The following is a 144,179-nucleotide window of genomic DNA, read 5'->3' as shown; positions in this document are numbered from 1 at the left end:
AGGTCATGGCAGCAGTGATGGCAGTCCTGAGAAATGAGATTTTGGTTGAAAAGTAGGTAGCAGAATCAGCGGCTACGATGGAGGATGGAAGAGCTGGAGGAGGGGGGGAGAGCAAGGAGTTGAAGGTGGCGAAGAGCCTGCAGGGGTTGGATGATTAGGAAAGGATGAGGGACTTAAAGTAGGATTCCTTGGCCAGAGCAAGGGCAGAGCTGAAGGAGGAAAGAATGAATCTGAAATGTAGATAATCCGCAAGGGAGCGTGATTTCTTCCAGAAGCGCTCCTCAGTGCGAGAGCACTTTTTAAGGAATCGGGTGATAGGCGAGTGCCACGGTTGGGGGTTGGAGCATCGAAGGGGGATAGAGGAGGGAGGGCAGGCAGAGTCCAATGCCGAAGATAGGGTGTCATTATAGAAGGAGGCGGTGAGGTTCGGGCAGGACATGACGGCGATTGGGGCGATAAGAGGACACAGCATGTTTGAGAAGGCAGCAAGATCAAGTGTGTTGACGTTATGCCGTGAGACAATGCACTTGGGAGGGGGAGTGGGAGAGGGGGAAGCAGTGAGGGAGAAGGAGATGAGGTGATGGTCAGAAAGAGGAAAAACCGAGATAGTGTAGTCAGTAAGGGAACAAGAGCGAGAGAAGACGAGATCGAGGGAGTGTCCTTGGATGTGGGTGGGAGAGGTAGTCCACTGAGATAGGCCAAGAGAGGAACAGAGATAGAGGTGTTTGGAGGTGCCAGGATCAGCGGGGTTATCCAAGGGGATGTTAAAGTCACCAAGTATGACAGATGGCAGGTCAGAGGAGAGGAAGTGTGGAAGCCAGGCGGCGAAGTTGTCAAGAAATTTGGAGATAGGGCCAGGGGGGCAGTAGATTGCAGCGACACGGAAGTGGTAGGGGTAGTACAGATGGATGGAGTGAGACTCAAAGGAGGAGAAAAGGAGAGAGGGTTTAGGGTGAATGACACTGTGGGTGCATGAGGCTGAGAAGAGAAAACCCACGCCGCCACCTTGGCGACCGTCAGGCCTGGGGGTGTGAGACAAAGAGAAGCCACCGTGGGAGAGAGCAGCTAGAGAGACAGAATCAGAGGTGGAGAGCCAGGTCTCGGTGATAGCAAGGAGGTGGAATGCACTAGTGATGAATAGGTCATGGATGGCAGGGAGTTTGTTGCAGATGGATCTGGCGTTCCATAGGGCACAGGAAAGAGGGGGGGTGGGTTGTGTATTTATGTGGATAAGGTTTTTGGGATTGCAGAAGCAAGGGGGGGTCCTTGGGAGGGTGGGGGATCGGGGCCGAGGGGTCAGTATAGGTATGGGATGGGAGGGAGGAGGAGCAGTAGGAGAAAGTGAAGTTGAGAGATTAACAGCCATGAGGACCAGAGGTGAGAGGGTGGTTAGTGAAAGCAGACAGAGAGCAGGGATTTGGGAAGACAGACAGCGTCTGTAGTAGATTTGAGAGGATGTGGTAGAAAACAGAGTGAGAGAGCTTGGGATATGAAAAAGGAGAGAAGGTAACAGGCAAGGAACAACTGTCAGAGGGGAGACAAGTGGGTAAAATCAGGTTGATTGAGTAATCCAATTAAGTATGAAATAACAACAAGCGAGAGGATGAAGGGAACAGAGAAGTCAAGAAGCGAAGCAGATGTGAGCAGGCGTGAAAAGGGAAACAGAGTGCAATAAATCTGTGGCAAAGATAAGAGAAAATAACCATGAATGAGTAAAATGAAATACAATGTTGGAAAAAATATAGATAAAATTAATTAAATGTCAAAATTGAGCAACAGGTTACAATAGAATAGAAAGAAGATGAATATATCACAATAAAATAGAATATGAGAATTTAGACTGTGTTCAAACTCACCTTTTTCAGTATTCTAACTTACCTGCTTCAGTTTCCAACTCACAAGTAACTTAAGTAATCAAGCTTCACTTTAGTCTGCAAGCTTCCCTCTCAATGAGAGCCACCATCTGAACCCTGTCCATTTTTGTCAAGTAGTTGACATTCACAACTGCCATCAGCACCATACTGAAGTACCCCTTGTAATTGAAGTACACAAATCGACTGTAGGCAAGAGGGGTTATGCAGACAAGCTTGCCATCAATCGTTCCCCTGCAGTAAAGGAAATGCCACTTGTTTTCAAACTCCTCTGCCTCAGCTTGCCACTGAGGGGAGCTTAAAGAAAAAAACAAATGATTAAAACATTTAACTAAATTGTCATTTTTCACATATAGATGGAAAATCCCTCTAAACCCAGAATTAACTTTACTTGAGGGCAAGGGCTCCAACATCACCCCTGTGCCTACAGAAGCTCATCAGCTCCTTCTGTGTCCACAGCTGTAGAACAATGCACCTCGTCTGTTCTTTCGGCATGAAAGCACAGCAGGAAATAAAGACACATGCAAGAGGATGAGGACATCATCTGGTGTCTTGCCTCTCGATGTAGAGAGTCACCAGGCCCAGCAACTCTTGGAAAATAGCGTCTTCCATTCACAAGTGTTTGTGATAGTCCTTTGGGTTTTTCTCCCTAATCTCGTTCAGTAGCGGCATGTAAGACAGGATCCCTCTTCAGTAGCCATTTCTTGGGCCAGCAGGAACTCATCCTCTTCCATTGCTGATCCTTCTCCCATCTTAACTTCAGAAAGCCATAGGCTTGGAGAAGCTTATAGCGATAATGATCCATCACAGAAAAGGATAGAAAGAACTTTGTTCAGACAAGCAATGCATGGTAGCAATTTGTGGTTTGCTCGGCAGGTATAAACCAGCCTCACTAGTCACAGAACAGAGTGTGCAGGGAATTAAAACTGCCTTATATATCATTGTTAGACCCACCCTCCCTAACACCCAGAGGACCATCCGCGTAGATAAATCGCATGGTACATGTTTATGCACTGCGATAAATTGCATGTACAAAAGACACATCAAGTGCCAAATCAGATAACAGCACTCCCAGGGAGCTGCAGGGAACATTGAAGGCAAACTTGTGCCTCATTCAAGTCAGACAAGTGTACGGGGTCTTTTAGTCAGAACGGTATTTGTGTCTACCTATAAATCAGACACAATGACCCACAGTTCTTGGATCAGCTAAATAAATACTGTTGTACATATTTAAATTATTCCACATGCTTGAACAGATGACAATCACAATTGGCTTGTCTCAAATAAAATAGTGCAGAACATACTACCCCTATAGATTTAGATATTTTAAATATGAGTGAAGTCTTTTCCTTCCTTTCTTCACTTGGCTTACACTGATGTAACCAGAAGGGATGTACATTTGTCTTAAAACTCCTCCGCTCTTTTTTGTTTTAAATTGTATTTCACATGTACTCTGTCATTAAAAGCTGCTCTATTGCTGTGAGCAGCTGTGTCCCCTTTTTTATTTCTTTATCTCAAATTAGAGTGCCTACAAAATCTGTCCTGTTACAGCTGTGATTTTCTACTTTTTCAATTTTAAATGATTTCTATAGATTTGAGAATAGTGTATCAAGTAGTCAGGGCACATAAATGATCCAATTAGCCTTGAGCAGGTCAAATTTTCCTTGTAATGGTTTGGAAACAGCAGTGATGTCACTATAATGCACCCCCCTCAGACCCACTCTTGCACTGGATGCTTTGATTTTTGTACAGAGCCCTAAGGGCTGCAAATGAAAATATGCAGGTCCACAGTTACCGTATCTCTAAATTGAACAGATGAAATGCATGTTTTCTGGCTCTCCTCACATTGGGGCATATGGTCAACTTTTGAGTACCCTAGACAATATAGTCAACTTATCTTGCTTGCACAGTTGTTTTTTTTTTCTTGTGATCTCGATACCTTGTCATTGCAAGCTGTATACACATCGTGTGATTTGTGGTAATTATTCTTCTGATTTTCACTATATAGTCAAAATTGCGAGCTCAAATCATGTATGCACCTCAACTCTCTGCATACTTGTTTGGCAACCCACCAGTCAGGATCCTCTATGTCTGTTTTTTTTCCTTGGGGCATTCCATTGCCATTGCCAGGGGACAGCCCTTGACAAAGTCCTACAGATGACAGAATGTTTTGGGCGTGGCTTGCAGTGACGTTATTCCTGGTTGTGAGTTGAGGCGGATTCGGCGACACGCTAGTGGCTGTGCGGCTCTGGTGGATGCTGCGTGCGATCACCCGACTACTATTCATTGCTGGCAAGCTGTTCATATATGTGAATGTTACTATTACATAAATATATATATATATATATTTCCAGCCCGAGGTTGCTGCTGGGCTTCCCAAGGGAGATAGAGGCGGCACTCAAAGGTCTTTTAGAAAAACTTTATGAAGATATTAGTGCATATATACAGGGCGACGTTTCAAGGCCGACATTGGCCTTTTCTTCAGGTCATATACAGTGCATATAGAAATAATAGATAAATCAGTGAACAAGAGGCTTACCTGTGAGCAGCTTAATATAGTGTGTACCGTATTGTTTAGGACCGGGGTTCAGTGGCTAGGACTTCCGGGTGTGCGAGCCTGCCGTGCACCGCCCCGTGGGCGGATGCTTAGGCTGTCCGTCACCGCCGTAATGTGCCAGGCACTGGACGTAGGAGGAACGCTGTGTGACACAAAAATCGTGATAAACTAAAACTTGTAACAAAAGTGATACGTGAAAACCATAAATATAACGGACTACATAAAACGTAGGAGTAAGTTTAGGTGACTTGCATAAATACATTTGATAATATAACTCTGAGAAAAGAGGAGACATCATTCACGGAGAGAGGCATTATAAGCATCTAACAAGGTCATTTGTAGATTCATTATTAACTTTATGGCTAGTGTCCCCGATTGACAGCATATGGTATCCTAACGTATTGCAATCTCGGTTCCAAGATCAAACAGTTACATAAAAACATTCCACGAGAATTTCTCATTCAACCCTTTCAGAGCCAGGGTGTTGAGGGTATAAATCCATTTTGATTCACATTGGGACAAAGCTTTTTGAGATCACCTCCTCCAGGGGGGGTGGTATATGGTCAATTATTTTGCAGCGGAGGCTTGTCAGAGAGTGTCCATGTGACTTGAAATGTTTTGCCATTGGTTGTTCCATGGGCTTTCCATCTAAGGCAGCTTTGATGGCGGAACGATGAAGGGCTAATCTTGTACGTAGATTTCGAATGGTTTGTCCCACATATACCAATCCGCAGGGACAGATGATATTGTTTGCCAGTGTGTGGATTTTTAAAGTAGGTACCCGGTTTCATGTAATTACATGTGGTACATGATAGACATTGGTGGCAACCCGGTTTTTGTGCCGGTAGACTCGAGGGTACTATTAAATTGGTTTTAACCAGGCGATCTTTAATTCTGCGACCTCTTCTGTAGCTTGGTCGCGCTTGCATGTCCTTAAAAGGCAATTGTTTATCACTCAATAATATCGGCCAAAATTTTCTGGTCGTTTGGGCTATTTGAGAACTTAATGGGGTAAATGTCGTGATGAACAGGATTTTTTTCGATCGGTATCTTTGGTGTAGACCATAGTGACCAGTTTATTATTAATGAGGTTGATAGACACATCTAGATAATTGATGTTAGTAGAACTGATCTGAAATGTAAATTTTATTGGGGAGTCCCGTGTGTTCATCTTGTGGATGTGCGCGGTCAGGTCCTCCTCTGTACCACGCCAAAACAGGAGGAGATCATCTACTGTATATAGCGTGTAAATAGGTGAATCTTAGATGCAAAACTGGGATCATTAAAGAAGAATGACTGTTCTTGCTCGAACATGAAGACATTTGCTAGTGACGGGGTCACCGGGGACCACATCGCACAGCCCGTTCTCTGTACAAAGTACTGACCATTATGTAAGAAATAATTGTGGACCAACGTGAAATCCAGTGATTGTAAGAACAATGCAATTGGGATCTGATCAAAGTGGTACTTGTGTAAAAAGGTCTTCATTGCCATTATTGCACTGGAGTGAGGTATCACTGTGTATAAATTTCTCCCATCGAGGGTGCAGAGAATGAGATCAGGTGGAACCTCCTGTAATTTATCCAATGTGTTAAGGAGCTGTGACGTGTCCTTTAAGAAGGTAGGTTCTTTCACCAGATATTGTTGTACAAATGCATCCAGCAATTGTGATACTGGATGTGTTAACGACCCTCGAGCTGATATGATGGGCCTTGGAGGGGGGTTCAGTGCATCTTTATGCAGTTTCGGGATTGAGTATATCACTGGCACAATTGGGTGATCCACTGTCAGTTTTTTAATGAGTTGACTGGACATTTGACCTGTTTTGAGTGCGTCGTTGAGAATAAGGTCTAAAGATTTCTTGTATTTCTCAGTGGGGTTGTATCGCATCCGCTGGTAAGTAGACAAATCTTCCAATAAAGTGTCCAAGTTTTTAATGTATGTAGCCCGGTCTTGCAGGACTATCCCCCCTCCCTTGTCGGCAGGGCGTATAATTAGCTCCTGTTGTGACAAATGTTCCAATGCCTGTAATTCACTCTTGGATAGATTACAGCGGGTCTTTGGAATTGATGTGGCAGCTTGAACTACTGTCTCGTCCAGTAATCTATGGAAGGTTTTAAAGTCGCACTCGAGGAGGGCGGATCAAAGCTAGATTTGTACCCTTTGATAGGAATGTGATCAGAACTTGGAGAGGGGTTGGTCACTTTATTATTGAAAAATTCTTTGGTTTTCAAAGAGCGGAGTAAATCGTATGATTGTATTTTCCAGTTAAGGTCGTTGTGCTTAGTGGTAGGCACAAACGACAAGCCCCGACTGAGGACTGCAGACTCATTATTGGCGGCCTTGAAGTTTCTTTCGTTCTGGCCCCCCTGACGGGTCGGCTTGATCCAGTTTTTGCTCGTGTTACGGTCCCTAAAGGGAGAGCCGGGCTTGGGGTGCCATAGTCTGATTCCTGAAATTGGAAATCACTATCGCTGTTTGATTGTGAACCTCAGCGGCCCGTGTCTCTCTGGCGATTTCTCCACGTCTGTTTAGATTTCTGGTACTGATGGGGGGGTTGTTGGTTGAAGCTGGTAAGCCATCGATACACTCTTAGCTCTTCATAGTCGGATTGTACTGCAATTAGTTTGTTTTTTTTGTATTGAATTAAATCTTGTTTGTACTTATGGCACTGAGCTTCCAGTTTGTCCCAGGTTGGAGTATGTTTTTTATCCTCCAATGTAGCTTTATGTGTAGTTTTGATGGTATGGATTTTGGATTTAGTTTCAGCTAGAGGTCTTCCCGATTCTGATATAACTAAAAGCATTAGGTCCATACTCGCTTTATTGAGGATGGAGACCCACTTGCGACAAAAGTCAGCATTATTCCGACCAATTGTCGGCACATTACGTATCCGGAATCCCTGGGGGATCATATTGGCTCTATAATAGTCCGACAAAGATGTGCCGTGGAGTAGATAATCCGTTTCTTTTTTACAATATTTTAGGAGCAGATTGAATAGCTCTTCAGCTGATGTTTCCTCTTGAGGTGGGCTCAAATCTTCTTGAAACAATATTGATGTCGCTTGTTCAGGTGTAAATGAGGGCTTCTCTCCCAGACGATCCTTCAACTCGATGAACGATAATTTTTCCATGTTGAATTCCACTATAAAGTGTGGTGATGCTCTGAAGTTTAAATTTGTACTCCCAGGTGGCGACTTGACACACCAGATTGATCTGCGCAATCAAAGAACAGGGGAGATGAGTTACCGTATCTCTAAATTGAACAGATGAAATGCATGTTTTCTGGGTCTCCTCACATTGGGGCATATGGTCAACTTTTGAGTACACTAGACAATATAGTCAGCTTATCTTGCTTGCACAGTTGTAGTTTTTTCTTGTGATCTCGATCCCATGTCATTGCAAGCTGTATACACATTGTGCGATTTGTGGTAATTATTCTTCTGATTTTCACTATATAGTCAAAATTGCAAGCTCAAATCGTGTATGCACCTCAACTCTCTGCATACTTGTTTGGCATCCCACCAGTCAGGATCCTCTATGTCTGTTTTTTTTCCTTGGGGCATTCCATTGCCATTGCCAGGGGACAGCCCCTGACAAAGTCCTACAGATGACAGAATGTTTTGGGCGTGGCTTGCAGTGACGTGATTCCTGGTTGTGAGTTGAGGCGGATTCGGGGACACGCTAGTGGCTGTGCGGCTCTGGTGGATGCTGCGTGCGATCACCCGACTACTATTCATTGCTGGCAAGCTGTTCATATATGTGAATGTTACTATTACATAAATATATATATATATATATATATATATATATATATATACTTTTATTCATTGTGGGCCTTTTCCATTTTTTCTTGCTATGCATTCCTGTTGAGCTGTGGGATTGGCTTATAGGAGAAAGGCTGCACCGTACATCTATTGAAACAGTGGGACACTTATAGATAAAGGATCAGCACAGTCTCTGTCTCTCTCTCCTCTCTCTCTCTCTCTCTCTCTCTCTCTCTCTCACTCTGTGTGTGTGTTTGTGTAAAAATTTGACATATATTTTGCACCTGAGAAAAGGGTATAAAAAAAATACAAGCACGGCGCCTGCGACTTTGATTGTATCCATCGGGTCCTAAAAAATCGCGTCGATCGCATCGCATGCAACCAAATCGCATGCGATGCGATGGATGCGATTTTTACATCGGAACCAATGTAAAATGGTCCCTGAGACCCGATTTTACATTTGGCCCAATGTTAAATGCCCCCCAGACACCAATTTTCATTGTATATTCACCCTGATGCCACCCCATGATGAATGCCAACCCAAAGCATGGCGAGCGCAGCAAGGCCGTGAGGGGCGGCGGTACGCGTCCTCCGACCTTTTCATACCCCCACTATCCACGTCGGCGTGGAGTTGATCTTATATAGTATGGCGAGCGCAGCGAACCACCGAGCCAGAAGCGTGGCGAGCGGACGCGCATTACTTCACAGGTATTACGCGTCCCCTTGCCACGCTTCGGGCTCGGTGGCTCGCTGCGCTCGCCACACTATATAAAATCAACTCCATGCCAACATGGATAGTGGGGGTATGAAAAGGTCGGAGGACGCGTACCGCTGCCCCTCGCGGACTCGCTGCGCTCGCCACGCTTCGGGTTGGCGTTCATCGTGGGGTGGCGTTAACAATGGGGGGTGGGGCATTTCACATGTAAAATACCCATAAGGGTGGGTATACAATGAAAAATCAGGTCCATTGGCCCATTTAACATTGTTCCCTATGTAAAATCGCGTCCATCGCATCGGTCGCATCGCATGCCTTAACTTAAGGCATGCGATGGACGCGATGGGCCCGATTTTTTAATTGTTGGGGAAAAGGCTAAAAAATCTCGTCGGTCGCGTCCATCGCATACCTTAAGTTAAGGTATGCAATCACCTGCGACGGGCGCCGTGCTAGGAAACAAGTACCAAATACAAGAATGATTGATTAAAGATTAAAAAAAGATGGCATTTTCCCACACAGCTTTATCTTGAATATTAGAAAGATTACCAATTAGGCATTTCAATAACAGGTCTACCACTTTTATGCCTGAAGTGCTTGTGTGTGTGTTTTTTTTTATCCCCACAAAAATATTTTTGGAAGGACTACCCCCAATCATTAACAAAGAGGTTGATGGTGAGGGAGTTGGTGTTAGAGCTTCCAAAACACTAATACCATCATCTTTCTACTTTCTTTATTCATTTTTTTTTTCAACTCACAGTGGTGGCAGGAATGTGGATCACTTCCTGTTGGAGGCTGCATTTAGTTCCTCACTTTCTCTCTCATTTTCTCGGTAAGCAATGTGGAACCTATTGGTAGAATGCACAATGGTATGGGTTTAGACCATGCATAGTCGAGGTGGAAAATTTTCTCTATAAAGTCCCCCCCTTCCCAATGATAAAACCCAAAATATTTGTGTACTTTTGCCCAACACACATCCTATAATATATTTAATAATTCAACAAAACCTTTACAAACAACTATACAGTAAGTCCTTTCCTAGGTGAGCCAATTCCCTGAGGAAATGGAAAGAACAGGGAAAGAGAAAAGTGGTATGGGTGGAAAGGGGAAGTGAGTAGCTCAGCCCCTCCACCTGATGGCCTAGGCTTCTTGCTTTATGCTGATAGAAATAGAGCTCAGAAAGTTAGTGTATGGTTGGCATCCTCTCAGAGGGGATGCAGTCAATATGCCAGCGGTCGGAATCCCGACGGACGAAATACCGACGCCGGAATCCTGACCGCCGCAATGCCGGTATTTTGTCCCTCTATGGGTGTCCATGACACCCATAGAGGGAGAATAAAATAGTGTGCAGAATGTAGCGAGGTACCAGGCCCCCTGCATGGCGAGCGCAGTGAACCCGCAAAGGGGGGGGGGGGGGGGCAACCGTCGGGATTCTGACCACCGGCATTTCATACCGAATACTCTCAGAGTGAAGGAGCGCTGCTGGACACACCCTACCATTAACATAGTCACAGATCATATTGCTAAAATGGCAATATTATACAAAGTTAGTGGTGATTCTTTACGTAGTAGTTGTAGTAGTAGTAGTAGTATTAGTAGTAGTTGTAGTAGTAACTTTACCTAGTAGAGTTAGGGATATACGTTATTTTGCATGAGATACGCATTTTCAACAGATCTAGATTTTTTTTTGCATATCTTAAGGTGCCCATACACTGGTCCAATTTGAGTAGTTTTTATCCGATTCTGATGGATCATCCCAATATATCGGATGAACACTGGCCAAGTCGGATGCATTTAACATCTGATCCAATGGATGTCCCATGCACATTGGATTCGATTCGGAGATCCTAGGCAAAGCACATACAATATATCGTAGTCGGACCCATCATTGGCACATCGCGATAAGTGCAGGAACTAGGGGCCATATTCTGGTTGGAGCGGCCGGGCCGTACGCGTATGTCCCGGGCTTTTTTATGATCTGCGCATGCGTACATTCGCTAATGCGCAGGTGCGAACACCCCAAAACGCTTACGGACGGGCCTCAACGTGCGAAAAAACCTATACGCGAGTGTACGGGCATTGGGGGCGGCATAGGGGCGTGAAGAGGGGAGCGGCCGAAATAATGAGGGAAAATGGGCGTAAATATGGGCGTACACGGGGGTGTGCACCAAAAATGAGCGGTGCTACTACCGCACGATCGACTAAGGCACCGTTCATTTCGGACACAAAACAGGCGGCCGCCAACCGCCATCTCAAACCACCCCTACAGATACCGCATGCCAGCGTGCGCCTGGATATGCTAATTTACGCTGATTACTACCAAACACATACACCTGAATGTAATAACCAATGCTGCAGTCTATTAAGTCCAAACCATGATTTCACTACCTGCAAGCCACACACAGCACTCAAACACATTGGAAGCTTATCTTTCTATACTTCTCTACATTTAAAGGTTTGTTTAATTTAAGGTAAGATTCTTTTTAAGACCTGCTTATATATGCTAAGGTAGGTATTTGCTAAACAGTTATACACATTCACTACGTGCTTTCATAGACTTTACACAGTAGCACACTCAATCTACACAAGCCGACATGTGTCAACGTGTTCACTCTAATACAAACATAGGTTTTGTATTTAGGATACAATAACATAAACCACATCTAACACCTACAAAGGATGTTTCAGCAATGTTTTAAGCCCATGCCCACTATTTTGCACATTAATTAATTCAATCAATTAATTAATTTTCATAATTATAGTTGAAAGGCAAGATTTGCAGGTCCATATATGTGAAGGGTATGTCAGCGTACACGGACGTACGCTCACTCTCACGAGCGATGACATAAGCTGACTTTTCTATTGAAAACAGTAGGGACCCGTCCGTGCAAGCTGGCGTACGCTCAGATAGCCGCAAGAAGTCGGTGGGAAGACGGCCGAGAGACGTCCGTAAACGGTGGTGTACGCTCAATTGTACGCCAGTTGTCGGAGTGTAAGGGCTGGCCCGTCCGTGTACGTTGGCGTACGCACATTTGTACGCCACTCCCCTTCGACGTTGTTTCTGCCCGTACGTATGCGGCTGAGTTGTGGTTGGACTTAACCCCAACGGCCGCGTACAGATAGCGTACGTTGTTTTGGAACGTACGCACGTTTGGCCGCTCCAACCAGAATAAGGCCCTAGGTGTGGTGGTGTGAGAACATAGGGCAAGTTGCTGCATGCTGCTGTCCTTGTCTGGCTGATTTATGCTCAGACCTCGCATCCTGGCCTTACTCTGTAGGGGATTGGATAGGTGGGGACAGGGAGGGCAACATATAGCAATTTAGGGGTGCCAAACTGACTCATATAGGGGGAAATGCACTAAAGGGAAAATGGGGTAAAAATAACAATAGTTGGATAGAGTAACACCACGGATCCCTCCCAGCATTCCCCTCGGCAGCTGCTGTCACTCTGCGCATGCACAGGGGGACTACTGGGTCTCAGACCTGAAAGTCCAGTGACAGAGCCACATTGCAAAGTTCAGTTCTTGTCGGAAGAGCTGTCCTTTGCATTAATAATCTCATATGTTAGTGTATCGTGATGATTAGGAATGCGAATGTCGTCGTTGTGTGGCGGAGCATGTTAGTGCATTCCAACCATAAAATATTACGCCCTGCCACCCAAAAACATTCTGATGCCCCTGCTCTCTGCATATGTTACATTTGCCCCACCTGCAGTGCACATGGTTTTGTCCACTTGTTCACAAAATATGCTCTGCCATTAAGCCTAGATTATGCCCTACTGCAGGGGTGGGAAACCTTTTTTCATAGAAGGGCTATTAGTAATGTATGAAATCCTTCAGGGGGCCAGACCAATATTATCACCTTTAAAAGTATCTCCCCTCCGGCTGCCGATCAATAACTGCAGCCGGCACCTGGCTCCTGCTGCAGCGCTGCTGGACACTGTACGCCTATCGCGTGATTGCGCACCCACCCGCGTCACTCACCACCTCACGCGACACTCCCAGTCCCTTCCTTATCTCTGATACAGATGATCAGGAGGGTGGGCGGGCCTCACAAACTAGCTACGGGGGCCGTTCCCCACCCCTGCCCTACTGTATGTCTTCTGTGTGTACAGTGTCATCTGGCACTTCTACTGTATAATAGTTAGCCTTTAGTGGGTCTTTTTTCACCTTACAAAGTTTATGTAGGACATACAGTAGCTTGCCAAGGCAACCCATTTTATCTTGTCCACATGCACGATGATGACTGTGTGGAATATGTCAAAAGAGGTTGCTTGTAATCCCACACAGGACATTGGGGGTTATTTTGGTTCACTCTTTCTGAAAAAATCCTTCTTAGATGGACAAAACCATGTGCACTGCAGGGGGGCAGATGTAACATGTGCAAAGAGATTTAGATTTGGGTGAATTATTTTGTTTCTGTGCAGGGTAAATACTGACTGCTTTATTTTTACACTGCAATATAGATCTCACTTTGAAGTAAAAACCCACCCAAATCTCATTCTCTCTGCACAAGTAACATCTGCCCCACCTGCAGTGCACATGGTTTGTCCATCTAAGAAGGAATTTGTCAGAAAGAGTGAACCAAAATAACCCCCATTGTTTTAGTGCATAGTTGTCTAAACAAGCATGAAGTGTATCCTTAAGCATGAAGGATATAGGGGGTTATTCTGATTCACTCGGAAAGGCACAATCACTCTCTGATGGACAAAACCATGTGCACTGCAGGTGGGGCAGATATAACATGTGCAGAGTTAGCTTTGGTTGTTTTATTGTTTCTGTGCAGGGTAAATACTGGCTTCTTTATTTTTACACTGCAATATAGATATCAGTTTGAAGTACACCCCCCACCCAAATCTAACTCTCTCTGCACATGTTACATCAGCCCCACCTGCAGTGCGCATGGTTTTGTCCATTAGAGAGTGATTGTGCCTTTCCGAGTGAATCAGAATAACCCCCATAGTATCCTCATATGTATGTGCTGGAGGTGCTCCCAGGTATTAAATAGTAGGCATTTAAAAAATAGGTTTGAAGGATCACACAAAGAAAGTAGCTCTTTCTAAAGATTTTTGGTTATTTTAAACTTAACTTGTATTCCTTTCACTGAGGGCCTTATTCTAGTTCACTCTTTCTGACAAAATCCTTCTTAGATGGACAAAACCATGTGCACTGCAGGTGGGGCAGATGTTACTTGTGCAGAGAGAATTAGATTTGGGTGGGGTTTTAATTTAAAGTGAGATCTATATTGCAGTGTAAAAATAAAACAGCCAGTATTTTCCCTGCACAGAAACAAAATAACTCACCCACATCTAATTCTCTCTGCACATTTTACATCTGCCCCCCCTGCAGTGCACATGGTTTTGTCCATCTAAGAAGGATTTTGTCAGAAAGAGTGAACTAGAACCCTGCTCCCCTTTCCCAGCACCATCAACCCTCATCATAGCAGTCATCATTTTGGTGCTCCTACCCGCAATATTTTAAATAGAAACAGTGCACACATTTGGTGCGCAGCCCAAACAGGGGTGTGTTCTTGCTGGGAAGGGGCATGGCCACACAATTTTACCCCCAATTCAAATTATGCCACACATGAATGCAACTTTATTCACATTATATCATGCGATGGTGTCCCTTATTCATGTTACATCACACTGTAGTACCACTTTACCTTATATGCAATACTCCTCACATTGTTCACATTACACCCATGGCCACACTGCAACCCAGCACAAAGCAGTGTGTGCTGGGCAGAGGAGAAGAGCTGCAGCTGCTGCTGTCACTTAAGGAGAGGGAGCCACTGGGCCCTCCCATCAGACTTTGGCCTGGGTAATTTGTACCCCCTACCCCTTTCTCTCGGCACCCCTGATAATACCACACAGTAATGTCCCTTACACATGATACACATTATTAATGTCCTTATAACCATAATGCCCCTTATACATTATGCCAACCTTTATTAATGCCCTTCATACACATAATGACACACATAATGCCCCTTACACATGTGTTGCACACTATTAATGCCCTTATACATATGACACACATAATGCCCATTACACATATGTTGCACATTATTAATTCCCTTATACACATGACACACATAATGCCTGTTACACATATGTCGCACATTATTAATGCATTTATACATGACACACATATTGCCCCTTACACATATGCCGAACACTATTGCACAACCAACGCACCCGCAGACAGAACTTGCACAGCCGCTAACACTGTGACCTCTGCCTCTGCTTGGATACAGATGTTTCCTCATACATCTTGCCTCAATAGGCCATGCAGCTCCTGGCCAGTTCTGCTAACATTGGGTGCCTTTTTTGCTGAAAATTCGTCTTATTTGCATTGTTATGACCAGCACACACAAGGAGCTTCCGATGATTAAAATGATATGTGACATGCCTATATTCTGTGTGCGACTGTGGCTGTACCTGCATACGGAATGCTATGTTACAGTGATTTCCATGAATACACTATTTCATATGCAGATACAGCCTCACTCACACACAGAATATAGGCATGCTGCATATCATTTTAATCAGCAGAAGCTGCTGATGCCCCTAGGCATTCCAAATGCCCTAGGCAATTGCCTAGTTTGCCTATGCCTAAGGCCGGCCCAGCCTTTATATATTTGAAAGTTTCTATTATGTCCCCCCTTTCCCTTCTCTGCTCTAAAGTATACATTATAAGATCTTTTAGTCTTTCCTGGTACGTTTTGTGATGTAGGCCATGCACCATTTTAGTTGTCCTTCTTTGTACAGTCTCTAATGTATTTATATCCTTCTGGAGATATGGCCTCCAGAACTGAACACAATACTCTAGGTGAGGTCGTACCAATGACCTATACAGTGGCATTATTACTTCTTTCTTTCTACTGCTGATACCTCTCCCTATGCAACCAAGCATCTGACTTGCCTTCTTCATTGCTTTGTTACATTGCCTACCTGCCTTTAAGTCCCCTGAAATAGTGACACCTAGATCCCTCTCTTCCTCAGTAGTTTCCATTATAGTGCCATTTATACTATATTTAGTCTTTGGATTTCTGAGACCCAAGTGCATGATTTTGCATTTTTTGGCATTAAACTGTAGTTGCAATGCTTTTGACCATTCCTCTAATCTACCTAGATCCTCAATCATTTGTTTTACCCCTCCTGGTGTGTCTACCCTGTTGCATACCTTTGTGTCATCTGCAAAAAGACACATTTTACCCTCAATTCCATTTGCAATATCACCAATAAAGATATTAAAAAGCACCGGTCCAAGTACAGATCCCTGGGGTACTCCACTTGTAACCTTTCCCTCCTTTGACTGTACTCCATTTACTACAACTCTCGGTTTTCTGTCCTGCAACCACGCTCTTATCCATTCAACTATCTTAGATTCCAATCCCAAGCTTTCAAGTTTATTTAACAGTCTGCGATGTGGGACAGTGTCAAAAGCTTTACTAAAGTCTAGATAAGCTACATCTACAGCCACACCTTGATCTATTACTTTAGTCACCCAGTCAAAAAAGTCAATAAGATTTGTTTGACATGATCTTCCCCATGCTGTTTTGGATCCTGTAAATTGCTGGTTTTGAGATATTCTACAACTCTTTGTTTTAAGAGTATTTCCATCAATTTCCCTACTACTGATGTAAGGCTCACTGGTCAATAGTTGCTTACCTCTTCCTTGCTTCCACTTTTGTGCAGTGGAACTACATTCACTGTTTTCCAGTCCTCTGGGATTACTCCAGTAGCTAGTGACTGTTTGAATAATTCTTTTATTGGTTTTACCAGCTCCCCTTGAAACTCTTTTAGTATCCTTGGATGTATCCCATCTGGCCCATTGATTTATCCACTTTCAGTTTTGAGAGTTCTGTGAGGACTTTCTCCTCTGTAAATGTACTTGTCTCTCCCTCAGTTTTCTGACTATACTTGCAACTTAACTGTGGCCCCTTCCCCTCTCTTTCAGCAGTGAATACTGAGCAGAAATAATTATTAATATTATCTGCTATTACATTGTCCCCCTCAAGAAAACTTCCACTGTCTGTCTTCAGTCTAATTGTTCCACTTTTTGTTTTTCTCCTTTCACTTATATACCTAAAAAAAGTTTTTCCCCCTTTACCCACTGACTGGGCCATTTGCTCTTCAGCCTGTGCTTTTGCACATCTGATTACCTTCTTAGCCTCCTTCTGTCTGACAAGATACACCTCTTTGTCCTCATTCTTCTGCGTCTGCTTAAATTTCTTAAAGGACAACTTTTTTGCTTTCACAATACTTGCTACTTCTTTTGCAAACCACAATGGCTTTCTTTTTCTTGTGTTTTTCCTAAGTTTTTTGACACAAAGTTCTGTTGCTTTTAGAATTGCACTTTTTAAATTTTCCCACTTATCCTGCACTCCTTCCAAGTTCCTCCACTCTGCCAAAGAATCCCTTACAGAGTTTCCCATCTCTACAAAATCAGCCTTCCTAAAATCTAACACCTTTGTTTTTGTGTGCGATGAGTCAGTCTCTGTCTTTATTTTGAACCATACTGCTTGATGGTCACTGGATCCCAGATTTTTACCCACATTTAAGTCAGATATTCTGTCACCATTTATAAGTATTAAGTCTAATATTGTGTCCTTACGAGTGGGCTCCCTCACCAATTGCTGAAGGGATGCTCCTTGCAAAGAATTCAGCATGTCCCTACTTCTGGTGGAACTTGCAACAGGCAGCTCCCAGTTTAAATCAGGTAGATTAAAGTCTCCCATGATTATCACCTCTCCTTTTAATGCCATTTTATTGATGTCCTGCAATAGGCTCTTGTCTAGTTCCTCTTCCTGACCTGGTGGTCTGTAGATCACCCCTATACGAAGAATCGCCTTCTCCCCTGTTTCTATGGTCACCCAAAGGGCCTCAGGTTTTTCTTCAATACTTTGTATTAAGGTAGTCTTTTATTTTTTTTCACATATATTGCAACCCCTCCTCCAATTTTTCCCATTCTGTCCTTCCTAAATAAAGTATATCCTGGTATAGCTATGTCCCAGTCATGATTTTCATTGCACCATGTCTCTGTAATTGTTAGGGACACGGGAGATCTCGCCAACCCTAACTCCGTTGTCACCTATTGGAGTTGGCGGATGCGTGCTGAGCTAACCTTCACCAATAATAGCCGCGTTCGTGGGAGCCCGTTAGTCAGGCTCTCACCCCGATGCCACCTGGTCTTACTAGTGACAACGCAGCCGCCAAGGCCAGAGGTAAACAAGGGGAAAGCTAACTAACAACCAAGAGGCGAGAACTACCCTGCCCTACGGAGGAGGGTGCCAGTGGATAGCACTCTAAGCTGGAACCTCCTAGGCAATTGCTGTTGGCAACGGGTGAAACAATACACAATAGCCAAACTGACAGGTGTAACAATACACAGTACGCTGACACAATAAGAAAATGCTGACGGGTGTAACAATACACAGTATGCTGACACAATAGGAAAATGCTGATGGGTGTAACAATACACAGTATGCTGACACAATAGGAAAATGCTGACGGGTGTAACAATACACAAGATGGACCCAATAAGTAATGCTGAGAGGTGTAACAATACACAGTACGGTGACACAATAATGAAATGATAAGTAAGGAGACAGAGAGAGGAAATCTCCCAACTTATCTGAAAATGGAGGGATCTGCAACCAGACGCAGACAAGGATCCTGGAGGCAGCTAGGACCAGGCCACTGGGGACAGGAGCCAATGCTGTGCAGGAGCCTGGAACCGGGAACACTCAAGACACCAGATCAAGAACTATAGCCGGCGTCTGAGTGCCCCGGCCAGGCTGTTTAAATAGCGCGCCAAGCGCTACCCTGACGCTACGTGCGGCGTCATGTACACCCCTTCCTCCCTGCGGCCGCCAGGCGTCCCCCGTCGCCTTGGCAACCGCTGCGGCAGGGGAGGAAGGGGTTGCACCCAGGCTGCCGGACGCCCGTCACCGTCCGCCGGAAGCTCCCGGCTGATGACGCGACGGCGACGTGGTAACCCGGCAACCGCCGGGACGACATTAGTGGAGACTGCCGGGCGAGCGGAGGTGCTGCCCGTGCAGCTCCTAACAGTACCCCCCCCTTGAGGAGGGGTCACCGAACCCTTAGACCCAGGTTTGAACGGGAAGGTCTTAAAGAACTCTGCTTTGAGCCTGGGTGCATGTAAAAATCGCTCAGGTACCCAAGACCTCTCCTCTTCTCCGAACCCCTTCCAATGGACCAAAAATTTAAGTTGACCCCGAACGACCTTGGAATCTAATATCTGCTCTACTATGAATTCTTTGTGCCCTTGAACGAGGACTGGTTTACGGTTCAGAGCAGGCCCTGATTGGGGAGCCATCGAGGCTGGTTTGAGAAGAGAACAATGAAAGACATTATTAATTCGCAGTGCTCTGGGAAGCTGCAACCTAAATGCCACCGGGTTAACCTGAGCCGTGATCAAAAATGGACCGATGAACCTGGGTCCTAGTTTTGGGCATCTCTGGCGAAGCTTGATGTGGCGAGTTGACAACCACACCTTTTGCCCCACTCGGAATAAAGATGGTCTTCTATGCTTGTCGAAAAAAATCTTAGAACGTGCAGACGACTGTCTCAGAGCTAAATGAACCTTTTGCCATGACCTCCTAAGGAGGGACACCGTGGAAAAAGGCGACCGAGAGGAATCCCTAGAAACAAAGAAGGAGTTGCATTTGGGATGGAACCCGAAATTACATAGAAAAGGCGAGCTCTTGGAAGCCACATGATAGGAGTTGTTATAAGCAAACTCGGCCAAAGGTACCAGCTCAGCCCAATTGCTCTGACATTTGGAGACAAAGCAGCGTAAATATTGTTCCAGGGCCTGATTGACCCTTTCGGTCTGTCCGTTGGACTGTGGGTGATACCCGGAAGAAAGACTGACCTGTATTCCTAACCCAGAACAAAAACTTCTCCAGAACCTGGCCACAAACTTAGACCCCCTGTCCGAAACTATATCCAAGGGAAGGCCATGGAGTCTGAAAATATGAGAGATAAAGAGCTGTGCCAATTCTTTGGCAGTGGGAAGTTTACGCAAGGGTATAAAATGTGCCATCTTGCTAAAGCGGTCGACCGTGACCCAAATGGTGGTAAAATGAGTAGATGAAGGAAGGTCGACAATAAAGTCCATAGAAATATGGGACCATGGCCTTTCTGGAATGGATAATGGCAGGAGTGTACCCACTGGTGATGATCTAGAAGACTTATGTCAAGCACAAACAGGACAAGAAGAGATAAAATGAGTAACATCTTGTTTTATGGTGGGCCACCAAACCGCTCTGGACAAGTGCTCAAGGGTCTTGGTAACGCCAGGATGTCCCGTGACCCTACTGGAATGAAAGTCCTTGAGGACCAATTCTCTAAGATGTTTAGGGACAAACAGGCGATTATGTGGAGTCCCCTGAGGGGCTGAAGGCTGAGAAGCCAGAACACGGGAGGCCAAGTCATGAGTCAGACCCGCGAAAATGACAGAAGATGGGACAATGGGTGCATCCTCCAGTTCAGCACTCTGACAAGTCTGGAAACTACGAGATAACGCATCAGCTTTGACATTTTTGGGGCCGGGTCTGAATGTAATGATAAACTGAAACCTGGTAAAGAACAATGCCCACCGGGCTTGTCGTGGGTTTAGCCGTTTAGCCGACTCGATGTAGGCTAAGTTTTTGTGGTCAGTGATCACGGTGATGATGTGTTTGGCCCCTTCAAGCCAATGACGCCACTCCTCGAAAGCCCACTTAATGGCCAACAATTCACGATTCCCGACATCATAGTTCCTTTCGGCTGTGGAGAACTTGCGGGAGAAGAAGGCGCAAGGATGAATCTTCTGATCATGAATGTCCTTCTGGGAAAGGACAGCTCCAGCCCCTACATCCGAGGCGTCAACCTCCACAAGAAAGGGAATTCTGGGGTCTGGGTGATGTAAGACAGGAGCCGAACAAAAGGCTTTCTTTAACTTATGAAAGGATTTGATGGCCTGTGGGGACCAAACTTCCGGATTGGCTCCTTTGCGAGTCAACTCCACAATGGGGGCGACAATGTCAGAAAAAGAACGGATGAATCTCCTATAATAATTAGAGAATCCTAAAAATCTTTGAATCGCCTTAAGGTTGGTAGGACGAGCCCAGGACATGATGGCCTGAACCTTACTGGGGTCCATGGAAAAACCCTTGGGAGAGATGACATAACCCAGAAATGAGACTTGAGAAATTTCGAACTCGCACTTTTCGAGATTGGCGTATAGTTGATTCTCACGCAACTTCTGAAGGATCAGGCGGACGTGTTGCCGATGTTCAGGAAGTGACTTGGAGAAAATCAAAATGTCGTCTAAGTAAACCACAGCAAATACCCCCAGGTAAGGCCGGAGAACCTCATTGATAAAATCCTGAAAGACTGCAGGAGCATTGGCCAAGCCAAACGGCATTACAAGATACTCGTAGTGGCCTGAATGCGTATTAAAGGCAGTCTTCCACTCATCTCCTTTTCTAATCCTGATGAGGTTATATGCTCCTCTAAGGTCGATCTTGGAAAAAACTATCGCCTCCCGGATTTGGTCGAATAAAACAGAGATGAGTGGTAACGGGTAGGAATTTTTTATGGTAATTTTGTTCAAGGCCCGATAGTCTATACAGGGACGTAAAGATCCATCTTTTTTTTCTACAAAAAAACCCCCTGCGCCTACAGGAGACTTAGAAGGGCGAATGAATCCCTTTTCTAGACTCTCATTTATGTATGAATCCATGGCCTGGGATTCAGGTGCTGAGAGGGCATATAGGCGTCCTTTGGGCAATCTGGCATTGGGGACTAGGTCTATGGCACAATCAAAGGGACGGTGAGGGGGCAACGTATCTGCTTCCTTCTTGGAAAACACATCGGCAAAGTCTCTGTAGGGTAAAGGTATGGAAGAAAAAACGGGAAGAACAAGACGAAGAGGAAGAGAGAGACAATGGTCAGAACAGGAGGAGCCCCAACGTGTGATTTCTCCTGTGGTCCAATCAATACTGGGATTGTGCTTCCTAAGCCATGGTAACCCCAGGACGAGTGGCGTGAGAGGACAGTGAAACAAAAAGAAGGAAATCTCTTCCGAATGAAGAGCCCCCACCGAAAGCTGAAGAGAAGGAGTGCATGCGGTAACACTGCCGTTGGAGAGTGACTGACCATCTAGGCCACAAACCGACAAAGAATTGACCAAGGGAATGGGCTCAAGCCCCAAGGAATGAACCAGACCCTTGTCAATAAAATTGCCGGCTGCGCCGCAATCAACAAAGGCAGTGGTATCGACAGTGCAGTTATTACAGGAGACAGAAACCTGAATAATTATCGAGTCTAGGGGAGAAAAACAAGATAGGCCCAAGTCAGTTTCCCCAAACACACTTAGGCCCTGTCTTTTCCTGCCTTCAACGGGCAGACAACTGCACGGTGACCCTGACCTCCACAATACAGACAAAGACCCTTCAGCCTCCTGCGATTTTTTTTCTGGGGCTGACAGACGCGTAGCCCCAATCTGCATGGGTTCGTCATAAGCAACCTCCGAGGTCTCCCCCAGTGACGATGAGGGAAATATCCCGGACTCCCTCTCCCTCTGGCGTTCCCGGAACCTCCGATCTACCTTGAAGGCTAATTCCATAATTTCATCAAGGGAGGTCGGGGTAGGGTAGTGAACCAATGCATCTTTTAACGTTTCAGATAGACCAATTCTAAACTGGCTGCGGAGTGCTGGGTCATTCCAACCTGAATCAATGGCCCACCTCCTAAATTGGGTACAATAAGCCTCTGCATTACCCTGACCCTGCCGTAGTGCCCTCAGGTTGGCTTCGGCTGAGGCAGCACGGTCCGGGTCGTCGTAAAGCAATCCCATGGCAGAAAAAAAAGCATTCACAGAGGTAAGGGCCTCGGACCCTGCGGGAAGACCGAAAGCCCAGGTCTGTGGGTCCCCCTGTAACAGGGAGATAACCATTCCCACCCGCTGGGATTCCAAGCCAGAGGAGGCCGGGCGGAGTTTGAAGTAAAGCTTACATGACTCCCTAAAGTTAAAAAACTGGGAACGCTCCCCGGAAAACCGGTCCGGGAGACTCAACTTGGGTTCGGGGTTTCTGGATGAGGATAAGACCCCTTGCACCCGTTCCTCTTGAGAGTTCACCCGGAGGGTCAATTTCTGGAGCTCTTGTGTCAGGGTATGCAGCTGTCCCGCCAAAGCATGACTAGCAGCCTGCTGGGCCGGATCCATGACAGCTGACTAAAAGCTAGGTGAAGTATGGCCGGCTATAATGTTAGGGACACGGGAGATCTCGCCAACCCTAACTCCGTTGTCACCTATTGGAGTTGGCGGATGCGTGCTGAGCTAACCTTCACCAATAATAGCCGCGTTCGTGGGAGCCCGTTAGTCAGGCTCCCACCCCGATGCCACCTGGTCTTACTAGTGACAACGCAGCCGCCAAGGCCAGAGGTAAACAAGGGGAAAGCTAACTAACAACCAAGAGGCGAGAACTACCCTGCCCTACGTAAGGGGGGTGCCAGTGGATAGCACTCTAAGCTGGAACCTCCTAGGCAATTGCTGTTGGCAACAGGTGAAACAATACACAATAGTCAAACTGACAGGTGTAACAATACACAGTACGCTGACACAATAAGAAAATGCTGACGGGTGTAACAATACACAGTATGCTGACACAATAGGAAAATGCTGACGGGTGTAACAATACACAGTATGCTGACACAATAGGAAAATGCTGACGGGTGTAACAATACACAAGATGGACCCAATAGGTAATGCTGAGAGGTGTAACAATACACAGTACGGTGACACAATAATGAAATGATAAGTAAGGAGACAGAGAGAGGAAATCTCCCAACTTATCTGAAAATGGAGGGATCTGCAACCAGACGCAGACAAGGATCCTGGAGGCAGCTAGGACCAGGCCACTGGGGACAGGAGCCAATGCTGTGCAGGAGCCTGGAACCGGGAACACTCAAGACACCAGATCAAGAACTATAGCCGGCGTCTGAGTGCCCCGGCCAGGCAGTTTAAATAGCGCACCAAGCGCTACCCTGACGCTACGTGCGGCGTCATGTACACCCCTTCCTCCCTGCGGCCGCCAGGCGTCCCCCGTCGCCTTGGCAACCGCTGCGGCAGGGGAGGAAGGGGTTGCACCCAGGCTGCCGGACGCCCGTCACCTTCCGCCGGAAGCTCCCGGCTGATGACGCGACGGCGTCATGGTAACCCGGCAACCGCCGGGGCGACATTAGTGGAGACTGCCGGGCGAGCGGAGGTGCTGCCCGTGCAGCTCCTAACAGTTATAGCCACAATATCCAGTTCATCCCTTGTCATTATTGCAATTAGTTCTGGGATTTTATTTCCTAAGCTCCTAGCATTTGCACACATAGCTCTTAAAGTTGTGTTTGTGCTTCTCCTGCTGCTAGCTATGTTCATCTTTCTGCCTATATCTATTCGGTTTTGATCGGCATTATCTTCTGTTGCAGTGGATAGGCTTCCTGTTCCATTTGCCTGCAGAGACAATACCTCTAGGTTGGGGGGAGCAGATTTCTTCATTCTTATTTGGTTCACTGCCCCCCTCTGCTAGTTTAAATAGTTGCTTATGAAGCTTCCAAACTTCTCACTTAATATTCTCGTTCCCCTTGAAGATGGGTGCAGGCCATCACTTTTATATAAGGCTCTGTCTTGCCAGGTAGCTTGACTTTGACCTAAATATCCAAATCTCTCATCATTGCACCAATTCCTTAGCCAAACATTGTAGTTTCTGATTCTCAGAGTTCTATCTTCCCCTTGGTGTACTGGCAATACTTCTGAAAAAGACACAGTGGTTGCCACCTGTTTTAGAGCAGTTTCTAACTTTCTAAATTCATCTTTTACGGCCATGACTTCAGCATTAAACAGGTCATTTGTGCCTAGGTGGACGATCACATCCACCTCCCCATCTTTTCTTGCTGCCTTTACAATTCTTAGCATGCGTTCTTTATCTCTTGGAGCTGTGGTTCCAGGTAAGCACCTTACTTGTTTCTCTACTTTAGTAGCATTTCCCAGATGAACTCCTCTAAGGATGGAATCTCCCAAAAGAAGTGCCGTCCTTTTTGGAGGTGAAATTTTCCTGGTCCTACAGTCAGTAGAGGTAGAAGTCCTCATATCCTTCTGTTCTTTATTGCCTACGTTGGTCATACATTCCAACCCTGCAAGAGCAGCATATGAGTTTTGCAATGTGTCCACTTGGGGAATGTGTCTGATGCCCTCTGTCAGTCTCTGCCTTTCAGAGCTCACAGCAGTCCAGGCAGAATGTCTTCTGGGGGCTCTCTGAGGCAGTGGTGGTTGCAAGGAAACATACATCCTACGTAGCTCAGCATGCAGTTTAGCTATCTCCTCCTGCAGCAAAGAAAATTGTTTGCAGATTGGACAGCAGCTGAGTCTCCAGAATGTCTCCCTCAAAACAAATGCATTACATCCACTGCACGGCACCAGGCCAAACATTGTATCAGATGAATGGTAATAACAATAATATGTGTTTAGGCTTTTGTGTTCAAACTCACCTTTTTCTGTATTCTAACTCACCTGCTTCTGTTTCCAACTCACAAGTCACTTAAGTAATCAAGCTTCACTTTAGTCTGCAAGCTTCTCTCTCAATGAGCAAGCTCCAAAATCTCTCAATGAGCAAGCTCCAAAAATGTACCCAGAACTTATTTAAAAGGGTTGGCCCGTAGCTAATATGGTTGTATTATACCATGTTGTTAGTTGAAAGTTTTGTCGCAATAGTGCTTTAGTTTAAGGAGATAGAGTTTTAATATAATTTAACCAGGTGTCAAATAATTTTTTGGTACGCTTTTCCTGTTTACAGAGTAACCTCAGATCAGTCCATAGTGAATAAATAAGATAGCCTAGGAAATAATCAGGTAATTGATACTAGTTCAGGGGATATCCATTGAGATAATATTGTCTTTTTGGCTGCTGCAGCAATTTTATTAAGAAGTCTCAAGATTCCCATGGATAGACCCTGTCTTGATTCGGCAGGGATTATACCCCAGAAGGCCAAATCACTATTAATAGTAAAAGATTTCAACAGCTGACCATAAGGAACCCACCATAGGACAGGACCACAAACAGTGCATAATGTCAGCTTCCAGGGCTCCACATTTGAAACGAGCTGATGTGTCTGCTTTGCCCATCACATGTTCCATGTTACAGTTTCTTATGCAAAAATAAAGTTCGAGCAAGAACAACAAAACAACATGAAGATTACTGGCACATAAATATTTGATAAATTCAGTGACTGTATAATTATAAGATGCTAGTATTTAATACAGTAACACATATTTGTAGTAATATATATGAACCAGTCTGTACAGTACATCGCTCATAAAGTAGCAACAGAATATTACAGTTTTTGTGCCAGAATGAGTCAAAATTCATAGTTTGTCACACTGAATGTTACAGAATTAAGGCCCCATACACTAGGCAATTTACATGCAATTTGTGCTCTTTTCCTGCGATTGCGGTGATCAACCGCAGTAAAAAATCCAGAATTGCAGGTGAAAGACAGCAGGTCTGATGCAATGTGAGGTCCTGTATGCATCGTCATCCTGAATAGCTGCTATTGCATCATTTCAGCAATTTCAACCACAGCCATCCTGATTAGCAGTTCTGCTTCTTCCCAATAATCTACAGCTGGTACTTTGTTGCTATACACTCTGCCTTTCATTGTCTTGTCTGTGAATGAGAAAAGTCTTTATCAAGCTAGCCACATTGTGCCCCAAACTCTGAAGTCACAAAACACCACATATGTGACACACAGCATTAACATAATAGGGGGCATACAATCATGAAATTACAGCAGCATAGGGCAGTACGGATGGTGTAATGGTTAGCATTACTGCCTCACAGCACTGAGGTCATGGGTTCTATTCCCACCATGGCACTAACTATGTGGAGTTTGTATATTCTCCACATGCTTGCGTGAGTTTCCTCCGGATACTCCGGTTTCCTCCCACAATCCAAAAATATACAGGTAGGTTAATTGGCTCCCAACAAATTAACCCTAGAATGTCTGTGTGTGCGTGTACATGTGATAGGAAATATAGATTGTAAGCTCCACTGGGACAGGGACTGATGTGAATGTTGAAATATGGACAGCCACGATTACTGTGCTTCCCTGCAGGTCATTGCGGCGTTTTATACTCCCGCCAAAAGCTGTGAGTAAATCACTGTCATTTATCTGTTTACTCCATTGTTGAGGCAGTGCGTGATGTGCTAGCCACAACTATCTTGCCTTTACTATCTGTCTGCAGTGTATCTTGATATACTACATCAGGGATGTCTGGCCCTTTGCACCTAATCCTTGAGGCCATTAGTGCCTCTACGCAGAGGATTCTTGCTATACTTGGAGATGTAAACATTACTTCTACAAATCCTGCACTTGTGTCATCTGCATCTATGCCCTCACCAGATCTATCCTGCCAAATAGAGATACCCCCTACTACCTCTACTACGGTTTCAACTCCTGATATTGGGGACTCTGTCCTATGGCTCCAGTGGCTGTGTTGTCGATAAAAAACTCCCTCTTTGCCTACTTCTTCTATGTGTTTCCATATCCTTGGCTGGATGGGATAGCCTTGGACCTTTTATCCCAGTACTATAGGCTACTTTGTGTGTGTTCTAGGGTGTACGATGGACGTATTGCTACTTATATGGCTTTGCATGGGAAGAGGGCCTGGCCAGACTAAATATTTGTAGCTCCTGTGCTTGTTGCTCTGATTTTTTATTTATGTCTCTTAATTTATGCATTCTATGGGGGGCTGGGTGTAGATGATACTGGTCTGTCCAAATTACTCTCTTGAAACATTGCATCTGGTACATTACGTTACCATAAGTCCATTGCCCCGGTCAGTCCATACAGCAGTTATCCCTTTGTTGGGTGGGTGGGGTGGGAGGGGTAAATTAGATTTTTGTCCATAGTAGTTAGTGGGGTAGGGGTAGGTTTGTTTTATGGGATAGTACGCCTCTAAGTTGTGTGTGTGTACAGGGTGAGGGGTTATGAGGTGGGATTGTTTTGGGTTTTGTTTATTGTGTTTTTGTTTTTAGTTTTAGTAGCTGGGAATACATAGTTGATATGTTTTGTTGTTGCAATACGCTTCAATGTATATTTTCTTGGTTTCAATACATATGGGTGGTGCTGTTTACTTTCCTCTGAGACTGTTATTGTAATGTATACCATGCGCATTGCCTCCTCTGTGGCATACCCAAAACACATCTTAAGGCAAGCCTATCATATTCCTGAGCTGCCTACATAACCTTCAAAAGCTTCATACTAATTACATCCCATCAGGATTGTTCCCTATAGATTGTAAGCTTGCAGCAGGGCCCTCCTACCTCCAAGTCTGTCTGTTGTTACCTAGTTTGTTTTATCACTGCCTACAATTTTCTTACCAAATATCTCACTTTCTGATTCTCTTAACCTATTAAATTTTACCCAAAGTTTTGAGAATGGACATAGAATGAGAGATTTTCACTTTATTCAGATTGATCAGATTAAACCCTCAAAAAGATTGTGATTAAAACAAATAAGTTTTTTAGCGATAATGTGATCTAGAGGGGACGCAGATTACTTGAAGTGTATTCCGTGTCTGCCCGTGGGGCTCGTTGCGCTCGCCAGACTTATAGAGTCAACTCCACACCGACGTGGATAGTGGGGGTACGAACATGTCGGGAGGACACGTACCGCTGCACTCGCCACGCTTGGGGCTGACATGGATAGTGGGGGTTTGAAATGGAGGCATTTGCCAATATGTAACATGGAGCACTGGCAAATGCGTCCGTTATTGTGCATGAGACACACTTGTGCCTGCACCCCCCTTTGTGCAAGCGCTACCGAACCCCTGGCAGATGGAGTGCTTCTCCGCCAGCGCCCGCATGGACAGTACGATGACTACGCTGCCTGACGGGGACACTACTCTGACTATGTAGGGCAGCCGCGGGGACACTACGCTGACTACACTGGGCTGCCGTTGCCCTATTCTGACAACGTAGCTTAGCCTATGCTGACAACGTAGCGTGCCGCCGTGAAACTACACAGTACCATATTTTGCTTTAATGGACATCTGGTACTTATGTAGTATCTGGGCGTCCGATTTAGAAATCGGATCGGATCGCATCGCATGCGACCAAATCGTATGCGATGCGATGGTCAAGATTTTTCCATAGGATTCAATGTTAAAATGGTCTGAGTCCATTTTAACATAGAATTCAATAGGAAAAAGGGGTCCTTTTCCTTTCCCCACTATCCAAGTGGGCATGGAGTTGGATATAAACCTGTGGCGAGCGTAGCGAGCCACCGAGCCCGAAGCGTGGCGAGCGTAGCGAGCCCCGCGAGGGGACACAGAATACTTTTTAAGAAATATGCGTCCCCTCGCGGGGCTCGCTTCGCTCGCCGCGCTTCGGGCTCGGTGGCTCGCTGCGCTCGCCACGCTATATAAAATCAACTCTATGCCCACTTGGATAGTGGGGAAATGAACAGGACCTTCTTAACATTGAATCCTATGCAAAATCGCATCGAATCGCATCGCATCTGATTGTATGCCTTAAGGTAAGGCATACAATCACAAAATCGGACGCCCAGACACTACATTAGTACCGGACATCTTTTTGTTTAAAGTTTTCAATATTTGATATTTTTTTTAACTGTCTGGTAACACATTACTTAAGTTCTGTTTGTGCGGAAGTGACTTTATCCCAAGCAATATGCAGGGAACTGGCTGATCTCCCCTTTTGTTGGGAACACTTCTTATGCTCAGTTAGTAAAATCTACAATGATGCTTCTATCCATGGATGCGGAAAAGGCCTTCAATCGGGTGGACTGGACCATTATGGAGGCAGTCCAAAAGCAACCAAGCTTGTGTGACGTGTTTTTAAAAAAAAAAAACACTTTTTTGGGCACCATTGGCACAGGTTAGAATAAATTGGATCCTTTGTGAGAATACTAAAATATTAAAATATCGAATGACAGGGATGTCTCCTGTCATCGTTAGTATGTTGTGCATGGAAGCTTTGGCGAGAGCAAATAAAGGCCAGAAAAGGGCGTCCTTGTCACTGGTTTGCAGGTCGGTTCAATAAATCATAGTCTGGCTTTTTGCAGATGACTTACAATTATTACCAACCTGGTTACCTCTTTGCCTAACCTTGTGGCAGAATTTACACAATTTGGTTGACTGTACAATTTTTAAAATTAACTATTTGAACTCTAAAGCGTTAAATCACGGTCCCTGGAAACACGGTCTCAGCGTTGACTACATCATTCCCATTTAATTGGCATCCTTCTCATGTAAAGTATCTGGGTGTCAAATGTCAAACAAATCTTATTGACTTTTTTGACCGGGTGACTAAAGTAATAGATCAAGGTGTGGCTGTAGATGTAGCTTATCTAGACTTTAGTAAGGCTTTTGACACTGTCCCACATCGCAGACTGTTAAATAAACTTGAAAGCTTGGGATTGGATTCTAAGATAGTTGAATGGATAAGAGCGTGTTTGCAGGACAGAAAACAGAGAGTTGTAGTAAACGGAGTACAGTCAAAGGAGGGAAAGGTTACAAGTGGGGTACCCCAGGGATCTGTGCTTGGACCGGTGCTTTTTAATATCTTTATTGGTGATATTGCAAATGGAATTGAGGGTAAAATGTGCCTTTTTGCAGATAACACAAAGGTATGCAACAGGGTAGACCAGTGGTCTCCAACCTTTTTCGCGGCGGGAGCTACTCGCGAAAAAATAAACCGCCCGAAGAGCTACCAAAAGTAATAAAATGTAAAAAATCTGCATACTAACCAAAAAATGCCCTTTACACATATTGCCACACACTGTGATGCCCCGGCACATTATGCCACACACCGCAATGTGTGGCATAATGAGGTGTGTCGCATACATACCTCCCAACATTGGAGGCAGAGGAGAAGGGACATGTGCGCGTGCCGAAGGCACGCGCCCGAAATTAGGGGGTTCACCTACTACCGTGGAACTCCTGCGATGCTACAGCCCCCATTTTTTCCGCTATGGGGGTAAGGTCAGCGCTCTAAGAGCTGTAGCCACATGGGGTGCGGCCAATGAATATGGGGGTGTGATACACATATATGCCCCCAATAATGCCAGATACACATATGCCCCCAATAGTGCCAGATACACATATGCCCCCAATAGTGCCAGATACACATATGCTCCCACGGGGCCAGGTATGCCCCCAAAGTGTCAGGTACACACACATGCACAAACACACCCTCTGCCCTCAAATATCCAGCATATTTTACCAGGAAAAAAAAACCTGTGAGCCAGCAGATTTTAATTAACAGACCTGGCAGGGTACATGCCCACACACCCCTGCCCTGAAATAGCCAGCATTAAAGATAAAAAAATATATCCCGGATCCCACCTCAGGGCACACACCTCAACCAGCACCAGGGTGCACCTCGCACTAGGGCTCACACCTCACCCAGCACCGGGGCACAAATCCAGGGCACCCATTACTGAGGCTCGGGAGTGGGAATCATTAGAAACTAGAGATTACTGTACTACAAGTACAAGTCTCCTACCTGGGACACGGACTCCGTGCTTCAACAGGACATGGTCAGGGGGATCTGTGCACTTTGACTCTCCCTGCATGCTGTCCCCTCCTCTGAACAGCCGCAGTCGGCACAGACACAGTGCGCGGGGACCGGGAGGTACTGTAACATTGTGAAGACAGCGGCGGCTCTGTCTGGAATAGTCAAGCCCTGATGGCGACCCTGCTGTCCCGGAGCCGCCAGATGGGGAGGCGGGGGAGTGAGCCGAGCACTGTGAGAGGGCCGACAGTGCATGGCTCTGGCGCCCTCCCTACGCCCCTGCTCCTGTCCCCCTTTCTCCTTAAGCAAGTGGCCATGTGCCCCTGTGCTCCAGCCGGCTTGCGATGTGACGTGCTGGCGTCACACCGCGCTCCCCCCCGCCCTGTGCTGTACTGAATCAGGAAGAGTACAGCGCAGGGCGGGGGAGAGCACGGTGTGATGCCAGCCGCCAGCGCGTCCAGAGCATTAATATGGATGTGCGCCCAGTGACCTCTGGCTGCAAAGTGAGTCCCACGTCGCCGTAGCAGCAGGAGGTCACTTTCTTACGCCGATGACCTCCTGCCGACAAGTGATACCGCACCACGCCGGCGGAGCAGCAGGAGGTCACTTTTCTGCGTTAATTGACCTCCTGCCGCCGAGCGAGGTGTGCAATTATGGCAGAGGAGCAGCGAGCTACCTGTTACTGCCCAGCGAGCTACCCGTCGCTCGCGAGCGACGGGTTGGCGATCCCTGGGGTAGACACACCAGGAGGGGTAAAACAAATGATTGAGGATCTAGGTAGATTAGAGGAATGGTCAAGAGAATGGCAACTACAGTTTAATGCCAAAAAATGCAAAATCATGCACTTGGGTCTCAGAAATCCAAAGACTCAATATAGTATAAATGGCACTATAATGGAAACTACTGAGGAAGAGAGGGATCTAGGTTTCACTATTTCAGGTGACTTAAAAGCAGGTAGGCAATGTAACGTACCAGGAAAGACTAAAATATCTTAATATGTATACTTTTAAGCAGAGAAGGGAAAGGGGGGACATGATAGAAACTTTCAAATATATCAAAGGTTTAACAAGGTACAGGTGGGAGACATTCTTCACAGGAAGAGGAGCAGCATAACAAGAGGACATGCACTGAAACTAGAGGGAGGAAGATTCAGGGGAAATGTGAGGAATAATTACTTCACAGAAAGAGTAGTAGATAAGTGGAATAGCCTCCCATCAGAGGTGGTAGACGCAAATACAGTAGTACAATTTAAACATGCTTGGGATAAGCATATTGATATCCTTACAAAGAAATAAGGATCAAATATGGTTTGAGGTAACATGTTTAAAAAAGGGGCAGACTAGATGGGCCAAGTGGTTCTTATCTGCCGTCAAATCTATATTTCTATGTGTACTTACGCCCTCATCTCTTCACATGACCTTTATGTGCTGAGGATCTTTGGAAAAGCATTCTAAATAAGAGAATACTTTTTCAACTTATGATCCCGTATGTTCCTTGGTATGTAAACAAAGTGTGTCAGATACCAATCGGGGTGTCATACTGCCTGGAGCAATTGTCTTGGCATCATACAGGAACAGGTAGAGCAGCTCCAGTAGCCAGAGCTCTAATGGGCCCCACACACTGGGCGACTTGCAGGCATTTTCTGAGTGATTTTAATAAATTACTCAGAAAATGCCTGAAAATGCATGTAAATCACTGTGTGTGTAGACCACACAGCAAATTTAAATGCGGAGCCCTGCAGTTCTGAATCTGCCCAAGATTCAGAACGGCCATGCTGGATAATGCAGTGCAGTCGCTCAGAAGCTCCTGCTCATCTCTCGCATGTGTGGCGCAGGGATGAGCAGAGCCCTCTGAGCGACTGTCAATGAAAACTCCGGAGAACGCAGCTGAGAAGCCCCGCTGAAGCCGCCAAGAAGACCGCTGCTGCCACCACCGAGAAGCCTCACTGCCACCGAGACCCCCCACTGATGAAGTCACCGAGAAGACCCGCTGCACTGTGCCCGCCATCTGCACTCGGGGGAAGCTGCAGGACCGAGAGCGGCGCTGGACTTGGTAAGTATTTTGTTTGTCCCCACTGTGCCACCAATGATTAAAAGTTTGCAGGGATGGGGGACAACTAGCCACCAATGATTTAACAATTTTTTTTTTTTTTGGGGGGGGGGGGGGGGGGGGTGCACTAGCTGCCAATGATTTAAAAGTTTTGTTTTTGGAGGGGCACTAGCCACCAATGAGTTAAAAGATTTTTTGGGGGAGGCCACTAGCCACCAATGATTAAATTGTGTTGTTTTTTTTTGCCACAAATGTTTTTTTGCTTGGGGGAGGGAGGGGGAGGGGGCCAAACTATGCCATACACATTTATTTATTTATACTGGCCCCCAATGATTTTATTAATTATCAGACTGGTTTCAGCCCGGGCCAGTGGAACCCAGGAGGGGGGACCCCTTAATTGGGGAGCTCCCTACTCCCCCAGGGGCCTGGCCCATGCTGATTAGCCACAGAGGTAATGCTTTGGCTGCGGGACCTTATATATGGCTATTTGAGCCCAGTGCTGGTTTCCAAAATACGGTGGACCCCTACTCATTTTGTCCCCCGTATTTTGGGAACCAAGACCGGTCGAAGAGCCCGGTGCTGGTTTCCAAAATACGGTGGACCCCTACTCCTTTTGGCCCCCATATTTTGGAAACCAAGACCAGTCCAAGAACCCGGTGCTGGTTTTCAAAATACAGGGGACCCCTACTCCTTTTGTCCCATGTATTTGGGGAACCAACAGCAGTCCAAGAAAATATTCCCCTAAAGTTGCCTAAACACTTTCTGTGAGAGATTTGAAATCTCTCATGCTGCATCTCCCATTATGAATCTCTGGCACAAATCTGTCTGTGTGTGGGCCCATTATCTGAGAGATTCAGTTTAAGGGAAATCTCTCTGGCACAAATCCCTCCGTGTGTAAGGCCATTAAGTCAAAGACCATACATGTGTATGACAACTCAGACAACTCTGCAATATAGATGTGGCAGACTTGGATGACTGTGCAGCATTAAACATCGCGTGACCGTCCACCACGAAGCCCCAAACCTGTCCATCCGGTATCTCATTACTACACTGGGTACAAATAAACAACAATGCTACTGGTACGCTCACTGGTCTAACAGATGGTTACATCTGTCATTTTCCTCAGTGTGCCTTGTCCGTCATTTCCCACGCAATCTCTCTAAGTATAGTGGATGCAGGAAAATCAATATCCAGATACTGTAAAAACACACACAGACCACTCGCCCTCATTCCACAATCACCCGATGGTAATAATAGATAAAAAATATTGGGGTGTGGATCATGATGTTGACAGTAATTTGGCAGACGGTGTCTAGTTCATCCTGCACAAGGTCGACACTGAGAAAATGTTGACACAACGAAAAGGTTGACTGGAAAAGGTTGACACATATAAAGGTCGACATGAGTTTTTCTAATTTTTTGGGTGTCAATATCAACACCTGAATATGTGGACCCCCAATTAGTCTACTGCATCGCCCGCATGAATGCCTTCTCCCACCCATGGCTGCTGCTGCACTGTACCTGCTAACCCTTGCAATAGGGGACAGGATGGCTCCTATCTGGTATTGCTTGGCTTGTGCTGCAGCAAGTGACAGTGCACCTCCTGCTGGGCTTTGAGATAGAGCCACCACTGAATGCTGATTCTGCATGCTGCAGATGGGTTTGACACTGACCTATTGGGTGTTTTATCATTTATTTTACCTATTAAGTTATTTATATAGTGCACACAAATTCCGCAGCGCTTTACAGATAATAATTGAACATTCGCATCAGTTCCTGCCCCAGTGGAGCTTACGATCTATATTCCCTACCACATTTACACACATATACTTTAATTCTTGGGTTCCCTTTGTTGGGAGCCAATTAACCTTCCAGTATATTTTGGGATTGTGGGACAGACTGATGAAAAGGCTATATCAGCCTTGAAACGTCAACATGATGGCTATTCACCTAACCTTGACACTCCAGCTGTTGTTCAACTACACATCCCAGCATGCCCTACATCATTTTTAGCATGGCCAAATAGCAAAACTGTAGCAAAGCATGCTGGGATGTGTAGTTCAACAACAGCTGGAGTGTCAAGGTTAGCCATCACTGATCTAATGTAAAGAAGAGCCCAAACATTACGTCAGCGTGAAGGCAATGGCCCAGTTGCCATGGCAATAACTTGTGACTTAACAGATCTTGTTTTAGGTTGATGACCTGTTCAGTACACAGTAACCTTGAGAAAGATGTGAATTTGTTAATTGCTAATTGTATCATATACCTGCAACGGTAAGTGATGAAGTCAACTATTATTACCAGCATATTATGTTTGTCATTAATAGGTTTGAGCATTTGTTCAAACATAATAGAACAAAATGAATCAAGATGCAAAATACAAAGCATTTTAGAAATCATTATAACATTAATTTGATTCCGTATAATGTACCAATATTCAATGCAGGCTCATTAAAAAGCATTCATTGTGTTTGCCACTATCCTGTTTTCATTGTTGTGTACATTTTGTTTCTTGATAATAATCCTTGGTGATGAGAGAAGACAGAGACTAGTTTATTTATGAAATGTGCCTCTGTAACTATATATTACAGGCATCTCTTTTAGCAGAGCTATAATACAGACTTTTACTATAAGACTAATTAACAACACTGCATTCTTAAATGCCTTTTCTTGTTTCAACACTAAGGAACACATTATTAATTCATAAATAGATGGTAAAAGTGAGAATCATGGGCTGTCTGTCATCAATAGCAGCTGTGTATGCAGCATCCACAAGCCACATTATTTGTGCTACACAACTGCCTCCTTTTGATTGAAGTTTGGATCTCAGTGAATGGAAGGAGGGACACAACCTACATGTACTGTAGTAGTAGATAGGATCTGTCTGTCTTTATCCGACAAGGGATGCAGCAGTTATGTAGTGCTGTTCTGCCTGTTTATTACCAGTACCAAGGTTAACTTATTTCAATGCCGACCAAGAATGTGGGTCAGAAGGGGCACAAACTGTGTGTTTGGTAATATGTGGCAGAGAATGTGAGACGTAACCTTTTCACTGCCGACAGTCAGAGGAGACTGATGACAGCACTTGGGACTGGAGCTCTCGCTTCTATTTCCTCCCAGCGGCAGCCCCCCTGAGATGATGCAGAATAGCTGCAGACCCAACGATTTAGGATGCAGCACAGCTACATAGACAGGGAGAGGGGGCGACAGGAGGAGAGGACGGGGCATAGATAGATGACGTCCTACAATAATGGGTGTTACCACTACATTAATCGTAGGGATTTTAATTGTAAAGTAGCCAGTGGTGTGTTTGCCTTGCCTGCTGCTTACATGTGAGCTGCAGTGCTCCTTCCCCCTCCTCCTCCCACCTCCATAGCAGACCTCCCCCCTCTTTTGTGAGGTCTGCAGATAAGAGACAGAAGGGATAGGGCTGGCAGGCTATCAGTACTCTCTCACTGCACCACAAGGAGCTACAGATAGAGGAGGAAAATAATATATTAGGAGACTGCAGGCAAAGAAGACAGAGATTACATACTGCACACGGACAGCAGCAGCCTGGGCACATGTATGGACTGGTCTGCATAGCAAGGTCCGGCCACCTCCATACAGGCATGATCTGCTGATGGTTATGAAGAGGAAGGCATTCCCCGATTTGTAGCAAGCTGCATCATTACTACACTGAATGGGGATTAACGTAAGCAAGGCAATGCAAGCCAGCAGCCGTCTCCGGCTCACCCACTTTCTCCAGCGTTCATGAATCGGCCACTCAGCATTATTGCTACTACGCTGCTTTCCCTGGGTATACTGCCTGAGATTGTCATTCATCGGAGCGAAGGAGAAGGGAATAGGGGTCCCCTCTGTTGTGCCAAGCTGTGATCTAACTTGTACAAGGACTTTGGGGTATTAGTGACTGCACTGAGGGCAATCGGTGGCTCTACACAAGACGTGTGCTCTGCACATCAGCAGCACCCCGCAGTGGTGTAAGGGGAGCAGATTGTAGCTAGAGACAGACCTGGGAAAATGGCCACTCTGCTGCGGAAAATAGGACTCATTCGTCTTCACGACAGAGATACAGAAGACCCCAAGCACTATCATCACCACCACCGCAACCAGCAGGGATCACTGAAGAACAGCAAGGGGAAGAACAGCAGCAACAAACAGCAAGGTGGCTCAGCAGGAGGAGGAGGAGGTGGTGGTGGTGGTGGGAGTAGTGGTGGGGGCAGCGGCGGATGCTGCAGCAATAACTCCACCACTACGTCGGAAGGGATACTTGTCCAGGCTGATAGCAAGGGCAAAAAGACTGAACAGTGTCAAAAGGACAAGCACTGTACAGCCGGGGGCAAGGAGAAGAATAGTGCCAAAGAAACCAGCACTCCCACCATTAAGAAGGAATCCAAACAGCAAGGTGTTGGAGGTGGCAGTGGAGTAGTAGGGAACAAGCAGAATGGGGGCTCCTCTTTGCAGCCCCTTGTTCCCCCCAACAGGCAGCACTGTACCCAGGTGAGGAGCAGGCGGCTGATGAAGGAGCTTCAAGACATCCGCAAGCTTAGCGACCACTTCATCTCCGTGGAGCTGGTGGATGACAGTCTGTTTGACTGGAACGTCAAGCTGCACCAGGTGGACAAGGACTCCACCCTCTGGCAGGACATGAAGGAGACCAACACAGAGTACATCTTGCTGAACCTTACCTTTCCGGACAACTTTCCCTTCTCACCACCTTTTATGAGGGTGCTGAGTCCCAGGTTGGAGAATGGCTATGTGCTGGATGGGGGAGCTATCTGCATGGAGCTTCTCACCCCCAGAGGATGGTCCAGTGCCTACACGGTGGAGGCAGTCATGAGGCAGTTCGCAGCCAGTCTGGTTAAGGGCCAGGTAAGCATGGGGACGACATCAGTCAGATACTGGGATGGATGGTATACATAGCAGTGCCCTTGCTCACTATTCCAGAACATCTCATTCATTATGTATCCCTTTATATATTTATGTGTTTTCCACGGAAGTCTCAATAATAGAGCCACATTGAATTGTGTATATTAGACAAGAATTACTGAAAACAAGTGAGTGTAATATCAGATTTATAACCTCAAAGGAATAAAACAGCATTTTATTAGTCAACACCATTTCCTATGAGCATACAATAATTGGTATTAAAAGTACTAATGATAAATGGGAAAAATTATTTGTTTTCATTTAAGTATATAAAAAATTACCCCTCATAACACAGATGTAGATCTTATCACATGGAAAATAAATCACTCTTCCTTGCAAATGAGATAGTGGCTCTTTCATTGTTCTTAAATAGTCACTGAGCTTCAGGAGATTGTGAGGATTGTAATTAGGCAATGACCATTTGCTGACCTCAGATTTTCATTTACTGTCTAGCATTTCTATGTTATTTTCAGATAACATCTGCTTGTAGTGTTATAGGGTATAGAGCCCTAAGGAATACAGAGCAATCAAGGACACCTCCCTGCTACGAGGCTTTGTACCATGGGTGATTTAGTGCAGTAATAAACCAAATCATTGTGTATTGAAATATTTCCTGTATTTGCTATATCGCTTACAATGAAATAGATTTTTACAATAGTAATATTTGTAATTATAGAAACATTATTGAAAGATCTTAAAACCTGAGTTAGTTATGGTATACATTTGATCACTTTTTTAACTAGTAATTGTGTTGATATAAAAAGTAAAATGATAGCCGTTCTAATATATATAGTGTTCATTCTAGACTTCTTTTGCAGGGCGCTGCACCCTGCCCGTTTTTTAAGCTTCTAAATGCACCTTGACCTTCTGTATGTGCCACCGCTGCGCTGACATGCCGCTGAAGACTATAGGGTATATTCAATGCCGTCGTTGAAGCCGTCGTCGTCGATAGCTCGCCATCAGAGTATTCCACACCGACCCCTTCACTCGCCGTTTCCGCATTTGTGGCGGAATCCACTGCGAGGATTTTTGCAAAACATTGAATACAGCGAGGGGGGTTGGACCGTGAGGATGGCCATCCTCGCTGTACAATACCCCCTGCCGCTGCATGTGGCCCACATTACACCTTTAATTGCGGCTGTCTGCTCACCTGCCGCTGGGAGACAGGAAGATGCAGGAGTAACCTAGGCGGTGTGGCACAGCCTACCTTCCCACCCGGCTGCCCGCAGATATGCCACTGCTCTTCCTAAAGTACTTTTCCTGGCCTAGCCTGCGGACATACACCACTCTGAGTGGCCTTCTACTGGGCCTCCAGAGCCTGAGTGCGGAGCTTGGGGAGACCAAGGAGGGTGGCCTGGGCAAGGCAAAAGAGGCCCGGCCAGCACCCTGCCCTAAAAAATTCTGAGTGAACACACACACACACATATACAATTTTTTTTTTTTAGGTGGGATTTGATACGTCCTGACTTCCTTAGAACAATGAATTTATACACTGTACACTGTAGGTATTGCTTATTGTACAGTATTTTTTTTTTTTTATCAAATCAAGGAAATTCTAAGTATCCCCAATATTTAGCAAAGGATTAATGGAGAAAGTAATGTAATTATCTACTAAATGAATACCCTGCTCCTACTATATTACACTGTAGAGAGCAAGCCATTGCTCTATATGGCACTATTACGTATTCTACTATTCAGGTAGCAGGAAAACATTATAAAATATGTGTAAAAGCTATACTTAATGGCATTATATGAAGAATGTTCTTATTTCAGCCCAAACTTCTCCAATCAGTAACTGTAGCCGGCTGAAACTCCACCTACTCTCCACTCATTTGGTAATTACACTGCCAGTGTTCCCTGCCTCTAAATTCCAAAACCTTAGATCTTTGTTTAGGTAACCAGACAATGTCTAGGTCGACACCAATAGGTTGACATGCACAAGGTCGAAATTGACAAAAGGTTGACATGCCTAGTGGGTTCATATGGTAAGGGTTAATACATGAAAAGGTCAACATTAGTTTTTCCAGATTTTTGGACTTTTTCATACTTTACCATACATGTGGTCTCCGCTTGGAAATGGTGACGTGCCGAGTACAGCTGTAGAGGAGTGAGGCACCTGGTTCGTAGCATGGCAAGCAGCACACTTGGGGATGTTCTAATGTTGACATTGACACCAAAAAAAGTGAATATCTCATGTCAACCTTTTGTCAATGTCAACCTTGTGGATATTGACTTTCTTCGGTCAACCTAATGACTGTTGACATAGACATTGTTATCTTCGTTTATCTCCACTTAATCTCTTTTCCTTAATACATCTGCCCCAGTATAATCACTAACTGTTGAGATATTTCTGACTACATCACTTCCCATTTTGTGGTAACCATCACCATCTCTCTTTAAACTTATCACTTTCTCCTTCACTACCTCTGCCTCCTAATGCTAATATCACTAAACATAACATTGATTCTAGCAAAACAGTATCCTTTTTGTTCCTGCTCAACTTCTATTATCTCTCTCCTGACTTCCCTATACAATGCCTTCCTTACTTCTGGCCTTGACTCTAGCTCCATTGATCACTACTCGCCCTCGCAGATAAACACCTCAACTTTGGCATTACAAATGCATGATATACCTACAAAAGTTTTCAGTAGCAGTGAAGGGAATTACACTCTAAAGCAGACTTTCTCCAATCTCAAATTTGTGCTCTCCCTTTCAAGAACCTCTTCTCCCAACATCTAGCATCTGTCATTGTCAACTCCCTTCTCTGCCCAACTCATCCTCACCTCTCCTCCCCACTTTCTGCCCTTCACTTTCCACTTCACATCTTAAATTGACTTCATATGTCAGGACATCACATCCCACCAGACTTTTAGCACCTTGTCCCATCCTTTCTCAGCTTTCCCTGCTCCATCCATCTTACCAATTTGGTACAATGTACTTGGCCCCCGATTTCACCTCCCCTCTTGATCCTAACTCTCTTGCTTCCTCCACTACCTGTCTCCTTCCTTTTACCATCTTGACCACCTTTTAAATCTCTCCCTCTCTTCAGGCACTGCCCCCTCTGCATGAATGTAAGCCTTAGTCTTACTATTCTTCAAAAAGCCTAACACACTCCGCAACTACCATCCGATGTCTCTGCTCCATTTTTCCTCCAGTCTACAATTCCCTTACTACCTTTCTTTCCTCCCACTCCATGCTTGCCATTTCAGTCTGTCATCCATCCTCCGCACTGTGCTGAAACTGCCCTAAAGTCAGCAGTTACCTAGATGGCAAATCTTGGGGCCTCTACTCTCTGCTCATTCTACTCAACCTCTCTTCTGCTTTGGCACTTTGGACTAATCTCTCTTAGTGTACACGATAATGCCCTCTCCTGGCTGTCCTCCTACATTTCTGATGATTCCTATACATACTTTCTATTACAATCTGTCCTCAATACTTCCACCTAGTTTATTTTACTCTCCAAACGCACATCTTCAGAACCCAATTCAAGATTTCACACTTACAGATGGAGCCATCCTCATCTAGCCCTTTAATAGGATTAAGTGAGTAATTGGATTACCCTGCTAATCCCCTACTCTATTCTATTTATTGTATTGCAGCTGAGAACAATAGGCCTTGGCTCAGCATGGCTATCCAAAGATGGCTAGATGAGGCTGGCTCCATCTGTACTTACAAATTCCATCAGCCAATTCTCCCCCATATACAAATTTCCCCTTTAAAACTTCTACCCACCCTCTTCACTCCACGAATGAATGCCACCTCTCCTGCCAATTAGTTACTACCTCTAAAGGCCCATACACTGTGGGCGATACTCACTTTTACCATTTGAGCTGCTTTCAACTCAACAGCCACCCAGTGTGTATGGCCCAGCGATGAGCAGTGAGCGCTGATGCGCTCTCCTGCATCATCGCTGCCCTCCACCGCTCATCTGCTGGTATTACCAGCATCCTGCTATGGAAAGCCCAAAAGAGAAATAGACATAAAGAACCTTGAGCGCTAAACTTTGCCCTGCTTGTCCATCAAAAATAATAGTTCAACAATAAACTATAAAAGGAATCAAAAAAATTTCAAAATTTAAGGACTTCTCACAGCGCTGGACTTTTGGATTTGGAGTGAACTTGATGTTAAATAGAAATATACGAACCAGTTTTTATTATGTTCAAAAAATTTGTAAAAAGTTCCAATAAAAAACACAAATATCTTTTTTTTTTTAAATATGAAGAATAAAAAATATATATTTCACAAACGATGTCACTATGCAGGTATACAGTCAAAAGGGATTGATGGAATATATATACCAGACCTTTTGGGGTACTCCCTCTATATATCAGATGACTTCATGGGATTAGATCTTTTACCCGGGTATCCCACAATAGTCAGATGAATATACTTGAAGGACCTTTTATTTGGACCGGATTATGAGAAAAAAAGGAAAATACACTCTCTCCCGTCTGCTGGGATCTTGATTTGCACCAACAGGACCTCTATAATCCTTTTCCTTATGGGGAATGTTCTCAAAACCGGGTAGCTGCACTGCCACTACAGCTATCCGTGTCCCCCTGCTGTCAAGACTTTAACCCATGGGTCTTCAAACTGTGGCCCTCCAGATGTTGTGAAACTACATGTTCCAACATGCATTGCCACATTTTTTCCTATAAGAGCATGCCAAAACTGTCAGGGCATGCTGGGACATGTAGTTTCACAACATCTGGAGGGCCACAGTTTGAAGACCCATGCTTTAACCCTTTCAGGAGAATAATCTAATTGTTGGTGGCCGCACTGCCACTACAGCCACCAGTATCTCCCCTCCTCTACTATAGGGTTTCTGCTGCGGTCTCCTCAAGATCAAAACACCAGTATTGAACCAAACCTTAGCGTATTCCTGCATTTGCTGCTCAAGCCAGGAAAACAGTGTAGCGGCTCCGGAGACAGATAGCATGTGTCTCCGGCGGGTGCACAATCCTAAACTGTTGAATCAGCTGTGCGCTACTCCCTCACCTGCTCCTGTAGCTTGCGACCGGTGGTTCACTCCAACAGGCCGGTGACAAATATAAAGAACTCCCTTACTGCGCTCCTCATAGATGTCACACTTGGCGTCTCTGGGGTCTGTATATAAGTGTCTCTAATTTCACATGCTTTTCAATTACAGATTCTTTCAATCTCCCTATCAGACTCTCTACCTCTGTACAAAGCTTCAAACATCAAGACTCACTTATTCATCAAACCCAGTCATTTCTCCATTTCTCATCCTAACCCACTGTCTACCCCATCTACTGCATGTTATGCCTCTCGGCCTGCTATTCTATTTTAGAATGTAAGCTCTAATGATCAGGGCCCTCTTCCTTCATGTGCTTTTTATACATTACTTAAACTATCATCTACTTCATACTCCCTACAATGGCTCTTAACCATTTGTTTCTGCCACCATGCAGCTTATTTGCTTGTTGTAACTACTGATATAGGAATCTAAAAAAAAACATGTACATGTCCTGCAATGTCTTGTACTGTAAAGGCCCCCATCCACTAGTGAGGTGTCTCTTAGCAATAAGTTGGATACATTTGGCTTGCAATGTGGGCGGGACATTCCCGGGTGAGCTGTCATTGCGATTTGCAACTTTCCTCTGAGTCATTTTATTTTTTTACGTTATTTCTATAGTGCACACAAATTCTGCAGAGAATTGTACAGAGAATATTTGGACATTCGCATCAGTCCATGCCCCAGTGGAGCTTACAATCTACATGCACACACTTTCATTATAGGGTTAATTTTGTTGGGAGCCAATATAACTACTGTACCAGTATATTTTTTGGGTTGTAGAAATAATTTCTCACAATCAAGTGAGATCTGCGATTCATTTTTCACAATCCAATGAGATCTGCGATTCATTTCTCACAAGCCAGTGAGATCTGCGATTCATTTTTCACAATCCATTGAGATCTGCGATTTATTTCTCACAAGCCAGTGAGATCTGCGATTCATTTCTCACAATCCAGTGAGATCTGCGATTCATTTCTCACAATCCATTGAGATCTGCGATTCATTTCTCACAAGCCGGTGAGATCTGCGATTCATTTCTCACAATCCAGTGAGATCTGCGATTCATTTCTCACAAGCCAGTGAGATCCGCGATTGAGATGTGAGGCGAATGGGTGCGGCACTGTCATCACAAACGCAGGAAAAGGACACGCAATGTGCCAGTTTTCATTCAATCTATCGCAGCAATGCATCCAGAGCCGGCCTTAGGCATAGGCAAACTAGGCAATTGCCTAGGGCATTTGGAATGCATAGGGGCATCAGCAGATTCTGCTGATTAAAATGATATGCAGCATGCCTATATTCTGTGTGTTAGTGAGGTTGTATCTGCATATGAAATAGTGTATTCATGGAAATCACTGTAACATAGCATTCCGTATGCAGGTACAGCCACAGTCGCACACAGAATATATTCATGCCACATATCATTTTAATCATCAGAAGCTCCTTGTGTGTGCTGGTCATAACAATGCAAATAAGGCGAATTTTCAGAAAAAAAAGCCCCCAACGTTAGCAGAACTGGCCAGGAGCTGCATGTACTATTGAGGCAAGATGAGGAAATATCTGTGTCCAAGCAGAGGCAGAGGTCACAGTGTTAGCGTCTGCGCGAGTGCTGTCTGCGGGTGGGTTGGTTGTGCAATAGTGTTCGGCATATGTTTTAAGGGGCATTATGTGTGTCATGTATAAATGCATTAATAATGTGTGACATGTGTAACAGGCATTATGTGTGTAATGTGTATAAGGGAATTAATAATGTGCAACATATGTGTAATGGGCATTATGTGTGTCATGTGTATAAGAGCATTAATGATGTGCAACATATGTGTAAGGCGCATTATGTGTGTCATGTATAAACGCATTAATAATGTGCAACATATGTGTAAGGGGCATTATGTGTGTCATGTATAAATGCATTAATAATGTGCGACATATGTGTAACAGGCATTATGTGTGTCATGTATAAATGCATTAATAATGTGCAACATATGTGTAACAGGCATTATGTGTGTCATGTGTATTAGGGCATTAATAATGTGCAACATATGTGTAAGGGGTATTATGTGTGTCATTATGTGTATGAAGGGCATTAATAAAGGTTGGCATAATGTGTAAGGGGCATTATGGTTATAAGGACATTAATAATGTGTGTCATGTGTAAGGGGTATTACTGTGTGGTATTATCAGGGTTGCCGAGAGAAAGGGGTACGGGGTACAAATTACCCAGGCCAAAGTCTGATGGAAGGTCCCAGTGGGGGACCCAGGCCCCCTCCCCTTAAGTGACAGCAGCAGCTGCAGCTCTTCTCCTCTGCCCAGCACACACTGCTTTGTGCTGGGTTGCAGTGTGGCCATGGAGGTGCTTAAAATACAATATTTTCTCAGGATTTTTTTCTAAGGGTATAATGTGAATAATGTGAGGAGTAATGTATATAAGGTAAAGTGGTACTACTGTGTAATGTAACGTGAATAAGGGACACCATTGCATGATATAATGTGAATAAAGTGGCACTACTGTGTGGCATAATTTGAATTGGGGGTACTATTGTGTGGCCATGCCCCTTCCCAGAAAGAACACACCCCTGTTTGGGCTGCGCACCGAATGTGTGCACTGTTTCTATTTAAAATATTGCAGGTAGGAGCACCAAAATGATGACTGCTATGATGAGAGTTGATGGTGCTGGGAAAGGGGAGCAGGGTCAGAGGCGGAACTAGTGGCGGTGCTAGGGGGCACCAGCCAAAATCTTGCCTAGGGCGTCACTTAGGCTAGGGCCGGCTCTGAATGCATCTCAATCACACAAAAACAGGCCATATCCCACTAGTGGATGGGGGCCTTAAGTCCTTGTTCTCTTGTTTTGCTGATACAGATGTCCACATTCAACTATCCTCCTTTCACAATAAACAGACTGTCCAGTCACGCCATGCTGTGCAATGTTAATAGAATGCACAAACAGTTTATGTCTATTAAAATAATGTGCAACATGCCTATATTCTGTGTGTGACCCAGGCTGTATCCGCATATGAAATGCTACGCTACAGTGTTGTCCTAGAAAACACTGTAATGTTTAATATTGTATGGAGATACAAATGCGGTTGTACACAAAATATAGGCATGCAGCATATCATTTTAATCAGTGTGTGCTTTTCGTACACATAGCAATGCCAATTAAAAAGACACCAGACACTAAAAGGGATGCACAGAACCTGTCAACTCACTCAAGTCAGGTATCTGTTACTTTGCGGCGTATTGAGGCAAGATGGACACGTTTGTATGTTTATGTATCTTGTTAGGCACAGTGGAACATTTGTGGTGCCATAAAATAAATTTTGTTAGTATTAATATTGCTACTACTAATTTGTTTATTGTTATTATCGATAGTGTATGTATATATATATATATATATGTCATATATATATATATATATATATATATATATATATGTGTGTGTGTGTATAGATATTGGGTAACTTGAAAAGAGTTCATTAAAGGAACTGAAATGTTGTTGTGTATATTGGGCTATCGTTCCGTATCCATTATTATGTGAGTGCCGCACATCTGGTATACATGGATTTCGTCTTTATGAAGGCCCCAGAGCATTTTTGGGGGTGTGTCCAGCACTCTTCTTGCAACTGGGCAGCCCCCACTCTGCCCTCTCCCTCCCTGCACTGAAGAGATGATGTGCGTAGGCGCATGGCATCTCTTCAGCGGTCACCAACTCCCCCCCCCCCCCTGTGGGACATCCATGGGAGAGACTCCATGGAAGGGAATCCAAATAGCTAGATTATCCGGCTGTAATTGGGACAGTTGGGAAGCATGAGTTACAGAGTTTATTAACAAGTAAACAAAAGCAAGACAGTGGCTTACAGTTCAAGACAGTATAGGACAATATAGGGTGTATAAACATTTCTGCATCAGCAGTATTAAAATACTTAATAGGGTGGCATAAAACTGAGGTCTTAGATGCCATCTAAGTCTGGAGATCATTTAGGTAAAAGAAGGAAGGCCACATGAGGGAAAAGTGCCCTGCTTGTGAGATATTACATTCTAGAAATGACATAGAGGTATCCAGTGGCAGCTCATACCTGATTGGGGGAGGGGGGCTGCCTCTGTCCACAGTGGGGGTACCGCGATTCAGGCACCCCCCTCCCCCTGTCATCGCTGCACAGCTGTAGCTGCAGTCGCTGCCTCCTCTCCGGAGTCCCTGGCGCCAGTGCTGATGACAGGCGCCGGGACTGGTGCATGCGCAGTACAAACATATGTACTGTGCATGTGGTCGGCTTAGGCAACAGCCCATAGAAGGATCTATGATCCTGGGGCCCGTACAATACAAATGACAGGCACCGGGACCAGCGCGTGTGCAGTACCAATATAGGTACTGCACACACGCACTCGCCGTTTTTGCACGGCAGCCCGCAGCAAGGCGTTCCAGAGGGAGGGAACACCTCCCAATGGGACTGCCTTGGTGACTGGCAGGTCGGACTTCCAATTGGAAGTCACTGCCAGTCACAGTGAAGCCAGTGTAGTCTCACAGACTGCATCTGGCTTCACTACAGTGGCAGATTTTACCTGGGGGGGGGGGGGGGGGGGCTGCAGCCCATGGTAAAAACCGCCACTGGCTATTCACTAGTTCTTTTATTGAGCTATCTATAGCTCTGCACACTAGAAACCAGTATAGCCAGCAAAATGAGAATAGCAATCAAGTAAATCTGCATTGTTCATAAGAATATACCCGGAACTAGATACCAGACTCCAGTATATTTAGCGCTGGATGCTGGAATAACATTTAGTTACTATCACACATATGTAATAGTCTGCGAGTTTAGAAACCTGTGTGCAATGGTTCCTAAATGTAACTGTAGATTGAAAAGACATGCAGATTTAGTAATTAGCAAATATACATATGGGTACACATGATAGGCAAATAACATGTACAAAACTGTCATTACTATTGGCATTGTGTATAGGGGTGCTCAACCAGTCAGGATTCCAACGGTCATTAGTCCGACTGCCAGGACTTCGACAGGGGGTGTGATTTCTACAAAGCCCCTTGAGTGCTCGCTGCACTCGCCATGCTGTGGGATCGGTGTCTCAGTGCGATCACCACAGGTTCTGTTCTTCCTCTATGGGGGCCGTGGACCCCACGGGGAGATTAGCCCCTGACAGTCGGGATCCAGACTGTTGAGCATTTAACACGTGACATCAGCCGCCCATCCTGAGCAGGTATCGACCCGCCTGCCTTCCCACTCCTGCCCGTTCCCTTCCCACTCCTGCCCAAGCGAACGCCTCTGCGAGTGTAATGCTTGCCAAAGGCGTTCGCACAGAGGGTCTGCACATGCATATTTCCCCACATTATCCCTATAGATTGTAAGCTTGCAGCAGGGCCCTCCTACCTCCAAGTCTGTGTGTTGTTACCCAGTTTGTTTTATCACTGTTTACTATTGTAAAGCGCAACGGAATATGCTGCGCTATATAAGAAACTGTAAATAAATAAATGTGCATGCGCAGAACCCCACCATCGGAAACTGGACTAAATTCTGCCCCAACTGCCCTGAATCAGGCCCAATGTGCAATAACTAATGTTACTAATTGCTGGCATCTTATACTAAGTCTCTATAATGATGAGCCCCAGTTGTTGACAATTGGAGGCAATAAAGACATTTTTAGAAAACCATTTGTCAAAAGCCTATTAAACACTACTAACGGTCACACAGCTAATGGTCGTTCGCTGCTTAGTTAGCTGCTTAACGCCTGCTGCCCTGCAATTCCCCACGGAAGCATACAAATGGATGTGTATTCTGACACATACATTCGTATGCGAGCAAACGGGGGGGGGGGGGAATTATTATTTTTCCCCATGTTCTCAAATTGAAGTCAGTCTAAACTGACTTTTATTTGACTTGGAAATGTCTAAGAATGGGGCGAGCACTGACATCATGTGCTTCGCCACACCTGGGAGCACCCACCATTTTTGTGGGTAAACCCAGAAAATGCTGGGCATCCTTATGTGCCATCCCCCTGCCCACCCTGATGTGTACAAATGCCTTAACATTTGCACAGGGGGGCTGCAAATGCGCATAATCACACATGTGTGGTCCCCAAAACATGGGAATGGGGACGAAATTGGAAAACACTGAATGAACTAGAAGAACTTCCCATGTGTATGATATAATAGTAATAGGCATAGATACAAAAAGATTGCATAAACATAAGATTATTTGTCATTCGCCTTAAGCTGGGCATACACTAGAGTGACTTCTCCCCTCGGAGAAGGTGCCCACGATCCCCCTTCCATGTCACCCTTGACCTTCCATGCCATCCCAGCAAAGCCTGCCTGGCTCGGAAGCATTCCAACAGATCGCTTCTGCAGCTGGTGCGCCTCAAAGGCTCTGGTGCAATGCGCACGGGGCCACACATCGCATTGGACCTGCTGCCAATCACATGCAATTTGTACGCTTACCATGCATTTGATCACTGCAATCGCATGAAAAAAGCCCAAATTGCATGTAATGCATGCTTGGCTACATCCCTGCCTTATGTATGAAAAGCTTCTCTCATATTTACTGAGCAATTTTCTGACTATCCTCATCATGGCTATTGGGGCATGCTATAAGATAGGGCCTTATTGTGGATCACTCTCAGAGGCAAATTCCTTCTCAAATGGACAAAACCATGTGCACTGCAGGTGGGGGCAGATGTAACATGTGCAGATAGAATTAGATTTGGGTGGGGGTTTTCTTCAAAGTGAGATATATATTGCATTGTAGAAATAAAGCAGTCAGTATTTTCACTGCACAGAAACAAAATAACCAAATCTAAATCTCTCTGCACGTGTTACATCTATCCCCCCCCCCCCCCCCCCCCGCAGTGCACATGGTTTTGTCCATTTGAGAAGTAAACCAGAATAAGGCCCATAGTCTGTGATTAATGTAAGCAATGGTCAGGAGAGTTGTGTCTTACCCCAAGGTATTCTTCTGATTAAACATTCTTACCAATAAATATCTTGTGAAGCCCATGTGCTGAGGTGGTATGTGTGGAATTTTTATGTCACCTTAAAATGTCAACTAAAAAGGCTAAAATGACTAACCTTGGTTGTAAGAGGTCTGCACGTGGTTTCTTTTATCTATTTGAACCTAATCAAGATGTCATAAGGGCTCAAAAGTTACTTCAAATAATATCCATTTTACCATGTCAAAACCCAATTTTCATGTTTACAATTAGGCTAAATTACTACATCACATGTGCATCCAGGCGCTAAAAATGAGGTCTATTGTGCTCAAGGCAGCAGCAAGCGTGTGTGCGTGTGTTAAGTGTACTCATATGTAAGCATATGTATTTAACCTAAGACTTCATCAATAAATTCCATTGTTGTCCAAAGCATTTTGAATACATGAATGTCAAAATCAAAGGATTTTGTGTACGGCTAGTACAATGTTACTATTGATGTCATTCAAATAAGCTTGTCAGGTGTTTATTTATTTATTTAAATTAACTCCATTTGATTGTTGGCAATGACTGGTTTCTTTCCATTTCCAGCAATTATCTATTAAATTTTGGCTCTGATCCTGGTGTTCTGTTACATTCACTGGCACATACTGTATTAAAGTAATCTCTCTTTCATTCGGAGATCATGTTAAACATCTGAACTCCAGCAGGGATACTTTTCAAAGTTGACACTTAAAATTTTAAATATCTACTTTCTAAAAGGGGTACTTATATGTTAGTTGGGCGCCCACTTTAGTTAGTACGCTCATACCCCCACTATCCATGTCGGCATGAAGTTGATTTGATATAGTGTGGCGAACGCAGCGAGCCACCAAGCCCGAAGCATGGCGAGCGTAGCAAGCCCCGCGAGGGGACGCGGAAAACTAAGCAAATAGCTTAGTAGGCGCCCAACTAACATATAAGTACCCTAAAAGGCCTTATTTACATTATTTGTCTATAAATGTTTAATGAAAGATATGATTAGTTACTTTGTATACATTTGTATCTTTGCATTTGCTAATATGACAACTAAGGATTTTTTTCCATAGACGAGCGGTACTTGCCACTTAAAGCGATCATATAAGGTGGTATATTTGCGTTTTTAATGTGTTTTCCATGAACTATTCATATATTGCATTTTTTACCGATACAATCTAGAGCCAGTTGTACGTATTAATGCGTGAGAAATAGGTCATTTCTCATTGAAATATATTATAAGAAGCACTAAAATGTAAGAAAGTAATGGTAAAAATGACCCAGTTGACTCGCATTTAACATAATTCACAATTTTACACATTAAATGGCCATAAAAAAACAGATAATTGTGAAGGTGACCTCAGGCTATGAAATGTATTCATGCCTCTCTAAGAAAGTAAACATATGGATGCTTTAATGTGCGTTGGCAAGAAGAGTGCTATAATTCAATAATTCACATGTCAAATATTTATAAAACATATATTTCACTTCTTTACAATCTCATAAGGAAAATCTAGGCTACTTAAAATCATTTATTTCTTATTTTTATATATATATATATATATATATATATATATATATGCCAAGTAAAGCATGTATAGTATAATATGATTGCATTTATTGTTTAAAAGGGCATTGACCTTCAAATAATTCTAATTTATTGGCTTGTAAATGTCTTACTTGCAACATTTACAAAGTACATTGTTTTATTGTCCTGTCGTTGGCATGGCTGTGGTAATTTTTTGTGCAATAGATCAGATTGTATACACCATATTTGTGTATTGTATCTAAAGATACTTGAAATGATAAACTCTGTTTTGTTGATATTAAGGTCACAGAAGGCAGCCAAGGAAATAAAGAATATAAAAAGTTGGCTGATATGTCAAATAATGTGATATTTTTACACCAACTCAAACAGGGTGTGGTATATTAGGTAGAAAAAGTCAACCTACATACTATAAATCCAAAATGTTGTGTAGCTGGATTGTTGCCCAATCTGGAGGTTAACAGCTATGGTAAAGTACACATAAGACATAAGACAGGCATGGCCAAACTGTGGCCCTCCAGATATATAGCTTTTCAATATTGGGAAGGTGGAGGTATTCCAGTAGTTGGACACCATTAAATGGTAAAATGTGGATATGCTCTATGCATTATCATGGACTATTCGTGGTGTGCCTTTCTCTGTCTGATGTACAGTCTCGTTTAAGGCCAGCCGATCTGCACTCAAGAACAAGTATAACTGGTATAAAGTTGAATTTAGTCCGCAAGACCGGTTTTCACTGTCCCTCTTGAGGTGTGCACTGGTATAAGGTTCAGTGGAAATTTCCACTGAACCTTATACCACACTTGTTCTTGAGTGCAGATCGGTTGGCCTAAAACGAGACTGTACATCAGACAGAGAAAGGCACACCACGAATAGTCCATGATGATGCATAGAGCATATCCACATTTTACCATTTAATGGTGTCCAACTACTGGAATACCTCCACCTTCCCAATATTGAAAAGCTATATATCCTCCTGCAGATTTGTATTAGAACTCGCAATCACACAAAGCTGTCCACTCGATTACATGCAGATAAAGTCTGTGGCAGAGAAGTGAAGACCCTAGCACCAGCACAGATTTTAATAGAAACTTCCAGAATAAGATTGCGCAGCAGTGTTTATAAAGGACCCATTGTTATAAAACGTCTAGTTGGAGACTCACCCCATTTGAAAGTGTCATGGGAATAGTTTCAAAATCATTTGCAAACCCCTGATGAAGTCCTTGATATGACGAAACGTGTTGGGAACGTTTGTTTGCTAATTTGAAATATACTATTGAAGTCTTTTTATGGTCTGGAAAACCACCAATACCAAGTGGAATAAGAGATTTTTTAATAAATGTTTATAAATTTTGCACTTTACTTTGATTTACTCTGATTTACTTTGGAATTAACTAAAGGCTATTACAGAACCAATTACTGAAGGTTCAACAAGGGTGCCAACTTACAACTGTTGTCCACATTCTCCTTTCCCCATCCAACAGGGGTCCTTGTAAGTCCGGCAGCCGAGAGTTAGTAATAAACAATAAGGTGGCGCGTAACAAGAGTCTGCTCCCCATTTATATATATATATATATATATATATATATTCACAGTTCCCACAGCATGAGATAAACCAGCACCAGTCCATGTAAGCAAAAAATTCAATACATATTTATTGTCCACAGACAGCAAAAAGGACCAATCATGGTCATGTCAGAATCAACACCCAATAGGCAATATAAGTGATACTTAGCATTCCTGCATCAAGTATAGGCAGCGTCTCCTCGACGGCCGTTTCGGTGCCCAAGCACCTTTTTCAAGAGGGGTCACCCCTCTTGAAAAAGGTGCTTGGGCACCGAAACGGCCGTCGAGGAGACGCTGCCTATACTTGATGCAGGAATGCTAAGTATCACTTATATTGCCTATTGGGTGTTGATTCTGACATGACCATGATTGGTCCTTTTTGCTGTCTGTGGACAATAAATATGTATTGAATTTTTTGCTTACATGGACTGGTGCTGGTTTATCTCATGCTGTGGGAACTGTGAACGTATTTAACCGGACCTGGCACGGTCATCTATACATAAGTGAAGCTGGTGCGATACTCTATACTGCCTATATATATATATATATATATATATATATATATATATATATATAAAGAGAGGTTGAGTATCCCGTATCCGAATATCCGTTATCCGAATTATTCCGAAAACCATACATTCAAGAAAGTGAAAAAAAAAAAAATTTTTTGCTAAAAACTCACTGGGGACATTTGTAACAGCACCACTGAGGACAGGATATGTAACTGACACTATATATGTCCAAGAAAATGATTGCTTGGCATTCAAATTCAATATCTGAGATAGTACACAAATTTTGTTTCATGTATTGAAACCTTGTTTTTTGAACAAATAAAATATATTTGTGTGGATTTCATGTGTTTGATGTGTTTATCTATATAATAAGTTGAAGAGTCTGTGTGCGTGTGTGTGTGTGTGTGTGTGCGTGTCCGGTGCATTGCGGACACACCGTGGCACTCAGAGCCCCCAAATTTGGCAACAAGGTACCTCTATACCCGCTGGTGTGCACCTCGAAGCCGTTTTTGTGATATTTCACTCAGAAATTTAAAAAACACCAAGATTCAATTTGCCTTGAATCAGGATCTGGAAAAAAAGAATGACGATCTGGGAAACAGATGATGACGGAACAACACCACACCTGAATTCATTGCTCCCATTGAAAAATAATGCAAACACATTCCAACATTATGGTGGAGGATTTCAACAATAAGGAATTTTTGGGGATATACATATAACACACACACACATACACACGCACACTATACTTGCATACCTCACCCTCTCCCTGGTAATGTGTGAACCTGTGGTGAAATACCCTTCTTATCAATTAACCAGCTCACAAAAGGTGACAGTAATCAGACATTACCAGGGAAGTCCAGGAACAGAGCATTTTCTCCCTGAAAGAGAGAGTCAGGTAGGCAAGATTCACACACACATAACACACACAGTACACCACATACGCACACACAGCTAGGGTGACAAACTCATCCCTTTAATCCGGGACACATATTAATTACTCAGGTTCTGTGGCTGGCTTTCACCTGGTTTTAAACTACCACACTTCAAGACTCCATTTCACCTGGTTTTAAACTGCCACAGAACCTGTGTAATTAATATGTGTCCCGGATTAAAGGGATGAGTTGGTCACCCTACACACAGCACACCACACACATAGATACATAGCGCTCTACACACACTTATACATTAGTAAGATACACACAACACACCACATGCAGTACAACATACACCCACAAACACTGCAACACACACCCTAAAAGAGTACAACACTCACAAATACACGCACACACACTTAAATATTGCACACATACAGAAACACACAGAACACACACTTAGACATTGCGCAGATACACACAGCACACTACACACTACACACACATATATACATAGTGCATACATGCCGCACACAGACATCCATTCACATCCTCCCTGACTCCGCTGCAGTCTGCAGAGTACAACAGCGGAGGCGGTGTATAGGGTTGCCACCTCATCCCTTTAAAACTGGAGACATATTAATTACACAGGTTCTGTGGCTGGCTCACTTCAAGACTCAATGTCAACTGTTTTTTTGTTTAAACAGCCATCAGACTTCATTCCAACTGTATTTTTTTTAATCAGCCACAGAACCTGTGTAATTAATATGTCTCCAGTTTTAAAGGGATGAGGTGGCAACCCTAGCGGTGTGTGACCCCCATCCAACCTCCATACTGACCACAGGATGCTGCGGTCTGGAGGTTGGGCTTCCCCCATTGATGTAAACAGGAGTCGGGTCAGATGAATGTGACAGGTAGCAGGTGGGATGAATGTGACATGTAGTGTGACATAGAGTTGCATGTCCCTGCATCACCCCACCATCTCTGTTTCTGCATTACCCCGCCATCTCTGCCCTGCATCACCCAGCCATCTCTGTCCCTGCATCACCCAGCCATCTCTGTCCCTGCATCACCCAGCCATCTCTGTCCCTGCATCACCCCTCCATCTCTGTCCCTGCATCACCCCTCCATCTCTGTCCCTGCATCACCCCGTCATCTCTGTCCCTGCATCACCACGCCATCTCTGTCCCTGCATCACCCCACCATCTCTGTCCCTGCATCACCCCGCCATCTCTGCCCCTGTATAACCCCACCATCTCTGTCCATGCGTCACCCCGCCATGTGGCATAATGTGAATTTTGGCTTAATCCAGGTGGCAAATTGTGAATTTTGGCTCTATCCGGGTGGCATAATGTGAATTTTTGCTCAATCCGTGTGCCATAAAGTGAATTTTGCCACTTTCTGTGTCGCAAAATGTGAATTTTGGCTCAGTCCAGGTGGCATGATGTGAATTTGGGCTTATTCCAGGTGGCATGATGTCAATTTTGAATCAATCCATGTTGCATAACGTGAATTTTGGCTCAATTTATGTAGCATAATGGGAATTTTGGCTCTTTCCGGGTGGTATAATGTGATTTTTTTTGCTCATTCTGTGTCGCATAAGGGGAATTTTGTCTATTTCTGCATGGCATAATAATTAAGGGGCAAGTGTAAGGGAGTCTACTACTGTTTTGCATAATGTGTATAAGGGGCATACAGCATGGTACACTACACTCAAGGACTTGCCCCCTTTTGAGAGGCAGCACCCTCTTTTTCTGGAGTGTGCACATAACTTCAGCCTTCAACTTCAAAATTCCCACTTCGACCATTGCACACACATATTTATACGTAGCACACCTCACACACTTACACATTGGACAGATGCAACACATTACACCACACCACAGTACACACACCCACATACACTACAACACACACAAAAACAGTACAACGCACACAAACACACAAAAATAAATGCATCATAGGTGCTAAATCTCAGGAGTGGATGGGAAATTCATCAACACACACCAGCTATCAAGTCAGGAGTGGTGCGTTTCAAACAACAACAATACCACCCCTGATTTCATTGCTGGCACTGAGTATCAGTGCAAACACATTCTAACATTATGGTGGAGGCTTTAATAAATTACAATCTTGAGCCATAAATGCAGCATAAGACAACATTTTACAGCAATTTTGGAAATTTAAAAAAAACCAAGGTTGTCCCGGGCAACGCCGGGCGGGTCAGCTAGTACAGCATAAATGCAAGATACTTCAAAATACATCATTGAAATATTAAAATATTCCGAAATACGGAATAATCCGTTTTCAACAATTCTTCTGGTCCCGAGCATTTTGGATACAGGATACTCTACCTGTATATATATATATTTCTTGATGTTGTTTTGATCACACGGTTTTCACTTTTCAAAGTCTTTGAGTGCCGCCTCATTCCTTAAAGTATTTAATTTTTATATATATATATATATATATATATATATATAAATAGAGGATAATCGGCACGCCAGAATAATTGATAATTGCCGCGGTGCCTTCCAATCAAAGATATATAGCAGGAAGCACCCAACACACAAAACGGCGATGAGATAAAGCACGCGGCACTCCACGGGCTTGTAAAGTGAATTAATTTATATTAGTGCATAAAAAATCTTAGGGCGACGTTTCAAGATCGGTGAGGTCTTTTCATCAGGTCCATAACAGATCAAGTGCATTATTGTCTGTGCACTTGATCTGTTATGGACCTGATGAAAAGACCTCACCGGTCTATAAGATAGAATGTGCCCGCATCTACTGAGTTTTAGCAAAATGTGCATATGCCATAGCACTTATACCTATCTCTGGCCATATTGGATGCATTGTGCAGGTTTCTGCTCGTCAATGAAATGGACCTTTTGAAAACCCATTACACGCGTATATAATCAATATGCCGATCCATCGATTTACATTCAATATAGAAGGATCGATAAAAAAAATGATTGTATCCATGTGTACACAGCGCCAATGCAAGAGCTTATGCCGATAAACCGCTTTCTGCACTTCTGCAACGGGCAGGATCGAATATTCAGATCTTGGACCAGATGATTTAAGCTTCAAAAGTGATAAAATGGAGAGTGATACACATGAACCAATCAGCTCCTGTCTGACTTTTTTCAAACACAGTATGGGACATGGCAGGTAGGAGCTGATTGGCTGGCTGTTTATCACTCTCCATTTTATCACTTTTGAAGCTTAGTGCATCTGGCCCCTTATTTGCTGTTACATTTATAAAGGTGTGAACATCTTTTCCCATAGAAGCCTGTAATAGCCCCGTATGCATGTGCTATAGTCTGCACCGTGTGTACAGTGCTCACAGGAGCTGAAAAGGGATGAAGGATGATCGGGAGAGTTTACTCCTATCAGCTTCCATACATTGGACAAACATAGACAGTCCAACAGACATTTCATCTGACAGCCTGAAACCCATCAGATATTGTGGCCATAACACTGTGAAATATTTCATGGCGCATGGCAAATTCTATAATTCTTCACCAGGGGAGGAGACATTTCCCCATTCCTCCTCTGTGAAGGAACAATTAAATGTGGCTGCTTGCCCGCGGCAGTGCATTCATGGCCAGATGCGTGGAAAGTGCTATGATCTCTCACATACACTAATAATCAGCTGATAAGACCCGTAGTTGCATAAAGCATACATTAGTCCGACTTGTCCTAAGTACAAGTCGGACCTGATTGTCCCGGTAACTCCCCGGGAGGGATCACATGCGATGGCACTTCAATGTGCCAAGTTTTGCATGTGATAAATCACATGCGATTTATCACATGCAACTCCAGGGGAGCTGCAGGGACAATGAGAGCGGGGGACAGCAGCGGGAGTATGCCCACGACCAGAGTGCCAGGGAGGGGGGGGGGGGGGGGCGGCGAAGGGAGCCGGGCAAGAAGCCCCTGTCGTCAGCAGGACCAGGGGGGGGGGGGGCGCAGGGAGCCGGGCAGAGGAGGAAGCCACTGCCATCAGCGGGGGCAGGGGAGCGGCACTGAGAACCACGGAGACGGACAGGAGAGGACGTTGCCGGGCAGCGGCAGGAGCAGAGCACTTAAAAAAAAAAAAGCCCATACAAATGAATAGGAAGCCATTGATTGGCCAGATAGGTCTCAGCCAATCAATGGATTCCTATTAGTTTGTATGAGTTTTCTTTTGTTTGAAGTGCTCTGCTCCCGCTGATGCAGCATATTCTCTGCCCTGGCCCCTGGCCCCGCTCACGGCAGCGGCTTCCTCCTCTGCCTGGCTCCCTGTGCCGTCCCAGCTGCTCCCTCCGCCCGGCTCTGGTAGCTCCCCCGCCAGCTGCAGTCCCCCGCACGGCTCCGGGCAGCACATAAGATTTAGCAAATCTTATGTGCAACCCGTTCGACCTCCGCACTACCATCTGATGCGCATCGGGTCGGGGGGGGGGGGGGGGGGGGGGATGTCTCCATATTCTATTTGGGATGATTTCATGGCCTGATTCATCCAAATCGGGCAAAATCATGCCCAAATCGCATAGTGTATGGGGGCCTTAAGCGTTGTCTGTGATGCACATTGCACATGCATATTCTGAGTCCTGTATATGGCAAGTGAATGCCTATTCGTACCTGCTGTAGCCAGCATGGGTAGGTATAAGTGTCAGTGATATGGATGTAGTTAAAGGGGGATATATTTAATGTTGGGTTACGACTGTTAGGCTGCTCCAACAGCCGTGACCCTGTCCCATTCTCGGCCGGCTCAACGCTCATTTCGCAGGCGGGATTCAATATCCCTCCTGCAGAGCACCGAGAAGGGGGCGTGGCTGTGAGAAGCAGCCGTGAATCGGTAAGCTGCCAGGAGCTCGTCAATTCCCAGCCGTTCTCGGCAGAACAAGCCCAACTGTTATGAAGTCGGGCTCGTTCTGCCGAGATCCCCTGTTCAATGATGGCAGGAGATTGAATATCCCCCAAAGATTTTTAAAGCACAGGTTCCCCCAACTGAAAAGTCTATTATATCTTTATAATGATGACATCTGCTTTCACTAAAGAAAAAATGTGTAATGTGTATTCATCAGGACAGACACAAGCATTCTATTTGCAATCCATCATTTATTCATTTATTTATTTATTTATTAACAGTTTCTTACTGTATATAGTGCACACATAAGGTGTGTACACACTTGTACAATTTAGACTATGTATACAATTTAGACTATCTGCATACATTTTAGACTATATAGTGCAGATCTGCACTATATAGTCTGTGCAGCCAAGACTTTCTGCATGAGCTCCAGATGAGATTTTGACTATATAGTCAAAATCTCATCTGGATCTCATGCAGATTGTACAAATGTGTACACACTAATAGTCTGCAGCGATTAACAGAGTATAGTTGAACATTCACATCAGTCTCTGCCCCAGTGCAACTTTCAATCTATATTCCCTACCACATGTACACTCACACACAGACATTCTAGGGTTAATTTTTGTTGCAACCCAATTAACCTACCAGTATATTTTTGAATTGTGGGTGGAAACCGGAGTACTGGAGGAAACCCACACAAACTCAGCACAGTTAGGGCCATGGTGGGTAATGTGTAACTCACAGCATTTATGGGTGGAACAGATAGCCGAATATATCCTAAAAGATCAGCGCTCATTTGTAGCTGTGTTGATCCGGAATTTTCTGAGCAGACAAGTGTATGTAAATCAAAAGGAAGGAAGTTGGTTCAGGACTCGTTGGGCCTGTACCCAACAAAGGGTAAGCACACATCCAGTGTTGGGACCAGGGGATTAGGGATACTAGCACTAGTATCAATGAAACTAACTGGAGAAAATATGGAGATGGAGGGCCCTGCATGTAAGAGCTTACATTCTTAAGAAAGGGTGAACAGTTGAAGGGTGATTGGGACAATCGAAGAACAGAGGAGGAAGAATCAGGGTTGTAACCATTGATGAGTTTTGAGTAAATGTTTGAAGCTGGAAAAATTGCGGGGAAAGTCTAGCTAGTTTTACTGTGATATTATTATACATACCTTTTCTTCACCCCCCCCCCCCCCATTTTCTGATTATGCAGACAGCTCTGACTATATTGTTATCGTCTGCATGTTTGGTGAGGGTCCAGGCAACGTCACTGAAAGATAATGTCCCCTTGACCCCCAATGTAGTGGGAAAAATCTTGGAGGTGAGTGGAAAAGTTAACCAGGGTGGGATGACGGTGGTGAATGTTTCAAGATGGAAATTGCCAGTATGACATTTGAATTGAATGTTAATAGTGCACAATACCATTAAATAATTATGCACCTTGGCAAAACATGTTGCACTGCAGGTGGAGTAGATTGAACCTGTGCAGAGAGATTCAGATTTGGGAGTGGCGAGTACAAACTCATATCATTGCTGTGTAAAAATAAAGCTGTCCTGTATATGTGAGCTAAATGTAAAAGCCATTGCTCTCATGAAAAAAGTAAATAATGAAATCCCACCCCTTGCATTGCAACATGGTTTGTCCAGCTGATAAGTTACTGTGTCCTGAGAGCTGGGTAGCTGATAAGAAGTAACAATAAAGGGGTGTACACACGGAGCAAATTTGTGCTATTTTCTAAGCAATCTGACTAGATTGCTTAGAAAGTAAGCACAGATCTCTCCATGTGTATGCTCCGAGAGATTAAATATCTCTTGCTAACTAAGTCAGTGCATGCAGTCCCAATCTAGTTAGATTGCTTAGCACATGACTGCAAATCTCTCTGTGTGTATAGAATGAGAGATACTGATCGCAATCTCTCATTCTGAACAACTACCTGGCCTTTTTTTGCTTAAGCAAAATTGCAAAGAAAAATTGCTTAGCAAAATTGTTTAGCACAAATCACTGCCTGTGTATGTGCTCTGCATGGGAGATCTTGACACCAGCAATATTGCTTAGCAAAATTGCTTAGCACAGATCTCTACGTGTGTATGCCCCTTTAGATTTTAATGGAATTGCAACAGTGGTAAGAACATTCCCCTTGGAAAGAACTATACAGTAATTGGCATTTAAATGAGGTGACAGAGGCGCTCATGGCTCACTCCCATTGTGTTATAAATGATCATTTATTATCTGCAGGAGACTTGTTAAAAATGGAATAAAAGAACAATTAACATCTCTGAAAAACGTCCTACAATGGCAAGTGGACATCAGGCTGGTGCAATTTATTATTAAGGGGTAAATGAGATCAAGGGGCCCATTTATTAACATTATATTTACTAAAATAATGTAAAAAACGGGTGTTTTCTCACTCATTTCACATTATTTTAGTTTCACTGAAATGTACTAACCATGAATAGTAGAGGTTTTCGCAAATTTCTCTTCATATACCGATTTATCGCAATGCGAGTTTAATCAATATTTACACTGTCTAAACGCAAATAATTTCACAATTCTAATAAATGGGCCCCCAAGTCATTTAACCCAAACAATAAATAATCATACGCTTCAGCCTAATGGTGTTTTTTTCAATGCCAGGGAGCTCATTTTAGCTGAACATTGTTGATTTGACTTTTGACTGCACACAAGACGTACCAACTAGACTTATGTAACATCCAATCAGTACTGAATGGATTGCATTTGGGCCCTTATTCTGATTGACGCGGACTTTACCGCATTCTTACGGATCGCGTCTTTTCGCCGTCTGCGCATGCGTGGAGAACGCAACGCGCATGTGCCACGCCTAGACTCCGTACCAGTTCGGCAAAATCCCGTCCAAAACTGTTGCCCGCAATCAGTCGGGAAATATGGGCGTATTATGGGCGTCATGCGGAATGGCACATGGGCGTAGTTTCAAAGTGGGCAAAACGGGGCGGAAACATGGGCGGACACGGGGGAGTACACTTATGTTGGGGGGCGTACATTCGGAAACCACTCCGAATGCACGCGATCAAAAAGGGCAGAAATGTGCGGTGTCCACAAGTGTACTATTGCTTTGCGGACACCACTCGTTCATGCGGTAGGCGAACGTACGCCTAATGACTACAACCATTAACACCTGAACCCAATAGAATCTACTCCTTTACTCATTACTCACTAATAGGACGCTTGTCAGTGCTTTAATTGAAACCATTGCTGCTTCAAGGAACCCGTACTAAACACCCACATATGCTGTACTTGTCAGACACTTTAAAACTGCTAACAATGGACATGACAGAATATTAATACTAGCAATACACATGTGTATTTGACATGTACTCATGAAACCACACATTTTGGGTAAAGTAAACACATTTATTTATATTCATGTCACAGTCAATGGCAGTGTGATGCAATGACCATAAAATAATACATACAAACAATAAACAACATGGCAGGAATGCCGCAAAATAAATAATAATACAAAACAAATATAATTGCACACAGATGGACTCCAGCACCTCCTATGTGCCACTGCACATGCAGCCAGTGGGAAATGATGAGGCTGCTGGCCCTTCTACAGCAGGGCAAGCTGCACCTGACCATTCAACAGCAGGGCACCCTACACCTGGCCCTTCTGCAGCAGGCCAACCTGCAGCTGGCTCATATGCACCATCAGCAGAATCATTTGGAACACAACCGGGGACTTCACAAGATAGTACCATGGCCATCACTTCAAGTACAGCTGACAGTAATGCCAGGCAAAAGAGGGCAACAGGGGAACCACAAAGGACATATGAAGCAAGGGCTCAGCTGGTTCCCCTCAGCACGTGATTGGACACAAGAAGCTGACACACACAGCACAATGGAAGATTTGGGAACACATAACGGCAGAGATTAATGCAGCCACAAGTTCATTTCCGACCACGTTTGGCCTTGGTAGGCTCCTTGGCCTGTGCAGCAGCTCTTCGGGGACGGCCAGATGCTGGGGCAGGTGGAGCAGATGATGTGGAGGGGTTGGCTGGTCTACCCCTCCTGCCAGCAGGGAGTGTTGCCGCTGGTAATGCACCAGAAACGGATGCCATTAGGACCCTGTTGCTGGTAACCAGCTCCACCATAAGCTCATTATGGTGGAGGAGGAGATCATTTTGGCGGGTGGCTTGCTCGGCCAGCACCTGAGCACTTGCAGCCATGGCCTGCATGCTCGCAGCCATGGACTGCTGGGTGCTGACCAAGCTCGCCAGGATCTCCTCGGTCCTACGCACCCGTTCTGATGCCAAGTCTCCCTGCTGGTTGATGTCCCCAAGCACCTCGGCCAAGGCGGCCAAATCGGCTTGGCCCGATGCCTGCTGCTGCACAGGCCTACCTCTGGGGCCAGGTGGCACGGACTCCTCCACCTCCTGAACAGAGTCGTCACCAAGCGGTGGGGTGTCTGTGGGCAAAGATAAACACAATTAGGAGACATTCTACGATAATTACTTGCACAAGTTTATGGCATGACCAATATTTACCTTCCAGAAAAGACGCAAACACTTCAGCTGGGGCCTCGCTATCCATAGTGCTCACCCCCCGGATCTCCTCAACTGATATGCAGCTCTCGGCCATCACCTCCAGGGGGGTGAGCTCTAGCCCTGATGGCATGGGGCCGGCCCCAGATGTCTGGCTGTGGTCCCACCGCTTGGTCAGCTTCCTCTTCAGGTTGGTTTTGAAGTCCTGCCACCTGCAATGTAAGTTGACATATTAATACATGTCACTCCCAATGTTAGCTGTTGCAGCCATTGCTCTGTGCTACATATTACAACATGTGATTATTGTCCCATATATAATATTACATGCAACTATGATATCAACCGTTACAATACACATTCACAATCACCCTACTCTAACTCACAATGAAATTACATGGCAATAATGTATGTGTATCGTAACAACCTCACGGGCCATTTGCTAAATGCATCTAAGCATCAATTCAATCATTACTTGGCTATTACTGGCCACATGTATCACAAAACAACTTGCCTCTTCTTCACATGGTCCGTCTCACGAACTTGTGGCGCTACTTCATTAATCTCTGCCGTTATCTGTTCCCAAATCTTCCATCTGCGTGTGTGTGTCAGCCTCTCGGATGGACACTCTATCCAATCACGTGCTCGGGGAACCAGGATGGCCAGCTCCTGTGCTTCATATGCCTTATTTTTTTTGGGTGGTTCCGCTGTTGCACTGGCTCGCCCCTTGCCACGTCCCTGGCCACGCCCCCTGGCACCAGTCGCTGCACTTGAAGTGCTGGCCATGGTACTACCTTGTGAAGTCCCCTGTTGTGTTCCAAACAATTCTGCTGATGGTGGATATGAGCCAGCTGCAGGTTGGCCTGCTGCAGAAGGGCCAGGTGTAGGTTGCCCTGCTGTAGAATGGTCAGGTGCAGGTTCCCCTGCTGGAGAAGGGCCAGCAGCCTCCTCATTACCCACTGCCCGCATGTGCAGTGGCACATAGGTGGTGCTGGAGTCCATCTGGTCAAATAGTTGCTGCAGCACTGGGTCCACCTCTGGTTGGGATCCAGACATGTTAGCAACAACATTGTCACCTTCTAATACACCTTTATATACTGTTTGTGTAATCTGTTTGGCGGACATCAGCGGCAGCTGCGTTCCGTGCGTGAGCGTACGTCGCTGGTTTTTCGCGCCGCATACGGTGGCGGAAATTCCATTGTGTAAAACCTGGCGAAAGTTCGACATGAAATACTGGTCACCAATGCTAACATTGCATAGAATCTTCTGATACACCTGTGACTATTGCTCAATACACATGCTATTTGCTAGCATGACATGACATTTCATTCATGACTACTGTGGTATTGTGGCGTTTTAGTGCAAGCTAAAAGTAGCCCATTCCCTTACAGAATCCAGGCCACAAGTCATGCAATACTCATCTCTACTGTTATAGACCACACATGTGAGAGCCCTATAAATAATGACTTCCTGCTAGAATCATTTGTCTTCAGATCTGGACTTGTCAGGGTCTAAGGTAAGCTCTTCCATGCTCCTTGTAGATATGATATCCATTAACAATGTAAGTGTATGAATGTATGCACTATTGCCTCACTGACTACAGATTGTTGGGCCAGCAAAGTGGTGTATTATTATTGCAACATGTCACATGTTCACTATTTCACTCACAGGTCTTAAACCTGTGTGGGTTCATCTATTGCAGGACAACATGTCCCAGCAATAGATGAAATGTGTCATAGTACATGATGTCGGCAAAAAATGCTGACACCTTTATCTGTGTGTTTTGGACGGTGTGTATTGAGTTCATATTATTGTGTCATCATTAGAGAGTCAAATGGATCTGCGGGATTTCATGGGGCGCCCATCTATTGTACGTATTGAAGGCTACAAATCTATTTGTAGTGGGATATGGCCATTATGTGCATAGGTGCATCAGTATTTATGTTCATTTCTTTATAGGTTGCTGAAGCTATTATGCGCTACATGGAGAGGAGGCTAAGGGCACTTGCGGCTCTCCCCACTCGTCGGCCAAGGAGGCCAGGACGTGCTAGAATCTATCGCACACGGGTGACTCTGTTTGCTATGCCCGATGATGAGGTACTTACTAGGTACCGGTTACCGCCACATGTCATTCTGGATCTGCTCACCTTAATTCAGAGCGATCTGGAACCTCTACACGGGATCACGACAGCAATTCCGCCTCACACACAGCTGCTGGCGGTGTTGCATTTCTGCGCCTCAGGATCATTCCAACAAGTAGTGGCAGTACTTGCTGGAATATCTCAGCCGGCCTTCTGCCGAATCCTGAGGCGTGTGACGTCGGCCATGTTCAGGCGCAAGGGGCACTTCATGGCCATGACATTTGCCACCGAGACCCTGCGCAGAAGCCAGCAGGCCTTCCATCAAATTGCTGGCTTCCCTAATGTGATAGGGGCTGTGGATGGCACCCATGTACCATTTGTGCCTCCATCTCGAAGTGAGAAGATATATAGGAACCGCAAATTGTTCCACTCACTGAACGTGATGGTGGTATGTGGCCCATCCATGGAGATTCTCGCCTTCAACTCGAAGTTTCCCGGAAGTGCCCATGACTCTCATGTCATCCGACAAACCGGGATATGGCATAGACTCCAAGAGCTGGAAGGCCGTGATGCGTGGGTTCTGGGTGACTCCGGTTACCCATGTACGCCCTGGCTACTTACGCCGTACAGCTACCCAGCACCGGGCCCACAGGAGGCATTCAATCGGGCGCATGTTGCCACCAGGCAAGTGGTGGAGCGCTCAATTGGCCTTTTAAAAGGTCGATTTAGAGTGCTCCACCGCACTGGTGGTGACTTACAATATGCGCCTGAAATGGTGTCGAGGATCGTGGGCCTGTGTATATTTTTCCACAACATTGCTGTGCGGCGTGAGATACCCTTTGATGAGTGGGAGGTACCATCTGAGCCGCAAGATCCGCCCATGCGCCCATCCCGCGCCCCTGAATGCCGGAGGGGATACCAGCTGCGGGACTCTGTGGCGCAAAGATACTTCAGGTACATGTTATTGAGTTGACAGAACACACCAATTATTGTACAAATCACCCCTTCAAATAAGTACAGTGTGTTAGTTGTCAGTGTTACAACACGAAAATTAGCCAGCCTGCCCTCCTAATGGCAAAGAAATAGGAGATATTTATCATATGTGCTTAGTTTGGGGGGAAGATAAATATTGGTGCTAATTATTATACCTTGTTAAAGGGATCTTATGTGTTTGTTATATCTTCATTATTGTAGTTGATACTATCCCTGATGACTGGTGAGTACATTGATTTATTCTGTAATGTGTTTTGGATTTTTTCATGTGTTGATGTCTGATTTGTTTGCAGATATATATATATATATATATATATATATATATATATATATATATATATATATATATATCTATATATATGATATTAGAATTTATTCACATGTTTCAACATTTCAAGGAGCAGGCAGGCAGGCAGGCAGGCAGGCAGGCAGGCAGGGCTGTTGTATAATGCTGGTCTCAGGATACCTGCAAGTGTGTGTATGTGTCTTTTACACATAAATGTACGCATACACATAGATGCATAGAGTAAATAATGCTAAGTACAGCTATGCGTTGCTAAGCTATAGCACGCGTTGCTTGGCGGAGCGAGGCGTCATTGGATTTGCTAAGTGCATACACACTGTGTTTTATATATATCAGATTTGTTCATTGCCATACATCAACACTACTGTTTGGAAGGCAAGCGAATTTTTCACCATTTGTGTTGGCGCAGAGACGCTGTTCATGTAAAGATGAACAATAAAGTTATTAACACAAATAACTGTGATCAACCAATGCCACCAGCTGATTGGTTGATAGATGCCATTGTCAACATGGCGGAGACACGAAGGGCAGAACCCTTCACACATGCGGAGCTGAGGGTTCTTGTCTCCGTCATGGAGACAAGGCTGGGCCGTGCAGGGCCCTTCATAACCAACAGGCATAAGCGGAGGGCCTATGCAGCGGCAGGGCGCCGAATTTACGCCCGCACTCGGGTGCGGAGGTCCCTCGGGCAGCTGGAGAGGCGGTGGTCGGACCTCCGCAGGCGCCAGCCCCAGCTGCTTGAGCAACTCAGGGGCGAAATTGCTGAATGTGAGTATTTTAGCTATGAAATTTCGCACTTACAACATAGCATATATAAACAATAAAATGTGTCTCATGATAAGTGGGTGTCCATGGGTTTAAAAGTCCATAGACTGTTATGTGTGCTTCTTCCTGGTTAACATGCAGTCATGTGGCTTTTATATGTAATGCCATAGCATTGAGGATTATGATGCATACAATGTGCCAGATCTAATATGTGTTACACATTGCTAAATGCCTGGGTTGTAATGTGTGAACAAATTACTACCAATCACATACTACTTTAAATGTCACAATTTTGAATCCATTAACAGTAAGGAGCTACTTTCCTGCATCGTTTGCCATCATTATCACCCTTCCATGTATGTCTTGTTATGGATTAATACATGTGCCCCAATGACCCCACATTGACCATGATGTTTTTTTCTAACACACAGCACGAGCCCAAGCACAACAGGCCCGTGAAGAGGCGGAGGCTGCCCTGGCACAGGAGGAGGCCCAAGACCCGGAGGAGGAGGTGGCGGCAATGGTGGAGGAGGAGGAAGTGGAGGAGGAGGAGATGGTGGTGGAGGAGGAGGAGGTGGTGGAGGAGGATGTGGAAGCGGAGTTGGTTGCGGAGGAGGAGGTGTTGGTGGCGGAGGAGGAGGTGGAGGAGGAGGTGGTGGAGGAGGAGGAGGAGGAGGAGGAGGAGGTGTTGGAGGAGGAGGAGGTGTTGGAGGAGGAGGAGGTGTTGGAGGAGGAGGAGGTGTTGGAGGAGGAGGAGGTGTTGGAGGAGGAGGTTGTTGGTGCAGAGGAGCTGGCGGAGGAGGGTTCGGAGGAGGCCACGGTTGCCCCGGAGGACTCGGATGATGAAGGGGAGGAGGCGTGCCAGGCCCCGGAAGATCAGCAGATCGGTATGTTAACATAATGCATCATTCATGAAGTAGTTGTACTGGTATTTTTTATGTAGCACTGGTGATTAAAATTTTTTTTCCCATACTATTCATATAGACCCCAAAGTGGGTAGCTACAGATACAGGTACGGGTTAGATGGGGTGTCCAAGGCATCCCTTTCATCCAGGACACCTCTGAATTACACCGGTTTGTGGGATGGCTTGGAGCTCCATTTTGACTGCCACATAACCGTTGTAGTTAAACAGGATCCTGGCGTAAAGGGATGAGTGGATCATTTGTGGATTAAATTCACCTGCTGCAAGCGTTGATTATGACCCATCAAATAGTGGAATCTATATTGTTGGTGAATGTTATTTATAAACTCTAGGATGTATGCTATAAATGGAGTATGTCCCGGCCTACCTTGGAATGGAGTCAGAAGTTGCCAGTGTCCCAGGAGCCTCCTCTACCTAAACACCCCCTGTAGTTCTGATTTTTATTTTTCCCTCACAGAATTGTAGGTTGCTTTAGACAGAATTATGATTTTGAGGATGTGTACTGTGCATTCCTGACATTTGCATTACTCCCATGCCACGAACCATCACTGAACTTAGACTGAGCAGATTGTGACAAGTTCTTATTGACGGAGGCCATGACCTGCTTGTCATTGGTTAGTCATGGGTGGGTTGTGACTGAGAAGAAACAATATGACTGTTATGTCTTCTGCAGAGTAAAGGGTATAGGCCGAAAAAGACAGTATGTAGTAAATAAGTTAGCATGTATGTATATATGTATGTGTCATATCTATTTATCTATGTGTGTCTCTATCTCTCTACATCATGGGTCCTCAAACTGCGGCCCTCCAGATGTTGTGAAACTACAAATCCCGGCATGCCTTGCCACAGTTTTAACACTTCCTTATAGCAAAACTGTGGCAAGGCATGCTGGGATTTGTAGTTTCACAACATCTGGAGGGCCGCAGTTTGAGGACCCATGCTCTACATAGATATATATATATATACACACATGTCACCAAGCATTTGTGCAATTTATGTCGCAGTATGTGAAATGTATGCAAGAATAACATGACTAATTGTTGCCCCTTTGACATGCCCACAGATGACACCACACCGGCAGATGAGGGGGTGCGTGGGGCCCTCCTGCGACTGGAGCACCATCTGTGGCTGGCTCAAGCAGACCTGCAGGACCTGAAAGATCAGCTTCTTTAAATTATAATTTTCTATTTTTTTTTAGTTATGTTAATTGTGTGGTTTAATAAATTCTTTATGCAAGTTCACAGTTGTTGGTTTTATTTGCACTTTAAATAGTATATGTGTAGATTGTTTATAATCTTTTACACAGGGTGTAATACAAACCATTGCACTTCAATTGCTGTAAGGGTTAATGTGTGCAATGCATGTGTTAGGCATGCTTGTAAGGATATATTGGAATCTAATTGATTCCAATTCCAAATAAGCAGTTTTTTATGAGGATAGGTAATTGAATAAGTGGGTCATGTGATGTATAGCAGAAGATACTTCATAGTGGGTTGTTTGGCGTAAATACTCCGCTTACGTGCGGTAGCACCGCTTGGCTCCCGTTCGGATGCGGTATTCCCGAGCATACTCTGTAATACTCTGTAATACCGTGCCGAATCTGAGTGTTTCTCCCGCACACGCATGGTTTGTATGTCGTCCGTAAACACGCCCTGTTCTTAAAGAGTGAGTCCGTCCGAATGCGGAGGACACGTGGGCGTTTCTACGGACGATGGCCGCACGCGGCAAAACACCGTGGCGTGCGGACCGCACCGTAAGAATGCGGGAATATCCGCACCGATCAGAATAAGGGCCTTGGTCTGATGTACAGTATGCGTGCACAGCCAGTATAAGTAATCTTTTCATTTTGAAGTACTTAATTTAATTTTCAGCTTGATTCATATCTGCTGCTGTAATGCTCTTGAGATGCGACACATTCAATGTATGTAACATGCTTTGGGATAGATATTTTTAACAATATTTTTATTAAATGTTTAATGCAACCTTTCAGATTTGGACATAGGCCAGTATTCAATGCTCCCGATTCACCGTTTTTTTCCGGCAAATCGGGCTGTTTTCACTCCTTACGGTGAATCTTTTTAACTGAAAATCTGATTCACCCGATTCAATGTTCACTGTTCGACGAAAGCGAACACTGAATGCCGGCCAGTTCTCCGTTTCATGCTCGCTGCAATTCGCTGGCGTATTTCAATGGGGTTTTCACTGGGATTCGCCGAGAGTGTATTGAATGCTCGGATAGAGAACTGCTTTCAGCATGATTTTCCCCATGATTCACCGTTTTGCATTCGACATCTTTTTTTGGTGAACTGTTATGTGTACTTTTAAAATAAATGTTTTCTTTTCTTTTTTTTTTTTATGTCAAAAAATCAGTTTTCATTTTATTTTAAGGGTGTAGCTTATTTATCCGCATTACAAGCACCTCTTTAATATATTTTTAATTTAATTTTTTTACCCCTCAGCGAACTGAAAGTCAGCTGAGCAGCGCGGGGAGGGGGGGTGTGGCACGTCAGCTGACATTGGAAGGCAATAACATATGCAGTCAAAACACTGCAGTGAGAGTGCCGTGTAATGCAGGCAGGAGCCGGAGGTCTGCAGGAAGAGGAGAGAGCCGGGACACTGCCTGTCTGATCAGTAGGGAGATGGCTCCAGCAGCAGCAGCAGACCTCCGGCTCCAGCAGCCCCAGCATGGTGATAGTAGATGTCACCTGACTGCTGGAGCTGGAGGTCTGCTACTGCTGCTGGACCCTTCCTCAGGCTGTGCGGGGGCTCCCGGCGGCATCAGCGCGCTCCTCCTTTGGAACTCAGCTCCATCCCCAGCAGTGGCATTGTAGCATTAGAAGCAGGGGAGAGAGCAGGGAGTGGAATTTGCCGTAGTGGATCATTATCGCCATCAGGGGCATCGAGACCCGGACGCATTGAATAGTATGGGCTGGCAGCGAATTGCGGGGGACAGTGAATCACGGCAAGCGCACAGCGAATCCAAAACAGGATTCGCTGCCATGTGCTCGCCGGAGCATTGAATATCCCCAAAGGTGGATATCTATGGTAATCAACAGTAGTGGCTCCAGAGCACGATAGTCCAAAATACAAATAGGGCAGCCACACCAACTGCCATTCCAAACTGACTCACTGGCAGTTGGTGTATTTTGGACTGTGCTACAGACCCTCCTCTGGAGCCACTACTGTTGATTACCATAGAAATCCAATGTCCCAATCTGAAAGGTTTCAGTAAACATTTAATGAAAAATATATTTAAAAAATATCTATCCCAAATCCTTGACCAAAAGGGGATCACCATTGCTAGATGTATCTATAGGTTCAGCTGAGTGTTCCAGGAAAAATGTGTAGGGAGTAAAGCACTGTCTCTGTTATACAGCTATTACCACGCACTCAGACAGCTAAAGGCTCCTATATGATGTGCTTGAATTCTCAATTTCAACAACAATTTAAGGCTTGAGGCTGGTGTCCTTTACTTTAAGGCAGTGGTTCCCAAACTGTGTGCCGTGGCTCCCTGGGGTGCCTCAGGACACTTGCAGGGGTGCCACGGGTTGGTGGTCCAGGACCAATTCAAATTATTTATGATCAATTATTTATGGACAAAACCAGTGCTGGTGGCTGCCAGTCATAAAATGTGTGTATAATCTGAAGCAAATCATGCCTTTTAACATATAAATGTACCTAAGAACCACATATAAATATATTTTTGGGGGGCCTAGGGGTGCCATGGAAAAATTCTGATATTCTAGGGTGCCGTGATTCGAAAAAGATTGGGAACCCCTGCTTTAAGGGTAATAACAGTGAACAGTGAAGCTTTGCCTTTACTAAAAGGCATGGAAGAGTTCCTATCAGTCTTCCTGTAATTGATATTATTCTGTATGTCTTTTAGCAAACCTTGTATTCTATGCTTGCAGGCATTCTATGTGCAATTATATTTCCTTCTGGAACAATTACTGAGAGGTTGTTTTTTGTGGAAATTTGTAAAAAATAGGTGTATTTGTATCCAGAAATACACTTATTTTGACTTATATTTTGATATATGATATGAAAATTAGGTAGAGTATCTCCAGCTGTTAAGGAGAAATGATTTTTAAGAGGGTGAGGCGGAAGGTCTTGTAGGCTTTATGGCAAAACCAGGCTTGGGGACAGATGTATTATTAATCATGTTATGCCTCATGCGAAAATTATCACTTTTTATCATAGTAACTATAAAGATCTTTTCAAGGCCGTTAAGACATATAGTGGGCCCTGATGGGTGTATGTAGGTGTATGGTCACCTTTACATTTGATATGGTCATTTCAAATTAAAATAATGTTATTGATCCATCTAGAATTGGCAAATAATAAATTAATTATCAAGTGTATGTTAAAATAGGTAGTAAAGTAACTGGGGGGGGGGGATTGTTAAGTTGGATGTAGAGTTATCAGATGTTTGGAAAAAATCTATTAAATCGCATGCTTGGATTGGAGGAGCAAAAACAGAGATTCAGGGGAGTGATGACAAAATATTCCTTTCCCCCAATAATTTTCATAAAATTCTAAATAACACACAATCAAAAGGTAAAAACTGTAATTAATTAAATAAAAAAATATTTTCTCTGCTTGATACTGTGGAAACAGAAAATGTACGATATTGCCAAACATCATATATTTTTATGTAAGTGGAAACATTTTCTTGTCAGATATCTAAAGCATTAACAGTTTATTAAAGATTGTGAAAAGTAAATTAGCATGAAAAAAAATGTATAAACCTCTGTTTTCACAAAACTTTCTTGGATATAGCCTTGATACATCTTCCCCTTAATGTGTAATCATGGTTTCCTGGTAATCCATGTTCATCATAGTAATGATGTCTAATTTTTTCTGTCATTCTAACCAATCAATAAAAAAAAAAACATACTTGCCTACTCCTCCGAAAGCTGTGGGTGACTCCAGATTTTTGGCAAGACCCAGGCTTCCTTACATGAGTAGGCATATCTCCTGCATCCCACCCGCTTTCTTGTGAAACAATTAGGATGGAGAGAAAGTCACAGATATTGCGGTGCTGGGTGGATTAAGCGGAGCTAGGTGACGCAAATCACATTTAGCCTCCCCACCTACTCTTGGACCCATGAATCACAGCAGTTTGGATTGGGGGCGGTGCCTAATGACATGTATACCCAACCTCGGGCCCCAAAGCCTCAAACAGCATCTCAGAAAATGTTGGCAAGTATGAGCTAAACATCTTGAATGATGTCAGAGAGGTACTTTGAGTGTAAAACCAATCTCAACTTCCTATCCCTGGTTTGCACTTTCTCTTTTACAGATTATAGCGGCTTAGAGTAAGTCCAGGTTCTCCGGTCAACTTTACATGTTAATACATTAGAATTTTCAATTATATGTTTAGAAATAAATATAATTTATTATTACTAGAATTTTAAATAGAAATCTGTAATTTAAAATGTATTTTTAAAATATATAATCCCACCATGTGTGCCCAAATGACTGCACCACTCATCAAAATATATAGAAACACACGGGGCGATGGGGGAGCCTGTGCTGAGCAACGAGCTAAAGGCCAATCGCTCGGCACACATCCCGGTACACCCGCAAGGCACACCGCAATATGGGCTGAGCGATCCGTGCAGATCGGGGCTTTGTCTGTTGTTTATAGGCAAGCACTGTCTTTCCCTGCGGACGATGGCGATGCAAGGGGCCACGCATCACCATCTGCCAGGGCTATATACATGGAGTGATCAGTGATCCATTTCTAAGTGATCTAGTCAAATCGCATAGAAATGGGGTGAAAATTGCTCCGTGTGTATGCCCCTTGATAGTGGAGACTATTAGCTTCACCAGCACCCCATCATGCCACTACTTGAGCAAACATAATAACATTTGGAAGTCATACAGCATATCAGTAACTATTAGTTAAGCATACCTTCCAAAATGGGAGGTTTTTATAGAAGGCCAAGGGGTGTGGACCTGGCAAATTTTGGGCTTCCAGTGTACTGTATACAACTTTTTAATGCTGTACATTGTAGACCCCTCCCCAAAACCCAGCCAGCAATAATGATGAAAGTAACAATTGCAAATTGGCACTGTTCCATGAAAAGTGGGACATTAGGAAGGTATTGCTGAGACCTTAAACCATTACTTTGAGCTTACAGAAGTAATGGCACATCGAGGAGGGAGGAAGGATGAGATAATGCATTTCATTGTAGTCTGCAGTGAGATAAAATAGCGGAATGGCCTTATTGTACATGTTGAAAATGTACACCCACTTTAACATTGCTTTGATGTAGTTATTATCTGTACTAAAATATCAGTCCCACTCATACTACTGCTGCACACATTCCAAATGTTTACCCTTTTATGTGACTACTTTTTTATTTATGTTGACATTTGAAAAGACTAGGACATTTTTAATGAGGTTTTTTTCAGACCTGCCTTAATAAAGGCTGTGATATTCCATTCAAATATGGCCACTTTTGCGCTGTGAATCTGTTGCGGAAGTTAGGCCGGCCAGCTTGCCAGTGCACTATCCATGATGCAATTGCAAATGACTTGCTCGTATAACTAGGGAAACCACGTGCATGCACAGTATTACTGCAAAGGCAGGCACCGACTCACCATTTTCCATCACGCAGCCGCCAACTACTCCGAAAATGGTCTGGACATGTTTCCGTTATCTGGGCTGCGCCCATCCAATGCTGCGACGCCATCTCCCAGACTGCTGTCCATTTTCCTGAATGCGCTCTGTGGTGTCCATGCATGCGCAGATTTGCTAAAATGGACAATTTGCAATCGGCAAATCTACGTCTGATGCTGAATTAGGCCCAAAATCCATTGCTTCTTAAATCTGAATTTATTGTTATTATTATTATTAATGTTTATGTGGCGCCACAAGGGTTCTGCCATGCCTGAAAAAATGAAGGAATTACAGTAAAAGGCAATTTAGGACCAGAACATGGTAAATAAAGACAGTGGCATCAGGGGACAAGACACTGATGCAGTTATTAAGGTGGCAGAAATATATGTATAAAGAGAGAGGTCCCTGCTCTTGAGAGCTTACATTCTAAAGAGGAGGGGCAGACAGGCAGTCTGTTACACAGAAGGGCTAGAAGTAAGCATAAATAGAAGGTTAGGAGGAGAGCTGGATTTAATGGAGAATTTGACAGAATTCTAATTAGAAAATTGGATAAAATAGGCCATATCCCAATCCCAAAGTGTTTCCTGTTTGAGTGCTTTCATTACCAGGTAGGTTGTGCTCCATTTGTCAGCCTCACAGTCCATGAAAAATAATAAATGAATCATAAATAAAAGGGTGCCACATGTATTAGCTTAGTTGTCACAGCAGCAGATGTAGCAGAGACTGCAGCATCACTGGAAGCAGCTATGTGTGTTTGAGATGGTGTAAAAGCGGTGATATTAAAGTTTTACATCTCGTGATGTGTGTGTATTTTCACATTCTTTTAACAGGTGACCTACAAGATCCAGTGGGCATATTAATGCCCTGCATGCTGGTTCTTGTAGTTCTTCTGTAAAAAGCAATGTGGGTACTTATATGTTAGTTGGGTGCCCACTATAGTTAGTACACTCATACCCTCACTAACCATGTCTGCGTGGAATTGATTTTATATAGTGTGGCGAGCGCAGCGAGCCACTGAGCCCGAAGCGTGGCGAGCGGACGCGTAAAACTAAGCAAATAGCTTAGTGGGCGCCCAACTAACATATAAGTACCGCAATGTGTTCTAATATAGATTTTATATGCATCAGCCTCACGTCCACCGCCCTGGGACGCAGGGGACAGCACCAGGCTTCAGCCCTGGATGAGTGAAGCCTGGGGGGTGAGCTCTCCACACCCCCAGGTTCCTTCTTCCAGGGCTGACCAGCCACAGTGCTTATGTGACGGCCGGGGGACCTTGCATAAAAAGTGTCCCCCGTCTGTGGCATGACACTGACTGCTGTTGGAGCCCAGTGCTAGTTCTAAAATACAGGGGACCCCTATTTTTATTTTCACGGGTATTTTTGGAACCAGGAGTGGTCAAGAGCCTTGTTCTGGTTTCTTAAATATTGGGGATCCTGCACATTTCCCCCTGTATTTGGGGAACCAGGACTGGCTCAGTGAGTCCGGGCTGGTTTTGCTGATCAGTGAATGGTTCTGTCAAACTTGCCAGGCTGGACCTGGTCTATTTGTTTTGCAATATTTGGTCATGTTAAGGGTGTGAATTGAAAACTTATACCCTATTACATATGCGATTTTAATGTTTTCTATGAGAAAACATCTGGATGCGATTTTTTTTTTCAAGACTGGTCAAAACATGCAAATGTTACCGGAATTTGCACATTATTACATGTGCGATATTAGGAAAACATGCAAATTCGCCCCTTTTTGACCAAAAAATTGCACGTCTAAAAATTGCACCCTCATGTTCATTGACTTTGCTAGTCTGCATTGTATTTAAAAATTTCAATGTTGCCTATTAGCTAATGAATTACTCAGAAATACTTCTTCATGTCTGATTACTGTTGTGTATGTATTTAGTTGCAGCAGGGCAATTAACATAAATCCAGATAAATATTGTTTTATTTAGTATATGTACTGTAGCTTAAAAAAGATATTAGATATGCAAAATTCCAGACAAGCAGTGAACTGAGGGGAACATTTGGTGGTTGGATGCATCACTTCATACATGATGTACCAGAGAAATTACTAGGTGCATTTTTTCCAAGACACGTGTAGACTCTTGTGTAAAATGCAGATATTCTTTGTTCTAGTCCTCAAAACCCATTGCATTGTGCGCTGTATATGATACAGAAATGGCCTATAAATTAAATTTAAGAGTAAGCGTCTTATTCTGGTTCACTCCTTCTGGCAAATTCCTTCTTGGATGGACAAAACCATGTGCACTGCAGGGGGGCAGATGTAAAATGTGCAGAGAGAATTAGATTTGGGTGAGTTATTTTGTTTCTGTGCAGGGAAAATACTGACTGATTTATTTTTACACTGCAATATAGATCTCACTTTGAAGAAAAACTCCACCCAAATCTAACTCTCTCTGCACAAGTAACATCTACCCCACCTGCAGTGCACATGGTTTTGTCCATCTAAGAAGAAATTTGCCAGAAGGAGTGAAAAAAAATAAGGCCTTTAGTAATCTAACAAAAATGAAGGTTAAAGAAAAAATTATAAGCATAATATACAGGAAGAACTAAAAACAAACAGAGCACCTGCAGAAAATAAAACTATTAATAACAAAAGCACCAGCGTTGCTTATAAACATTATTGGTGAAATGTAATAGGATGAGAGATTCAGAGAGGGATTTGGTAAAAAAATCTCCAGTTTTTTTTAAAGCGGCATTCAAAAAAAATTCAAAATGAAACTGGTTTTGCCGAGAAAATGATTGCCGCAAAAATGTTTGCCTCTTTTAAAAAAAGGGGAGATTTTTTACCAAATCACTCACTTTCTTCCTTGCTCATCCTATAAAATTTCCCTTCTAAATGTAATTTATGACATTCTCTATTGAACAGCAATTAATTAAATATTATATCATTATCACCAGATTTACCAGAACAACTATAAATAACTAATGTTACATTAAAAAAAAAAAATAATAATTTGTGTTTTGGCACTGGATTCTATTCTAATGTGTATAATAATCTGTTCAGATTTTATGCAGTTGTTAAAAAATAAAGATTAGTGTGCAATTCTCCCTAATCAAGTCCCAAAAAGTATTATGAATATGCATTCACATGCGATATTGTATACAATATCGCATCTCATCGCATCTCGGTTTTGCGATGAGATGACATGAGATGAGATCTAATACAAAAAGTATGTGCAGCACATACTTTTTGTACTAGATCTCATCTCATCTGATCTCATCGCAAAACAAAGATGCGATGAGATGCGATATTGTATACAATAATTGTAGCGTGTATGGACACCTTAACAAAATAAACAGTGTATTCACAATATTTTTTGAAATGCATGGATTCACTATTTATTTGGGCAGTTATTTAAATGTTAATGTTGAAGTACACAGTCCAGTTCCTTTCTAGTATATTTAACATATTGGGCTAGATGTAATAAGGTGCACATTTTTAGAATTTGAATTTTCTTTTGTTTGGGGGGGGGGGGGGGGGGGGAGAGGGGTCAGAAACTGTCAAAATCACACGCTTAACAAAAATTGCACAAGTAATAAATAGTGTGCAATTTATGGTAAAAATTGCACATTTTGCCGTGACCAAATATTGCACAGTAAATCCGCATGCAGATATTTTCTCATTGAAAACATCAAAATCACAAATTTAATAGGGTGCAATTTTTCAAATAGCACCATAAACATTACCAAAAATCGCCCAGAAAAATAGACCTGGTTCTGACAGCCGAGTTTGCAGGAACATGCAAAGATCAGTGAGATCTGTGCATGGTTCTGTCTGTAAAAAAAACAACATGGGGTACCCAAAATGCGGAGGGAAAAAGTGTTGGGTTCACCCCATATTTAAAAACCAGCACCTGGCTTTTTCCAAAAATACGGGGGACAAAAAAGTTCCCACGGCCAAAATTTCACCTCCCACCTGGTTAGCCCTGGTCCAGGTCCTGGGGGAGTGGGGATCCCCAATAAAGGGATCCCCCCAGGCTTCCCCCACTCAGGGCTAAAGCTCTGGGCTATCCCTGGCACATATATATATATATATATCATTGGTTTTGCTCTCCATGGACTAGGAGGACCACAAGTCCCAGCATGCAGGGCATGAGAAGGCCTTCTGGGACTTGTAGATCTACAGCAGGACCAATGCTAAAATAATTACAGATAGACTCCCTGAAAAGTTACATTTTAATAACATACATACATACACTCAACTACAGGTCGATCCCCATCTCCATTAGAAATATCCATGGTGTACCTGTAAAACAAAATATATACTCACCTTCTCCAGTAGTTTGATCCACTTGTCCAATCGGCAAATATCCAACATAGATTGCTTTTATGTTGTTTATAGGGAAAACTACATTTAATAGGTTGGCACTGGCACTATAGAATAGGGAATAGCTGATCTCTGTATAAAGGCTACAGTATGTGAACCAGAGCTGTTGAATTCTAGCTTTAATATGTTGGAAGCTGCCACATTAATCACCTCTGGGGAGTGATTCCCTTTGCTTCATCGGTGGTCCTCACATTGATTGCAGAATTCAGTTGTAATTAGAATGCAGCATTCACCTGCTTCATGTGCACTCTCAGTATAACAAGTGAGTACATTAAATTAGGTCTTGCCCCTGATCGCCCACACCATGCTCTTATTTTTTCACACAAAAATTTCGGCTTTAACCTGGTTCAGACCCGGGACACTAAGCAATGGTTGAAGCACGGATGGTGCAATGGCCAGCATTACTGCCTCACAGCGCTGAGGTCATGGGTTCAATTCCCACCATGGCCCTAACTGTGTATAGTTTGTATATTCTCCCTGTGCTTGCGTGGGTTTACTCCGAATACTCCGGTTTCCTCCCACATTCCAAAAATATACTGGTAGGTCAATTGGCTTCCAACAAAAATTAACCCTAGAATGGCTGTGTGTGTGTATACATGTGGTGGGGAATATGTCTTTCATACTATGGGCAACCCAGGTCAGGCAAGAGAATAACCCTAGTACCGAGCAGGGTTGCCCACCCAGTACACCTAACTTGGGTCAGGATTGTTCACATAGATAATAAATTAAATTAATTTATCCAAGTCTTGTTGATCTATGAGAAGAGGAAATAACTGGAGGTAATTGAATTGATTGCGCCAACTTTGAATGCATTATGCTGTTTACGCTGCCTGCAGTTATGGTATCTTAAGTGGCAATGTCAGCATTCAGAATTAACAAGTATGACAACACAGTTAAAATGTCGACACCTGTAAAATATCAGTATTCATTTATATATTAACAGTTTCTTATATAGCGCAGCATATTCCGTTACGCTTTACAATTGGAGACAATTATAAAAAAACTGGGTAATTACAGACAGTCAAAGGTAAGAGGGCTCTGCTCGCAAGCTTACAATCTATAGATGGACAACTATTGACATATGAAATGTCAAAATTAGCATTAGGGTTACGGTTATGCTTAGGGTTACAGGATGGTCTTTGGTTTGCGACCACAATGATATAGTGAATGCTGACCTAATATATCGCACCCCCTTCAGAGCAAAAGTGAATGTTTTTCTTAAAAGATTATGGGGGAAATTTACTAAGAAGGGAGTTCTATTTCACATGGGATGTTGCTATTGGCAACCATTCAGAATCTGCTTTATTTAGCATCTTCTAGAAGATAATGGATAGACCGTACACTTTTCAAAACCATAAAAAAAAAATATATTATAAATGCAACTTTTCCAATAACGTATTTTACTTTATCTTATGTTCATAATAATGAAAAATCTATTTGACTTTTCAAAATTAAAATTATTTGCGATTGTGAAGAATTGTTTGGTTAATGAGTTATCCTGAGTGATGAAATTTGCTGACATGTCAGTGCCAAGTGAATTTGTCAAAATTGGTGCGAAAAATGGCAAGCAATTCATCATAATGACCTGTAATGTTCAACTTTTAGGAAATACAATCTTTTTTACATAACATTTTGTATTTGAATTTATATAACAAATGTGAGCTACGCTGGCACTTTTAGCCAGTATTTTGCACATCTCTCACAGAGATGTTGGCATATTTAGCAGATATTTTGCACGTCTCACAGAGATGTTGGCACTCAAAGAGTTAATCAATCACATGCTAGAGAAAATGTACTTATCTGAAGCTTTAATGCACATACTTGGTGGCCACTTGTGAAGATGTTCTTATTTGATATAATTCTTAGTATCGCTTACTAGTACAATTATTTTTTTTGACACTGACTACGCTTCATTATGTCTGTGTGGTAAAACAAATCAAGGCTGCTTATTCCTTAGGTGAAGCTGGGAGGCATTCACCATTACTTCTGTTCTAGGAAGAGACATTCAGGTATTGTTAGTGTTGCTCATAAGGGGCCTTATTCTGATCGGTGCGGCCCGATCAGAATATGCGGCCACGACCGTGCAGGCAAATCCCCGCCTTCCATACGGATCGCCACCTCCGTCCGTACGCGGATATGTGGCGATCCGCATGAAAGTGGACGGGGATACGCCTCCTCCGTCTTGGGAGCAGCCCCTGCATTCGATGGTCGCCGAACATCGAATGCAGGGCCGCACGCTCCACTAGGTCCCGCCACCCAAGACCACACGGACACTTGTCCGTGTGAAATCATGTATGGGGGCGGGCAGCTGACATCCGGCGATGTCAGATGCCCGCCCCCTACACACGTGTCACGGCTTCATTACCATGCATACGCCCCACGTTTGCATGGGAACGCCCATGAAACGCGGGGCATATGCATAGGGGAATGAGGCTTAGTAGCCCCTCACCCCCCTCTACGCCCCCTGTGCGGCGTGTACAGAATACGTGCGGCGAAATCGCCTGCACATGCGCAGAGTGACCTCTGCACATGCGCAGACGATAACCATCGGTGGGACGTCCGCATGCGGAGAAATCCGCACCGATCAGAATAAGGCCCAAGGTGACTTTGAAATACACTTTTCAATGCTAATGGTACCCTGGCGGGCTGGAGGAAAATAACCCCTTCATCAGTAGTGTCTTCAGAATGTACATTAGTAAGGTGCAATGCAATCACTATGCTATGACTCGCTGGCACCAATTTTATTTCATTTGTTTAACACCTACAAATGTATTTTTAAAGAGGAAGCTAGATGTTAGTTATCCACATGAGACCCCTATTTAACATCACCTATTATGTGAAAGGTGTTACAGATATTAATTACTAGCAACATAAATTCACGTTGACCTATTTTTTCTTGCAGACTCAGGGATGTTATAAAAAATTCTAGGGCATCTGCTTCTTTAGCTTGAGATATAAATCTGATTTATGTTTTTACACTCTTGCCCTAGCTCTTGCCTAAATATTCTTCTACAGACATTAGTTTCCCATGTGTCCAAGATATATGCTGCCATGTGTCATATTTACAGGTGCATATATTAAACTAGCACATGCACCTTTTCTAGACTCAGTGTCACATATATGACATTATTTACAATAATAGTCATTTTCTTTTTAGCAAAAGACTCCATAAATCAGGTATATGGTAGCATTTCTACAAACTGATATCAGTGATGTTAACTTAAGGGGAATGTTTATTGAAGGCCTAAAAGCAGTTTATAACGATCGTAGGGATTTTCTTTCATCTTGCCCTCTTGATGTTAAGGCTTACTCACTAATCAGTCGAAAATCGGCCGATATCGGTCCAATGCGCGCTCTCGTGGATCTTTTGCTGAATCTTCTGATCTTACGTGCTGCACGAAATATCAGAAGATTTAACAAAAGATCCATCGGAACGCACATGGGATCTTAAGAAAAATCTTTGGTAAAGATGTGCGCTTGCCTGAAATCTTTTGTCAAGGATGGACAAAAGATTTCAAGGCTAATTTATGCGCACATCTTACAATCGCAGATCTTTCTAGTGTGTGGGCACCTTAAGGGGGTGAGTTTTAGTGCAAGTGTCTAGGTAACTTTGGAAAAGGCAGCACACACCTCTAAATGCCAGGTTTGGCTAAGTACATCATCGGAATATATTTTATATGGTGTCCAGATGATTAAACTATTGTCTTGGCAGTCAATAGGTCAACACCATATGGTTGACATGCATTCACAGGTCAACAGGTACAAAAGGTTGATGAGTTCAAAAGGTTGACATGAAAATTGTTGTGGCACACAGGGTCGACAAAAGATTTCAGGCAAGCGCACATCTTTACCAAAGATTTTTCTTAAGATCCCGTGTGCGTTCCTATGGATCTTTTATGAAATCTTCTGTTCTTTCGTGCAGCATGTAAGATCAGAAGATTTAACTTAAAGGAATAGTTTGAAATGTAGCGCACCAAAAAGGCATGCAGCAGTCGTTAAAGCGTGTTTTTGTCAGAACACCAGAAATAAAACAAAGGCCAAAAGTGGGTTGTTTACCACACCGTACTTAGTTTCTTCCCCCCCCCCTTCCCCGGAAGTCTTCCAAGCACCAACAGGTTCCATTTCAGCCAGATATACATAGTCCGAATGGGTGTCCATATGTGATGCCGTGGCTTCCATATCCATATAGCAAAATAGTTGTTCTAAAACTTAAAAAAGGGGATATCAATTATATGGAAACAGTGCTAGAATTTCATAAATGTGATATATATATATATATATATATATATATATATATATATATATGTGCACAAAGAATGGATATAGAGAGCACTATATAGAAACCTCCACCTTACTATGATATTACAAAGTGGGTTCAAATTCTTACAATTTGTAAACAAATTTTATTTAAAAAAGATAAATAATCAATGTCAGACACTGTTAACATAAAACATAATGCAGTTATGATACAAGAATTTCCGGTGAGTCGAGACCCCACTAACAGGGAGGTCTTATAGAGTAGCTGCTGAGATTAGCGCAAAACGACGGTTTTTTCCCACATATATTTATATATATATATATATATCCAGAAGAAAATGGCGGCACTCACAGGCTTGTAATAAATCCAGTGTTTATGTGAAAAGATACATGCAATACAACCAATGTTTCGGGGACTAGCCCCATTTACAAGGAGCAGAAGTGACAACAGTGCCAATAAGACTCTTACCTTATATTGGTATGAGAAGACTGTGCAAACATACCATCACCTGTGTGGGAGTCCCGGTCAACGGGCGGAAGCAGCCGTGACGTCACCTCCGGACCAGCCGCTGGGAGCGCCTGTGTAGGTTGCCGTGGCAACTGTTACAAAACAAGAAATAATCACCATTTTGTTTAAGGGGCAAGTGTGAATAAAGCAGGCAAACATAGCAAGGTGCATTTTTGCAGGTTTTTGTCATATTCAATGTGGGCACGTATAAAGTTTATAACCACTGATGGGAATTCTTGTCTCTAATGGAGAAAACTTTTAAGGGCTATTATGTAAGCCTGTAATTAGTGGTGGCATATATAGGGCTGGTGGCCATAATTGGATGATGCTAGATGGCCATTCCTTGTGACATGTCTATTTGTAATATAGACAGGCCCCTGTTGTATATAGATTATAAAGCATAGAAAGGTAGCCTGCAGTGGAACCCATATAATGTTAGCGGGCACACAATAGTTGTTCAATGTGAAACTAGTTCTTAAGATTCTGTGTGTTTATCTTAAATAGGTGACTATGTTCCATGCATGCTCTGGGTGAATAGGGACAACACAACTAATTGGTGTGTTGTCTAATGTGTGTCCGCATTCATGATGTGTAATGCCACTGCTGTAAATTGTATATACAATTATTAGGCGTTGTTAATCCTTGAAGAATTGTAGTCCATTGGTTGATTTGAGGCTTAGAAGACATTCCAGGGCATTCTTTTGTTGAGGCCTGATGGAGCAGTGGTCTTTAGTTTGAAGATCCAAAGCGCTTCTAATTGTAATTGTGTAGTTTACCTGCACCACCTCTACAATTTTCTGGTATATGATCTATTATTTGGTGGCAAAGCTACTCTAATTTATGATCCATCAAGGCCCAATGCCTGGCTCTCTAAAGGTGCGGTTTGTTTTTCCCACATATCCTAGCCCGCATGGGCATGTCAGCAAGTAGATAACATGTGTCGACTTGCACGACACTACATGTTTAATTTTAAATGTTGAATTTGTTGATTGTAAGGAAAAAGTTGAGCCTGTAATCATGGACTGGCATGTCATACATTGTACACATTTATAGCACCCTGGTGTTCTGCGTAAAAAGGTGGAATCTGAGTTTGCCATCCGTGTATCAAGGTAGAATCCGGTAATGTCTGTATGGACAATTATGTCCTTAATGTTGCAGCCCCTTGTGAAACAAGTCATATGGTTTTGCTCTTAAAACATGTTAAGGACTTGTCAGTGCGCCACAATGGGCTATAATGCTCATGTGGCCCTCGGGACTACCGGGCTTGATGTGCTGTATTTACTAGTCCAAGGTATGTCTGTTTGTCTTACTTTGGTTTTTTTTGTTCCAGTAACTGTGTTCAGGGTATTTTTAGTACCTCTTTATAACCCCTGTGGGTGAAATGATCCACCACTGTGTTCAGGGCCCCCTCTAGCTTGGCTGGGTCACTTGTGATTTTGGCACTTCTTATGAGCTGAGACTTTGATAGACCAGCTTTAAGGGCTTTGGGATGGTGGCTTGAAGATCTTAATAGCGTGTTTTTGTTGGTGGGTTTGTAGTACACTGCTGATTGCAGTTTACCCTGTTCTTTGTAGACCAACACATCCAGATAATTTATGGATTCATCCTCTATCTGTGAGGTAACCTTAATAGGAGAATTCCTGGAGTTAATGTTTTGAATAAGTTGCTCAAGGCTTCCCCGATCTCCGTTCCATAGTAAGAAAACGTTGTCTATGTACCGACAATATAGACTTATGCATTCGGCAGACTGCCTATCAGAGAAATACATGCTTTGCTCTTCCTGCAACATGAAGACATTGGCAAAGGATGGGGAGACATTGCTCCCCATTGCACATCCACTGGTCTTTACATAATATGCGCCGTCAAATAGAATGTAATTTCTCTTCAGAGTTAGTTTTAATAAGACCATAAACAGATCTATATGAAACTCATTAAGTTGTTCTTGTCGAAGAAAACGGCGCATGGCTTCCAGGCCTTCTTTGTGCGTTACGGCAGTGTAGAGACTGCAGATGTCCATTGTGCATAATAGTGTGTTGTCTTTGATTGAACTTCGTTGTTGTAATAATTTCAGGAAGCTTGTAGTGTCTTTGATGTGATCTCTCTGTTTGAGAATTAGTGGTTGCAGCAAACTGTCCAGAAATGCTGATATGGGATGATATAGCGAATCTCAGGCAGAAATAATAGGCCTGCCTGGTGGATGTTCTACGTTTTTGTGCATCTTTGGAACAGTAAAGAAGACAGGACAAATCGGAAAGTCTTGTTTTAGTGCAGTGACCAAAGACAATGTTAGTTTCTTGTCTGTCACTGCTGTGTCCAGGATTGTGTCGAGTTCTCTTTTGTACTCACTGGTAGGATCCTTGGATAGTTTCTGGTAGGTGTTGCTGTCATTTAGATGTGTTAGAGCCTCTGTTCTGTATTTGTCCAGGTCCATTACTACAATCCCTCCCCCTTTGTCCGCTGGACGGATCACTATGTCTCTGTATGTGCCCAAATCGTGAAGTGCACGGCATTCATTGGTGGTGATGTTGTGATGTCTCACCTTGGTCGCTTGTGTATACTTGTTAACGGAATTGTCAAGGAGTCTCGTGAATGTTTTAATCGATGGATTTGATGAAGCAGGGTCGTATTTGGAGATTTTTCTTGTGTTGATAAATGATTGTTGGTGATCGTTTGAGGGAGTGGAGGGCTTGTGTTGAAAATGTTCGTCCCAATTTGTGCAGGTCTATGTCCCATTGAAGGTCATCATGGTTATTTGTTGGTATAAAAGATAGTCCTTTCTCGAGAATGGCATGTTCTTCTGGGAACAACATGCGGGAGGACAGGTTGTAGATTATAGATTCCTTGGTGTTGTTCTTGTTCCTGCCCCTTTTGTTTTGCCCGCCCCTGTGGGTGGTTTGCCTCTTCCACTCGTTCCCCAAAGGGATTCGTGTGGATGTTCCTGGTATGCCGTCGATGTCGTTATAGGAAAACTCGCTGTCGCTGTTTGAAGTCGCTGTGTCCTTGTTGGGACTCTCCCTTGTTGGGATCCTCCCTTTGGGCCTAATTCGGGTGTGGTTGAAGTTGCTATCACTGCTGCTTTATAGCTGGGTATGATAATGCAGCAGGAGGGGATGCGGTCAATATGCCGGCAGTCGGAATCCCGGGAGTCAAAATACTGACACCGGAATCACGACCGCCGCAATTCTGGCACTTTGTCCCTCTATGGGTGTCCACGACACCCATAGAGGGAGAATAAAATAGTGTGCCAAGCATAGCGAGGCACCAGGCCCGCTGCGTGGCGAGCGCAGTGAGCCCGCAAGGGGGGGGGGGGGGCGATCCACACCCCCCTTGTCAGCATTGCGGCGGTCGGGATTCTGGTGTCAGTATTTTGACCGCCGGGATTCCAGCCACCAGGCATATCATACCGAACCCGGCAGGAGGCATCTATTAAAGGCAGATGTCTCCAGCCTCAGTAATGGTCCTACCTGGGTCCTATATCCAGGCATCAGATCACTCACTCACCATTGTGCAGCTTCCTATACCTATGGGAACATGCAAAACTCCCATCACAGAGGTCAACAAAGCTTGGAGATCCCTGTTTTTTTCTTTCCCCCTAATTGGCAGTGACACTCCTCCATTTTCACAAACAGAGGTTGTCACCTCAATCCCCCTGCCCTCCAAATGGCAGCAGACTGTCAAACACAAAGACAGTCGATCCTATTTGCGCTGGAGGGTGTAAGGGGCTATTAGGGTGCCGTTTAAACGCTTGAAGCAGCACCCGAATTACACCAATCTCGTACTCTTCGCTTCACCGAATATGCTTAAAATTGTTTGCAACCCTATGTCCTTTCGTGGGCTGATATTCCCCTTCCAAATGCCTTTTTCCCTCTGGATCTGCTGACGTGTCTGAAATATTTCTGTAGTACTCTATCTGGCCCTCCACAGTTTTGTTCCCTATGATTAACCTTTATCACAAGGTTCCTTTCAGGCTTCCTCTAGGTTCATCCAGAGGCTGCTTCCAGGGAAGCACAGACCTACTGAAACATCTTCCACATTGCATGTGGATTGCAACATTACTAGGTTGCAGACCATTCCCAACCTCTCAGCCTCTTCCACAGCCTTGCTTAATGCCTGTTTTAGGCCTAGAACAAAATCCAGATATCAATCCATAATTGATGAATTTCTGGCCAGGCAGTCCTCTAATCCACCTTCTTCAGCCCCGCTTTTTCAGAGCCTAGACTAACTCTGAACTTCCTTGCCACTAAGCTCGAAACAGTCTTGGCTTCTACCAAGATATGCTCATATGGTTCGACTCTAGCTCTCCTTATCACAGGCCTCACAGAGAAGAAGACATCTTAAAGGTTTCTTCCTATCTAGACCTCCACATCCATGGCATTCTACAAGGTGGGACATTAATCCCTTTCTGAACATCTTGGCCACTATTCCACCATCTGCACAAATGTTTAGCCTTTCGAAGAATTTAGCTTCACTGCTTGCCCTTGCCTTTGCACCCAAAGGGGCTGAGTTTTTGTCGATCCACATATCTGAAATTTGGATGACCTCAAATCTCAGTGGGGATTGCGGGGACACACACGAAAACAAGTTCCATGCAAACATCTCTGGTGGAAAAATGCCAGTGTCGCTCACATTTGTTATATAAATTCAAATAAGTGTAATAAAAGATTATATTTCCTATATAAGGTAAACATTACATGTCATTATGATGAATAAAAATGTTTGCTTGCCAATTTTCACACCTCTTCTGACAAATTAACTTGACACTCAAAGGGTTAATATGACTTCATCAGTTATACGCAAACCAACATTTTCGGTGGATATTTGTTATTCATAAGCTTAAGCATGCCGGGACTTGTCTTGTGAGCATCTATAGAAATCCTGGCAGTGACTATAGACCTGCTTAGTCAGTCATAATTTACAGAACTAAACCACAATAAGTGGCAGTCATGGTATACACATAATAGACTAGTGAGACCAGTTTCACAATATCTGTGATTGATGCAGTAAAATCTGTATTTGAGTGTCTAGTAATACATGTAATGTTAGTTCCACTGTGTTTTCCCTTTGGACACATTTTAATACGCATTTTTGGTAGCATGAGTTATCACAGTATGGGAGCTTATAATAGAAATACATTTTCCTGTTGAATCTGCGCATGCTGCTCCTCGTGTTCTTTTTGTTATTGCCTAATACTTTTCTATGAATAAATGCCTTTATAGAAGATTGTTGCTAAAATGATATATGCTTTATATAGCAATCATTTAGTGAACCAAAGATAAACAATATTACATATTCATGTGATCATTGTACGTACATGAATGGTCCTTTATAAAGCTGCATATTGCAGGCATTCTGCACACATTATATGTTATTCAGTAATATACCGTATTTATGCAAATATACATGAATTATTTTATAAAATGAATGGTGCAATCTGGTGGGTTGGAGGCATGTTTCCTACATGTGCCGTTATGCACAACGTGCAAAGTGATTGGACACTGATTCAGACCAGATTGCACTGCTGTGTATTCGCAGCAGCCAGCGACCAGTTAGGCCGCCGCCCTTTTCCAGAGGAATCCCACCTTGCGAATGAAAGTGCTCATTGTGCAAATGGATGTGTATGGGTACAATCCGTCCACACCTGTGAAATATGTCTGAAATCCTACGTAACAGGCTCACCATCAAATGATTTTAACATAGGGCATAAGTCACAGGAGCCTGAGACTTACTCGTCACAGCGATGAAAAACATTCACATCCGAGCTGAGGCTAACGTCACGACCCCCCCCCCCCAGCGGGCTTGGCACGTCTGCATTCTCCCCGACACTCCCACTGTCTTTCTAGGCACGTCCAGCGATTTTCTTAGCACTCCCAAAAAAATGGCTTCCACCCCCACACTAACTGTCAATCACCATGCGAACAGCCAGGAAACTGCGCTATTTCCAGGAATTCATCATAAGACAGCCTTGCACATGCATGCTGTGACCCACACGCATGCGCAGTGTATCGATAATCACCTACTGTGGGAATTAGCAGCTGTGCGATTAGGCCTGAATCAGGCCTACTGACCACAAATAGTATTGACCTCAATACTTTGTAGATCCACCACATGCAGTGACCCTTCTTAAGAAACTGTCCATAAGTTTCTGGACAAGAGCAAGTGGTATGTTATGCCATTCTTCCTTAAGGACAGGGGCCAACTCTGACATTAAAGATGGTTGAGTCAGTCTAGAAAGCACCCGTCACTCCAATTCATCCCAGAGGTTCTCAATGGGATTAAGAGCTGGACTCTGAGCTGGTTATTCCATCCAGTTTTTTGAACTTGCTGTATACCAGTCCAGTTTTGCCCTGGTAACATGACAGATGGCATTGTCATCCTGATAAAAAATTGTAATTTGCATAGAACAATGAACGGAGTTATTGAGAACAACTCTATACCTCTCGGCGTTAATTTGACCATGCATTACATCAAGACTACACATGACTAACCAGCCAAAATAGCCCCACAGCATAAGGCCACCACCTCCAAGCTTTACTATAGGTAATCGACGGTACTTATGTAGTATCTGGGCTGCCGATTTTTTGATTGTATGCCTTAAGTTAAGGCATACAATCAGATGCGATGCGATATCGCATCGCATCGCATCGCATGCGACCATCGGATGCGATGACCCGATTTTTCCATAGGAATCAATGTTAAAATGGACTGAGTCCATTTTAACATGGAATTCAATGGGAAAAAGGGGTCCTTTTCATACCCCTACTATCCAAGTGGGCATGGAGTTGGATATAAACCTGTGGCGAGCGCAGCGAGCCACCGAGCCCGAAGCGTGGCGAGCGAAGCGAGCCCCGCGAGGGGACGGTATTCTGTGTCCCCTCGCGGGGCTCGCTACGCTCGCCACGCTTCGGGCTCGGTGGCTCGCTACGCTCGCCACAGGTTTATATCCAACTCCATGCCCACTTGGATAGTAGGGGTATGAAAAGGACCCCTTTTTCCCATTGAATTCCATGTTAAAATGGACTCAGTCCATTTTAACATTGATTCCTATGGAAAAATCGGGTCATCGCATCGCATCGCATCGCATCCGATGGTCGCATGCGATGCGATGCGATGTACCCGATTTAGAAATCGGCAGCCCAGATACTACATAAGTACCTAATCGACAAGCCCAAGCATGTCACTTCATAAAAAAGGTAAATCATGATTCGGCACTTCATAACACTTGCCGACATTGTTCCATTGTCCAGCTTTTGTGCTCTTCACACCAGCATATTAGTGGCCATTTGGAACTCATGTGCAATGATTGGGATGACCAGTGTTCTTTCACAGCTTCCTGGTTAGAACTCTCCAGTCCCTGGTTTGATGTTTTGGGTTCTTTCAGTTTGAGGTGCATTCCTGCAATTACCATTCTTCTTCCACACATTAAAGTAAAAAAGGATTAAGCAATCTTCCTAAAATTTGCAATGGTTTTCTCACTCATACCTCCGATAGAGCATACTATATAGGGAGCTAGACCCTTTTCAAACTTGGTTAGCCATACCTCCCAACATGACCCATGCCAGGAGAGACAAACCCTCTACTCCTGGACTCCCCTCTTACTTTATGATTGTTGTCACCTGTTTTGAACAGGTTATCTAATAAGAAAGGTGTTTCACCACAGGTGATGGGAATCATATATTAAGAGGGAAGTCCAGGAGCAGAGCATTTGGTTCGCTCCTTCCAGCAAGTCATCATTAGTAAATTATCTTATCATTTCACCCATTTTATAAATTCACAAACAGGTGTCAGCTGCAGGAGCACACTATTACCCTTTTTGGCAGCCAATCACTTTTTTTTTATTGGACAGTAATTATATGTTTGCACTTGGGGCAGCCACTATAGGGCACCCAATGGTGCTATTCAATTGTTTTGCCATTTAGTTGCCAGCGCTGAAATATTAGCATGCACCACTGGGGGTGGCGAGCTGAAATGCACAAAAAAGTCACCCATTTGAGTGCTCAAACAGGACTTTTCATGCCAAATTCATTTGGTCAGGTTTAAAATAAAATTGTATATAGTGCATAGGGGGAGGGGCCCTAAGCTGCACACCCTGGACATATGAGGTGCTACCTGCTGAGACCTGTAGTGCAGCAAGCAGGAGGAGGAGTTTGCAGGTGCACACTAAATAGAAATGCTAGACCTTTTAATATTATTGCTATATTGCATTTCTGAGGCTCTTAGCATAATGATGGCCATTATTATCGGCTTGTCCACCACGTCCAGGTTACCTCAATAGGACAAGTCCCTAACACTACTCTGAGACAGGTCCAGGGCACAGGGCCCCCCAGGCCAGCCCAGCAGAACCACCCCATGGCATCACATTGTTGTGAAATTAAAGTGATAGTAAAAGAGATAAGGGAAATTATATGTAATAAGACTTACCTAAGTAAGAGGTAATAATAAATGTAAAGGGTGCTACATATATACTAAACAAACTAAAGAGGTGATGGAAAGTGTACGATATGATGCGATGGAGCAGCCCAACAACAGCAGCCCAAAGAGCCCTGCGCCCCAAACACAGTCCCACAGACTAACACTCAGCATATATGTATAGTAGGACTTACCCTCATAGTGCTAAGCTGAGTGTGCAGTCTTGAGTGTAGGACTCCAAGCTAATTAAAAACAATCTGGGACAGGTGGTCGGTGTGCTAGTTAAGGAGGAAGGCATCTCTAATTCCTTCCAGTGTGTATGAATACAAAATATATAGTACATAGGAAGAGGGGCCCTAAACTAAGGCGGTGATAAACACGTCCAGTAGGAGGTGATAGACACTCTCCTCCAATGGTTCACTCCCTATTAAAATAAGCTGTGCATGCCTACGAGTATAGGCAACTTTGATTTCTCTAAAGTAGAGATGAGCGATTTGGATTCCTGAGCATCCAAACCGCTCTGAACATGGGGATCCGAGACCCGCATGCCAAATGCCATCTTTCGGGCGCCAGAATCTTGCGAGACTAATGCTGTGTACACACTTGTACAATCTGCATGAGATCCAGATAAGATTACAATTTAGACTATCTGCATACAATTTAGACTATATAGTGCAGATCTGCACTATATAGTCTATGCAGCCAAGACTTTCTGGCTGAGATATGGGAGCGCGCATCTTGAACGCATCTGGATTGCTTGGGATAAAACCCATACAATCTGCATGAGATCCAGATGAGATTTTGACTATATAGTCAACATCTCATCTGGATCTCATGCAGATTGTACAAGTGTGTACACAGCATTAGATTCCATATAAGGTGCCAAATCTGTGGCTTAGCACCATTACATGGAATCCAAGCATCGGGACAACACACTCTGCTGTGCACTCTGCAAATGACATTGAAAAATGGGCCAGATGTATATGTGTATAATGATGGAGAGTGATAAACAACCAGCCAATCAGCTCCCAGCTGTCATATCACAGGCTGGGTTTGAAAAATGGGAGAAGAAGATATTCACTAGGAATAATCAGGCGCTCAACAGTGAGCTGTCTCTACAATATAAGCAGCTGCTTTGGTGTGAGGGCAGTCACTCCTCACTCAAGAAAAAGAGAAAGGGACTCGCACAAGGCGAGTTAAGCAGCGCTTGTATCAATCAATGAAACTCAATGGTTTATGAAAAAGTAACAAATTTTACTGATAAAATTGGTGTACACAGTACAGCATAACATGTATAATAAAAACAACAATGAAAATACAATATCACAATAAATTGAAAAGGTATGGAATAAACGTAAATTGGAATTAATGAAATAAAATTTAGAATGTCCCCGCCTCAATGGACATATATGTGAATGTTAGTTATAATCACTTGTTTGGGAAGGTGGGTAAGTGCACATTACCAATGGATGACTCTGGATCCTTTTTGGGAGGTATGGAGCTGGAAAGTCCTCACGATGTATGCGGTGTGTAGATGGTTACCGCTGGAGGTATAGAGGGTCGCACAATATATTTCAATCCTCTGTTGGAGGTGTGAGAACCGACGAGGTAGGTCTCGGTCACCGGAGGTAATTGCGAAGTGATGCGCCCAGATGGAAATACCAGCAATGGGATCAAGTAAGGCTTCCGTGCCCAGGAATGGAACCTCACTGGTGTAGATGGTGTTACCAGGGGTTTTCAAGAGCACGGTGTCCGCCAGCGAGTCGTGTCCAAACAAGGATAAATGGATGAAAGTCCACAATAAATATGGTGTCACAGCAGTGTCCTAAGGTGAACACTCCCTGCCTCTGGACACTGCTGTGACACCATATTTATTGTGGACTTTCATCCATTTATCCTTGTTTGGACACGACTCGCTGGCGGACACCGTGCTCTTGAAAACCCCTGGTAACACCATCTACACCAGTGAGGTTCCATTCCTGGGCACGGAAGCCTTACTTGATCCCATTGCTGGTATTTCCATCTGGGCGCATCACTTCGCAATTACCTCCGGTGAACGAGACCTACCTCGTCGGTTCTCACACCTCCAACAGAGGATTGAAATATATTGTGCGACCCTCTATACCTCCAGCGGTAACCATCTACACACCGCATACATCGTGAGGACTTTCCAGCTCCATACCTCCCAAAAAGGATCCAGAGTCATCCATTGGTAATGTGCACTTACCCACCTTCCCAAACAAGTGATTATAACTAACATTTACATATATGTCCATTGAGGCGGGGACATTCTCAATTTTATTTCATTAATTCCAATTTACGTTTATTCCCCACCTTTCCAATTTATTGTGATATTGTATTTTCATTGTTGTTTTTATTATACATGTTATGCTGTACTGTGTACACCAATTTTATCAGTAAAATTTGTTACTTTTTCATAAACCATTGAGTTTCATTGATTGATACAAGCGCTGCTTAACTCGCCTTGTGCGAGTCCCTTTCTCTTTGGGTTTGAAAAATGGCAGGAAGGAGCTGATTGGCTGGTTGTTTATCACTTTCCACTTTATCATTTTTTGAATATTGATCCATCTGGCCCATAGTAATCACCAATAATTAATAATATATATTACTAGATTACTGTGACTGCTGGCCGTAACTCACTGCTGGCTTGACATTTAAGCCCACTGTGTACTGTACACTGTCAGTGCTGGCTGGTAGTACCCCATCAGTTCTATAACTGACGGTCGTATTTCAACTGTGCATATGGTAGTGTGACTGCCGGCTGTACTCCAGCTGTGTATACGCCGGTACTGTGACTGCCAGCCATACCCCAGCTGTGTATATTGACTGCTGTCCATACCTCACCATTTTGTAACAAAAAAAGTTTTGTTTTTTTCTGTCTGTGCTATCACTGTATACAGTACTGCGACTGTTGTCAGTACTCCACTGTGTATACAGTACTGTGACTGTCAGCCATACCCCAACTGTGGATACCGTACTGTGACTGCCTGCCCTACCATACTGCTTGTGGATTCAAAAATAGTTTTCTTTTTTTCTGTCTATACTACTGCGACTGCTGTTGGTACCCCACTGTGTATTTGGTACTGCGACTGCTGTCTGTACCCTATCTGTGTATATTTTACTGTGACTGCAATGTGTACCTCAACTGTGTATACGGTACTGTGACTGGCGGCCATACCCCACCTGTTAATATGGGACTGTGACTGCTGTCTGTACCCCATCTGTTAATACGGGAGTGACTGCTGGCCATACCCCAACTGTTAATACGGTATTGTAACTGTAATCTCCAAATTTATACGTTACTGTCACTGCTGGCTGTACCACCACTGTGTTTACCATACTGTGACTGCCGGTCATACCCCAACTGTGTATACGTTACCATGCCTGACAGACGTACCTCAACTGTTTGTTAACGGTACAGTGACTGCTGTCTATACCCCACCATTTCTTAGCAAAAATGATAAAAAAAATCAAATAAATATTTAGGTTTGTCAAATGAATATAATTGAGGTTAATATTTCAGTTGGCACAAAAAACAGGCCAAAATTCTGTGAATTTAGCAAATTTATGAAAACCAAAACCAACAAGGGCGGTTTTGGCAAAACCAAATACAGATTCAATGCATATGCAGTTTTTACACAAAAGTCGATTGAAGTCTCTTCACAATCTTGGATTGTTTAAAACATGATTTATGTGTTAAGACATAAATTACATATACAAAAACATACATTGCCTATGTAAGACATAAATGAATAATTTTAAACAATAATTATGGAAATAAATAACAAATAATTTGGTTTGGTCCTCATTAGGTGTGACACTTATGGCATGTTTTTTCCTGCTGTGCACATATGTGATGCCACTGTTTTGATTGTCTGTTCATTAAGGCAGATATTTGAATGTAGTATTGTTGAGAGGGAACAGCAGATTGAACTAAATTGACGTTAAAAGCAATTGCGTGGGGGTGGGGGTGTTACAATTTACCTAAAGCTGTGTACACTTTAGATGACATTAAAAATATACGCTTTCACTCATGATTTCCATGGACAAAAATATATTGCTTACATACTTAGCAAATTTGCTAAATATATCATCAGTGGCCACATTCAGGTATATGCTGTCACTAACAATACATACAGATCTTACTGCATTTTCAAAACATCAGTAGAAGTGACAAACAACCAGCGGATGTGCTTCCGAATTGTGATAAACGATCTGTCGTTTAAAACCTGGTGTTGCCCACATCGTTACGAATGTGTACGTACCTTTAAAAAAAATACAGTATATGCAATAGCATTTTGTAAAAGATGATTCTAAGCTATTCCAATTGGTCGATATTTTCTTATGTTGTAAAATTCTGGTATTTTTACCATGATTATATCCTATTTAAGAAACTTTAACATTACAAGGACAAACACAGGATATCTTGGAGGGGGATACGGTCATTGGGTTACCACAAAGTAGGTCGACAAGCATTAGGTTGACACCAATAGGTCAACATGCAGATAGGGCCACATCACTTTAGGTCGACATGCAGTAAGGTTGACATGGGTTAGGTCGACATGGTGTTTATTTTTAGCCGACATGTGCCGACAGACGGTATTTCATGCCCTACTAGGGTGCGATGGGAGAATAAAATAGTATGCCGCGCGTAGCGAGTCACCGTGCCCGAAGCATGGTGAGCTCAGTGGTACATTTTAGTGTTTATGTTAAAAAAAAGGGTAAAAATATATATTTTTTAAAACCATGTCGACTTTTTTCACTGTCGATCTTACCTATGTCGACCTAATGACCCTGCCGACCTTACCCATGTTGACCTAATGACCCTGTAGACCTAACACATGTTGACCTTAACTCACGTCGACCATTGAGCATGTCGACCTTAACTCATATCGACCTTAAGCAATGTCGGTCTAGTGGTGTCGACCTAATGCTTGTCTAACAACTCAGGCGGATCCAGGATAAAATGACAGGGGGGGCACCATGATAAAAGAGGGTTTAGATGGGGGAGGGGCGATGTTAGTGGTGCCAGTGTACCTGCTAAGAGAGCGGCAGAGAGAGGGTGGGAATGGAATTAAAAATAGGCCCTGGCATTTAAAGTACGCAGGCCCACCATGGCGACAAAAGTGAAGGATGCAGTTGTGCGCGCTCCGGAAAAGGGGGTGTGGCCACTCAACAAGGGGCATGTCCTTGAGTGTAGTGTACAACACTATATACAACTTCTACACATTATGCAACAAAATACTAGACCCCACTATACTTGCCCCTACACATGATGCCAAATGGAATGAGCCAAAATTCACATAATGCCACATGGTTTTTGTCAAAATTCACATGCCACACGGATTGAGCCAAAATTCACATAATGCCACACAGATTGATCCAAATTCAAAAAATGCCACACAGATTAAGCCAAAATTCACATAATGCCACTAGGATTGAGCCAAAATTCACATAATGCCACACACATTGAGCCAGAATTCACATAATGCCAAACAGATTAAGCCAAAATTCGCAATACGCTTCATAAACAAGGACATTGTCCATCAAAGGCGCGCATTAAACATTTACACCTTAATATCCATTACACGTTAAGTTACATGCCATTATGTCCATTATGTATTATGTATGTATTATGCCAAACACCATAATGCCTATTAAAAATTATGCTACATAAGTTCTGCTTATCTACATGCTCATTGCCAAGGGTTCCATGCTCATTGCCAGAGGTTCCATGCTCGTCGCCATGTGGGATTACATGCTCATTGCCAAGGGAGAATACATGCTCACGGTAAATGGGGGACAGCCGCCGCCAGGCAGAAGTTATAGCCACTGATAGTGGCAGAGTTTGGTTCCAGAGTAATCTGCCATCAAAGAACATGAACAGCCATGAAATTACATTTCAAAAATTAAAAATCGGTTTACAGGCTATATGGACCAGCCTGGTATCATATTGAAGGCCCAGCGATTTGGAATTGAATGAGATCAACCACAAGCTTCTGTGATGCCAGGGAGGGAACTGGCAGCCATCGGAACTAGGTGGGGGTCGGAATTGCCGGGTCCCATTTTATACTATGGGGAAAAAACGTTACAGCTTTGCCAGACGATATCTTTGGTTCCCGGGGGGCTAGAGACACGGGGCTGGGCTCGTTGGAAAGCCCTGGTCCTCAGCTACAAAATGAAATGACAGGTGCCCCCCCTGAATCCGCCACTGTAACAACTTGTTGTAGACCAAATGATCCATACCCCTTGGAGGGGGGACAGTGTGTATATAATATATGGCTATATGCATCCAATATCTGCCAAGACTTACACAGTTTGAGACAGCTTGCTCCAGTGATGATTACAATAGTCAACATGTATTAACAAAATTATAACTTCACACCGCAATACCTGGGTGCATTACCGCTTTGTCATCAGAACCACATACAATATAATGTTTTTTTGTATTCTCTGTGAACCTGATGATGGCAAACACTTGATTCTGAGAATACACCCAGGGCTTGCATTATTAAGTCTCTGAGTAGTTACGCTTTTGGAGATATAGAGATAATATACATATGTAGTGTGTGTGTGTGTGTGTGTGTGTGTGTGTGTGTGTATTATATTTATCTATCTATATATATATATATATATATATATATATATATATATATATATATATATATATATAAAAAATGGGGAATACCTAACCGTCCGCGCCTTAAAGATGGCTAGCAGCAACTCTGAAAGTCCCCTGTTAGCCGGGACTTAAGACAGATAGAGATAAAGACAAAGGAACAGAGTGCGCTTATAAGTGAAGGTACACAGCTTAATCCTCACATTTGTTTAAAACATTTATTCAATAAAAGCCTTAACAATTCGGCTCATATAAAATACATAAATACACATAATCTTTTGAAGATGACAATTGTCGTAGTGTACAATTTTTCCAATATAACAACTGGCCCAACGCGTTTCGTCACCTACGTGACCTCCTCAGGGGCACTTGGCAACTTGATTGACAACCGTACAATTGCACTTTATGCAGTATCTCAAAATGAGTGTGTACAGAAAAATAGTTTTTTTTGCAGGAATATATATTTTACCAGTTAACAGCGCTCTTGTTAAAGCTGGCCCATACAAATAAACAGAGTTTTTGTCCCAGATTCACTGAGTACACCCACTCAGTGGCAGATATCCACATCCAAGTCAAACAATGCTGTGTGACCAGGAAGTAACCTCTAATGTATTCAATGGCAGAATTCTGCCATTGAATACATTAGAGGTTACTTCCTGGTCACACAGCATTGTTTGACTTGGATGTGGATATCTGCCACTGAGTGGGTGTACTCAGTGAAACTGGGACAAAAACTCTGTTTATTTGTATGGGCCAGCTTTAACAAGAGCGCTGTTAACTGGTAAAATATATATTCCTGCAAAAAAAACTATTTTTCTGTACACACTCATTTTGAGATACTGCATAAAGTGCAATTGTACGGTTGTCAATCAAGTTGCCAAGTGCCCCTGAGGAGGTCACGTAGGTGACGAAACGCGTTGGGCCAGTTGTTATATTGGAAAAATTGTACACTACGACAATTGTCATCTTCAAAAGATTATGTGTATTTATGTATTTTATATGAGCCGAATTGTTAAGGCTTTTATTGAATAAATGTTTTAAACAAATGTGAGGATTAAGCTGTGTACCTTCACTTATAAGCGCACTCTGTTCCTTTGTCTTTATATATATATATATATATATATATATATATATATATATATATATACACAGGTTAAGTATCCCTTATCCCAAATGCTCAGGACCAGAAGAATTTTGGATAAAGGATCATTCCGTATTTTGGAATATTTTTAGATTTGAATGAGGAATCTTGAGGTATCTTGCATTTATGTTGTATAACCACATCAAACACATGAAATACACACAAATATATTTTATTTGTGCATGAAACAAGATTTTAAAAAACGAAACAAAGTTTGTGTCCTACTGTATCTCAGAAACTGAATTTGAATGCCAAGCAATCATGTGCTTTCACATATTTAGTGCCAGTTACATGTTAGTGCCAGTTACATGTTATTACATGTTTTTTGCAAAAAATTTAAAATAAAAGTACATTTTGGAGACTATGGTTTTCGGAATAATTTGGATAACGGATATTTGGATAAGGGATACTCAAGGTGTATTATGAGTGTTTATTCTTGTACCCCACACCTTTCAAAACCTGTTCAGTTATTTTTCCTGCCTGGGTCGTTGCTCTCTGCTGTGATTTTAGAAAATGTTTAATTTACAGATTATTTGGTACTTGTTTTCTAGAACGGCGCCCACGATTTCCATCTTATGGACTCCTAAAAATCGCATTGCATCCCCCTTGAATATTGCAGCATGCGATGCGATGCAATTCGATTTTTAATTGTATAAGCACCCATGCCATGAGATGTGATGGGTGCTTACAATGAGATGTAACCCCCAGTATCCACGCCATCCTGAAGCGTTGCGAGCGCAACGAGCCCCACCCGGGGCGGCGGTACGCGTCCTTCGACCTTTTCATACCCCCACTATCCACGTCGGCATGGAATTGATTTTAAATAGTGTGGCGAGTGGAATACGAGCTGGAAGCACGGCGAGAGCAGCGAGCCCCGTGAGGGGCCACGGATTACTTTACATGTATTCCGCGTCCGCTCGCCACGCTTCAGGCTTGTATTCCGCTGCGCTTGCCACACTATCTAAAATCAACTCCACGCCGACGTGGATAGTGGGGGTATGAAAAGGTCGGAGGACGCGTCCCGTGGCCTCTCGCCACGCTTTGGGATGGCGTGGATACTGGGGGTTACATCTCATTGTAAGCACCCATCACATCTCATGGCATGGGTGCTTGTACAATTAAAAATCGCACCACATCCCATTTGCTGGCATGCGATGCTATGCGATATTTAATTGTACAAGCATCGAATCACATGCATCGCACACCACTAAATAAGGTACACGATGCAATGCGATGGGCGCCATGTTAGAAAACAAGTACCGATTATTTAAGAATTTTCACATGATGGACAGCTTTCCCTTTTCTAATTGTGCCAAGATTTAATAAAATGAATGCATTCTTTTTTATACATATAGATGTAGGTCCCATCATATATTTGGTATTGAGCACTTTTGGATTTCCAGCTAGGCACTTGATACTTGCTGGGGGATACTTGCATGAGAGCCCTGCTAGGCTGACGGGCAGATGAGGCGAGGTGATTCTTTTTTTTTTTGTCATTCCAACTTTTTTTTTCATTTTGTAGCTGGTGAGGGAGAATGGAGCAATGGTCATTAAATGGTTGTAGAGTTTGGGTGATGTTGGTATTGCTTTTGCAGTTGGAAGGCCCCAAAATGAGAAGACAGTAACATGTTGGGGATAGCTAATAGTCTGTGAGTAATAAGTGCACACATATGATACACTTTTTATACCTCCATACTCATGGATTTTTGTTAATTACCCCATAGGGATGCATACAAATATCCAGAGCCTGAGGTGAGATCCGGCCACATTGGTGGTGAGATGCAGTGATATTGGTGGTGTTTTGATTTTGTTACGGCACCGCCCACTAGTGCGAGGCACCGCCCCCAGTGCGGGATCCTATAACTATTCATGGCAGCCATGAAAATCTGCGACTCCGATCCGAGGCGTGTTCCTGTCAGAGGAAAATGAGATGCAATGTAACACTTTTCATCTGGTCCCTCATTCGGAAAGCTCGGAATTGGATGAAAAGTGGCTATATCGCATTAGTGTATGGAGCCATTACAATGCCAACTCAACCCCATGCAGCTAATTGAAACCCATATATATGATTTTCCTTATTTAGATATTCTTCCACTATTAACCATGATGAGAAATGGTTTTAGAATCAAGTTTAAGACACCTTCTAAAATTATAACCCCATCTTAAATTTGAGTACTGTAGGACTGAGTTGAAAAGAAATACTTATTCCTTTGTATTAATTTTTACAGTAGAACGATAAACGGTTATCTAAAGTGATTATATCTATATTGAAAATGCACAGAAAACAAATATAAAATAAACATTTTCAAGAAAATATATTTAATTCTGTATCTCATTTATAGGTTATTTACAATTGAAGAACATCACTGTACTATAGATACTGTATCTGTAAGATTGGTTGATGTAAGCGAAACATATTTATATGTAAGTGTAATTTATATATATGTAAGTGTAATTTAACAAATTTTCCAATTGGGTTGTCTGCCCATGTAGGTATAACTTATTGAGATAATGTGGCTCTAGGTGTGTTCTATCTCCCTTTGAATGGGAGCCATGAACCGTTTGAGTGTACCCTCAAACCCACTGTGTTGTTGGAGATGGGACAGACCATAGAAAATGATTCCGTAGATTAATGTAAATGATTTTTGCAATTTCTAATTTCTTATAAAATTATTTTACAGAACAAGAGCATGATTTAAAAAATTAAATACAATAAATAAAATTGAAGAAAAAAGACAAAAATAAATTGTAATAAAAAGTTCATGCCCAATATATGCTTGTTGAAAATTAGATAAATTATAAATATGAAAAAGATAACAAACCAGATCAAGCTGTTCTGTCACTAACTATAAAAACAAAACTTCCATCACAATCTCTAATTATTATCAAAATCTATAGTCAGAATTTACATAGCAAATTAGGACAATATCAGTTTGTTCATATTAAGAGAACTGTTGGTGGCTGTATTAAGCCTTCTGTATTATGTCTATTTCACAACCCAAAAAATCTATATAATCTATTTACTGGATTTCTAACAATATTCATATCATTTGTATACTTTTTCCTGCTCACTTGGTTCATATAACTGCCTGGAAACATCCTCATCATCATCATCATTTCTGCATTTAAAGATTAGTCGTTTTAACTAAAATAAATGTGTCAATTCTAGTTTTTTACATTTGTGAATACTGACAACTATAATTTTGTTTCCATAGGGCCGTATCTGCAGGAAAGCTGGGAAATCTAAAAAGGCCTTTAGCCGCAAGGAGGCTGAAGCAACGTTTAAGAGTTTGGTGAAGACCCATGAGAAGTATGGCTGGGTAACCCCGCCAGTATCTGATGGCTGACACACAACACCCTGCTGAAATAGACTTCTAGGAAAGGGGGAAGGAAATAATTTCACCAAGAAAATGAATAAATCTATGAATATATTTAAGAAAAAAAGATCACTATGCCATCTTCTCAGTGCTGTACCCCATCCATCCGTCCTTTTCTACTTCAGCTTCAGTTTAAGAATGTGATTGACAGGAAGACTTAATTTATTTATGTTCAGAAGTGTTTACATTGAAAGACATGAAAGAGAACAGTGCGTGGCACAGAATGTCATGTTACAATCATGTTTCCAGACTGATGAGCGATCATCTTCAGGTCACCTTAGAGCGGAGATTGATATTGCTTCATTGTCATTCTAGACGCATGATTTTTCGGCTTCTCTCCATGACAGCGGCGCCAAAAAGCAGCAGTAGAAATTCTATCTGCGGCTGCTCCGTTTATGTAAGTGTAAATGAAGCCGTTAATATTTAATAGGCAAGCAGTGCATTGCAGGTACATGTTTGTGTGCTGTTTATCTTTGTCTCTTTTCCTGGCAGGTCAACACAACATTAAAGATTTGTCTTTATGTGGCGCTGTGGTCCTCTGTGACTCAAACTTTAGACCTCATTTGTGTTCGCTGTGATCTGTGTTGGATAACTGACGAAATATAACAGTGGAAAAAATAAAGAGTTAAAGTGTGGAACCATTGTAAAATAAAAATCACTTAAAAAAAGTGTTTAATGTGTATGTGTGTGGTATAATGCAGAGGATGGGTTAGGGTTACTTTTCATTTCACAATTCACTTATTTAAGGTTTCTGTGTGCTAAAATTATCATGGTAATATGTGCCGGTGAGATTGGCCAAGTGGTCTAATAATCTAATATTTTTCTTGGCTGATTATTTAAACTGCTGTTACAATAAGTTGTTTACAGTGTTTACAGTATTTGTTATTTGTATAGGCTTTTGCAGATGTTCTTACTGTAACAAGCCTCTATACTGAGTATGCATCTTTGTTGAAATTTAAGGTCCTTTTAATATCCAGGTCAAGTACTTTAACTGCAAGAACAATGTGCATTTTTTTGCAGAATTTCTTGTCTTTTATAATACAGTCAAACGTGAAAACTAGCTACTTGTAGAATATACATAAATGCACTTACAGGCTAAGGGCCAGATGTATCAAGCTTAAAAAAGTGATGAAGTGGAGAGTGCCAGCCAATCAGCTCCTAAATTACATTTTTCAAACCCAAAAAGTAAAAAAGAGGCGCTAGTCCACTTCCAATATGCAACTGCATAAATTGTCTCAACCCCCTTTATTCTACTGCAGGCTGCCACTCCAAAACACTAGGGTGTTGTTCCCTTAGTATAGTGTATGCCCCCAGATCTACAGATGCCCAAACCAGTTTAGAGCTACCACCAGTTCAACTGTTATTTAGTGGTCTCTTCTTTTCATGTAAAGGGCCAATGTATTTTATTTTTGTTACCTGTGGGGACCAGTGTGATTGTTTTTAAATGGGGGGGCCAATAGGTTTTTTTTTTCCTGTAGGGGCCAATGTATTTTGCCCTGTGGGGATCTCATGGTGTGCCTTGGCAATTTTAAAATCATATTTAGTGTGCCGCAAGGAAAAAAGGTTGAAAAACACTGCCTATGTATACCAAACACAGATAAATATATATAATTTGGAGCGCTGTCTGCACAGAACAATCGGTACCAATAAAAATACTTATGTAACACGTTCAATGATGATTAAAACAAATGTATTATTATTTATTATATTATTTATTATGTCTCAGTTATAACAATGTTCTTATTAGTCTATCTTATTAGGCAATGCTTACACACAAAAGTCTACTAAAAAGTGCATACAATATACATAAAAAAAACATAAAAGAAACCAACTAATTACTATAATATTATAAGAGCAATCGAATGGCTGTTTACAATAAAACCATATAAACATTAAAATCAACCTTCTGAACGGAATTACAACACTCATTTGTTTTTTTGGGAGTGTGGGGATTTTTCTAATAAGCTATTACTGCCCAGTCCATATATACTTTATATACTTTACGTTGAATAAAACACTTATCCATATACGAAGGTACAGTACTTGATTAGCAGTGTCTCTGATGTTAAATGTAATCAGTGGTTACTCGATACAAGATTGAAATTGCTATTTAGTAACTTATTTTGTATAAACAAAGTCAATCTCCTTGATCTTTTAGAATCACAGTCACTGAGCCACACGAGACAAAAAGATAGCTGAATTACAATAGATATATTTACCACAAGTAGGACTGGGACCCGGCGTAGTGTTCCTGCCAGCTGGTGTCCGCGAACTCGTCGTAACAAGCCACAATCATTGTGCTTTCACACTGGGGCTTACCGATCCAGGCTATGTAGGTTAGCAGTGTATAGCGATGTTGCCGGTAGGGTCTGTTCACGTCCATTGTGATCAGTGTTGCTCATGTTGGAACCTCTCCCTGCAATGATTTCTAATTGACATCCAGATCTTAGATACCGGACCTGTTTCTGGCTCGCACTGGTACCTTAATTGGATAGAGCTTGATTTTCTCTAGCAAAAACCACAATGCATGCCAACGCCGTTCAGAAGTGGATGTGGGTGTTTTCAAACCCAGCCTATTTTATCACTTTTAGGAAACTGTCATTTCAAGTGGCAAATACCCCCACCCCCCCCTTTTAGTATTAAATTAAAATGTTTACAAAAAACATGTACCCGCAGATTAGATGACTATGACAGTTATGGGAGTTCTTTTATCTCTGATGGACCAGAATATTTGTTATTCCTTTATTATTACTTTACTGGTGGCAATGTATATTTATCGTACTGTAATGATCAATATAGTTACTTTATATATTAATATATATCATCCTATAGTTAAAATATCTTAGGGCAAAATGTATTTCAAATATAGTAGTAGGCAATATTATTATTTTCACCAACTTATTCAGTAAATATACTAACAGAGTCTCTAGCCTTTAAAAATAAGAAGGAAACCGTTATAACCATAGTGCACTGAGTGTTCTCATGTCTTGGATATATAGATATGTAGAATAACATTATGTCACAACTGAAGGGCTGGATGAAGTCGTGTGGTGTGTAGCAACCGGAGACGGACCAGAGGAGGAAGGATTAAATCGTGCAGGTTTAATAATAGAATTCATAAATGAAACAATACACACGTGAATACTTTCTTTAAGTAACAGTTAGTGGTAATAATAATGATTGGCCAGCAAGGCACTTGAAAGAAGAAAAAGTTAATTTAAACAATGACAGTTCAGGGCACTGAGGACGGCAGGCTGGGGTCTTGAAGAATGAGGAAATCCGGAAAGAGAATGTGCTTGATGGTAATGAGGGATCCTTGAAGACTGAAAGAAGATGGATGATGACTGAAGAATGGGAAGTTGCTTGGAAGCAGACGGCTTGAAGAGCTTAGGCCAGGAAGCTCAGGGATGCAGGCAGAGACCAGACTGTGGAGAGAACTGGCAGCGATGGGGTTAAGCTGAACCGAGACCAAACACAGAGCACTGGAAGCAAGGCACCAAGTCAGGAGAGGTGAGTCAGAGAGCCGGAGTCAGCTGGGAGCTGTGAACGCCTCTGGAGACTCTTTGTACTGACACGGAACAGGCCTAGGCAGATCCCCTATATCCGTAGAGGGCGGCTGCCATTGGCTGTCAGGTCAGTATGGGCGGAAGCCTCAGACAAGAGCCAATCTGCTATTTGCCCTTAACCAAGATGGCGGCGCCGGCCTCCCGGCGCCCCTACAGCACACACCGCTACACTTGCCGGCGTCCCACGCTGCCTGCTGCCCACCAGACTGCCGCTGCCTGCTACCGCTGACCTGGAGACCACTACACGCTAGCCGACGGCAGGCGCGGACGGGTGAGTAGTATGCCCGCCACGCACCGCCGCGGCTGCATGTGACAGTACCCCCCCCTTTCTGGGTGACCCCAGGGCACCTACGCACCTTGTGTGGATTCCTTTGAAAGAATTGTCTCACCAGACGGGGAGCATGGAGGTCTGCAGCATCAACCCAGGAATTCTCCTCAGGACCGAATCCAAGCCACTCTACCAGATACTGAAGATGGGTATTGCGACAACGTGAGTCGATAATGCGCCTCACCTCGAACTCTGTCTCTCTCTCTGAGCCAATCTTGGGCGGCTTAGGCACCTTCTTCTGATATAAGTTCAATCTCAACGGCTTCAGAAGAGACACATGGAAAGAATTCGATATCTTCAAGGAAGAAGGGAGCTGTAGTCTGTAGGCCACCGGATTAATCACTTGAGTGATTGGGTACGGCCCGATGAACCGGGGAGCCAGCTTCATGGAGGGTAACCGAAGGCGTATATGGCGGGTAGACAGCCATACTCGATCTCCAACCTTCAATCTAGGAGCCGCTCTTCTTTTTCTGTCCGCCATCCTTTTATATCGAGCGGATGCTTTGAGGAGAGCTGTATGAACGTCTGACCAGATTTTTGCAAACCGTTGTAGAGAAGAAGCAGCTGCAGGGACATCGGACAACGATAAATCTGAGAACTCTGGAGATCGGGGATGTTTGCCAAAGACAGTAAAAAAGGGAGTGGTGCCGGAGGATGAATGATAGGAATTGTTGTGCGCAAATTCCGCCCAAGGCAGAAGGTCTACCCAGTCGTCTTGAGAGGAAGAGACGAACAAACTAATGAAGGCTTCCAAGTCCTGGTTGACAGGTTCTGTCTGTCCGTTGGTTTGTGGGTGGAAAGCAGTGGAGAACTTGAGCTTGACTTGTACAGCGGAACAGAGGGCCCTCCAAAACTTTGCGACGAACTGTACTCCACGGTCGGATATAATCTCTTTGGGCAACCCATGGAGTTTGAAGATGGTGGAAATGAAGAGCTGAGCCAAAACTGGAGCGGATGGGAGGCCTTTCAATGGGAAGAAGTGCACCATTTTAGAAAACCGGTCAACTACCACCCAGATTACCGTATGCCCTTTGGAGGGAGGAAGTTCGCAGATAAAGTCCATAGACAGGTGGGACCATGGTTCTGTTGGTATGGCTACAGGTAGAAGAGGACCGGCAGGGGACGTTCTGGAGGACTTATGCTGAGCGGATTTTACACAGGAGGCAACAAAGCTAGTTACATCGCGACGAATGGTAGGCCACCAGTATGAACGCAACAGGAACATTAAGGTCTTCTGTGCCCCCGTATGCCCTGCAAAACGGGAAGCGTGTGCCCAGGACAGCACTCTCTTGCGGAGATTGAGAGGAACAAAGGTCTTGCCTGGTGGGGGTGAAGGCTGGACTGTCACTTGAGCAAAGACCAGTGGGTCGAGGATTGGTCGAGGCGGAGTCTCAAGGTCTGCTGGGGTTTCGAAAGAGCGTGAAAGAGCATCGGCCTTGGCATTCATCGTCCCGGGTCGGAATCTGATTTGAAAATTGAAACGTTCGAAGAACATGGCCCAGCGGGCTTGACGAGCTGTAAGACATTGGGCGTGCTTGAGGAAAGAGAGATTCTTATGGTCGGAATATACAGTGATTTTATGTCGTGCCCCCTCCAGGAGGTACCGCCACTCCTCCAATGCTGATTTGACTGCCAGTAACTCCTGCTCCCCAATGGGGTCATTCTTTTCCACAGGAAGAAACTTCTTGGAGAAGAAGGCACATGGATGAAGTTCCTGGTCATCCCCTCTCTGCGACAAGATTGCCCCTACCCCTTCTGAGGATGCGTCCACCTCGAGGATGAAGGGCTTGTCTAGGTTTGGCTGGAGAAGGATTGGGGCGGAGATAAAAGCATTCTTTAGTTGCTGGAAGGCTTGAGAGGCCTCAGGTGACCACTGACTTGGATCTGACCCCTTACGGGTTAGAGCAGTAAGAGGTGCAGCAAGGGTGGAGAAGTTCTGGATGAAGCGACGATAATAATTTGAAAAGCCCAGGAACCTCTGGATGCCTTTGAGCGTGGTGGGGGCTGTCCAGTCTAAGATGGCTTTTACTTTTTCTGGATCCATCTCTATCCCAGTGCTGGAGAGGATGTGGCCGAGGAATGTAATGGAGGTGACCTCAAAGACGCACTTGTCTAGTTTGCAGTATAGTTTATTTTGGCGAAGACGCCGTAAGACTTCAGATACTGTTTGACGATGGAGATGGAGGTTAGACGAGAAGATGAGGATGTCATCGAGATACACCACAAGGGAATGATACAGCAAATCACGAAATATGTTGTTTACAAATTGTTGGAAGACGGCTGGAGCGTTACAAAGACCAAATGGCATCACCAGGTATTCATAGTGGCTGTCGCGGGTGTTGAAAGCCATCTTCCACTCATCTCCAGAATGGATCCGGATCAAGTTGTACGCCCCTCTTAGATCCAGTTTAGTAAAGATAGAAGCCCCTCGGATTTTGTCAAAAAGTTCGGTGATAAGGGGTAAAGGATAGCGGTTCTTGATCGTGATATCGTTCAGACCCCTGTAGTCGATACACGGCCGGAGAGTTCCATCTTTTTTTTTTACGAAGAAAAACCCCGCTCTGGCTGGCGAAGTAGATGGGCGAATGAACCCTTTATTCAAGTTCTCACGAATATAGTCAGACATAACCTTGGTCTCGGGTAGAGACAAGGGGTAGATGCGGCCCCGAGGTGGAAACTTCCCAGACATTAACTCAATCGGACAGTCCCAGGGACGATGAGGCGGCAGGGTATCGGCACCTCCCTTGCTGAAGACGTCAGAAAAAGAAGAATATGGTGTGGGTATCGACAAGGGTGAAGCTGGTGAAGACGAAAGACTGGGGCCTCCTTTTTTCCTGAGGATTAGTTTGATGGAGTGGAATGACACGGGGCATGCAAGTAGTTAGGCAGTTCGTACCCCAGGCTTTGATCTCCATACTGGACCAATCAATATGAGGATTGTGTTTAGCAAGCCATGGTAGGCCCAGGACTACCTGGTGTGACGACTGAGGAAGGACCAAAAACTCTAGAGTCTCTTGATGTAAAGCACCCACGAGAACCGTCACAGGATTGGTTTGAAGAGTGATTTGCCCACTGCTGATGCGACTCCCATCTACTGCCGTGAGGGCCAAGGGATGGACTAAAGGTTGCACCGCCAAGGAATGTTGAAAGACGAAAGAAGAAGAAAGGAAGTTTCCAGCCGCTCCGGAATCTAGTAAGGCCTGAATCTTGATTTTCCCCTGAGGGCACACAAGGGTAACCGGAATGGTGGAAACAGTTGAGGAGGGAGATGAAAGCAGGACTCCTAACCTGGCCTCCCTCGGGGAGGTTAGGAGCGGTCGTTTCCCGGACGCAGTGGACAGGAAGACAGCAGATGAGCGGAAGAACCGCAGTACATGCAAAGATTCTCACGACGTCTACGGGACTTTTCTTCAAAGGAAAGCCGTGAGCGGTTGATCTGCATGGGTTCGTCTGGAGGTGTGGTTGTGGAGGAGCCTGGTCTAGGAACAGGAACAGCGTTGATGGTGAGATGAGGGCGGAGACGATCGGAGCGATTTCTCTCTAGTTGACGCTCCTGCATCCGTAGATCTACTTTGTTGCACAAGGAGATGAGTTCAGCCAAAGTAGCAGGAGAGTCATGGGTAGTTAATTCGTCCTTGATACGACCTGCCAGCCCATTCCAGAAGGCGGAGACGAGAGCCTCTTCGTTCCATTTTAATTCCGAAGCCAGAGTCTGGAACTGCACCGCATATTGTCCCACTGAACGACTACCCTGGCGAATCCTCAGGATCTCAGTAGCGGCAGAAGACACTCTGCCAGGTTCGTCGAAGATGCAACGGAAAGAGGTAATGAAAGGATCAGCACGTTCCCAGAGAGGGGACACCCAGTCCAAAGCTGACCCTGCCAGGAGAGACACAATATAAGCCACCTTTGCCTTGGAGGTAGGAAAGTGAGATGACTGTAAGGTGAAATGCACATCGCATTGGTTCAGAAACCCACGGCATCCTTTCGGTGAACCATCATATTTACTGGGGGTTGGTAATTGCATGTGATGAGGAACTACGGGTCCAGGTGTAGGAACAGGAACTGGAACCTCTGGTGCTGTAGCCACAGAAACTTAGGGAGCCGCCTGGGGCGGAGACAAGGCCTGAAGAAATTGAGCCACTTGGCGTTGGGTAGCCTCTACTTGCTAGCCACGATGCTGTGAAATGCGTCCGCCATGGAAGCCTGTTCTTCACCCGACTCCATCGGGTCAGTAAAAACTGTCACAACTGAAGGGCTGAATGAAGTCGTGTGGTGTGTAGCAACCGGAGACGGACCAGAGGAGGAAGGATTAAATCGTGCAGGTTTAATAATAGAATTCATAAATGAAACAATACACACGTGAATACTTTCTTTAAGTGGCAGTTAGTGGTAATAATAATGATTGGCCAGCAAGGCACTTGAAAGAAGAAAAAGTTAATTTAAACAATGACAGTTCAGGGCACTGAGGACGGCAGGCTGGGGTCTTGAAGAATGAGGAAATCCGGAAAGAGAATGTGCTTGATGGTAATGAGGGATCCTTGAAGACTGAAAGAAGATGGATGATGACTGAAGAATGGGAAGTTGCTTGGAAGCAGACGGCTTGAAGAGCTTAGGCCAGGAAGCTCAGGGATGCAGGCAGAGACCAGACTGTGGAGAGAACTGGCAGCGATGGGGTTAAGCTGAACCGAGACCAAACACAGAGCACTGGAAGCAAGGCACCAAGTCAGGAGAGGTGAGTCAGAGAGCCGGAGTCAACTGGGAGCTGTGAACGCCTCTGGAGACTCTTTGTACTGACACTGAACAGGCCTAGGCAGATCCCCTATATCCCTAGAGGGCGGCTGCCATTGGCTGTCAGGTCAGTATGGGCGGAAGCCTCAGACAAGAGCCAATCTGCTATTTGCCCTTAACCAAGATGGCGGCGCCGGCCTCCCGGCGCCCATACAGCACACACTGCTACACTTGCCGGCGTCCCACGCTGCCTGCTGCCCACCAGACTGCCGCTGCCTGCTACCGCTGACCTGGAGACCACTACACGCTAGCCGACGGCGGGCGCGGACGGGTGAGTAGTATGCCCGCCGCGCACCGCCACGGCTGCGTGTGACACATTATATATAGAATAACCCACCTCCTAATGGGAAAAACAAAGATGATTTAAGTCACACAAGAGTTTCATTACCATACAGTAATAGCAAGATGATGCTGTCCATAAATTCCATTCATTTACTTTTTTTTTCAAACTCTAGGTGTGACATATACATATATACTAGAATATACACAAACATAGACCAATATACCATCAATGTGTTCCTACCATAGTGTCATATACACATTATTTATAATTGCATTTAAAGGATAAATTCTCAAATCTTTTTTGCCTGTGTTTCATCATTCAGATTGGTGACGAATGCCCATGGTCTACATGTTGCCTGTTGGAAAGAAGATTAGATCAGTATCACTACAGATAGACCAATGGTTCTCAAACTGTGGGTCCTGACTCCAAAGTGGGTCCTGACCTTCTCAGCATGGGGTCGCGACTCCATGTTGCTGACCATGAGGCTGTTGACTTTTCTAATCTCAGTCAGTGAGAGTCTGAAATATCTGTTGAATTGTCTGTTATTTTAGACTCCTCCCATCATTTTGTGCCTCTACAATGCTGCCATGTACGTGCTGTCTGCTGACTACACATGTGATGTGATGACCTTCTGCAGTAACTTGCTGGGGTCCTGTAATTATATTTATTGTCTAATGGGGTCCCAGAGCAAAATAGTTTGAGGACCCCTGAGATAGACTAGCTAATTGCCCCCTGTGCTAACGTTCCTTTTGCTGTATTTTTTTCTGAAAGGTAATGGGTTCCCCACTGACAGCACTTTACTTGTGGGAGTTAAGCCCCGTACACACGGAGAGATATTGGCTAATGGCCAATTTTGACTAAGCAATGTTGACTAAGGAATTTTGATTGGATGCACAAGAGATTTTGGCTAGATGCACTGGAGATTTTGACTAAGTGATTTTGTCTATGATCTAATCAAAATTGCCTTGCCTGAACAGTCTATCTACAGACAGGTCCATAAATATTGTGACACTGACACTATACAACACCACAATGGTTTTGAAATGAAACAAACTTTAACTGCATACTTTCATCTTTAATTTGAGGGTACTTACAACCAAATCAGGTGAACAGAATTACAGGAATTACAACGGTTTCTATACGTGCCTCCCACTTTTTAAGGGTCCAAAAGTAATGGGACAAACTAAACAATCCTAAATCAATTTCACTTTTTTAAACTTTGTTGTCAATCCTTTGCAGTCAATTTCAGCCGGAAGTCTGGAAGACATCAACCAGACGCTAGGTTTCATCCCTGGTGATGCTCTGCCAGGCCTCTATTGCAAATGTCTTCTGTTCCTGCTTGTTCTTGGGGCATTTTCATATCAGTTTTGATTTCATCAAATAAAATGCATTGCTCAAACGGATTCAGCTCAGGTGATCGACTTGGTCATTGCATAACATTCCACTTATTTACCTTAAAAAAACCTCATTGGTTGCTTTCGCAGTGTGCTTCGGGTCATTGTCCATCTGCACTGTGAAGCGCTGTTTATTTATTTATGCAAATGAGAAGAAAGCTATATTTCCTATATCTGTTTTTTTTTTGGACTACCTTTGAAAACTAGACCTGTAGACCTACTTAACCCCTTCACGACATTTGACGTATATATACGTCATGGTCGGGAAGTACTTCCCGACCGTTGACGTATATATACGTCATGACTTCTAACTGTCACTGCGTCTAGAGACGCAGTGACAGTTAGGTGATGTCTGCTGTCCCTGACAGCAGACATCCCCCCTCGTCGCCCAGGGGGGGCAGGGGTGCCCCCCCCGGTCGGCGATCGCTGTGATTGGCTGTTCAAATCTGAACAGTCAATCACAGCGTTTCCTGTGTTACCGGCGGCTAAGCCGCTCGGTAACACAGAAAACGGTGGTGATCGGTGCAGCACCGATCACCACCGATGTGCAGCCCCCCCCTCCCACCCGCCGGGCACTCACCCGGCAGCAGCAGCTCCCCCGGCTCCCCCGGTGCGCACGCAGCGCTGCCCTCCTCCCCCCTCCCTCCCGCAGCAGCAGCATCATGCTGCTAGAAAAGTTAAAATAAAATAAAAAATAAGTATTGCAAATGTATATGTATATATATATATATATATATATATATATATATATGTGTGTATATATATATGTATATATACAGATGGGGCCGGGCTCATCTTTGCCATTCCCTGCTCCCGCGCCATCTGTGTGTCGGAAGGGGACGCGCGCGCACGAGGTGCGCGCGCGTCCCCTTCCGACGGTGCTGCCCTCGGTCGCCCGGTGCCCACACCGGGCGCCCGCACCCCCCCACAGCCTCCTCGGGTCCCCCCAGCCCCCCTCGAGCGGGAGGCGGACAGTATTGTGTCCGCCTCGCCGCCCGGCCGCCCGGATACTGAGACGCGCGTGCGTGGGGGACGCACGCGCGTCTCAGTCAGATGGCGCGCCGTGTTGCTGGCGGATCGCCAGCAGCATGCTGCTGGCGATTCGCCAGCAAGCATAAGGCCTGCGCTATCTGTATATATATATATATATACACACACATATATATATATATATATATATATGTGTGTGTGTGTGTGTGTGTGTGTGTGTGTGTGTATACCGCACCGATCACCAACGATCGCCAGCCCCCCCCCCTCCCACCCGGCAGCCCCCCTCCCTCCCACCCACCCGGCTGCCGCAGCGCCAGCACCCCTCCCACCCCCCCGCCAGCCGCAGCGCCAGCCCCCCTCCCAAAGCTGGTGACCAAAATGGGGTCACTTGTGGGGGGGTTCCACTGTATTGGTGCTTCGGGGGTCTTGCTAATGCGACATAGCACCCACCATTCATTCCACCACCAAAAATCACTCCTTCCCTTCTGAGTCCTGCCATGCACCCAACTGGTAATTTTTGGTCACATGTGAGGCATTGCCGTACTCGGGAGAAATTGGGGCACAGATTTTGGGGTGCTTTGTCTCCTTCATTCCTTGTGAAAATTAAAAATTTTGAGCCAGAACTGCATTTTTGTGTAAAAAATTAAATTTTTTTACACAAAAATGCAGATCTGGCTCAAAATTTTTCATTTTCACAAGGAATGAAGGAGACAAAGCACCCCAAAATCTGTGCCCCAATTTCTCCCGGGTACGGCAATGCCTCACATGTGACCAAAAAATACCAGTTGGGTGCATGGCAGGACTCAGAAGGGAAGGAGTGATTTTTGGATTTTGCAGCACAGATTCTGGTTGAATGACCCCCGAAACACCCATACAGTGGAACCCCCCCACAAGTGACCCCATTTTGCAAACTACACCCCTCAGGGAATTCATCTAGGGGTATAGAGTACATTTCAAACCCCCCGAGGTTTCACCAATTTTGATACAACTGAGCTGTGAAAATGAAAAATTAATTTTTTTCATTTTCACTGCCCAGTTGTACCACAATTGGTGAAACCCCTGGGGGTTTGAAATGTACTCTATACCCCTAGATGAATTCCCTGAGGGGTGTAGTTTGCAAAATGGGGTCACTTGTGGGGGGGTTCCTAACTTTTAGCATCTTATGGTGCCTAGAAACCTACATGGTGCCTAAAAAATAATCTCATAAAAAGGAGGCTCCAAAATCAAGTAGGTGCTCCTTCTATTATGAAGCCTGTGGTTTGGTCACCGTGCACACTAGGGCCACATATAGGATATTTATGAAAACCAAAGAATTGGGGGAATCAATTTTTAGTCACATTTCTCTAGTAAAATGTACTGTGTTCCTTAGAAAAATGTATTAAAATTGCAAATCTGCAAAAAAAAAGAAATTTTGAAATTTCACCTACACTTTGTTTTAATTCCTGTGAAACACCTAAAGGGTTAACAAACTTCCAAAATGCTGTTTTGAATACTGTGAGGGGTGCAGTTTTTGAAATGGCATCATTTATGGGGGTGTCTCACATACAAGTCCCTCAAAGTCACATCAGAACTGAACTGGTCCCTAAAAAAATCAGTGTTTGAAATTTTCTTGAAAATTTGAGAATTTGCTAGTCATATTTGAAGCCTCCTAGTGTCCAAAAAAATGAAAAGGGGGTTGTAATAATGATGGCAACATAAAGTAGACATATGGTCTATGTTAGTTATTAACTATTTTGAGTGGTATGATTATTTGTCTCACAAGCAGAAAATTTAACATTTTGCATATTGCTAAATTTTCCATTTTTTCACGATATTTTGGTATTTTTCACAAAAAAACACAGACTGTATCGACCAAAATTTACCACTAACTTGAAGTACAATGTGTCACGAGAAAACAATCTCAAAATCACTGGGATAAGTAAAAGCAAAAAAAAGTTATCCCCACTTAAGTGAGACATGTCAGATTTGAAAAAAAGGGCTCTGTCATGAAGGCACAAACTGGCTCTGTCATGAAGGGGTTAAACATGTGCATGTAGAAATTCAGATGTGTCCTTTTATGTGACGCAACATGACATACAATCCAAAACATAACAGCATTCGCATAATGTACACTACTCTATGCACAAAAGTGAGTGGGAGCCCGGCTGTAGAGGGACACATCTGTAAAATGAAAATCTTTAGTACCTCAGACATGTTGGGAATGGGAAGTGATTTTTCAGAAAGGATTTAATCTCATTAAAGGCCATAACTATTAATTATGGGGAATTATACCCGATTATTTATTTATTTACAGTTTCTTATATAGCGCAGCAGATTCCGTTGCGCTTTACAATAATTATAATCAGGGCTATTTTTCTGCAGGCTCCAGCAGGAACTGTGGCCCTTATGCTAGTTCACTCTTTCTGACAAAATATTACTTAGATGGACAAAACCATGTGCACTGCAGGTGAGGCAGGTGTAAAACCCCACCCAAATCTAATTATCTCTGCACAAGTAACACCTGCCTCACCTGCAGTGCACATGGATTTGTCCATCTAATGCTGTGTACACACTGGGGCGATATGGGCTATAATCGCTGGGAATATGGTCGCAGGCGACCATATTGCCTGTGATTGGAGTGCGCACCCGGCGATAAATCGCCGGGTGCGCGCTCCCGTTTTCTGCCCCATTGCAAGCTCCTGCGACCAGCTAATTACCTCTGCGGCTCCCCCAGCAGAGGTCCTTTTCATCAGCGACCATCTCTGGTCGCTGATGCAAAGGAAACACTGGGCAATATATTGCTCAGGAATATATTGCTAGCAATATACTGCTGGGCAATATATCTCCCCCCGTGTGTACGGGGCTTAAGAAATATTTTGTCAGAAAGAGTGAACTAGAATAAGGGCCACAGTTCCTGCTGGAGCCTGCAGAAAAATAGCCCTGATTATAATTTATTATTTTTGCTCTTTGCAGCAAAAAGAGATGAAAGGTTACCCAGGTTTACCAAAAAATCACAAGCACATCTGATCACTTTAGTTTCAGGTTCAGGACCGCACATGTGCAAGTGGGGATTGTCATCGATCCATCGGGTATGTAGGGTTGACCAACTGAAAGTCGACATGAATTTAGTTGACCACTGAAGGTTGACATGGCTTAGGTCAACACCTGAATTTGGTTGACATGGATGGAAGGTCAACACAAGCATTTGACTGTCGACAATGGCTAGGTCGACAGCCAAAAGGTAGACATTTTTTTTTCACTTTTTTGTCCTGAATGCTAATATAGTCGACATGGACACTATCTAAGTGTACCGCTGCGCTCGTCATGCTTCGAGTACTATTCTATCCTCCCTTCATGCCCTAGTGGATGGTAGGACATGAAATATCACTTGGCTTCACATGTCAGCTAAAAAAATTTAAGTTTTGACTGTTGACCTAGCCATAATGCTTGTGGACCTTCCATCCATGTCGACTTTAGGCATGTTGACCTATTTTGGGCACCGATCTAAATCATGTTCACCTACAGTGTTCGACCTAATGCATGTAGATCTTTACTGTGTCGACCTAATGACGGTCTACCGATTTATCTCCCAGTACCTTTTTTTTTGCAATGTGCATTTTCTATAAATGTCAGCCATATGTCAGGCTTTGCAGATCTCAGGGACGATGAGCCCCAATGCTTGCAGAGAAATGAGGGATCCAAACATCAGATCAGCCAAGGACTTTCCAGTAACCCGGATGTGAAGGCGTGCCACCAGTCTCTTTTCAGCAGGGATGTCCTTCAATAATCTGGTGTTAAACCTTTTTATGAATGGAGTAACCAGGTGCAGCAGCTACTGAACGGTGGCATCATCTCTGCACAGGAGTCTCTCTGTAGCAGTCACTCCTTGGTCCAGCCGGATTTCTCAACGCCTTTCCTCTTACAAGCCTCTGGGTGTCAGTAAATAACCCCAAATTGACAGGGTAGGCAACTACAACTTTAAAGTGATAACTATCCATCACTACAGCAAAGAAGCACTCTGTAGAGCCAAACAAAGTAGAGCAGTAAGCTATGTAGAGTGCTCAGCAGGTAAACCTCGCCTCAGCAAACACAAAGCAATTCTGCATAGTGACAATGGAATTTTCCCTATTTCCTCTTTATTACAGCACACCTCATTGTACACTGTACATTTTTAATTTAAAGAGGTAACAGGGGTATAGGTCCTCCTAATAACTACTTCTAAGCTACAGTAGTGCAGTGTTCAGTATTTTCATGTGAGAGTCTATGCCAGCGAGCCATGCTCACAGACAGCAGAGGCAGAAACAGCTTCCTGCTGGGAAATGTAAAAGGGTCCAAGTTTTGTGGAGGTCTGGGATTTTAGCCAAGATTACCTGTATTTTTAAAGCAGCAATCATTTAAAAGGCAAAGCCAACCTGGTGTTGGCTTGTTAATGATTGGCAATCTTGACCAATATCCCGAACCTCTTCACAACTCGGACCCTATTACATTTCCCTGCTAATATATGAATAGCACTATAACTGTATACTGCAGTATTAGCCCAATGTGGTGCTAAACAAATGTTGACTTAATAAAACATTGGTTAATGCAAAAATAAACAATATATAGGTTTATCGATATGGCTTGGTATAAAAATAAAATAAAAGTGCATTTATTATTAAGCTGCATATAAAGTGCACTTTACATGGAGCTTATAAATAAGTAATCTAATTTTTATAACTAAGTGTATCTAGAAACTTTTGTATATTACTGTTTGTTTTTTATTTTTGCATGAACTAATGTTTTATTGAGTCAACATTGATATAATATATACCAATTATCGTTTATCACCACATTGGGCAATTGCAATATAATATTAAGGAGGGTATTCAATCTCCCGCCGCTATTCCCAACAGGGGAAATAGTGGTGGGGCCCTATTCAATGCTGTCTTTACCGACAGCATTGAACAGGGATCACGGCAGAATGAGCCCGACTTTAGAAGCTGACGGACCTGTTCTGGCGATAACGGCAATGGATTGTCACAATCCCAGCCATAGATCGATTCCAGCACCGGCTTCCTGCTCCAACTCCTGTCAGCCTCCTGCCTCTTAGATCTCCGGAGCGGCTTTCCTTAAAACCCACATGCAGCTGGCTAACTCTGCAGCAGTGCATGACTTATTTTTCCAAATTAGGCTTTCAGAGGACACATTAATCATGAATTACACACCTGATATTTGCCACAGTTCTACTATTCAGCAAATGCCTTAGTACTTTTACCCAGCAAATTGCCATTATACACATAAGACCCTTTAATAACTGCATATTGCATAGAGCTAAAGCCACAGCTGAAATGATTACAGTTGACTAAATATATTCATAATGAGTTGAAGATATGTATATAAATGAAGATGACATTTACATGTGAGCTGTTGTACTAATTAGGTTTGATCTTCAGTTACATAACCATAATAAGTGATCTAAACTAATGAGAACACACTTTACTGATCCAGTATAAATTTAGAGCACATATTAACATATATATTATAAATCTTAAAAGTGTAAATAAAATTCATAATTCCGACCATAAGCCTTCCCCCTGCCAGCAAATGTGATGTAATTAAAATATCAGTAAGGGTTTACAAATATTAAACTCTTCTCATCGACCACACATGTACTTCAGTGATAAGGTTAGAAACATTAAAGTTAATTCTGAAGATATTATGAAACAGCTAGCCAGCTCAAATGACATCGGAATACTAAATGTTCAGCAGGACTCATAGCTAACTATAGCATCACTAGTTAATGCTCTACTGTACAAGATTTAAAGAAATATTCATGATTCAACCCAAATACTGGTCTATCGCTTGAGAAATTAAGCCCCATACACACTTGCCGATGCCCCCTAATGCCGATATTGGCATTGCCAATGGTGGGGAAAGGCGGGGGGGGGGAGCATTGGCAAGTGCATACATACTTGCAGGCCCGAAGTGGGGGGAATGCCAGCTGTGCTGCAGCATGGCCATAGTTAATGAGGACCTATCCCATCTGGACATGCTGGATGAGGGAGGGGTTCGTTAATGTGCGGGAGTTGGCATCGTTAACTAGTGTACACACTACCCAATATTGTCCACAATATTGCTCAGAAAGTCCTTTCTGAGCAATATTGTGAACAATATAACCTTGTGTGTATTGGGATTAACAACAGATGTCTCAACATGCTGTTTAATCAAACAGTGGGTTTATTTTATTGTGTTTGATACAATGTTTCCTGCTATCAACTAGTGGAGCTAAATCAGAGTGGCGAGCCAAAACAAAAGCCTTTACACATTGGCAACTGCAGTTGAGACCAACTTAAAAAGTGCAGAAAGATTCACATTTTGGAGAATTTTCATAGTCGATGTCAAAGGGATTCTTTACTATGCAGCAAGACCCTTTCCCACATGTTTAAGCTGTTCAAAAGTTTTTAAAATGTGGGGTCAAACATGCAGGAAAGTGATGGCTTTTACATGTAAAAAATAATACACTGGGCAAGCATGCTTTTACCTACTTGATATAAAAACCTTGCAGGATAAACCAGAAATTATACATTTTTATTTATTGAAGTCCTCAGTAGTCCATTGGCAAAGCTTCATGGCCAATGTATCCTCTATTACTTGTTCCCTGAAAAATGTTGCAAAATACGCACTATCCCGAAAATAAGCCCTAGCTAAATCCAGCCCCCCCCCCCCCCCCCCCGGATGAAATGGATGCTGCCGTTACGGTAGCAGCCCAGGTACTGCTGAAATCTCTGCTGGCATCAGCTGTCCCAGGGATTCATTGCGCGTTTGACATCACTGCACACCTCAAGGACTGAACGGCGTCTGTACACAGGTGGGAGCAGAGTGACTGAGCGGCAGTTGTGCTTAAAGTATAAGGTGATTGAGGGGCATGCTGTATAAAAGCAGGACTGAGGGGCTAAAATCAGCCCTACCCCGAAAATAAGCCCTATGGTCAATGTTCCCTCTAATTTTACGAAGGCTGTGTGCGGCAAAAGATTTTGGCTGTGCAACTTTGGAAGGAAATTTACATTTTTGTGCGTCAATTATATATAACTGGAAAATGACGTCCAGCATTTGTGTTAACTTTACTTCAAAATGATATTAAACATTTAAACATTCAAAACACAGCACACAATGTAGTTAATGCGTGAAACACACATTAATTGAGTCCACAAATGCAAAAAGGGACCACTGCTGCTTTGTGCGCTCTGTTGTAATGTCTGTGCGCACGCTTGTCGAGTTGTGTGCGCGCGCACGTGCGCACAGCTTAGAGGGAACACTGCCTATGGTGTATTTTGGATTGAAAAAAAAAATAAGACAGTGTCTTATTATCGGGGAAACACGGTATAGAGAGGTAACACATTTGTTGTCTATATTCAAGTCATGCCAACAATATCTGCTGTGTACTGTATGTATGCATTGTTTTGGTGCTCTTATGGAAGGTCCCCAAGCCAAATAATATATTTTGACTATTTTTTTTTTTTTTGCAAATACATTTGCAGAAAGAACTGGCCTGTAATGCAATACGTCTCTGGCAACCGATGTCCAACAGTACTGCTAGGGAACAAAGCATTAATCTCTTGTCCCTGTATTTTGATTTCTTAAATAGACTCAAGTAATACGATTTTATTGAGTCTAGCGTGTGTAATAGGAAATACTTGTACAATCATCATCACACAATTTATGGGGGCAGGGGGGTTCCTGCTCTTCCAAGGAACATAAATAAAGATTGTACTGAGTACCAACAAAACAATTAAAATAATTTTCTCTTAAATACATTGTTTACGGCCGTCATCGGGTACTGTGGGCTTCCCGGGTTAATTGGCTCTAGACACAAAAGAAACTAGTTTGTGTATTCATATCCATGTGTTATGAGCCAATTTGTTCTTAACTGTCATCACATTTTGTTTCTATCTTTATTCTTTTTTTATGTAGCATGAAGATCTAATACTTTTTTACTTCCATATAAAAAAAAGTTCCCTACTAAAAACACTCAAACCCTGAACCTAAAACTAAGTTCCTATACTATGGGCCAGACTATGAATTCCTATGGTGCATTACTATTTCATCATGTTGCCATACAGTATGTATGAAACAGCCTTTTTTCTTTGGGAGGAGGCTGTGACCTCATAAATTAGAGAGCTTTTCCTGTTCAGTCCAGGCAGTTTCACATTAATCTTAGTACCTTCTGAACAATCCTCACGAGTAGACAATTAGTGTATGGTGATGGCTGAAAAGAGGGTACTGGCGGGAACACAGATGATATCTTGGGGCATCTAGAAACTTGCTCTGAGCCCAGGATGCCTTAATATTCTTACTGTACAATTTCATTTTTCTTTCATTTAAGATATTTGTGGTTCTTATGAGATATTTTAGCTAATTATTGATCCAAATCACAATTTGCTAAATCACAGAAATGACGAATTGCATCTAAATATAGCTTATTCTCGGGTGGCTGATAACAAGAAATTATTATAAGTAATTTTGAAAAGTAATTTAAGCAAGAAGCAAAATACAAAGCCTTCCAAACTGCCATACATTTTTAAAGATCCTTTTAGCTCTGCTGGTGTGTTGATGAAGAATAGAAGCATTTCAATTAAATATAGGCATGCTTATCTTTCCGTGCCTGGGCATTAGAAATCTAGGTAGAAAGTTGCAAAATTGCAGTCATTTAAAATGTCTTCTTAATGTAAAATATAATGAGCACAGAATTCCAATAAAAACAGAGTGCACATTAGCATTTGAATATGAGTGGTACAATGTGTACTTTCATGATCACAAACTCCACATAGAAAACCCTGAATGCTCCTGCATTTAATACTTATTATAAAGAAAGAACATATTCAAGCAGAATCGTTAAAGAATAATAAGCAATGCATTTATATTAGGGTAAATAGAGGATATCTGTTTGGGAAATAATACACTATGAGTATGTATGATTTAGCATTATGTAAAAGAGTGGTAATCTTACTCATTGTGCTATAACTAAATGTGTATAACTATTCACAATTAGATAACAAACAATTACACTATGTAATTATCGTATTGTGCAATAAGTGTTTCATGAAATGCTTGCTTACTTTATGAATATATTTTTTGGAAGGGATCTACATAATATAATACAACAGGATTTATTTAAAATTAATTGAAAACAAGCAGAGTGTGTGTGTGTGTGTGTGTGTGTGTGTGTGTGTGTGTGTGTGTGTGTGTGTGTGTGTGTGTGTTTGCCGTACTCACAACTGCTGGTGAGGGCATTCAAGGTAGGACAGGTAGGAAATCTTAAACCATTCGGCAACTGGCAAGGATGAGTGGGACACTTCAGCTGGAACTAAAAAGGAGAAAAGGGGCAGCAGCATGGAGAGTGATGAGTGGTAGAAAAGAGCAAGGACTGGAGCAGCAGCAATAGGAGCAGCCACAGGTGAGTGGCTGGCCTGTGAATGGGTTCCCCTCTTGACAACTGGATGATTCATTAAGCCACATTGGCAAGCACATCAAAAATGAACAAAATAAGTAAGTACGTTTTATTTATATAGCGCACTTTCTACAACAGGACTCAAGGCACTTTCCAGACATCAAAACAATGCACATAATACATAGGAATTGGGTAGCACAGAACACTAACAGCCATGAAATTACATTTCAGAAATAAAAAAAAAACAGTTAACCCATAATATCACCAGAACCAAATGACCCATATGGACATATGCTTGTGGGGGGGTGGAACTGGTAGCCAATCGGAATTAGGGGGTCTCATGTTATCCTATGGGCAAAACATTCCAGCTTTGCCCAGCGGTATCTTTGGTTCCCGGGGGGCTAGCGAGGCGGAGCTGGGCTCATTGGAAAGACCTGGTCCACAGCACAGCACCACAGCCACAGTGGCTATATTTTGAGTACATTACAAAAAAGCCCTATGCCAGGCCAAGAAGTTGATGCAGTGACCAATGATGCGTCAATGGTAGCATGATCAGGTCATGTAGAGTTGAGCATTGCTCATATATACATATTGGCCATTGTAGAATTTGCTCAGTATTTTGTACAAAACTACATAGTAATCACACATTCAATCAAGCTGACATTTGCATAGATCCACGCATGCAAACCTGTGAGAAGCAGCAGTCATGCATTATCGGCATCTACATTTTAATCATGCTCTTGCTCTTTACCCTACATGAACCTCGTATACATGATAAGCATAAGATGGAGGGGCATAACAGCCATTAAATACTGTATGGTCTCTTTTTTCTTACTTAGTGCCAACACTTAGAAAGACAGAGCTGAGAAAAAAACAAACAAACCTGCAACACTGACCGCAGCATGATGGGTTCAAAATATTGGTATATATTTATCTTTTGTGACAACAATACACAGGTCTCAGATGATGATTTTGTTGTTTATTCTCAACAGCAGGTTACAGCATAGCAGGTTCAATCCAAATGCAGTCAGTATTACAGGCAGCAGCAAACAGGCTCTCTCAATGTAGCAGACTCTTAACAGGCTCCAATAGTCCCTCAGCTCACACCCCCGGCCTATCACATGGGTAGATATTCCACCTTCGAGAGCAAGTTGACTCTGCCCTGGAAATCCCAGGTGCTGCTGATTACACCTTGGATTCTGCTACTGCTACCAATATATATATATATATATATATATATATATATGTATATATATATGTTGCAGGGACCTGTCACTCAGGGCTTAGAGGTAAAGCTGGTACTTGCTCTGGTGCCTCCTTGTGAGGGATAGCCACCCTCTCAATTTATGCAGGTAGAAGAAGTGTCACTTGGAGGCTTAGGTAATGGTGAAAAACCAGTGGATGCTTTTAATCCAAAACGATCTACGTTTCGGGGTTCGGTGACCCCTTCATTAGTATTGTATTCTGATGAAGGGTCACCGAACCCCGAAACGTAGATCATTTTGGATTAAAAGCATCCACTGGTTTTCAACACTATCTAAGCCTCCGAGTGCCACTTCTTCTACCTGTATATGTAAAACGTTTGTCACTTCTCTGAATGTGCAGTTGGTGCTACCCGTATATATAGCATTTCATGTTTTGCTCAATTTGAAACTAGCAGCAGAGATTTTTCCATTATTGTTCAATAATCTCCAATGTTAATCCCACATGAGCCATATAAAGGATAACTCCTGGAAATATATTTCTTTCAAAGTTCTCCTAAGTGTAGGTAGGCTGTAGGCAAGGGTTTCAAACTCACGTGAGAGCAAACAGGAGAGAAAAACAGTACAGAAAATTACATTCTTACAGCAGAGACCTAAATATGACTTTTCCAACAAGCTTGTAAATTGAAACATGCCTCACATTATATATATAGTGTTCTCCCAAGGTATTTAAGTTATTTTAAGATATTGGTTCTGTCACATTTCATTTTAAATTGTTTCTTATCTAAACAATAAATAAGGAAAATGATAATGTTAAGGGAAATAAATGCTGGCGCTTGTTGACCCTTAGTTTGCTTCTTCTTTACTAAAGTGATACATACTTTAGTTATATGTGCACAATGTATATAGGATTGTAAATGAGTAATTTAATAGGTGTGATACTGTAGGTATAAAATAATAAATACATATTGTATGCACTATTATTGTCGAGAGGTACAATGTTCACACTATGACACTCTGATGCAAATTTGCATCCTTGCGAGTCAACCAGATCCCGCCTTGCGAATGGTGGTATACCGGCCCACCATTCGCAAGGCGCGTTCCATCGCACAGCATGCGAATGGATGTTTCACATCTTTCGATGGTCGCCAATACTCAGGTGGAAGTGGGTGGCCAGCTGACATTCGGTGATGTCAGCTGCCTGCCTCCCGCATGTCTATCACAGCTGCATTAGCATGCAAACACCCAGCGTTCTCATGGGAACGCCCATGAAACGCTGGTTGTTCCATTATGCTAATAGCTAGCCTGCCACCCTCCGTCTGCAAGGATGGGTGCATGCACCCAGCGCATGCACATGCACATTCAAAGAAACATTGCCCCCGTGCGAATGCAAATGGGCTTGCCAATGGACCTGAATAAAGTCCTATATATCATTTTTATTTCTATTTCACACATGTCTCTATGGCGCCATCTAAATCATTCAGGATTTTGTGTTTGCCTTAAACCACTCATAATTGGCTTTATTGTAAAGTTATAGTGGAATTAACTAGTCTTCTGCAAAAAACTATGTATAAAATAGAAGATTGAAGAGCAGCAGTGGAAGGGTTTATTTCCCATCTGTGTGGAATAAGCAGTGAACAACTTGAGGTCATGATATGCAGCGCAGAGTATTCTCCCTCCACGATCAGCTACTTTATCTGCAGAGAGGCTACAAAACATGGATAACCATGGCCTAAGACCAGTGGTGTAATTCCCAGAGACATTGGATGCACTAACCGGGAGCTCAAGTTGTTAGAGGGGCACCAAGAAAGAAAGACTAAGAGGGCAGCTGAACCAGGACAGATCACACTCTACTCACAGGGGCAAACGCAGGATTTTCAGAAGGGGGTTTCCAGAGAGGGGCGGAGCAAAGCACGGAAATGGACACTTAGGTGACCTAGTATATGCCGGATCAGTTAAAGTATTATAGATAGACCAAATGGATATAAATAATAATAATAATAATATATATATATATATATATATATATATATATATGTTAACATATATACACACACAGACATCTATATATATAGATATATATATATATATATATATACAGAGGCGTAACTATAGCACCGCAGCCCCAGCGGCCGCGGGGGGGCGCTGTGCATGTGTGGGCGCCGGGGGGCTGTGGTGCTATAGTTAGCCCCCTCCCGTCCGCCCATCTGCCACCCGCCAATCCGCCGCCCGCAGCCTTACTTGACTTCACTGGTCCTGTCCCGGCTCCCTTGCTGGCTTCATTCTTCTGCTAGTGAGACGGACCACAATAAAATGTCCGCCCCATATAGCAGACAGTTCTCTGAAACTGTCTGCTGTATGGGGGCGGACATTTTGTGTTGGTCCGTCTCACGAGCAGAAGAATGAAGCCAGCAAGGGAGCCGGGACGGGACCAGCAAGACAGGTAAGGCTGCGGGTGGGGGGGCGCCCCCCATTAACGGCGGGGGGGCGCCCAATTCATAGTTACGCCACTGTATATATATATACATACAGGGGCATCAGCAGCAGTGTAGACCCCTGGGCATACAGTAGCAATGTATTGGGGCCCCTACCGATCCTCCAGTGGTAGGGGGTGGGGAAGCTTTGATGTCACGCGGGTGATAGAGGTTATTATATCAACCGCTCAGCATGTAGGGCCTGGATCAGTACTTTCCTCTAATTACCCCTTTACTGCACAGATGGTGGGAGAAGGGGGCATTGGGCTGAATGAAGGGGCCCTGATACATACTTTTCAGGGTGGTAGAGGATGTCTAATATGCAGAGGAGGGGTGTATAGTGGAGTGGGCTTATTATTCATAATTTTTGGTGGGAGGACAGCTTGCTTGACTGCAGATATCTCCAGTTCCAGGAAATAGATTTCTTAGATTTTAATGGAATTAAAAACTAGAGAATCCCCCCAACCAAATGTTACTGGGTACTAGGGGATCAGAGTTCAGGAGGCAGAGCAATCTGCCAATGAGTATATAAAACTACATACCAGGTGTGTGGAGCTGGAGCAGTAACCAGCTGCTGGAAGGCAGATATCTGTAGTTCTGGGCAAAGTAGAGACAAGCTTCTAGTGTCCATCAAAGGGGGAGAGTGCCAGCTTTTGGAATATACCCTCAGAAAAACTCTAAGTCAGACTGAACCTGAAGTAGCTGACTCGGAAGAGCAATTAATAGGCTTGAATGGGGACCTCTGGTTTGAAGTCAGATATCTCCGGTTTCCAAGGGCCGATTTTTAAAATTCTTGTACCCATGGAAATAATGGACCCTCAGCTTTCAGACAAGGGCCCATAGACTCCTGGAAGGCTTTCTGGGTACTCAGAAACCCCCTGCGTGCGCCACTGACTCATTTCAAAGAATTTACTTACAGTACTGATCACTCTGCTCTTTTGGACAGCTTACAAGGCAAAAAAGAAAGGGTAACCCCCTTATATACCAATATATGACGCACAGCTGTATCAAATACAATGCACTACAAAAACAATTTATTTATAAGGTCATAGAAAAAAAACTTTTTTAATTGGACCCAGTCCATAAAATATAAAGATACAAATATATAGTGATCACAAATTTAAAACGCAATTAGGTCTTCATTCTATATTATATGAGGCACGAAAGACAATATATGCTAAGGAAAAAACAAAAATAATAATGAAAAAATATATTAATAAAAAAAAGTTTTTTTTATACAAATATTAAAGAAAAAAATTACAAAAAATATAAAAAATATGTCACTTCTAGAAGTAATTTAAAGTCCTGTACTTGAAACAATAAAGTACATTAATGCTGCCCATACAGAAATTTTATAAATTTCGACCACATCTGTTCAATAAATCATATAAGTGCATGCCCATGAACCGCTGGTTGTTCCGTTATGCTAATGGGCCAGCCTGCCATCCTCCATCTGCAAGGATGGGTGCATGCACCCAGCGCATGCACATGCACATTCAAAGAAACATTGCCCCTGTGCGAATGCAAATGGGCTTGCCAATGGACCTGAATAAAGTCCTATATATCATTTTTTTTCTATTTAACACATATCTCTATGGCGCCATCTAAATCATTCAGGATTTTGTGTTTGCCTTAAACCACTCATAATTGGCTTTATTGTAAAGTTATAGTGGAATTAACTAGTCTTCTGCAAAAAACTATGTATAAAATAGAAGATTGAAGAGCAGCAGTGGAAGGGTTTATTCCCCATCTGTGTGGAATAAGCAGTGAACAACTTGATGTCATGATATGCAGCGCAGAGTATTCTCCCTCCACGATCAGCTACTTTATCTGCAGAGAGGCTACAAAACATGGATAACCATGGCCTAAGACCAGTGGTGTAATTCCCAGAGACATTGGATGCACTAACCGGGAGCTCAAGTTGTTAGAGGGGCACCAAGAAAGAAAGACTAAGAGGGCAGCTGAACCAGGACAGATCACACTACTCACAGGGGCAAACGCAGGATTTTCAGAAGGGGGTTTCCAGAGAGGGGCGGAGCAAAGCACGGAAATGGACACTTAGGTGACCCAGTATATGCCGGATCAGTTAAAGTATTATAGATAGACCAAATGGATATAAATAATAATATATATATATATATATATATATATATATATATATATATATATGTTTACATATATACACACACACAGACATCTATATATATATATATATATATATATACAGAGGCGTAACTATAGCACCGCAGCCCCAACGGCCGCGGGGGGGAGCTGTGCATGTGTGGGCGCCGGGGGGCTGTGGTGCTATAGTTAGCCCCCTCCCGTCCGCCCATCTGCCACCCGCCAATCCGCCGCCCGCAGCCTTACTTGACTTCACTGGTCCCGTCCCGGCTCCCTTGCTGGCTTCATTCTTCTGCTAGTGAGATGGACCACAATAAAATGTCCGCCCCATATAGCAGACAGTTCTCTGAAACTGTCTGCTGTATGGGGGCGGACATTTTGTTTTGGTCCATCTCACTAGCAGAAGAATGAAGCCAGCAAGGGAGCCGGGACGGGACCAGCAAGACAGGTAAGGCTGCGGGTGTGGGGGGCGCCCCCCATTAACGGCGGGGGGGGGGCGCCCAATTCATAGTTACGCCACTGTATATATATATATACATACAGGGGCATCAGCAGCAGTGTAGACCCCTGGGCATACAGTAGCAATGTATTGGGGCCCCTACCGATCCTCCAGTGGTAGGGGAGGGGAAGCTTTGATGTCACGCGGGTGATAGAGGTTATTATATCAACCGCTCAGCATGTAGGGCCTGGATCAGTACTTTCCTCTAATTACCCCTTTACTGCACAGATGGTGGGAGATGGGGTGGGAGAAGGGGGCATTGGGCTGAATGAAGGGGCCCTGATACATAACTTTCAGGGTGGTAGAGGATGTCTAATATGCAGAGGAGGGGTGTATAGTGGAGTGGGCTTATTATTCATAATTTTTGGTGGGAGGACAGCTTGCTTGACTGCAGATATCTCCAGTTCCAGGAAATAGATTTCTTAGATTTTAATGGAATTAAAAACTAGAGAATCCCCCCAACCAAATGTTACTGGGGACTAGGGGATCAGAGTTCAGGAGGCAGAGCAATCTGCCAATGAGTATATAAAACTACATACCAGGTGTGTGGAGCTGGAGCAGTAACCAGCTGCTGGAAGGCAGATATCTGTAGTTCTGGGCAAAGTAGAGACAAGCTACTAGTGTCCATCAAAGAGGGAGGGTGCCAGCTTTTGGAATATACCCTCAGAAAAACTCTAAGTCAGACTGAACCTGAAGTACAGTAGCTGACTGGGAAGAGCAATTAATAGGCTTGGATGGGGACCTCTGGTTTGAAGTCAGATATCTCCGGTTTCCAAGGGCCGATTTTTTTAATTCTTGTACCCATGGAAATAATGGACCCTCAGCTTTCAGCCGACACCTTGATAAAGTCCCCAGGCGGGGAGGAAACGCGTCGGTGGTGTAAGCCCGCACCAAATACCCGTTTTGTGCAGCAATACAGAAGGAGGCATCCAGACACTTGGGGAGCAGGACAGCGTTACAGAGGAGAAAAGGAAAACCAGTATCCTGACTCCAGGGAATTTAAATAACATGCCCATTTGAACTGTACGTCTACAGTTCCCTTAGATCTGGTAATTACCCCCTTTATATGCTGACAACGGAGGATTCATTTGATGTCTATTTTGTTTTAATTGTTGCAATTGTTTCAATTGTTTTTAAACTGTCTCTTGTGTAATAAATCTGTTACATGTGGTACTACACCATGAGAGATTTTGTTTGTATTCCCCACATGTGGAGTATATGCTGAAAGAATTTTAGCAGAGAAATTACGCTACTGAGCGCCGGATAAGTCTGTGACTCTATTTGTGTTAGTTCTTCATTCTATATTATATGAGGCACGAAAGACAATATATGCTAAGGAAAAAACAAAAATAATAATGAAAAAATATATTAATAAAAAAAATGTTTTTTTGTAAAAATATTAAAGAAAAAAATTACAAAAAATATAAAAAATATGTCACTTCTAGAAGTAATTTAAAGTCCTGTACTTGAAACAATACAGTACATTAATGCTGCCCATACAGAAATTTTATAAATTTCGACCACATCTGTTCAATAAATCATATAAGTGCATGCCCATTTTATGTACCATACAACGCGATGCATGGGCACGCCGGTCAAATGTCGTGTCTGAATGTCTTATGTGCTGTACTTAATATTTATCATCTCAGATGTGTGATCGCATGCTGTTTCATGCATTTGATTTATCGCACTGCGACGTGCGATAGGTGAATATTTCTGGTCACCAGGGGCGGGCTGGGCTGGGGGGCAGGGTGCCATCTGCCCCCCAGGCTGCTCTGGCAGGTGTGCTGCGGGTCGCGGCTGTGTCCGCGGCCGCCTTACCATTTTTTTTTTGCACTGCTGGCAGCCATGTTCCTGTAGACTGTTTGCGACCACAGCCCACAGGAACATGGCCGCCGGCCTCCACGGCTACGTGGAGGAGGGCCCGGCCGCCTGTTACCTCTAATCCCTGGGTGGCAGTGGCAGACGCTGAGTGTGGACGTCATGACGATGACGCCTCCCACCCACGCGTCTACAGAGGACTGAGGAAGGCAGGCTGTAGTCTGGATAAGTCGGGGGGCCGCAGCTGCAGCAGGACAGGCCGCAGAAAGTGAAAGTGAAATTCTGGGAGCCGCAGCAGGACAGGAGGGAGAAAAATACAGTAAGTAAATGAAACTCACAAATAAAAAAAACAATATTTCTGCTGTTTCCTGTATAATAATAATAATGCAATGACACCAAAGGCTGCTCCCCCTGTATAATAATTTTGTCATGGCATTACTATTATTATATTATACAGGAGGAGCAGCCTGTGGTGTCTTGACATTATTATTATACAGGGGGAGCAGCCTGTGGTATCATGGCTCCCCCTGTATAATAATAATGCAATGACACCAAAGGCTGCTCCCCCTGTATAATAATTTTTGTCATGGCATTACTATTATATTATACAGGAGGAGCAGCCTGTGGTGTCATGGCATTGATTTTATATTATACAGGGGAAGCAACCTGTGGTGTCTTGACATTATTATTATACAGGGGGAGCAGCCTGTGGTGTCATTATGCCATGACACCACAGGCTGCTCCCCCTGTATAATAATAATGTCATAATCAGTGGCGTAACTAGCAATTTTGCTCCCCCCTGCCCAAAAAAAATTTGTCTCCCCCTCCCCTCCTAAATGACAGCAGGCACTGGGGTTCGAGCGGGGTAGGTTGGATGCTGACACTTGTGACACACACAAACACGGTAGCTGGCGGGGGATAATAGCTGGTGGAGGTGAGCGCTGCGGCTTGGCAATCTCTCTCCTCCACTCTCCCCCCCTGCTTACCGCGTCCTGACTCCTGACAGCTCCTGCCGCCGTTTTCCACCAGCCGCGCTGGTCCTGGCCACAGTGATCAGACAGCCTATCTTATCACTGTGGCCAGGAGCGGCGAGGCAGGCAGAAAATCTGTCTCAGCTGTCCCGTTAACTGCCATCCCCGTCCGCCGGGTACATTCTCCGCCTGGCTACAGGGAGCCCGGAAATACACAGCAGTGTGCAAGCCGGAAGGGCAGCACTCTCTGGCTGGCTGTGTGAGGACGCTCCGTGACCCTGTCACTGCGTCCTCACACAGACAGCCAGAGAGTGCTCCCCCTTCCACCATGCCCTCTGCTCTTGGGCTACATTAGAACACTGAACCTGCGCCCCGGTGGTGCCTGCTCCCCCCCCCCCCCCACCACCACCGCCGGGGCTGCGGAGCCCAAATTACGCCACTGACCATAACACCACAGACTGCTCCCCCTGTATAATATAAAAGTAATGCCATAACACCACAGGCTGCTCCCTCTGTATAATAATAATAATAATGCCATGACACCACAGGCTGCTTCCCCTGTATAATATAATAATAGTAATGCCATGACACAAATTATTATACAGGGGGAGCAGCCTGTGGCATCATGGCATTATTATTATACAGAGGGAGCAGCCTGTGGTGTCATGGCATTACTTTTATATTATACAGAGGGAGCAGCCTTTGGTGTCATTGCTTTATTATTATACAGAGGGAGCAGCCTGTGGTGTCATTGCATTATTATTATACAGAGAGAGCAGCCTGTGGTGTCATGGCATTATTATTATACAGGGGGAGCAGCCTGTGGCGTCATGGCATTATTATTATACAGAGGGAGCAGCCTGTGGTGTCATTGCATTATTATTATACAGAGGGACTAGCCTGTGGTGTCATTGCGTTATTATTATACAGAGGGAGCAGCCTGTGGTGTCATGGCATTACTTTTATATTATACAGAGGGAGCAGCCTTTGGTGTCATTGCTTTATTATTATACAGAGGGAGCAGCCTGTGGTGTCATTGCATTATTATTATACAGAGGGAGCAGCCTGTGGTGTCATGGCATTATTATTATACAGGGGGAGCAGCCTGTGGCGTCATGGCATTATTATTATACAGAGGGAGCAGCCTGTGGTGTCATTGCATTATTATTATACAGAGGGAGTAGCCTGTGGTGTCATTGCGTTATTATTATACAGAGGGAGCAGCCTGTGGTGTCATGGCATTATTATTATTATACAGAGGGAGCAGCCTGTGGTGTCATAATTATTATTGTACAGGGGGAGCAGCCTGTGGTGTCATGGAATTATGCCATGACACCACAGACTGCTCCCCCTGTATAATAATAATGCCATGACACCACAGACTGCTCCCCTGTATAATATTAAAATAAGTAATGCCATAACACCAAAGGCTGCTTCAACTGTATAATAATAATGCAATGACACCACAGGCTGCTCCCGCTGTATAATATAATAATAATGCCATGACACAAAGTATTTATAATATAATCAACTTCAGACCTAATTTTTTTCAATTAATACATATTTTTTTTAAATGAAAAACCTGCATTTAACAATGCGCTACTTATGGGCTACTTATGGGCCAGTGCTCTGGACTTGCCCCCCAGGCTAAAATTTGCCAGCCAGCCCCTGCTGGTCACTTCCTGCCCAATCCTCTCCCTTTCCTGTGCACATGACTGGAGAGGAGGCTGGAAGCACATTGCTGAGCTCCTAAACTGCAGACAGTGATTAATATGCTGTTTTACCACCACTGCCCACCATTATGCTGCTCTACCCACCATTATACTGGCCCACTGCCCAAAATGCTGCTCCACTGCAAGCTACGAGCCGTGTCCTGCCCACCATTATGCTGGCCCACTGCAAGCCACTGTCCACCGTTATGCTGTCCCACTCCAAGCCACTGCCCACTATTCTGCTGCTGCACCCTTCACACCAATGTATTATCACAACATTTTTCAGATAATTCACAGCAGTAACTAGAATTAATTTAAAGAGAATAATGCACTTTTGTCATGTTTATTAATTGTTCTTCAATGTTTCAATCTGCAGATATCCCATAAGAGCTGAGATTATATTAGGATTTATCCTGTACCATGAGGAGGAGTGTCTCTGGCTGATATCCTCACTGGACTACAGCAATAAGCAGAAGATGGAGGCGTACTTCAAGCCCACGTTCTTTGGTGCCTTAGTGACCTGGGTGCGGAAAATTGCAAATATAAGGACAGTGTTCATAAAAGAGAACCGCAAGGTGGAAGAGTCGAAGAGGCCGGGGGCCACTGCATACAACGTCTATGTGCCGCAGCTGTGGTATTCCAAAGAACTAAACTTCCTCCTGGAGAAATCGTCAGCTAAGGAGTCTCTAGTGGTGATGGCAGAGTCCGAGAAAGGAAGTCTGGATGTGGAGGAGGACAAAGGGGTACATTGAATTTAAAATGTTTATTATCTGAAGGCTTCCTCCTACCATGCCACAGCTCCTTTTCCATTGAAAAGGCATTGTAATTTTCCCGGCCCTCTTTTGCTGCGTAAGATTACTGCAGGTACTGCCACCAAGGAAATCTGCACTAGCTCCAGTGGCTGGATAAAGTCTTCTGGTCCTGCTGGGAGTAAAGGCATTTTACTTGTGGCCTTGCATCAGAGCATGTTGCGCAGTATACAGCATGCTGTTACTACATAGTAAATTTTGTCCTGCCTTAAGTTGATTGGTAAGTGGAAGGGGATGTAGTGTAAATCCCGGCGGTCTGGATCCCGGCGTTCAAAATCCCGACGGCGGAATCCCAACCGCCGAAATCCCGACACTTTCTCCCTCCGGGGGTGTCCATGACACCCTCGGAGGGAGAACAAATTAGTGTGCCAAGCGTAGCGAGGCACCGGGCCCACTGCGTGGCGAGCGCAGCGAGCCCGCAAGGGGGGGCGATCCACGCCCCCCCCTTGTCGGGATTTCGGCGGTCGGGATTCCGGCATCGGGATTTTGAATGCCAGGATCCAGACCGCCGGGATTTAATACTGAATCCGGTGGAAGATCTTGAACCAGTTGCTGAGAATGCCAAATGCATACTCAACAACCAGACGGGCCATAGAAAGGCGGTATTTGAAAATGCACCTGTTGTGGTTCATGACTCTTTGCGGGTATGGATCATTATGTGTTTGTGCAGTGAGTAGGCCTCATCTGTCACGTACACAAATCCCAGGCTATTCTTTGTTTGTTTGCTCAACAGGAAGCAGATGAATGGAGTTGGTGATGAGCCTCTCATAGAAACATGTTTTCTTCAATAATCCACCATCTGAATAACAACTATTTTTCCCAACATCCAGGCAAATAAACTCATAGTTATCACCTCAATGAGAACAATGCTAAAGTAGCCTTTATAACTGAAGTAGTCCAAGCTGGTGTTGGTGGGTTTGGTGATGCGCACGTTTCCCATCTATCGCACCACCCCAGTTTGGGAAATTCCACCACCTGTCAAAGTCCTCTGCAATAGCTTGTCATTCTTCCGTGCTTGAAGGGAACTGTCAAATATTTTTTTTGAAAATGTAATAAATCAGTTTTTTCCCTACAGACACCTGCAGACTTCAGCCTTGAACCTTGCACCTTGAAGTCACGTCACTAGAGAAAAGAAAATCTCCACAGCAACAGGGTGCCAGGAGGAGGCCACGTAAAACCAAATTTATTGAAGACCCGCTACTATTGGAGGCATGTTCACAACTGCTCTGGAAACCTGATGAATTTGATTACTATGCTTTGCCAGCACCTGGTGTCATAGGTTTTGTTCAAAACACTTACAGCACAAGTGACACCAGATTGGAACCTTTCTCAGTCATAAGCTGAAGTACTTGATCATCATGTGCCTTTTAACTCCAGTTCCCAACCCACCTACCCTTACACCAGTACCCATCCTCCTCCGCATCACACCTACCATTCCGATTATCCACAATCACAGACCCCATCCACCTACCTTCCCTCCACTTTCCATCAACAGCTACCCTTTCCATTATCATTAACCCCCACCCTCATCCACCCACCCTTCCCCCACTATCTCCTCCTGAATTCAGCAGCCCTTAACACACATCCACCGTCCCCTCCACAATTTTTTCCTCCTTAATGTCAGTGGCGGATTAGGAGGAGGTGGAGGAGACAAGCCTCTTAAATATAGGGTGATTTTGGACTTACGCTTCCGGGTTGGATGGAGGCACAGCTCCGTCCTTGAGCTCCGTACAATCCGCCCGCATCTACTCTTTTTAAAAGGCTCCTGGAGCTTTCACAGTCCCCGACCCCGTCCATACACCTCTCGGAATAGGAGGTGAATATCGATGGAGCGTGACTTGGCTCCCCAGACCCCCCAGACACCGCTACAGCCGCGCGCTGATAGAAGGAGAACGGCAGGCAATATGGCGCCCGACGACGCCGGAGAATCACAACTCCCTGCCTCAAAGAAACCTTCTGCCAAAGGTACTTCTCCGGGGGGACATGCCAGACAGGGGCTAGATACCCCTGTCACATACAGGGAGGTAGTGGAAGCCATCACAGCTACGATGATCCCCCTCCTATCCAGAGCAGTGGATGATATAACTGCGCAGATACAGCAGCTCACCCAGATAGTCTCAGTCACTGAAAATCAAATAGGGTCCATTGCCCATAACATGGTTAATGCTCAGCAGGATATTATAAAAATATCTAAAGAAAATTACCAGCTGTGGAACAGAGTCGAGGAACTCAAGATCAGGTCCCGCAGAAACAATATAAGATTGGTCGGCCTACCTGAATCTGTTAAAGGCCCCGAGCTGGCCCGTTTTGTGAAAATCACCCTGCCTTCGCTACTAGGCATAGAAGCAATTTGCCAAGACCTTGTGATAGAGAGGGTACACAGGGTGGGACCGACATCTACACCCAACAGGCCACGTCCTCGAGTTACACTTTTTAAATGCTTGAACTACCTACATAAAGCTGAAATTTGGAAAGCCTCCAGGAAAGTTAAAAACCTCTCCTGGGAGGGCAACAAGTTATTTGTGTTCCAGGACTTTTCGGCAGAGCTATCCCGAGCACGGAAAGCCTTTTCCACCATTTGCTCCACACTTGCCTCGGAGGGCCGGAAGTTCGGCCTTTTGTATCCAGCCAAACTCCGTATTTACGAAGGAACCTCCTTCAGAGACTTTACAATTCCTCATGATGCTGCTGCCTACCTGAAAGAATCTCCCAATCTCCCCCCAGAAGACATCTCGGACACCACTAACTGATAGTAAACCTCTAGGAAGACTTCAACTTGAATTTATTTCAGGACTCATAATGTGATCACCCTCCCCTGAGCTCAAGCAGCCAGCACGGAAGAAACACATCAGGCAATGATTCCAACAAACCTCTGGACTACTTCATGTCATCTCCTCTCATCCTCGGTTTGATATCCAGTGGTTTACCCACATTTGTTTACTAGTGCCTGATTTTATTACTATCTAAACTGGATGATCTCCAGTCTAAGCTTCTTTAATACTACTAAATATGCTGGGGGCCCAAGAATTCCCCAAAGATGTTTTAGTTTATATTTTATTGATTTATGATTATGTGTGTGTTTCCTATGTTCTTTCTCCCTCAAGCCACAAATGTAATACTATGATTAGTTTGAAAAGGGACGGCAAGACCGATTCTTAGTTTCCTTACCCCAATTAGAAAAAGGGTGGATGTTAGGATGGGCCGGCGGAGCTGTCTGCTCTAACCGGTAAACCACAATTCATGTCACCTTCCATTAATATGTTACCAATTATAAGAAGTTTGCTCCAAGGTCCTGTTACCTGTGGAGTTGCTCTTGTTGTTCTTTCCTCTCTCCTTCTTTCCTTCTCCCCTCACTTCCCTCCTCCTGGATGCCCTTATCTTTTAAGTCATGATGGCCCTGCCTCACCTGCTTCTCCCCCTCTGCCTTCCGTCATGGGGCTTAGCTCACAGATCTCTTTAAATCAAAAGTCTCCACAAATTGGAGGAATGGGCGGCTACCAAGGTTTAATTCTATTCTGGAAATATATTATTTAGGACAGAAAAGAAATGTCACTGTGTGGTGCACCTATAGAAAATGTATTAAAATGTAACTTTTAATTAATATTTGGTTAAAAGTATAGCGAAATAAAATGACACATAACATGGAGGACATACACAATTTAGTTAAAAAAGGATATAAGTTATCCTTGCGACGTGGGGTCCCACACTCCTAATTTCCCAGTTTCCACTTAGATTTTGTACACTGTCTAGCAAAAATATTTATTTCTTATTGTACATATAGATATGTGGCAGGCAATGAGCGTATGGATCTTAATTAGGAAAAAATTACCCCAATCATGGGAAGAGGTCGGCGCACTTTCAAGCAAAAAATGTCAATTAGGGTATATAATATATAGGGCGGCGTCGATATATAGTTCAGTTAACCAGTGCTGATACTGAGGGAGTACCGGTACCAGATTAAGTATAGTACTGTTGCGCTAATTGCATTAATTCAATAATAGCGCTAATCACAGTATCTGACAGGTAATGTGCCGGTCGTGTGATTAGACAGTATGGGCTGGCTGGTGTTCCTATATGAGAACACTGACAGCCGCTGCAAGCTTAGTGTGTCACACGTTTAACCAAATGTGTTGGCGGCAGTGTTTAACCCCTTAGTCCCTGGAGTGCGGCGTGTTCTATTGTAACGTGCCGTCTCTCAATTGACAGGACTGGGTATGGTATCAGACCGGTATCGTCTCAACAGCATTAATCTACAGTTTAAACTTTGACGGCCGCTCTTCAATGTAGTGCTCGCACGCTGACCAACCGTGTCGGTAACAGCGGTGAGCACTATACGCTGACTGAGCGTCTCAGTAGCAGCGTTGACCCCTCAGTCCCTGGAGTGCGGCGTGCTCTTTCGTGACACGCCGTCTCCCAATAGGTAGGACTGGGTGATGGAAAATAGGAGTGCACCCTCAGCCAACGGGCTGTATGCTTGCGCGCCCGCTCAAAGCCACAATTATTAAGCTAAACAGATCAAAATTTTAACATTTCAATGGGGGTGGGGGAGTGGGGATAGCCCACGAAGTGTACGGTCGGCGTACGCTTCGCTAATGAGCTTCGTCAGGACCAACCTGGGTGGTACCTGCGAGCTCTTTAAATACCTGTCGGTTCAGGAGTATAGTGATGCGCAAGTGCGCTCATTGGCTGTCAGGAATGTCACTCAAGGATCGCATAATACGTTATACGTTATGGTATGTATTCCATTTAAATACATTCAATGGGGACAGCAGTGTAGTAGTTAAAGGGAAAACGCATAGTTATAGTGCGTTGGTGCGAATAAGGACTTATATCGCCATTCATTGTGTGTAGTGTGTGGACAAATCCGGGAGCAATTTATTGGTTAGCCAGTTAAACTGTCAATCAAAATACGTGTTATACCGGAATAGGTGCCCCGTGTCTTGTTTACTGATCCCATGGTCTCCATAGTTACAGCAGTCCGAGTCCGATATATGCGTTATTAAAATTTGACCCGATTATTTAACAAATTTGGCATGTTAAGTTTATCTCATTCACTGGTTATGATGCCATGTCCACCAAAAGCGGCAGCAGTTATGTTTCAGGGGATATGTACAAACTGGATAAATCAAGGGGGTTACAATCATGTTTGACTACAGATAGGACGCGGACAGTTTCCAAGTTGCCAAGCTGTCAATCAGAATAGGTGTCGCCTTATGGTGAGTGCTTGGTACATAATGGAAGGTCTCTAAGATTCTGATAGTTCAAACGTTAGTAGGGGACATGGGGTGACCGTTCTTTCGGAATTGCTTAAGTTCCATATTTTGGGACCCCAGTGATGACCATATGATCTATGTAATTCATTGATAGAGATGGATATAACGACAGGGATCACAGATAGTGGGAGACATGAAAGATGGATCGAAATAATCAAGAGGAGGGAATTCTACTCTTCTAGTGAAGAGATTGGTGAAAAGGAGAGAATATGAAAAATCGTGGAGTGTGTGTCAATCATATAGGTCCCTAATGGGTTTGGGACAGGAAAGTGGCAAGTTAAAAACGTGCAAAAAACACACTTGCATGGTAAATCAACATAAAAAGAGTGCATGAAGGGAGAAAAATTATTGATATAAAAATAATAAGAAAATATAAACATATTATAGGAGGTAGTAGATGTGTGTATTAATTATGTTTTGGGGGATGATAAAGTCGATAAATGGGTGTCAAAACGAAAATCAGTGGATAGTGCTGTGAATCTGAGATCCAGGATTGTACATCCAACTGAGGGTCCGCACTATCGTCACCCACCGCGTATGTGTAGGGGGTGACGTGATATATTTAGACACATGTACCCCATACGCGGAGATGGGGGGCGACAGTTAGTCCCCAGAGGGTGTCTTCCCTGAATCGTATTGTATAGTGAATGTGGTCCTTCCAAATAGTGAAAAAATAAATAAAATCGGATGATGAGGAAATATGTGAACAATTATTCTCTCAGATGACAATGGTTCATACGTTATCAATTGTGATGGAGTGAAGAAAAATAGTTATATAAAAATATATACAAAATATATAAAAGATTGTATATGTAAGTGAAATTGGAATAGTAATATAGAGTTGTTCTCTTCTTTTTATAATATGTTGACCATCATGTACTCCCATTAATATAAAAAGTGAAAATCGACGGTCTTGTTAGTAAATACTTTGTCGTTATGAAATATCAAGATTAATAGTACTGAGGCTATAAGATCCCAGTTGCGGTAACGTATATCTAAGGAAGGTTCATGTAGTTGTCATATCATGCACAATGATGGCGATGGACCAACATGGGTGGGATAAAGTTAGAGGAAAACAGTATAGTTGTTTTCCTTATTTAATCCTGATGGGCACATGGACCCCATCAGGAAAATTAGGCGGGTTTCCTGTTTTAGAAGTTCTTTATCCCAATCGCCCCTTCTTATATTCATGGTGACTTTGGTCATTCCAAAGGCCTTTAGGCCATTTGGGACGCCGTGGTGATATTTGAGGAAATGCCTCGCCACTGGGGTCAGAGGTTTAAAGTTGGCTTTGTCTCTTGAGGCGTTTTTGATATTTTGCAGGTGTTCGGATAACCTTTTTTTAAAAGGCCTGCGGGTTTTCCCGATATACTGCTTTCCGCAGGGACATTCTAGATTATATATGACCCCTGCGGTGTCGCAGGTGATATAATCCTTAATTCGCCAGGTCTTGCCAAATTTGTCAGTATATGTGTCACGTGGCACTATATACATGCACATCTTGCAGGTGCCGCACTTAAAGGTACCCTTCTTCCTGATTTTCACCGCGGTCCCTTTTTCCAAATGGCTGTGTACCAAAATGTCTTTCAGATTTTTGCTGCGCCTCCAGCTGCTGTCAACCTTATTGCTGAGGATCTCATTCAAATCTTCATCAGTCTTCAGAATGTTAACATGTTTGTTCAATATTTGCTGCACTTTCTGCCACTCTTTACAGAATGTGCCGACAAAGCGTATCTTCTCCTTTTTCTCAGGTGTTTTGTTTTTAGGGACCAGGAGTTGTTCTCTTTTGATTTTGTGTACATCTTTTCTGGCTTTTTGGG

General features: G+C 43.7%; 1 protein-coding gene across 1 annotated transcript; it reads left to right on the top strand.

The window, feature by feature from the left end:
• The first annotated feature begins 36,835 nt into the window (after nt 1–36,835).
• On the top strand, nt 36,836–106,392 carry UBE2QL1 (ubiquitin conjugating enzyme E2 QL1). Its single transcript, XM_083188117.1, has 2 exons — nt 36,836–38,428; nt 104,558–106,392. Exons 1-2 carry the CDS (start codon nt 37,577–37,579, stop codon nt 104,687–104,689), a joined length of 984 nt encoding a protein of 327 aa, XP_083044243.1. The 5' UTR covers nt 36,836–37,576; the 3' UTR covers nt 104,690–106,392.
• Nucleotides 106,393–144,179: the final 37,787 nt, after the last annotated feature.

Source organism: Crinia signifera, chromosome 5, assembly GCF_055691185.1.
Source record: "Crinia signifera chromosome 5, ASM5569118v1, whole genome shotgun sequence".
In the NCBI taxonomy this organism is placed as follows: domain Eukaryota; kingdom Metazoa; phylum Chordata; class Amphibia; order Anura; family Myobatrachidae; genus Crinia; species Crinia signifera.
The sequence above is the reverse complement of the archived record's forward strand: the minus strand, read 5'-3'. Positions and strand labels throughout refer to the sequence as shown.

Coding starts and splice junctions, on each gene's coding strand:
- UBE2QL1 (XM_083188117.1), top strand. CDS start 37,577: ATGGCCACTCTGCTGCGGAAAATAGGACTCATTCGTCTTCACGACAGA. Junction 38,429..104,557: donor CCAGTCTGGTTAAGGGCCAG/GTAAGCATGGGG, acceptor TTGTTTCCATAG/GGCCGTATCTGCAGGAAAGC.